Here is a 130011-nt window from a genome sequence, read left to right as displayed (position 1 = left end):
ATTTGGGGAGTCCCCAAACAGCAAAAGAGCAAAGAGTAAAATAAACAACCAACTACAACAACCACCTGTAAAAATCAAAATCGAAAAGGCAGATCATATTTCTTACATATAATGGCACAGGATTTACATTACCATTCCAAAATGCAGGGAAGGGAGCATGGCAAGGAAATACTGGGCCAAAGCAAGACAAAAACCAGCTGCGCAAATTCAAAACTCTGCATCTCCATGTCAAAATGCTCTCCAGATCTCCAACTCTATTCATTGTTGACTGTAACACATTCCATTCTCTTGGCCTGGTTCCACTCCATCAGCAGCTCTCCTTGACGGGCATCCCACAGGTATCTGGCATCCCTGACACCTTGGGTTCTCCAAGGCAATCCAGGCTTCAATTTCACAGCTTCACACAATGACCTTTTGGGGCCTCCAGTCAGGGAAACCCTGACACTTGATTGGCTTTCCATAGGCACAGAGGCAATTCCATAACCCATTTCTTCTTAGCTCGAAGGCCAGAACCGTGTGGACAAAGCTGCCAAGTTCTCTTGACTGGAGCTGGAACATGGCCCCCTTGTTCAATAACATCTTCACTAGCTTTCTGTCCTTCACTGCCTAAGCTTGGCTGTCCTAAAACTGGATCTCTAAACCAGGCTGGGCTCAGACTCAGAGATCTGCCAGTCTCTGCCTTCCAAGTGCTGGGATTAAAGGTGTGTACTACTCCCTACATCTGGCTGTACGCTTTTCTTTTCTTCCTTTTTACAAGTTGAAAACTTAACTGGGTGGGATCCTGCCCTAAGGTCACCACACCCTTTATCCCATTTCTTAATCTGTTTATCTCCTTGAACAAAGCAGCTTTCTGGTGCTCTCTTTCACCTCAAACATTTCACTTTATGCAGCTTGCTCCTTTTCATCATAAATCTTCACCGGAGTTAACACTAATAACCACGTAACAGAGTCTATACAAGACTGTTTTGAGATTTCCTCTGCCCACAGAATTAATGCAAAATTTTTACTTTCGCTTCAGGTGCTCTTGGGACAAGGGCAAAAAGTGGCCACTTTCTTCACCAAAATATCACAAGACCAGTTTCTGGGCCACATACTAACATCCACTCCTCTGAAACCTCTTGATCCCCAGTTCATCAAACCACATTCAGCCCACTGTCTTCCATGTGCCTACTAGGATAACCCATTAAGCAGGGCTTAAAGCTTTCTACTGCTTTCCTAACCCAAACTCCCAAAGTCCGTATTACTCCAAATGAAAACGTGGTCAGTCCTATCACAGCACTATCCCAGTCCCTGGCACCAGCTTCTGTCTTAGTTAGGGTTCCTATTGCTGGGAAGAGACACCATGACCACAGTGACTCTGATGAAGGAAAATTAGCTGAGACTCTATAGTACATGAATTGAGCGATACAGGAAATCCATCACAAACCAGTAAGAAAAAGAAATTCACCGTTCCAAACATTAGTGTAAATATGGAGAATACCAAAGAAAAAAAGATAATCTTAAAAGGAAACCAAAATAAAAGATAATCTATAGTGGTATATTATTTATGGTTTAATAAATAAAGCTTGACTGTAGATGAGAGGGCAAAGCAACCATACTAGCCATACAGCCTTACATGTCAGGGAGTGATGGAGCACACCTTTAATTCCAGGACTTTAATTCCAGGACTCAGGAGACAGAGGCAGATGGATCTCTGTGAGTTCAAGGTCATCCTGGGCTACACAAGATGGGAGACATCTAAAAGAGAAACAGGACTCACACAAAGGTGATCCCAGCACTTGGGATCCCAGGCCTTTAATCCCAGCACTAGGCAGGTGGAGACAGGAATGATATGGCTGGGCAGGGAGAGGAGTATAAGGAGGAAGAAACAAGAATTCAGTGGAGTGTGGGGTGTGGAGTCTTCAGGATTCGAGACAGGATCTCATCTATTTTCAGTCTGAGGTAGAGGTAAGAGCCAGTGGCTAGCTACTTTGCTTTTCTGATATTCTGGTTGAATCTCATTATGTCTCTGGGTTTTTATTATTCATGCTACAATAATCTAAACAGTGGATTGATGTTCTTGGGAAAACCATAATGAAAGTCCTAAAGACTACCTGATCGTAACTGACTAGAATATCAACATTAAAGTTGAGAGCCCAAAATGTCTTGGATTATCATAGGCCTTTAATAGCCAATTACCTAGCTTTTGTGTCTAGCAATCTCATGTCTAATGAATGTCTCCCGATACATTCTCAAGCTCAGCAGACCTCTAATCCAATCAAAGGATGAAGGATGTTGTAGTTTTTGAAACCGAGCAGTCTCTCTGGCTTTGGAGCCAATTAACTTAAAGAGCTCACCAAGTGATTTCTAAATACACTGGTTTGTGAGTTTCTTTTGTTCTGTGACTACAAGAGTTTCATATAGCCACTTCTGCACTGGAACAGGTCACTCATGGTGTTTTGAATCTGTTCTAAGCCAGGGTTACTCATGCTTCATTCATGATACTTTTTTTTTTTTAAGATTTTGTGTGCATATCTGTGAGTACATGGGCATGTGTGCTCAAGGTGTGTGTTATCTGTGCAAGGAGGCCACAAGAGGGCACCTGGTGCCTCTACCACTCCCTGCCCATTCCTTTGAGGCAAGGTCTCTCCTTGACCTCAGAACTCATACTTCTCAGCTAGGCAAGAAGGCAGCAAGCCCCAGCAGTATCCTGTCTCTGCAGGATGTTAGAACCTGGGGTTAGGATGTGCACAGGGATCCCGACTGTGGTGGTTTGAGTTAGAAATGCCTCTGATGGGCTCGGGCATTTGAACACTTAGCTACCAGCTGGTGCCAATGTTTGAGGGTGTTAAGGAGGCATGGCCTTGCTGCTGGAATTATGTCACTGGGAGCAGATTTTAGAGTTCATAACCTCACCTCACTTGGGATTCTGTTTGCATTTGAAGATGTAGTCTCTCGGCTTCCTGCCCCCATCCCCATGCCTCCCCATCGTATGGAATCACATACCTCGAGACCTTGTGTGTTATTCAACTACCTACCCCAGCATACCAAATCAAAAATAAAATGGTGGGCTGGAGCGATGTGTCAGCCATTAATGACTCTTGTTGCTCTTACAGCCTACCACCTTCACCTCCAGCTCCAGAGCATCTGACACCCTATTCTGAACCCCACAGGTTCGAGGTTTGCACATGGCACATACACATATGTGCCAGAAGACACATACATACTACTTAATAAGCTAGTAAAAAAAAGCAACAACTAAAAAAAATTGGCAAAAAGTGAAACGCTACTCCTTTGATAAGACTGTATTTGTTCTGAATAGTTGCTGGGGTAACAACTTTGGATTCTTGAGTACAGGTAGATATAAATAGTTTTAGCAAATCCCAAACTACTGGGCAAGTTAGTACATGCCTGAATTTAGGAGATGAAGACAGATTAGGTAGAGACTGAGACCCATGGGTTGAGAACCACTGTTCTAGACTGTATTTGTAAAAAATTAGAGCCTTTGAGGGGACTCCTCTAACCAGTGCTGACAGAGACGTTGGTATCCCAGAAACAGCATTAAAATTTAGGATCCTCAATCATAAATCTGGTTTTTAATTTGGCCAGAAAAGGAAAAGTAAAATAATATGGGAGAAAAAGAATACCCATAACTTAGTCATGATCTCTTTGGTTTAGATGTATCTAGTATCATGTCCAAATATACAGGGTATGAAAACGACAAAAGATCATCATCCATCTAGACCCTACAGATCACCTACAGGGAATTAGACTTTGTTAATCGTGTTAACAGGCCTACCGCCTACCATCCCTAATGCCTATGTTTACCTTAATAATTGCAAATAATGTTCCTTCAACCACTATCTTCCACACAGAGGCTCTCAACATGTGGATGGCAATCCCTTTCCACCATCTACACAGAGGCTCTCAACATGTAGATCATTGCAACCCTTTTGTGTGTTGAGAGACTTTCACAGGGGTTACCTAGACCACTGGAAAACACAGATATTTACATTATAATTTATAAATTAGCAAAATTAGTTATGAAGTAGCAACAAAAATAATTTTATGGTTGAGGGTCACCACAGCATGAGGGACCATATTAAGGGTCATAGTATTAGGTAGGTTGAGAACTACTGCTATACAACATACACCTCACCTACAATCCCTAAGGTTAATAGGCCACAATGTCCATTCATTATTTACTAAATGCATTGTGGTATGTTCTAACTGTGAAAAATCAATAATTGCTATTTTAAAAGCCAATGATGGGAATGGAGAGATGGCTTAGTGGTTAAGAGTGTCTACAGCGCTATCAGAGGACCAGAGTCCAGACTCCAGTTCCAATACTTGGTAGCTCACAAAGAAACATGGTAACTCGAATTTAAAGGGATTACATGCCCCCTTCTGGCTTTCATGAACTCACACATGGACACAACACACACACACTGAACACACAAAGTAAATTCTTCAACAGCTGATTTGTGCACACTGATGTAGTCTCAAAATTCAGGGCCTGAGGCAGAAGAATCACAAAATTGAAGCTGGCCTGTGTTATACAGTAGGACAGTATTTCAAAATCAAAAATCAAGCCAACTTTTAAAATTGTATGTAGTAATCTGGCCAAAGATATTTGCCTTTTGAAACTGACACAATTATTTCCTATTTGGATGTTATGGACTGACTTTGAGACCCAGCACAGTTAATACACACACAAAACAAAAAGCAAAAAACCAAATCCTGTTCTTTCCTACAGCATTGAGATGCTGTGATGAGCCCATAGTTTGCTTGCAGGCATAAAATACCTGTCCCACAACCAATGGTAATTGTCTACTGTTGACCATGATATTCCTTTTATTTGAAAATGGTATAAAACAGCTGTAGAAATAACAGGAAGATAGCATTTTTATCACACTATGGCTATTTTTTCCCTTTATACTAGAATTTATTTCCTGCATCCATTCTTGCTTTATCTGGAACATCTCACACTAGGATCTCTGCATCATTGAACATTAGTGTTAATTAAGAAGAGCTCACGGAAAGCTAATCTGAGAAGATGACTCCTTGCTTCCTGGGCCTTTCCCTGAGCACGCTTATTTGTGTACAGACTGGAAATCGGCTCCTGCTGTCTTCCACTCCGCCATCAGTTCCCTTTGGACCTCTTCTGGTAGCTCATAGAAAACTTGAGGATCAATGTCAGGCGGGAAAGACATTTTGTCATCAGCGGAATCTTGCTCTCTGTTCTCTCCTAGTCCTTGATGAGAGGTGGTGGCAACTGTCTGCCGGGGGCTGTCTGTCAGGCGGTGTTTGGAGAAAAGTTGTTCACTCTGCAAATTTGGAAATGAATGAAAAACTGAAACAGCGGGATTTGTATTGGAAAAGTGGAATCCTTGAGACTCTCTAGGTCCTTGGCTCATGCGTTCATCTTTTAACCGATTATCTATGTAATAGGAACAATCCTTTCCGCAGGGTGGGTGGGAGGCGCTGGTACTCGAGCCTGACGTTCCTGGCTCACAGGGAGACACAGCTGATACCTGCTTGCCAGTGAACATAGTATCTCTGGGGCTTAAGGAACCAGCTTGCATTTGCTTTGAAGAAAAGAAAGATAGTACTCCTCTCGAGGCATGCAGTGGACAGCTTAAACTTCCTTTCCCTTGAAGATTTTCTCCAGATTTCACAGAGAGGATTTCTTCTTGAATGTCTGCTGGAAGTTGCTTAAAGACTTCATGGTCAACACCCTCAGGAAGTGCCGGGAGGGGAAAGTCTTTAGAAGCACATGGAGCATCTGACGGAGACTCCCCGGTTCTTGAACTCTCAATTCTTCTACTTGGTAGACGCTCCCAATTTGCTTCTTTTTCCTTGTAAACGTCGTCGTTGTGGGTGTCTTTCGCTTTCTGGAACACAAGGAGAACAGCAGAACTTAGGAGTCTAACACGCCTGAAATATCACTGATGCTGATCCATCCCTGCAGCTAGCGACTCACAAGCAATTTCAACCTGCTCAACTCCTTCAGTCTCTGTTGCCAGTGTCAGGTAGCAGTGAGTTACACGACTGTGTCATTTACCATGGTATTCATATTTTCCTCGCTAGCTAGCACTGAGCAGGAGACAAAATATGCATAAGGAAAGGACCTCAACAATCATGTGGTTCAACAGCCAATTCTATAAACTAAATGATATAATGATATGTGTGCCTGTGTGTGTGTGTGTGTGTAATGCAAATGGTTTTATTATGCATACATTTTCTGCCTGTATGTGTCCCTGCAGGCCAGAAGAGGGCACCAAATCTCATGCTACAGATGATTATGAGCCACTATGTGGGCTGGGACTTGAACTGGGGGCCTCTGAAAGAGCAACCCCTGCTTAAACCTCGGAGCTATCTCTCCAGGCCTCAAATATATTATTTTTTAAGCATTTATGTAAACTTAAACACTATCAACTCAAGTTTGCACAATTTTTCTTAAAATTTTTGCATTTGAATTTCCCTTCCAGTTTTATGTACCATAAAATGGCCACACAATTACAGCTGAACAATTATTATACTATCCCAATCTTAATGCAATAGTAATTAATTTCTAGATATGTTTATATATTTAAGACAATTCACAGTATTCTTATATTCCTCTAGAAAAAATGTGTTGACACTCCCCAAACAGAAGTGCCGGACTGCTTGTCTCTTTTATTCTGATGTTTCCCTTGCCTCTTAGATCACAGTATATTTAAGGCCAGAGGCCATGCTGTAACAGGAACTATAAACAGGTAGATCATCCAAATAGTGACACCACAAAGAATCTCCAAATAACACTAAATACAAATGTGCAAGGCGTTTTGAGCCACAGCGGCACAGTCAGTGTATACTCACAAAACTGCGCTTGCCAGAGTGGGCCGTGGTTGACAGGGACGATGTTAAATAGAAATCCATGGGCCCCTTCTTAGCTGTGCTCAGTGCTTTCAGGTTGCAGAAGCACACACTGAGAAGAGTCAGGTGAAATGGCAGCTTCACGTTCACCATATTTCGGAAAAGTTTCATAAGGATGTCAACCAGAGGAGTCACCGCATCATAATTTTCTAAGTAAATGTTGAAGGATATAATAAACAACTGCATCCTAATATGTATTCAAAGCATAACAATATTTACATGACTTACATTAAGAAACTAAAATCTAAATTGGGATCATTGATTTTGACAATATTTATTAAATGTATTCTACACAATTATTTTAGCTTTGTACCCTTTGAAGTTTGGATCTATTTTTAGTTAAGTATTTACTGAGTAAATAATTGAGAATTTACTTTTATTATCTATTAAAATGTTTTTTAAAGTTAATGCCTGGTAAAATTAACTTTTGAAAATCACATGAAAATACTTTTACGTAGTGTGTTTCAAATTCAAAGTTTACTTTTGACGCAGTCAATATGGCAATCACAGTCTTAGAAAACTAGCCCACACCTGTCCCCAGCTTCTGAATGACATGGGATGGAATCGGGCACTGACGACTCTCACGGTGACAATGTTTCGGAGAATACCGACGGATGACTAATCTTATTGTATGGGGCTTCCTTCCATCATGGCACACTCTAAAAATATAAATGGAAAATCAGAATTATAACGTGTATTAACATGTCTTTAAGATAATGGAACTCTTCTTTATTGAAGTGTTGGGCCGCACTTGGGTGTTGACCAAGAAGTCTTTAAGTAACTTCCAGAACGTTCAAGAAGAAATCCTCTCTGTGAAATCTAGAGAAAATCTTCAAGGGAAAGGAAGTTTAAGCTGTCCACTACATGCCTTGAGAGGAGTACTATCATTTCAGAGAATCACAAATGGACAAAGTGCAGAGAATAAAAGTGCCTGTGGTGCGCCAACCCCAAATACGGCATCTATGACCAAACCCCTACACCAAGGCTTTCTCAACGTGCGGAAGAGGTAGAGGAAGACAGCAGGACCTGGAGGCCTGGGAGGATGGCTACAAGACCATGTCTCTGGACAAGGCAGGGATTGTGGAGCCATGAGCCCACTACATTCAGTGGTCTTAGGTTACAATCAAGGGTTACACAGCCCCTCAACCACTGGAGTTTGAATGTAATTGGCTTCATAAGCTCATAGGGAGTGGTACCATTAGATGTGGCTTTGTTGAAGTAGGTGTGACTTTGTTGGAAGAAATGTGTCACTGGGAAGGTAGGCTTTGAGGTCTCACAGCCAGATCCTGTGCCTCAGTCCACTTCCCGCTGCCTTCTGATCAAGACGCAGCCAGCACCATGTCTGCCTGCACACTGCCGTGCTCCCTGCCATGATGATAGACTAAACCTCTGAAACTGTGAGCTGCCACCTAATTACATGTTTTCCTTCATAAGAGCGGCCAGAAACCCTCACTAAGACAGGGAGCTATATATAATATGTGCATAATAGATGGCTACTGAGGGGGTCAGTAGAAGGAGAGGACATGACTTGAAGGGGATATAGCAGGGGGACATCGGAAGACTTGGTGGGAGGGGGACAGATAATAAAAATAAAGTACAGGAAAATATTTTATATTTACCTAAAATTATATATATATTTATATAAAATATACTACATATAAAAATTACAAACTAAATGTATGGTATATGCATACTATATATAAATATACATGCATACACACACACACACACACACACACACACACACACACGGTTTAAAAAGAAGTTACACCACTTCGAGCAATAATGGCCCCAAGAGCCATGAACTATCAAACAAAAACTCCAGTATCATGCATTAGAAATCCCCTCCCAAGCTGTTGGTCAGGACAGTCCAAAATTCTCAAAACAATACTATTGTACAGTATTGTACTGTATTGCGTTATACTGTATTGTATTGCTGTTGCTATAGACTGCCTCCCAGAATTTTAAGGTAAGGGTCTATTTCTGAAGACACCATGCACTATGGACATAGGTCTTGGGAGAAACAAAGTTGGAACTGGTCCAGAAGCCTCATCTCCTTGGAGTGACTCTCACGGTATCATAAGGTACAATGCAAACTGGCAAGGAAAAGGAGCATTGAGTCGTCCTAACCACCTGTAGTCAGAACACTGACTAGAATGGTCAGATTTCAGAAATGGTGTAATGGTGGCGCTTATATTTTGGTGATAACCAGCAGCTGCCGACTTATACTTAAGGTCCACTCAACAGGATGTAAGAAAAAAGCTCAGAGCAAGTTTAAACCAGTGCCTGGAGTATGGCTTTGAAAATACAGCTTCCCTTCCCTCTCTAACTGCAGGATTAACCAATAGATTCTCTAGAAGAAAAATGTATATCACGCACAGACACAACATATATGAAATTACATTTATATCACTCACTTAAATTCTATTATACCTATCTATCACGAAAACAAGGTGCTGCAGTGTGGTGTTGGGGGGCACTGGCAAGCAGAGGCATGGACAGATGCTAAACACCTGGTGTCTCAGAGGTCTGGAGTACCCGCTCTCTTCATGACTGAGTTTGCAAGGCTGAGAATTTATATACAACACATACTTCCTGTGGTTTTTCTATGCAGGGCCGTTCTGCACAGCCACACACTTCAGAGTCCGCATGAGCTGAGGTAAAGTGATGACCCAGTTTCAGCAGCACACGCCCCAGAAAAGAATGAGTCACACCACTGGAGCTGAGTCATGCACAACCTCCGAGCCTTCAGCCAACAGTGAGCTGCATGGCTCAGCTCCAGACATGAGGCGAGCTGCGTGTGACAGCAAAACAGAAGGCAGCTTCAGATGGCCTGCTCTCTGATACACGCACCAAGTTGTTTCATCTGCATACACTACTTTTCCTTGGATTATTCCAGAAGCACACATGTTCTAAATCAATTTGAGAGACTTCTATCAACATGATGTAATGGTAGATTAATACTTCCTTGTGAGAAATAAGAAGTGCGTATTTCAAAGATAACAAGAAGCACCTGGAAACATTTCTTCCTCGGCTTACATTATCTTTTTTCTTTTCTTTTTCTTTCTTTTTTTTTTCCTGTATATTTAGATCCCAGTGACATATTACTGTTAACTCTCAGGCCAGAGACTCTGAACACACTTGTATCAAGGTTGAGTCTTCAAGCCACTACCACATTTAGCCACCCCTTTCTTTGACTCCAGCGTCGCTCCAGCAGTCTGAGGCAGGGGGAGGGAGGTTTCTCTGCTTTCTCTAGCACTGCCGTTTCAGCGTCTTCCTATTCTGAGCCCTCATGAACCTGAGGCCCATCCCTACGTAAGACTGTTAGAGCCGTGGCAGAATTACTCTTTCCTACATTTTCCTCTTTCAACTGAAAAACAAGTAATTATGTTATCAGGAGCAGAGGCTGTGCAATAGTTACGGGGGGGGGGGGGTTAAAATGTCCTTCTTACCTCAACTGCAAACCTAGGAATATTAGAAACACCTAAGAAACCACTCAGGTAACTACTGTGGCTTAAGATCAACATGACCTCCATATTACTTGAGTGAAGACTAAAGGAAGCACGTAATTTTAATTCAGAGTACCTGATGAGAGAAAGCTAATGACAAACCATCTTCCTGAACACAGTTTACCTGTAAAAACCCAACACAGAGCGTGAGGTAGACTTTGCCATGTGGTGCATACAGGATGAATACAAAGGAGGACAGGCAAAATAAAACATACCTGTTCAAAAGGCTGGAAAGTAGTTCTTCAATCTTAGTTTTAGCTTCAGCTTCTGAAGAACACTTTTTAAATGTATCTTCTTCACTAAAGGACTACCAAAGGACAAATGAGTGTACATTAACAGAAACTCAAACACAGTGCTTGTGCCAAATAAATACTCAACACATCCTTAACACCTTATCTTAATGCATAGCTTAATATGTGGCTCTTTTCCATTAACTCTTTTAAAAAATTTATTTATTTATGATGTATATAGAGTTCTGCCTGCATGTATGCCTGCAGGCCAGAAGAGGGCACCAGATCACATTACGGAAGGTTGTGAGCCACCATGTGGTTGCTGGGAATTGAACTCAGGACCTCTGGAAGAGCAGGCAGCTTAACCTCTGAGCCATCTCTCCAGCCCCTTCATTAACTCTCGGTGTGTGCAGTTATTGTGCACAAGTCAGGAAACTTAAAGGCATGAGTGCCAACTCCCTCCAGTCTCTTTATACAACTATGCAAGGCTCCTATGGCCCTAAAACTTTAATCTGAGTCTATACTGGATAAGTTATTTAACCGTTGGAAAGTACAGTACCAAGGCCTTAAGGAGGAAAAGAGGAAGCAAGGCAGGCAGGCAGGATGATATAAATAAATGGCAGTCTATCTCTGAGGTTTATGATGAAAATTAAATGCACTAAATATGTGGAGCATGGGGGCTGGAGAGATGGCTCAGAGGTTAAGAGCATTGCCTGTTCTTCCAAAGGTCCTGACTTCAATTCCCAGCAACCACATGGTGGCTCACAACCATCTGTAATGAGGTCTGGTGCCCTCTTCTGGCCTGCAGACATACATGCAGACAGACTATTGTATACATAATTAATAAATAAATAAATATATTTTAAAAATGTGGAGCATGTTCTAAAGTACCTGGCACATACAAGAAAAAAAAACTCACACTAATTGGATAATTAAACCTTCCCCATTTTCCAAATCTCTGGACTGTTCTGAGAACAGAGATGTTTTAAAAGAGTAAAATGTTTCTTCATATGTTTGTGTGTGTGTGTGTGTGTGTGTGTGTGTGTGTGTGTCAGGATTTAAGGACACTAGTAAAAAGAAAATAGATAACTTGATTAAAACTACTAACAGGCACCGGGTGGTGGCGGTGCACCCCTTTAATCCCACCACTCGGGAGGCAGAAGCAGGTGGATCTCTATGAGTTCGAGGCCAGCCTGGTCTACAGAGTGAGTTCCAGGACAGGCTCCGAAGCTACATAAATCACCTGCTCATGGGGAAGGGATCACATACAAGCAGCAAAGCAAATGAGAGCAGTGAATACTTCAGCCTGCAGACATCTTTATGTTAAATGGCACCATAGCCAGCACCTCATAATAAACGCCATGCTCACATACCTGAGGCGGACCTGAGGGTGTGACAGGGGAACTGTCCTCTCCAAAACTGAGCTTCTGGATACGCTGAGCAGCTGAGATTCCTAATTCCTTCTCTAACGTTTTGATTGAAAAGGTCTGGAGATCGAGCACACAATTGATTCCCAACACTTCAAGACGTTTGGCGGTTTTATAGCCAATACCTGAACAACCAAAATGTCTCGTGTTACAACAGCGCTGCTTCTGAAAAGAAAGCTACTCTAAATACTAAAAATGTTTCCACCATATAAATTCCTTACTACTTTACTAAGATCAAACCCCATTACAAAATATATTGATTTTTTTTCCACCTAGGACTCGTGAGTTACACAAACTTCTTTGAAGCCCTTCTAATATCAAGTACCGTCCAAGAGACAGCCAGTGTGTTCTGTCTGAATAAAACATACTTTTGATAACCTGTGATGTAATAGTGTGGAAAAATTCAAAAATAAGTTGTAATTCACATATGCAAAGAAGCCTGCACTGCAACAATTAGAAGTGCCAAGCACACTCCTGAAGGCACCACACACAAACCCACAATCATGCTTAGTAGCATTTGCCATCCAGAACAAACTGAAAGGAGAAAAGAACTAAGCAAAACCCTTGCTGCTAACCAAACTCCACTAAATCAGTCATATTTTATGCATGAGAGAAGTAAGCTATGAAATGTTTTTGCTATACGTCATCTGCAGTCACCTGGCCTCCCTGCAGTCACAGCAGAAAGCTGCAGGAAGCAGGCATGTGGGGGGAATTGTTACAATGGAGTGGCAGCTGACTTTACAGCAGCGTTAAAGACTGCAGATTAGAGTCAAAGCAAAGGTAAGAGACTGTGGAAAACACAGGTGAGGCTGGGGGCGTGGAGGCTCAGCTGGCAGAGTGCTTGGAGGAACCCAGGAAGGCCTGGGTTTTATCTCCAGCACTGCTGGCTGCAGAACTCAGGACGCGGGGTGGGAGGGTCAGTAATTCAAGGCCATCCTCAGCTACAGCAAGTTCCAGGCCAGCCTAGGCTACAGGATACATTAACTAAAAACTCAATCCAAGCAAGAATGTTTTATCTGAGTATAGAGATCTCAACTGATTACCATCTTATGTGGTTCTTCAGAACACAGACTCAAAGCTTCCAGTTATGCTGTACTGAACAAAGTAAGCCAGACAGAAAACAAATTAAATCATACCAACATTTGTCTAAAAGGGAAGTTGTACCATTTAAGTGGTGAAGTTTTCTGTCGTCTCAAAAAACCATTTTCCCACATTTCTAAATCCCTACAAAAATGACCTTTAACATAGTCATCAACATTAGATAGGCTACCTGTCCATGACTACTGAGTAGGTCACTTGTCTTTGAAGAGGACCGCAGAGACTGGAAGACCATTCAGTCAGTAAAGCGCTTGTCGCTCAAACACTGGGACCTCAGTTCACACCACAACGCCCACAGAAGACGTCAGGAGCTCTGGTACAGACCCACAACCCCAGAAGTCGGAACCCCACCAGCTCACGAGCTCAGATCCAGTGAGAGACACTGTCCCAAAAATATGGTGAAGTGATGGACAAACATACGCGAGGTTCACCTCTCGGTACACACGCACACCAAAATATTGTTTAAATGAAAAGCTTGGCCTAGAAGCTTTCAGAAATTCTCTGTGGCATTAATATTTTATACAAGGTCCACAAAGAGATATTGTGGGATATTGTTTATACTGTGTGATGATATGTCGCTGTGACTGGCTTAACAAAAAGCTAAACAGTCAATAGCTAGGCAGCAGATAGGCAGGACTTCCGGGCAGAGAGAGGCACTGGGGATGAATCTCAGCTTGTGGAGATGCTGGGGAGACACAAGGAAGTCAGATGTACAGAATGGAGAAGTAAAGAACCATTACCAAGAGAATGTTCATTAACAGAAACAAGTTAATCTAAGTTATATGAGCTGGTTAGACACAAGCCTAAGCTAAGGCTAAGCTTTCATAATGAATAATACGTCTCCATGCCATTATCTGGGGCCTGGTGGTCCACAGAAAGTCTAATGAGACAGACCTACTACAAAGTGACATTGTAAACAATGAACTCGGCTCCCTGTGAAATGTGCAGAGACTGCAGTGCAGGCAGAGGCACCTGGCTCCAGGGCACCACTCAGAACCACGTGTGGAAAAGCACTTTCACATAAACCAGAAAACATTTCAGGTTTTTTGTTTGTTTGTTTGTTTGTTTGTTTTTCTCCAAAAGCCAAGTGTGTGCCCCTAGGAACTAAATGCAGACTTAAATTAAAGAAACTACAGCAAAGCCGACACACAATCCTCAAGTGCTTTCATCTTACCGGGGATTTCCTTTATGTGGTTCAAACTGTGAATGAGATCTTGACAGCTTTCAGGCAATAAGACTGTTTGCTGATTTGGTTTAAAGACACCAGAAACTAGCTTGGCCAGTAGCTTATTGGGAGCCACTCCAGCGCAGCCGGTGAGCTCCAGCTGGCTATACATGGCTTCGCGCATCTCTGCCGCAATCTGCGATCCCACCGCCAGTCTCACGTGGGTGACGTTGTGCAGGTTTACAGCTATAAGGACAACGTTATTACCACAAAACGGTCATTTTCTTTTCCACAAAAAGCTTTAAACAAGCCCAGGATTTTGTTTGTATCCACCCCTCCCCCACCACTCTTCCACCTGTTTCTTTAGTTCTTCATAGCTTTCTATAAAGTGACCAAATACCCAGGGTCTATGATAATGAGCACATGCTCCAAGTGCTTAATCACTAACAGACTACAGAAACACAGCTCCTAACAAGTTCCAGTTGAGCTGGCATGCACAAAGCGTCACATTTACCAATAAATAAGTAGAAATAAGAATGTATTCATATACCACCTAAACATTATAATGAAACCAGTTCTGACTGGTTCACAGGTTAGGAGATCTGCTTAGGGCGCTGTAGGGAATATAGAAATACATCTTCTTTGATGTGGAGTGATAGTTTTATGGACCCATCTTTACCCTTAGGAGCCTGCAACTTACTCCCCAATGGCTCATCGATCAGCCTAGCTCAGAGCAAGCACAGAGTCTACAGAGGCAAGATAAAATAAACGTGCCCAAATGAAAACTGGCTAGTCTATGACAGACAAGACTGCCCATATCATGATTCTGCCAACTGATAAACACGTTTGAAAGAAACTAGTTTTAAAACTATTGGGAGTCAGGCACTTGGGAGGCAGAGGCAAGCTGATCTCTGAGTTCAGAGCTATCCCGGTCAACAAAGCAGTTCCAGGTCAGGCAGGCTACATAGTGAGACCCATTTCGATAAAGAACTTCTATGGACGAAGAGAGGGTCATGACCACTTAGGCACCTTTCACATGAAGTATAAAATCTAGCTCTCTGTACACTGATGCGTTTGTTCTCAGCAATAAGGTCTGTGTCAGCTTTAAAGCTGTGCAAAGAGAGGGGATGGAAATAGTTTGCAAAATAAAAACAAAATAGTTTTAAAAAATTTAAAAAATCAAATTGTAAAAAAAAAGAACCATTCTGATTTTAAAATACTGAGTGAAATCAAATATTCTGGAAATGGTTTTATTTCACTGTTGAGTAAAAATGTCCTGATTCTTTTGAATGAAAAGGGGGAAAAAGCTGCACAAAGATCTATCTGGAATCCTTCTTGCTTTCCACCCTGGTGACTGACCAAAGAACACAGGTATAAAAGACACAGGAGAAAGTCCTGGTCTCCTCGAAACAGTGGCTCTACCCATTTCTTCTCTGGAGACTGCATAGGAGCTCCACAGGGGCATAACAGAAGGTGCATGCTGAGAAGGACCAACTAGGTCAGGCCGCTGTTACATGAAGAACTTGTCTGCCACGTGAATTCTCCAGCGGCCATGGGTGTCAGATATTCACAGGCATCACAGCAACTTATTTACAGATGTGAATATCCCAGGAAAAGCATCAGTCCTCCACACCTTAGTATGTTAAGATGGTTCTTGTTAACAGCTGCTAATGGGCATTGGAACCGAAGCCTGGAGAAGTCACCTGCACACCGCAAGATTGGTCTGTGACTAAAGAAAAACCTGGACAAAATTCAGCCAGGATCCAACAGGGGACTCTCAGTGCCTCAGAGGAACAGAAGGGATCAAGGAAAATATATATCAACAGCACATTTAACCTACCTCAAAACTCAGAAGAATTAAAAATGATTTAAAAAAAAAAAGCCAACTTCTGTAACTTAGGATGACCTACATAGGAAGGGTTCTTAGACACAGGCAGGGGAAAGAATGGGATGATAACTCCCTCAGGGAGGGAAGCTACCCGTAGTACATCTCTACATAGCACTGACCGATCATGAATACTTAACGTGGACCAGCAAGACCTCATTTGGGCTGTCTTAGATACTAAACATGACTCTACCTCACTAAGCATGACTCTGCCTCCAAAAACGCCACACGTCAATTAGCAACCTCTCTGACTATGGGATATGCGTCATGGAGGGGGGCGAGGAGGAAGCACTCACCCTGGTTATTGTAAACATGGCCCGACACAGTCACTGACAGAATCTCATCTCTTGGAAGCTGCTGGAGTCTTTTCTCAACCATTTCTGTTAGGTCCACAAAATTTTCATCAAATCCAAGTCTCTCAACAAGTGGACTAAATTCCTCCAACAACTCTAAATTGAAATAATATTGGAGAGCAGATACAATTAATTTATAACTAAAACAGAATTCACTATTAAAGATTAAAATACCAAATACAGCATATAAAAATATGTGTGTTACATATGTATGGATACATATGAAAAACAGCTTTACACCCTTTTAATTTTTAACTTAAATTTTTACTTTATATGTATGCATGTTTTGCCCACATGTACATCTGTGTACCATGTTTATGCCTGGTACCTGCAGAGGCCAAAAGCGGGCATTGAATTCTGTAGGACTAGAGTTACAGATGATTGTGAGCCCCCATGTAAGTGCCAGGAATTGAACCCAAATCCTCTGGAGCAAGCAACCAGTGCTCTTAACAGCTAAGCCATCTCCCCAGTCCAGCTCCAGAACCTTTGACAACATCATCAGTTAACAGACTTTTGGGTAGAGGCAATATTCAAAGAAAAAAATCCAGAAATAATATTCCCAAAGTAATTACTCACAGCAATACATCTAATTCAATCTTCCATATCTGTTAACTTTTTTTTAAATCTGTAGGGGGCTGGAGAAATGGCTCAGCAATTAAGAACACTGACTGCTCTTCCAGAGGACCCGGGTTCGGTTCCCAGCACCCACATGGCAGCTCACAACTATCTGAAAATCCAGTTCCAAGGGATCTAACACCTTTACACCAATGAACATAAAAAATAAAGATAAATAAATTATAAAAAAATTTTAAAAATCTGTAATATACTTTTTAAAAAAAAGTCCTTGCTTAGAGGTAGTTAAAATCTTTAAGTGGATGTCAAGGAATAAATTATAATCTTAAAAAAGTATAACCAGGTATTTTAGCTATATTTTGCACAAGCATTTGCAATAGACAAAAAATAACATTTGAAACTTATTTTGAAAATATACTAAAACGTAGTAGTTTGATGAATCCCACCCTCAGTGCACTTCCTCAGGACGAAGGAGCTAAAGTGGTGAAATCTTCAGGGGCTCCACGCCTAGCATCACGGACAGACTGAACCATTAAAATGTTCACTAAACTGACCCGACCCAAGGCTCAGAATTCAAAAGGACTATAAATTCTGAAATTAGACTTAAAACTAATCAGTAATTACAACTTTAAAGTCATTTTTACTTACTGGATCTTCTTATAACTAGATGGCGAAAAGTACAGGAGTTCCTTGGCATCCATATATACCAAATATATTTTTAAAGTCTGCACAGCAGAAGATACTAATGTTGACCTTTGGCACAAACACACACATACATGTACACACACACAAACACATAAACTTCACATACACAAAATATCTTTCTTCACAGTATTTTTTTATTTTAGATTTTAAAAATACATTTACATAATTTCTGTTATTTACATAAATAGTATTCATGACCAAATTTAAATTACACTCAACTATTCATTTTCTCCACAGCTATAACAGTGAAAGCCACCTTCTTACATAATTAAAATTTTGTATTAAATTTAATTGTTTGAGGGCACATGAAGATACCTTTTTATATAATTAAAAATTTTTATTACTTTTATTCATCTGGCAGGGGCAGAGAAGCACATGCTATAATATGTGTGGAGGTCAGAGGGCAACTTGTCGAAATCAGGTCTCTCCTCTACCACGTGGGTGCCAGGGATGGTACTCCAGTTGGCAGGCTTAACATTGATTTTTGAAGGTAAAAAGGCCTTTTTAAAGTGTTAGGGAAAAAAGGCCTAGCTATAAGGCAGTTTATTAGCAATATTTGTATAAAGAATAATCACCTTACATGCTAAAATATGCAGTGACTAATTTGTACCTGTGACCTTATATGACATCTCTCTGTAGCGGCTCAAATCTTCTCCATTCACGAGGACCAGCTGGGGACATTTTTCTTTTGCATCTCTGACACTCATAAGCTTCTTAACTCCAAGTTTCCTGGCTTCATAGTTGCAAGTAACCACCAAGTATTTCTGCTGAACACCTATGAAAAACAAGCATCATCTGAGGAAACTAAATAGACTTTAGCCTTTAATCTAAAGTTTCATAGTTTTACGCTGTGACAGTGTAGGTGGGAACTGTCTGCTGCCATGGTGGTTAGCAGCAATGAGGCTCAAGCCCACAGCCTTGTGCACACACGCATGCTGGTCAAGCACTCCACCACCCACCACTATGTTCCAGCTTTTGCGGCTTTGGACTTCCCCACCTCCACAGTGGCCTGAACTCCCCATGTAACCCAAGTTGCCCTCTAACTTGAAATCAAAATCACGCTACCTCTGCCTCCCCTTTGCAAGTTCTAGGGTTACAGAATTGTACCACCCTGCCCAGTTCGTGATGGGTTTTGACAAGAATTAAAAAGACATATGAGTAAAGGAAAACAAACTTGCTGGGTAGTGGTGGTGTGCATGCCTTTCATCCCAGTACTCGGGAGGCAGAGGCAGGTGAATTTCCGTGAGCTCAAGGACAGCCGGGACTGTAGCACAGAGCTATCTCCCACTTACAAATCATAAAATACCAATCTTGGTCTCACATATCTTAACTTTCATCTTTAGTTATTTCTAACTGGAGAAGAAAGAAATTATATTAAGAAAACACTGAATAACTGTAGCAGAAATTACATCTAAGAATGTGGGCAGTTACTTCTACACAAAAGGGAAGCTGTGCTTCTCAAATCTGAATTATTATTACATCAATATACTCTAAAGAATTTTCAGGGGGGCTGGAGAGGTGGCTCAGAGTTTAAGAGCACTGGCTGCTCTTCCAGAGGTCCTGAGTTCAATTCCCAGCAACCACATGGTGACTCACAATCACATGTCGTGAGATTGGATGCCCTCCTCTGGTCTGCAGGTGTACATACAGATAGAATAATTGTATACATAAAATAAATAAATAATGGCTGGAGAGATGGCTCAGTGGTTAAGAGCACTGACTGCTCTTCCAGAGGACGGGAGTTCAATTCCCAGCACCCACATGGCAGCTCACAACTGTCTGTAATTCTAGTTCCAGGAGACCCAACACTCATAGAAAACACCAATGTACATAAAATATAAATAAATAAATAAATTTAAAAACCAAATATAAATAAAGAAAAAAATTTCAGAAATAAAACATAAATTAAATCCTTCAAGGATTCTTTCCAGACAACTCAAAGCCCATTTGATCTATAGTTTCATGTAATATTCTTGGGTATGTTTACCAAACAATAAGCCCAATGAAAATAACAAATAACAAATACTGGTTGCTGCTAGAAAAACTCATTTATCTTCTGAGCAAACTGTCAAGGAATATAAGTAATATTCTGAGAGCCAAACTACAGCAATCATGAGAGATCTTGTCCCATTAAGTACCTGAGCAATGAACTATAGATAGCTCATAGTAATTTGTAGTTTTGCCATGAGGAATTGCTTTAGGTTTCCTTTTAAAATTGACAGTATGACCACCTAGAGAACACACTGATAAAAATTGCCAGGTATGTAAGATTGCTAAAATTATTTGCTTTTCTCTTTTTACACAGGTTGGCTGTTTCATGCTACTGTAAGTCATAGCCATCTGCAATAAGTTGAATGAACATAAAGAAAAGAAATAAATCTATATCCATTCTTTTTGCCTATGTTTCAATCTGACATTATAAGACAAATCAAAATCAGTTTTGCAGATATGTTTTTCATCTATCGGACAATGCCTGAAAGCCGCAGTGAGCTATATGAAAAAAGGCTGGCCTGGTGAACTCCTTAGCTCAGAGGACTCCCCACAGCACATCTTGGCCTGAGCTGGTTGCCCATTTATAAATAAAAGATGACTGGGCACTGACACTCCTCCACTAGATCTACATCTTAATCACAATACCTTTTAGAACAAAGGAACGACTAGGCATCTTGTGCTTACTAGAAATGATTTCAGAAGGAAACAACAACAACAACAACAAACCTGATCCCCTAATTTAAATCCTTGACTTGGGAAAGTTTAAAGACTTAGCCTCGCCTTAGAGAACTAAAACCTAGCCATCCCTTTGTTCTTCAGGGAATCAATGGAATGGACGGTAATGTAAAAAAAACAAAAAAACAAAAAACGAACCAGGCACAAGATGAAAGGAGCAAAGAAACAAACACTGCCTTTATGCTTATACTAAAATATCCTCCCTATATGCACGAGAGAATGCTGTTTCCTTACTTAAGGTGCGTGCCTACAGAAGTGAGCTACTACATCTACTAAGAGCTGATTCCGGTTTCTGTACACGTGCTACCTATGCTAATGTCATGCTTATTAAAGGGACGAGACTTGGTACATTCATTCTTGGTAGCAAAGCCAATATGACTGGGAACCAAGTTCGTAAAAATGGACTCCAAGAACTGTCTTAAGATGGTTAATAAATCAGAAAAATAAATCATACTTGAGCTAATTTTATCATCATTCAACAAAGACAACATCAATGTGGATTACCTAAAGGTTTGTCCTTTAATTCTGGATTGGAGATCATTTCTACTTGGGCATAAAAGCAATCCAGATCCACGTGTACTATGACTCTGGATGAGGAGATCCGTGTTGCCACCCCTTGATCGAAAACTGCTGCACAATACACAGAGGGAAACAAATACATTCAGGCTGCTTATCACCAGGGCGCAACTAACACATCCTTAACACGTTTTAAGTGGGAAAGAAGGTACAGTGGCTTGAAGGTTTTTTTCACCCTTGGATTTTATCATGGGTCAAATGTCAACTTTTTAGATGCCCCAAAGTATCTACAAATCATACAGACATAAAACACCATCAACAAAAAGTTCTTCAGTCCTGTTTAACTAACTAGCATGTCTTCAGGTAATACAGCTACACACACACACACACACACACACACACACACACACAAAGTCGTTACTTTGAGGGGGAAACTCATGATCAATAACAAAGGGCACAAAAGCTAGAACTATCCTTAAGTTTTTTGTTTGTTTGTTTTTTAGAAAGTTTTAAGCAGTAGAGGCAAAGACATTGTAGCAATGTTATTTTCAACCAACTGGAGAATTATTTAAAGAGGTCTGTCCCTTCATTAAAAGAAAAAAAATCAAACCGGCACAGCATAACCTGTGGGTTCCAGGACACTAAATTTAACTCCCATGAGAGTAAGATTTCCTGTTCTCAAGTCCCCAGCGCCTAGAACAGTGCCTGAGGCGGAACAGACAACAAATAATTAATCACTGAGTTGAAAACCTAAGCATCTTATTTTTAAATCTGGGGTCAGGGCTGCACCTGAAGCCCTAGGGCCAGTGAGTAAATAGTAGTTTATGTTATAGGTAGTAAAGGAAGCAAGAGGGACGATTCTCTTTAGTTACGAACAAAGCAGGGTAAATGTAACCGTGGGCTAGGAAAAGTACCTTTGTAGGAAAACTGACAAATTCTGAATATAGTGTGTCCTGTAAATGGGCACTAGCTGTGTACTGACTTTAATTTTGATATTTTGATATATGTCAAGGAGATATTAAAGATATTGATATTAGAGAAATAACATATACGCCACAACTGCGGGTGTGTGTGTGTGTATGTGTGTGTGTGTGTGTGTGTCAGGGATTGGAAATCCAGCGCTGGACCTGGCGCCACAAGGCCGGACCACAGGCTGGGGTGGAAGTGGGTCCCCAAGGGACTCCAGACCGTTTTGCTAGATCCGAGGCCTTCCTTTCCTACCTGGACTGAGGCCAGGTCTCTACGCCTAAAAGGAACAAGGTCCTCCGAGTCTTCGACTCGGAGCCGCCGGAAGCACCAGGGGTCCCCTCGGGAGGGCAGGTGCACCCCACCCATGTGTGCAGGAATGCAGGGTCGCTCAAGCGTGCAGGAGCCCTCCGCGCCGGTACTCGCCAGGCCCGAGCGGGAACGGGAGGCCGCGCCCCAACGACCGCCCCGGGCGCCCGCCCTTCCCCTCCAGCCTTCCCTTCCTTTCCCGCCATCACCGGGAAGGCGCACACCCCGCAAGCTGCCCGCCGCCCCCGCGTCCAAGGGCTCCATGGCGCGAGCAGCGTCCTCTTCCTCCGCGGGACCGCCTTCCTCCTCGGCCTCCACCCCCATCTTCAGCGGGGGCCAACCGCAGAGCAGCTGCTGCACGGTCTCCTAGGAAACCAGGGCCCAGTCTCCGGCCGCACGCCTGCGCACTCGAGCGGAACGGCCTGAGTGGCAGAGGGCGGGAGAAGAGGGCGGAGCGCTGCATCGCGGTGGAGGTGGTTAAAGTGGACTAGGGAGAACCCAAATGACCTTTTCTTTTTCTTTCTTTCCCCCCTTCTCTCTGATATTTTTAAAATTTTTTATTAGCGCGTATGTGAGACCATATTCTATGTGAGGGCAAGTGCCCGGAAAAGCCGGAAAAGAGCACTGGAGCCCCTAGAACTGGAGTTAACCGGTGGTTATGAGCCCCTTTCTTGTTTCTGGGAACTGATCCTGGGTTCTGTGGAAGAGCAGCAAGTACTCCCACTTCTGAAACATCTCTTCATCTTCATTCTTTTCTTTTATTGATTCAGTTTTCCCTTAAGCCTTCAGTGTTCGGCTCATACCCCTAAACCTGAGTGATTTGTGTTTATGGGATTGGGGAAAGAGTATAAGTTATATTAAGATCGAGGTAACCAGGTAAAGGACATGATTAACAAGGATGGATGTGAATGTTTGTTAAGTTTTGCTTGTTTTATTTAAAGAGGCTCTGATGCAGTGAACCCTTGAATGGTTTATGTATGAATTAGGGTATGAACAGGTATGAATAGGGTTTTGACACACTTGCTTTGGGTTAAAGTCACCATTCCAGAGTCTGATTTTGCTGGCAGTATAACAGTATGTCGTGGAACTGCTCAGAACCTGTACTGTAAAAACAAACGAAACGGGCAAACACACTCTCATTCCATAAATGGAGATAAAGCAACATAGTTTAATATTCTGATGGCTATAAAGCTTCTGGCACATTAGGAGCTCAGTGGTGCCTTCTCATGGGGCGCATATGTGCCTGTATGTCAATATTTGTATACGTCTTCCAATACATTTCTCCCTATTCTGGCCCAGTAGAACCTATTGATTGTAGAGAGGAAATGCCACACTTTGCTTCCTATTACTTTGATAAACACCATGACCAAAAGCAACACAGGGAGGAAAGGGTTTATTTGACTTACACTCAGCCTGCTTTCTCAAACCACCCAGAACCACCTCCTCAGGGGCAGCACTGCCTCCACCCCAATGGGCCCTCCCACATCAATCATTAATCAAGGGAATGACACACAGACTTGCCTCCTGGCAGGTCTGATGGAAGTTCCTTCTTCCCGGAGTTTGTGAAAGCCTACTCAACACCTTCAAAAGACAAAAGAACCTCAGGCTGTTTGGGGATCTTAAATAGCCATTTACCTTTAGTCTTTGTGTCTTAGCTTGAATACATATTAAATTTAGCAAATCACAAAGCTCTATCAAGGCTGTAGCATCTGAAAACTCCAGGAAAGATTAGCAGGACTCACTGTGTCCTGGTCACCTGATACTACCATGGATGTGTTTGTTAACTGTTTGGTTGTAACTGTCCTTTTCCTTTGGCTAAAGAAAGTTCAGACAACCACTTTTATTTTGCAATGGGTCATTTGGGCTAACTTAAAATCCATGTTCCTAGTGTTGTGTAACAGTTCCTGGGGAGAAGGGGACACAAGGCTACTCACCCTGGACAGGAAACTGACCAAAGACAATGACATCCCCGGATTCCACCCCAAAGGGGGTGATGACTCAAGAGAGGTGTCAAGCTGCCTTAGGGATAGAATGTTCTAACTTGAAGGAAATTTCAACACAATGTGTGGTCACTTACATTTGGCTCAGAATAAGTTATTTTGTCTCTTTTACCGCAAAGTTATGTGAATAATTAGTATATATGTGTAAACATCTCTTTTTACATAATTCTCATTCCTCCTACTCTCCTCCCATCTCTCCTCTCTATTACCTAGCTCAGATTGGCCTTGAACTCTCAACCTTCTTTCCTTAACTTGAGAACTTCTGAGATTATAGGCATGGGTCACCTCGCTCATCTGTGATTCTGTTTCTCATCAAATGTGAAGTGAGGGTCGTGAAAAAGAAAACTCACTTAAAAAGTGCTGATGTATCCATACAGGGTAGCAAACAACACTGTGTGTATGTGTGTGTTTGTGTGTGTGAGTGTGTTTCTTCCAATACATTTCTTTCCAAATTACCTTTACGTATTTAATTCTTAAACCTCTGGAGCAATTCTCAAAAAATCTCCATCCAATCAAAAATCCCTTCTTAAGAAGCATACTTACTGTTCCATGAAAATTTCCAAGTGGAGGAACTATCCAATAGTATCACCCAGCTATACTGCCTTCAAAATTAAACAATGTCCAGCATTCATGATATCACTAAGGGTGCAATAGTAGCACACATACCTGAACTGTAACCGACAGCTCTCTAATTGGACTTAAGACCCAAAACAAAACAAAAGAAAAAATGGAAATTACACCTGGTATTGGAAACCTAGTCAACTACCCCAGAAGTCATGGATCTTGGAGCAGAACCTACAACTGACACCTTACTAAATCAGCATAATTCCTAACTACATTCTAAATATTCATCCTTACATCCACACATAAATATAGGTCTCATTCCCTCATCAGACACGTCTCCTTGCAAAAGATGTGCACCTTTACAGAAAACCACAACCGGTCCAAATGCTGAGAGCACATGACCATGTGATACCCAGCCTCAACTGATACATCTGCAACACCACTATTGCACCTAAGGCTCAGGCTCAGAGATCATAGCAGAAGTGAAGGTAGGAAGGTTGTAAGAACAAAAGAAACAGGAAGTTTGATGTGAGATATCATCTAGAAATGTCAGAGAATCAATAGCCATGGAGTGTGATCAACTTGGCTGCCGAAGCAAGATCTGAAAAATGATGACACCAAGAGACATACTAACGTGGAAGGGGGAAACCTCATGGGTCCTCAACTCCACACAAAGAACTGCAGACAAGAAAGGAATGCTGAGAGTAGGAGAACTAGTCTTCCCATGGAAGAAGTCAACCCTGAAATCGTACACATATAACTAACATTATACAGACTGGGAAGGTTGTATTTATATATTTAGGATACATAACCAAGTGGACATGTGTGTGTGTCTGTGTGTGTGTGTGTGTGTGTGTAAAACAAAAGAAGCAGAAGTGTAAGCGAACATTTAAACAGTTTCCTGTCCCCACTCCTTGTTCCCAAATAACCGATTCAGAGACTGAATATGAATTATAAATGCTCAATTGATAGCTCAGGCTTGTTACTGGCTAACTCTTACACTTAAATTAACCCATTTCTATTCATCTATGTGTTGCTGTGTGGTTCATGGCTTCATCTGTCCTCTAGCATGTCTTGCTTCCTGGGAAGCTGGCTGGCGTCTCTCCTGATTCCACCCTTCTCCCCATCATTCTCAGTTTGACTTTTCTGTCTAACTTCCTGCCCAGCTACTGGCCTGTCAGCTTTTATTAACCAATAAGAGTAATACATATTCCCAGTGTACATAGGATTATTCCACAGCCCAAAGGTCGTGAATGTGAGAGAGAACATGGCAGGGATGTATGGGAAGGAAAGGGAAAGGAGGAAATGTTGTAATTAAATTTTAATTTCAAAAAGACAATAAAAAAAGAACATGCTGCTTCTTCGGTGAATTCTATTTGGCAGATCTTAAAACAGAACCTTGGAATTAAGTTCCTCTTTGGCCATGAGTGTCTCTTGGACTGTAACTCAAGGCTCTAATTACTTGTAAACAACTAGTTTTTTTTTCCTTCCAATTATTCTAGATTGAGAATGATGCAAACTCCTGAAATAGCCTGGCAGATGAAGACAGCCGTTCAAAGGACTCCTAGGCTCAATACCATTCGACAAGTTGCTTGAGTTAAATGAGCAGCGTTGAAAATCAGTACACACAGCTTATTAGTGAGTTGCATCCCTTTCCTTGTTCATGGTCAGACTTGTTGAGTGGCTTTTAATTTAGTGGGAAGATGGACAAGTGGATCCTTGGGAATGCTAATAAGCAAGCATAACAAGCCCCATGAATCATATAGGGCCTCCATATAGTTAATTTTTTTTTAACAAGAATGCATTTTCATTCTGTAACTGAACTCTGCATATGAGTTAACCAGTGCTGAGGAGTGGGGAAGGGTAGAGGGAGCATCAATAAAATGACACCTGTAACTGTCTTGGAAGTCAGAAAGAGCTGACAACTTAAAACAGGCTATTCCACAGTATAATATTATTCGCTCTTTAAAGAAGTATTTTATGTGCACTGGTGTGAGGGTGTTGGATCCCCTGGAACTGGAGTTACAGACAGTTGTGAGCTGGCATGTGGGTGCTGGGGATTAAACCTGTGTCCTCTGTAAGAGCAGCCAGTGATCTTAACCACTAAAGCCATCTGTTCAGCTCAATAGTAATAGCTCTTGAAAGTAGATACTATCATTCTCATTTTATCAAAGACGAGAGAGGGGAGGAGGGGCCGTGTGTGATGCCTCAACCGTGCCGTCCCAGCATTTGGGAGATGGAAGCAAGAGAATCCGGAGTTCAAGGGTCATCCTCAGCAGCAGAAGAGTCAACCTGGGCTACATGAAATCCTTTCTATGCAAACAATGGGGTGAGGGATGGGGGAGAAAAGGGTCTTTACTTGAGGATATGAATCTAGCAATGGCAGATCCACTTTTCAGGGTTCTCCCCAAGAAAAAAAATAAGTTATTCTTCTTCATAGAAGACATCAGTGTCCCCTGGCTATTTTCCATGGTGCATCACACAGCAATTTCTCTGGAGTGGGAAAAATAAATGTCCTTCAAACATATTATTAGGCTGTGCTGGCTAGTTTAAGGCATCTTGACACAGCTAAAGTCATTTGGGTAATTTCAAATAAGAAAATGGCCACACCAGATTGGCCTGTGGGGCAAGCTTGAGGTACATTTTCTTGACTGATGATTGATATGAGAAATGCTCAACATGGGTGGACTTTTCTGTCTTGGCCAGCGACCAACTCTATCCTGCCTCTCCCCCAAATAACCACACAGAGACTTAATATTAATTATACATGTTCTGACAATAGCTTAAGGTTGGTTTTAGCTAGCTCTTACAATTTAAATTAACCCATTTCTATTCATCTATGTGCTGCCTGAGGCTCATTTTTACCTAATGTACATACCTTCCATCCTGCTCTCTCTGAGGCTCATGGCATCTCTCTGATTCTGCCCTTCTTCTTCCCAGAATTCTCTTAGTCTCATTCTTCTGCCTAACCTTATCCTGCCTAGTCATTGGCCAATCAATTTTTTTTTATTAACGATGAGAGTAATACATATTTACAGTGTACAAAGATTGCTCCACAGCAGCCCAGCACAGAGGTGCTATCCCTAGCCTGGGGATCTCTCTAGGTGCTCTAAGAAAAGAAGTGGAGCAAGGCACAAGGAAAAAGTCAGCAGCATTCCTCCATTGCCGCTACATCAGTTCCTGCCTCCAGGTTTCTGTCTGGAGCTCCTTCCCTGACTTCCTGCAGTGATGTTTCTAGGAAAGGTAAGCTGAAATAAACACCTTCCTCCTCAAGATGCTCTTGGTCATATTTCTATTGAAGCAACAAAAAGGTAACAAAGTAAAATAACATATGTTGCTTTGTTGAGAACTATTTTAGAGAAGAAACCTTTTTATTCTGTAAGTCACATAGTTTCAATTAATAGATTATTGTCTAGGATAATATAGAGGAATCAATATCTTGGGGTTAGATTGTATGTATATTTGGGTATCAAATGGGAAAACAATAAAACTATAATTGAAACAATATTCATGGAGGTGTGTAAGATTAGCATTTCTAGTGGATCAGAAAGGAGAGCAAACAGCTATGGCGACTTATGATGGAGGAGGGTTATCTGTCTGTGTGTTACTTTCATTGGTTAATAAAGAAACTGCCTTGGCCCTTTGATAGGACAGAAAATTAGGTAGGTGGAGTAAACAGAACAGAATGCTGGGAAGAAGGCAATGAGGCAGTCGCCATGACTCTCCTCTCCGAGACAGCCGCAGGTTAGAATCTTCCTGGTAAGCCACCACCTCGTGGTGCTACACACATTAACAGAAATGGGTTAAATCAAGATATGAGAATTAGCCAATAAGAGGCTGGAACTAATGGGCCAAGCAGTGTTTAAAAGAATACAGTTTTCGTGTAATTATTTTGGGTAAAGCTAGCCGGGCGGGCAGTGGGAAGCGGTTTGCCGTTCCTTCTACAGACTTACACCTGAGAGAACCAACTGTTCTCGAGGCTGAGGTGAGAGGATCCCTTCAGTTGGGACAATATAATAAGACCACATCTGTTTTTTAAAAATAAGTAGTGTTTAGGACATTTCTAAGCACCCATAATTCGATGTTATAAGTGTAAGATTATTAAAAGCAATAAAAATGTAAACATGCACATTTATTTTACCGAAGTGTGGGGCATTTTATCTGTCAGTGACTGATTCACTCCTTACTTATCAAGATGGCCCCTCAGGACTGAGGGGGAACCCAGACAACACTCGAAGGCTTTGACACAAGTACAGAAGAACATCTCTGTGTGTCCCTGCTTTATGCTGGTTGCTGGCTGAGTTGGTTAGAACAACACATTATGGTGGGCAGCTCTGGTTTGCTTTTTATGGCCGTGATAAAATGCTGACTAAGAACAACTTGGGGAGGAAAGGGTTTCTCTGGCTTGCGCTTCCACATCACCGTGCATTATCTAGGGAAGCCAGGGCAGGAGTTCAAAAAAGAAACTGAAGAAGAGACCATGGAGGAGTGTTGATTTCTATCTTGCTTTCCATGGTGTCCTTAGCTTGCTTTCTTATACAACCAGGACCACCTGCCCCACAGCCATGACCAGAGGCCAATCTGATGGAGTCAATTTCTAAATTAGGATTCCTCCTTGCAACAAGGCTCGACAGTTTGTGTCGAGTTGACATGAACTAACCACAGGGCCACATGATCAATGTGAATTGGCACAGGCCCAAAGAACTTGATCTTGTAAGATTTTGGCAAACACAGCACTTATCAGATGAAAGTGATTCTATTTTCTATAGCATATTTGACATTGATGATGCACACATTGGGGGCTGGAATTCTGCCACACCCACTGGCATCTAATGGTGCAGGTCATATCTTAGTGCTGAACACCCTGAAACACGCTGCAGGCTGTACCACGTAAAATTAATCCTTCCAAAGTGTCCACTGGGCCGAGATGAGGACTGTAGTAGCATCCACGCCCATTGCTTCCAGCCATCCACTTCAGATTAGCGTCCCTCTGGCCAAGTTGGCCATTTCAGTCATGTGCTTTTAATTATAAACTGGATATATTTTCTATATTTACTCAATAGCCGTGCATAGGACATTTTTAGAGACAAGGGGAGATAAAGAGGGAACAAGTATTGCTTGTTTTTCCCCCCCTGTGGGAATTAATACACTTTAGGTAAAATAATTTTTCCCAGCTAAGAATGATATTAAAGAAAAATAAGCACTCATTCGCGGAGCTTGTTAGTTGCCCCGGGGGTGAAAGAATAACAAGTCTGGAACAATTGAAATCATAGAGAAGCCCAAAACCCAAATCACAGAAGACTGAGTGACTGGAAGCAGGCTGTAATTGCGCTAAGGTAACTGCTGTACAATGGGCGTTCCCTGCATTCTTACTGGGTAGCTCCTATCCCAGACTCTCCACCTGAGGTGAGCTTGACCTGTCCTAGAGAAAACCCCACCCGTGTCCCACTGCACGCTGCTGCTGTGGTTGGCAGTCTCGGGCTTTCTCAGCGGAATCTGAAAGCGTTCACTGAAGACCATGGGCTCCAGGCCAAGAAACAGCCTGAGACACTGGGTTCTTGCTTTTTGGTTTTGGTTTCCGCCTAGCCAAGTGCTCTGACCTTTCTCTGAGGTTCTGTCAGGATCTGGTGAAAAGCCTGCAGAATCATTTTGACGAGCCTAATGCTGCTCGCAAAGGTGCACGCTGGGTGGACCTGGTTTTCTTGTTTTGGTTGAAGAGGGTAGGAAGTAATATGATCACAGTACAGCTTCTTTGGTATTCATTTTAAACAGTCTTCGAGGCTTAGTTCTTGAAGAAAGAACTACCCAATGTGCTATCAAGCTATCACATGCCAGATACACATTCTTAGATATTTACACATTTCATGTAACCTAACAGGTCTCTTGAAATGTCAGGCATAGTTATTTCTTTATTTTTATTGATTGATTTATTTATTTTAGGTATAATTATTTTGTAGGGTTTGGAAAATATAAAGAAGAACTAAGAAGAAAGTAGAAATTGTTTTAGGGTTTTATTGCTGTGAAGGGACACTGTAACCACTGTAACCATGACACTCTTAAAAAAGAAAAACATTAAATTGGGTTGGCTTACAGTTCAGAGGTTTAGTCCGTTATCATCATGGTGGGACATGGTGGCTGCAGGCACACATGGTGCTGGAGAAGGCGCTCAGAGTTCTACAGCTTGATCTACAGGCAGCAAAAGGAAACTGTGTGCCACAGCATACATAGCTTGGGCATATGAGACCGCACAGTGACACACTTTCTCCAACAAGGTCACACCTCCTAATAGTGCCACTCCCTATGGACCAAGTATTCAAACACATGAGTCTACGGGGGCCATTTCTATTCAAACCATCACAGAAATTATTTGTGATAGTCTATAGCTTTGTGCCCAAAGATAAGCATTATTTAATAGTCTTTCCATAAAGCACAATTTTAAAAGAAAATTTTTATTTCACAAAATGTACACATGCACACATTATATATATATATTTACACACACATATATGTATATATATGTACACATATGTATATGTGTGTGTATGTATATACATGTGTGTATGTATGCATGTATTCCAGTTGGGCCCTAAACTTATGACATTTCTTTCCCATTTTCCCAAGTGTCATTGTGCCTGGCACAGATTTTTATTGGCACTAATTTTTGTATTTGGAAGCTATATTTCCTAAAGTTTACTCAAAATGCTCTTAGAGACTGAGGAGATGGCTCAGCCGGTCAAGTCCCTGCTGTGCAAACCTGAGTTCGGATCCCCAGTATAAAAGCTCTTATGTTTTCTTAAAACTCCATGAAGTTATGATCTGTCTTTTAATTAGTAAAACCCACATATAAGCACACTAAGATCCATGAAGCTTGTCAGTTCTAACTCCAATGGTCTCTGAAATTTCCCTGCTTTGCTGCGTATGTGCGACACGTTTGGCACCAAGGCCACACTTATGCACTGGTTACCCTTCCCATGCCTGCCCCATTCCCAGAGCAACCACAGTGACATTTTAATCATATCATTCATAATTATCTGTTTCCCTGCTAAGGGGGCTCCAAAGGCTTTTTACAGTATTTGGAGTGGAAGTCAAATCCCTTCTTGGCACCGTCCTCAAGCCCTGAACGCCCCCCTCCCCCGTTTCTTGTAATACTGATCTTCAGGATCATCTTTCTCTCGCTTTTGGCCACAGCAGCCCAGTATGATTCCATTTGCCATTGCTATAATGAAATACACGATATAGGCTACCTAAAGAGAACCAGACATTCCTGCAGATCACAGTTTGGGAATATGAAAGCCCACTTAGCATTGGACCTGTTCTGGTGGGCGTTCCCTTGGCTGTACCACTTCATGGCAGACAATGGGAAGCCAGAAGCCCTAGAGGGGGGCAGGTTTTAACTTTTTGAAGAACCCATTTATTCACAAAGGCAAACCAGGCTCTGAAAACAAATACCTCAGTGTCTTCCAAGGACGTCATCCCCAGAGTTATCATAATCTCTCACATATTGCGGTTTGGTCTTTGTACTCATACTGATATGTAATAACCTTGACTATTTATTGTTGGCCTGTTTTTAACCTCTTTCTCCTACTAGAAAAGAAACTGTTTTGCGTGGGTGCCTTATATGTTTTGTATATTATCAAAACGCACCAAAAACACGTGCAGTAGAAACTCCACACAAGGGCCCAATACTGCTACCCTAGGGACCAAGCCTCCAACACATGGACATGGGTGAAAAGTAACCCTAGAGAACTCCCTTTGTGTTCTGAGCCCATGCATTCATACTCAGTCAGTGAGTTGTGGAAATAACAAAGCTTGTTGTGGTGATATTTTGTTTCTGCTTTAACAAATAAAGTTTACCTGAAGATCAGAGAAGAGCAGTCAGCCACTAGTTCTTAACTCTACAAATCCCTCAGACTGAATAAAGTATCCTCCACAAGTTCTCAGACTAAATCCTTTGCTCCTGTCTCTCCCCGCCTTATAGTCCTCTCTCTGTCCAGTCGTATCCCTTCCTGTCTCCACCTCCCTAAGTGCTGGGACTAAAGATGTGAGCCACCACCACTTGACTCTGCTTTTCTTTTAGACTGATTCAATCCCATGTAGCCCAGGGTGGCCTTAAACTCACAGAGATCCATCTGCCTCTGTTTCCTAAGTGCTGGGACAAAAGGTGTGTGTCACCATTGCCTGGCCTCTATGGCTAACTAGTTAGTAGCTTACCTCTGCACTCTGATCTCCAAGCTTTATTTGTTAAAACAAAATATCACCACAGCCTGTACCTTCATACTAATCTGAACCAGAAAGCCTGCATACCAGGAGAGCTGGTGATGTAATGCGCATCTTCATCCACAAAGGTAGAAGACCGATGTGCAGTTCAATGGGACAGCAAGGTAGCAAACGGTCCATGCTCCGCCTTCTGGTTGCATGGAGGTCTTCAGTAGATTACATTGTGTCCCTTGCTACAGTGTGAACCCACAGGCTCACTTGTCTGAATCAATAGTTTTCAAATGGTGACACTGTTCCAACAGTTGGGGAACCAGTAGGGAGTGGGAGCCTTCATGGAGGAAGTGGGTGCCCGGTGAGTCAGATGCTGTGGATTGTAGTTAGGACCTGGTTCTAGCTGGCGTCCTTCAGCCTCATTATTGTCCCTCAGGATATAGTCAGGGGCTGCACACACTTATCACGATGTCTTCCCCTTCTCAATGGTCGAGCTCTCCTCAAGCAATGAGACAAAGTAAGTCACTTGAATAAGCACCTTCTAAAGTTGCTTCTTGTCAGGTGTTCACGCCCAGTAAGGAGAATATAACCAAATCACCCATCGTCCCGGGAGGTTATCAGTGATTACTTGGTCTATTGATTTAAACGTTAATCTCATCTAGAAATAAACCTAAAAATATGCCCAGAACAATGTTTAACCAAATATCTGGGTTCTGCATGGCCCTGTGGAGTTGACACCTCAAATAACCACATCAGGACCGTTTCCTGCCTCTAGACCACCCTAGCGTTTCACACAGTCAGTTTGTTGTTTTTTTCTAAATTCTTTTAGAAAGCAGCATCTCAGACTCACCTTGTGAAACTGAGATCTCTCAGATCTCCCCCCAGAGTTATCATAATCTCCCACATACTGCAGTTTGGCTTACATTGTTCATACTGACGTATAATTACCCTGACTATTTACTGTTGGCCTGTTTTTTAACCTCTTTCTCCTACAAGAAAAGAAACTGTTTTATGTGATGCCTCATACATTTTGTACAATATCAGAACCCACCAAAAACATATGCAATAGGTAGTTTTGTTTTTACATCAATGAAGGAATTAGACACCTGGAGAATGTTAGATCATCATTCATTTATAGGTTTGGGTTTTCTGTTTTGTTTTGTTTTTATTTTTTGTTTGTTTGTTTTTTTGAGACAGTGTCTCTCTATGTAGACTTGGTTGTTCTGGAACTAATCTTTAAAAGTCCTCCTGAGACAAATTTTCCTTCTATAAAAATTCTAAGCAATATCTGTAGCTAAATCCTGCTTCAGGGACTGAGTCCTATCTACCCTCTTTTGCTGACTATTTGTAGTGACTGTGTGCCAGAGAGTAAAGGCTGGAAAGAACCGACAGTGAAACATCACATGGGAAAGCCCACGGGCACCATGTTCATCGAGTGACCATGTGGATGCCATGCCATGAAAGGGGCCCACAGACACCATCTTCACCAAGTGATCATGTGGATGTCTCACTATGAAAGGGGTACTCAGGAGAACATAGTTCGGCATTTCTTCTGCAAAATTCTGAACAAAAATCCCAACTTCAATCATATCCTAAAAAGAGATCACAAGAAATCAAGCAGAAAGTAATCACCCAACATTCATTCCAAGGTGAATATTGGAAGCAAATACATTCTAGGTTAGATTCTGGAGCAGACAGGGGGCATTAGTGGAAAATCAAAAAAAATCTTAGGTTTATAGTTAAAAAATGTGTTCATGATAGTTTTTATAGTGTTAAGCTATAGACTACAGTGATAAAAGATGCTAACAAAATGAAAAAGGATGATCAAGTTTTATGATAATTCTAGCATCTCGTAGCTCTTCTCCAAGCATACCCTAAAATAAAAGTTTCCTTTTGCTAGGTGTGGTAGTGCATATTTGTATTCCTAACAGTTAGGATGCCAAGGATGGGGGATCAGAGGTTTGAGGCCAGCCAGGGATACACAGTGGGTTCCAAGCCAGACTGAGCTACAAAGCAAGATGCCACAACAAAGCACTGCCACAACCACCACCAAAAGCAGAAGGTGTTTGCCTTAAGAGATGGCGATCACAAGAATCAGAACCGAAATAAACCACACTCTTTAACCTTTAACAAAAAGAAAAAAATACTTAAAGGAACACACATACACTGCTGGCAGTATTCAAAGTACATTAAAAATTTTTCCTTTTTTTTTTGTTAGTAAACATATACATAGAATGGTGACCACCATTTAAAAACAACTAAGTTCCCCAGGTCTCAACTCTTTATTCTCCATGTCTCCCCACCCCCTATATAATGTGTGTGTGTGTGTGTGTGTGTGTGTGTGTGTGTGTGCAGGTGTGCAGGTGTGCTCACCCATGCATGCACATGCTGAGGCCCAAGGTAGACACTGCTGTCTTCCTCTACTGCTCTGGGCCTTGTTTTCTGAAGGTCTCTCATTGAGTCTAAAGCTTGTTGAACCAGCTATCCTGACTGGCCAGTGAGCCTCCGGGATTCTCCTGCGGCTGCCTCCCTGATGGCTGGTTCCAGTGGTGCAGTTCCACACCTGGCTTTCACGTAGTTGCTGGGGGCCTGGATTCAGGCTGTCATCTTACCAGCAGCGTCCGTTCTTTCTTTCTTCCATCATCATGCTTTAAAATCCATAGAAGATATTACGTGAAGGGATTTAAAACACTCTGACACTAAATGATTGTTAACGCTGAAATCGTTTTAAAAGTTTCACCGTGAAATTACTCTCAGTTGTTGACAAGCTCTAAGCTTGCTTTTCTTTTGCACCAAAGCCAGAAAGACTTTTGGAAAGAGACTGGTAGTCAGCCCTCGGATGCAGAGATGCTGCATCTGCTGTCCCGCTGAGCTGTTAGACGGCAAGTACTACCAAGAAGTTATGCAAGTATGTGAACTGGTTCTTTCCAGAAGGTACTGCCTATTAAAGAACAAGGGTTATTTAGCCCTTGAATGATTACTCAGGCAGTTAAACCCCACCCAGGAATATTTTCTGTTGCATTTACTTGTATAATGCCAAAATAACAGATAAGCTACTAAGGAAAATATCCTGGATTTTTATTTACCCAGAAATATTTGAGAAATTAATGCAGGAGAAAAAAAAACGTATTGAGTTGATTTAATTTCTTTAGCTGCACAGAACCACAGATCAAAGTCACAACAGGAAAAAAAAGATTTATCACAGATTAGAGAAGATTTTTTTAAAAATGTAATGAATTATGAAAGATTGGACCCCGGATCAGACCTTAGGACAGAAAGATAAAGTTTGGGAAAAGTCAATGAAATGAGGTCAAGGTCTGTTATTTAGTTCACAGTTCTACCTCAGTGTTCTCTCTTGTGTTTTGGTAGTTATAATATGGCTAACTTGTAAACACTAGGGGGAACCCGGCAAAGAACAGAAACAACTTTATGAACTACTTGGCCATTTTTGCATCTTCTGTGAGTCTGAAGTGGTTTCGAAATAAAAGGACTGTCGAATGTGTCCTGGAAAATTCCTCAGGAAGCTGTTACTTGCAAACGAGGTTCATTGTTTCCCCAGAGCTCCAAGACAGTTTTCCCCCAGCTTTGAAGACAAATGTTGCTTCTTCAACTGAGCAGTAGAGAAAGTACAATGGTTGACTGATACCGCAGGAATATTTGTGCAAATATACAGATTTCAAATCTAAACGCGGCTCCTACCTGTAATCCTAGCACTGGGAAGAGGCAGGGTCAGCGGGATAGTGGGACCAGCCTTGGTTACAAAATAAGGCAATAGTATCTCAAAAAAATTACATATTTCAAAATACTATACTTGTACTCTTTTCTTAGAGATGCTTTTCTTAGAGAGCTATTGATACATATTTCTCCTTAATATTTATTCCAGGGCATCTGCTCATTGAGTAAAAACTAGGCTGAACTTTCTAAAGATAATCATCTTTATGAAACTTAAAACTGAAAAAAATTCCCCTATCTTTTTCCCCTATTAAATACATATAGTTGAATGCTGATTCTTTTTTTAAAATTATTTATTCTTCTCTCATATATTGCATACCAACCGAAGTTTCCCCTCCCTCTTTTCCTCCCAGCACCCCCCACTATCCCATCCCCTCTCCCTAATATCCACTTGTCCTTTCTTTTCATGAAAGGGCAGGGCTTCCAGGATATCAATCAAACCTGACGTGTCAAGTTATAACAAAGCTAGGCACATTAAAGATGCATGAGGCAACCCAGTAGGAGGTAAGCCAAAGGCAGCCAAAAGACTCAGAGTTGGCCCCTCCTCCCACTTTCAGGATTCCCATGGGAACACCAAGCTACACAATCATAGCATATATGCTGAGGACGTAGGTCAGATTCATACAGGCTCTCCGATTGTTGAGTGTGAGGCCCTATGAGCCCTCATTAGTTAAATTCTGTGGGCCTATTTCTTGTAGTGTCTTGGTCACCCACCCCTGGCTGGCTCGTACAGTCCTTTCTCCAGAATTGCATTCTCCAGGATTCCCTGTCTTCTCTAGGATTTCCAGAGTATACTTCTCAAGTATTCGGCCTAATATTTGGCTGTGGGTCCCTGATGCGGGAGTCCCCTCTGTGTGCTGTGATTACCATTACTGAATAAAGAAACTGCTTTGGACCTATAGCAAGGCAGAACTTAGGTAGGCAGGGAAAACTAAACGGAATGCCGGGAGAAAGAAGGTGGAGTCAGAAAGAAGCCATGGAGCCACCACCAGAGTCAGCCATGCCGAAACCTTGATGGTAAGCCACTGCCACGTGGTGATACACAGATTAATAGAAATGGGTTAAAGTAATGTAAGAGTTAGCAGATAAGAAGCAAGAGCTAATGGCCAAGAGGTGATTTAATTAGTACAGTTTCTGTGTGATTATTTCAGGTCTAAGCTAGCCAGGTAACCGGGAACCAACAAGTGACTCCTCCTTCCCACTACAGGGCTCTCCAACCGCTCCCATTATTTGTTGGATGAAGTGTCTCTGATGATGATTATGTAGACTGTGGTCTACAAGCATGGCAGAGTATCATTAGCAATCATTTCATTGAATGTTAATTCTTTAAGTTCTGATGTGATGGGGCTGGAGACATGGCTGCTCTTCCAGAGGACCTAAGGTTCAATTCCCAGCACCAACTTGACAGCTCAAAACTGTAACTCCAGTTCCAGGGATTCACAAGACTTTACACAGGCACACATGTAGACAAAACACCAATGCACATACAAATTAAATAAAAAGAAATAATAAAAGGAGGAGACAGGTGTAGTAGAGCGCACTTTTGATCCCAGCACTCAAGAGACAGATGCAGGCAGATTTCTAAGTTTCAGGTTCAAGACCAGCATCCTAGGACAGTCAAGGTGACATAGTGAGATCCTGTCTCAAAAAAATTTAATGTCATATGACCACTGTTATCCAACAGAGAAACAAACATACAGGGATTTTGCTAAATACCACATGCTTTCCCATTAATTTCCTCTTAATATAACACTTAAACCATCTGTGGAAAATAAACAATGCTTGAGGTTGTCCTCTGACCTCTGCCTGAATGCTGAGGTTCATGCGTGCCTGCACTCAAGATTTTCTTTATTTTTTAAATGATGTATATGTATATGTGTATATGTGTGCGTGCGTGTGTGTGTGTGTATGTGTGTGTGTCTGTGTATGCATACAAATGCAAGTGTCCATGGAGGCCAGAGACTTCAAAAAGCTTTGAAACAGAGTGACAGTAAGTCATCAAAAGCACTCAGATCCTTTGTCAGAACGATACCCACTGGTACCCACTGTGTTGTCTCTCATACCGAGGCTGGTCTCTCTAAGCTTCTGTGTAGTTAGATTCTTTGTAGAGGTTGACCTGGCTATAACAAGTCCCACCCTTTGTGAATTGTGTCATAGTGAGATCTCAGCATATAAAGTCTTTTAAAATACTCAACAACTTAATTTAAACATGAAAAGTCATATACAAATATATTTTGTTGAAAATACATACATATATATATATATATATATATATATATATATATACAGTTAAAAATCTGAGGCCTTTTAGACATTAACTGAATTGTTGGGTTCTATTAATAAATGACAAAATGTATTCAACCAATTAATTAGTAATTTTACCAGGATTAAATATACCGATGTCCCAGAGATGTGTTTAACAATGTATAATATTTCAGAATACCAAGTGTGCTTCTTCAAAGTCAGAAAAGATTCAGTGATCTAAAAAAAAGTCACTCTTAGTGTTTTCTGGATAATATCTGTTCCCATGGGCTTTTATTTACCACTCAAAACTACAGTGAGGAATACACGGGTATACTCCTTGACTGGAAGAAAAAAAAATAGGTAATTACCTTTACTGCAATCTCATGATGCATTCCTGTTAAAAACTTTATTGACTTCAGATATGGGAAATATTTTGACATTGAGCTCTCATTTTTCTGTATGGATGCTGTATAATTGGATTCATGGATAAAGACCACTTACCTGGAAAAAGTGTGTTTGTGTGTGTGCGTGTGTGTGTGTGTGTGTGTGTGTGTGTGTGAGGGGATATGGTATTGTTGCTTTCACATTACAGTTGGAAGTGCCGTAATTAGACACTGCAGTTCAGCACCCTGTTGTAAGATGCAGGTTTAAACCTATCCCTGGCATTGAGAAACCAGGGCATTTCATCCCATGCGGCTCCAGCAACTCTACTTAGCGCAGCCGAACTTCATTAAAGGGTTCTAATATACTCTTTGCCGGAGAGGACAAACCTCTTTGATAAAACCACAAAACACATGACCTACTCTGAGTAGGCAAAACTACAGTGGTTACTTTTTGAAAACACTCAACCAATTACCAGTCAAAAATCCCATTTTGTAGGCGCCTCAGCGAGAAATTCGTGCTTAGCAAAGAGGGGGAGATTGAGGAAAGTGAACTTTATAACATTTCTTTGCTTATTATTTATTTAGTAATAATTATTGCAGGGCTGGGAACCAATGCCAGCCGGTCGTATGTTTTCTACCTCAGAGATCCACACCTAGGCTGAGAATCCGAAACTTAACCACATAAGCGAACCTGACTCACTGGAGTCTCAGTTATTTATTATGTTTGTGTGTGTATAAGTGTATGCGTGTTTATGTGTGGGACTGCAGGCACAAGTATGCTACAGTGTGCATGTGAGGTCACAGAACAACTTCCTGTGTCAGTGTTTGAGGCAGAGTTTCTTGTTGCTGGTGCTAGCCCAGCTAGCCTAGGAGCCTCTGGGGATTCTCCAGGCTCCTCCCTCCATCTTGCTTTGCAAACTTCGGGGTTACATACAAGTTTCCGTGTTCTGCTTATGGTGGGTTCTGGGGGAGGGGTTCAAACTCAGATTCTTGTGCTTGCAATGGCACGTGCTTTTCCCCCTAAGCCATCTCCCTGACCTTGATCTCAAAGTTCAAAAATCAATCAAAATGAAGTCTCTTCTGCGAGGTGTTATTTGGGAATTGGGTGGAATATGAACTTTGCTGTTAGAAAATCTTCCCATTTTTTCACTGGACAATTACCTAGCCTCTCCGCTTTCTGTGTTTCGAAAGATGTTAACAGCAAACTTTCCGATCCACTGCCACAATTACGTAGGAAGCCTCTGGCTCTTGCCTCACAACCTGTGACAGGAAGACCAAAAGACGGCACGCTCTGGAACACGGTAAAAACGCAGAGTCTCAGAACTCCTCCCAGACGGTATGAAGTGGACTTTGTTCAGACCATTGTGCCCCCACCCCCACCTCAGATGAATCACTCTGAAGTGGCAGAGACCTTCAATGCCGCCGTCCTGCAGTACGTGTTCAGGAAATGTTAGGTTCTTTCCTCCTCGTCCTGATCACTGTGCAGGAATTTTAAGTCAGCTGGGCTCAGTGCCTGTCGTTGCCAGTAGTGGACTTAAGTTCCGTGGGTGTACTGTGAGTGCTCACGCTGGGGATGGTGTTCACAATAAAGAAATGCCTAGGTTGGTAACTGCAAAAGACACGGTGAAGATGTTGCTCTCAGATTCATCTCCTGTACACTGCTACAGGCGGGAAGCACACACCAAGCCGTTTTCTGTTTTCTCAGATGATTTTGGACCTCCTCTGACAGTTTCTCATCAGAGAAGGTTTCCATCATCATTTAGGAAATGTGGTGAAGAGGGCCGGCTTACAGCTAATAATTAAACAGGTCACTGCTTGAAAAAAGAACTGCAGGGGAGGCTTCTAAAAGTGGCCTTGAGTTTTTTCTTTCTTTTAATCTCCAGAGTTTATCCATGAGCCCCGAGGTGTCAGAAGCGAATTGGGTAGAACCTGTCTCACCGCATCAAAAGGCTGTTCCTTACCTGCCCACATTAACATGCACAGTGCAAGCTGGCACAAGACAAATGAAGATTGCATTTTAAACTCTGGGGGTGTATTTAGTGACAATGGAAAAAGCTTGCTACTGCAATTAAAGTTTTGGCTACAGTGTTTTTATTAAAATAGCAAATAAATTTAGTTTTACGTTTCTAAACCAGCAAATAGGACAATTCTTGGATTTATTGATAGGCTTAAAAAGGAAGAAGTCAGGCTGGAGAGATGGCTCAGAGGTTAGAAGAACTGACTGCTGTTCTGGAGGTCCTGAGTTCAATTCCCAGCAACCTCATGATGGGTCACACCCATCTATGGTGCCCAGAACACTATATATATATATAATAAATAAACTAAATAAAAAAAAAAGAAGGAAGTAGTCTACCATGCTTATGTGTCTTCATGCTCGCACCGGAACGGATTGAGACCCAGCATTTTAAGTCTTCTATTGAAGATGCTTTCCTTACAGGAATATTCTTTAGGGCTGAGGTAGTAGCTCAATTGGTAATGCACATAAAATGTGAGCACGAAACCTGAACAGGATCGCCAGAGCCCCCATTTTAAAAAGCCGTGTGAGGCAGCACCTGCTTAGAGTTTCAATTCTGGAGACACAGAAACAGGCAGATCAAAGACTTAGCCATAAAACCTAAACCGCTGAAAAAGAAGAAAACATAGACAGTCCTTCACAGAATACAGGTGTAGGGAAGAACTCCCCGAATAGGAGTACCAGTCAATTGTCCTCTGGCTTGCACACACACACACGTGCACACACATGTGCATCTGCATAATACTCACACACACAGACTCACGTAGGTGCACCTGCATACTCATGAACACACATACATGACTGCACAAAACAGTAAAAAAAAATTTAAAGAATATTAGTTTTTCCCTTTACTACTACTTAAAGAGGGATAAACATTCATCTTCAGAATATTCAGAATATCCTGCTTACACGGTACTTTGGAAGCTGGGTGGGGTGTGATAACACACACCTAAAATACCCAGGCTTAGAAGACAGAGGCAGAAGGAACCATCTCCTTAAAAAAACAAAACAAAACAAAACAGGGATGGGATGTTGGGATGATGTAAGGATGTAGTTAACTGGGAGATGCAAATGGTTCAAAACCCAGCAGAGTCTGCAGAATTCAGAGAGTGTATGGCATGTGCTATGACGTCTTTCTAGGCTCTGCTAAGAACTGGCAGGTCAATGACTCTGCTTCTATTCCAACATTTTTTTTTTAATTTTGCATTCAAATTTTCAAATAATTTAGACCTCTGGATAAGTTGTAAGACTTGCAGAAGAATCTATCAAATATCCTTCTCTCTCTCTCTCTCTCTCTCTCTCTCTCTCTCTCTCTCTCTCTCTCTCTCCACAGTTCTTTTCTGGACTATTTAGGAATTGAGTTCATACATTATGTCTTCCACCTGTCAGCATTTCCTACATCATGTCGCTGTTTGGAGCATGCGGTTCTTTTCTCGTGCCCTAGATATCGACAGGCTACTCTTTCCTAGTCGTATATTTTGTAATATAATCCACAGTCCTTTGCCTTCTGTGTGCTATTTCTCTGATGCTTTTAGCCTCTGCCTTTTCCCTTTTAGCCCCTCCTCCCCGCATCTTCTCTTTTCCTCGGAGCTTTGCTCTCCCAGCGTCCCTGCACCTAGCTCCACATTTCTGATAAAAAGAACCTGTGGTGGTTTGAGTGCAAATGACCCCTAATTGGTGTACATGTTTCAATGCTTGGTCCCAAGATGGTGGAACTGTTTGGGAAGGAACAGGATGCATGGTCTTGCGGCAGGAAGTCTGTCACTGGGGGTAAGCTTTGAGGTTCAAAAGCCCATGCCATTCCCAGGTAAAAGGTCAGGACATCGCTAATTAGCACCCACCCCACCCCACCCCACTCCCGCCTTGTGGTTGTTGTCTCACACGGAGCGCTCAGCTTCTGCCCTAGCGCCATGCCTGCCTACATGCTCCCTGCCGCAGTGGTCATGGACTCGCCCTCTGAAACTGGAAACCCAATAAAAACAAACGCTTCTATAAGTTGCATTGACCATGGTGTCTTATTACAGCAATAAAACAAACAAGCAAATACTAAAGTCGGGGCCCCTAACTGAATGGCAGACTTTTGGCACAGTATGTCTTCAAACCTACCCGCAAGGGGTCGGCTGTTATTTTCAGTCCTGCTTGGTTACTCTCTTACCCATATGACAATGGAGTGTGTAGGCCAGGCATTCCCCTCCTTACTTTTAGTTTTGAGTTCCATAGCTCTGAGTCACTAAAGGAAACATTTGTGACCGAAGTGTAACTGGCTGTTCCAAGCAATGGTGCTTCCTCTTCTATGCTTTTCTGTGGGGGACAGAGAATTTAACAGAAGACCGGAGGTCACATTCCACTTCTGCTATAATCTTTGCCAATCACCTAACCTCCCCTTAGTCACCACACCTAAAACAATATACCCCAGTTATCTCTCAGGCCACTAAAGTCCTACCTTGTCTCCACCGGGGCCTCTTGTGAGGCTAAAATGACGTCTGCGAAAGGGCTTTGTAAGAAACGTCAAAGTATTATGAAAGAGTAGAAGCCTAAGTGTCCACGGTGAGGAAGGGATCATGGGATTATCCTGTCCTGCTGGGTAATTCTACTGACAGGGTAACTAAAAACCAGGAAAGTTAAGTCACTTGCTCATGGTGGCTGAACTGTTTGGTAGGACAAGGTTTCCTGGTTCTTAGACCAGGGCTTTCTTAACCTCAGCAAACTGTCTTCCTAGACAGAGTGTATGGCTCAGGTTACTTAAGGTTTCCTTCCCGTATCATGGTTTGCTGTTGTGAAAACACAGCCACAGAGCCAACTGTGCAGACTTCAAGTAAATATGAAACTTTAGAGAGAGGAGACAGTTTAAAGGAAATGCACATGAATAAGAAAGCTGAGGACCGTAGTTGATGTTATTTGAAAGGTACCAAGAAATCCCACTCATCTAGTGAGATGCTAACTTTTCAAACGCCTCACCCTCCAGGATCTAAGGGTCTAAAGATAAGTCCCTATTTTAAGGTCAAGAAATGGCCCCCAAACTGCCAATAATTGTCTCATTTTTCAGCTGATTTAATTAAAAGATTTTTAAACGTGCAGCAAGTTATTAATGGAATTCTCCAACCTACAATCCAGCTGAATGCTGATCTGAATCCAACTTGTCATTACCAGAAAGTGAGGCTCTCAGAAGAAAGAGCGCAGCAGAACCCGTGAGCAGCAGGAGGCATCAGAAGAATGTCGTCTTGGTCATTGGTTAAACCCACTCATTCAAATGCATCTCAGTAACAGGCGGTAAAAAGACCAAAGGGTTTGTGAGTCTCAGAACCGACAAATGCAAACAGGGTTTTGAACTGTTCTGATATTCAGATACCCACTGTGCACCTGTTGAATTAAAAGCTGTTTGTTGTTCACGTGGATTATCTGAGGGTGAATTACTGAGTTTTCAGAAGAAAAGGCTGTGATCCAAAAGAGATAAGAGCAATCATCTTAGGACTCAAGAACTGAAGAGGCTTTCTGAATCCTGGCTCAAACCTTCATATCCAATACCCCAGGGTTATTCTGGTGTCTTTTATAAATGTTGGGGGGGGGGATGGTTCCTCATTATCTCCCTTGGAATGGGAGATAATGAATTCTTATCTGTGATTGCGAATGTTTGAACAGGAAGAGAATGTCTGTGTTAGTTTATAATGGAGCTTTTGATAGACACCTGATGATAATGTAGAATAATGAATATGAATTGAAGGCATATGATTTTAAATGAGACCATTTAAATATTTTCATCTTGGTTAATGACATTTTCTCTCAATGTGAATGTAACATGAGAATCCTTCACTGAGTTTGACTGTTATATTCCTGGACCGTACTGTGGTTAGCAGTCTACATAGCTAAGATTATAGATCAGAGAAAAGATCCAATCTTGGGTGGAAAACCCATGACAATGAACTACTGTATGTTTTTAAAGATTCCCTCTTTTTCTTTCTTGTTTTTATTTATTTATTTGTTTGTTTTTGGAATTGAGGTGTTTGAATGCCATGGATGCAGGTGCCCTTGGAGGGCAGAAGAAGAAGTCAGATGTCCTTGTAACTGCAGTTACTGATAGCTGTGACCCACTGACAAGGGTGCTAGGAACTGAACTGGGTTCCTCTGCAAAGAGCAACAATTGCTCATAACCCTTGAGTCGTCTGTCCCACCCATGTTCTATTTTTTTTTTTAACTTCAATAAATGAAAGTAGAGACGTCTGCTCTTCAAGCAATCCAGAGCCATTCGTTTTGAATGCATGCTGTGGTAAGTCCTTGTCCTGAGCCACTTTCATTAACCATTCAGAGAATATTTCCTACGAGGCTGTCACGGAAGCGAGCAAGGTGTTATCAGACTGTATCTCTTCTCGAAGCCTTGGAATCAGCCCTTCTTTATTTTGAAATCCACTGGCCCATTGACTTAACTTTCTCCTGCGTCTTGCAGGTCTCAGCTAAGGCTTGGAAAATGAAGCGTTTTACAAGGCCTCACAATACTCAAGCTTTGGAGAGGAGAGGGCGGAGTTCGGTCCTGAAGCTATCTCTGGAGAGGAAAGGACAAAGCTCTGCCCTGCTCAGAGGGCTCTGAAGCCAGCTATGTGGTCACATGAGCCAGTCACATTTTTTTTTCTTCTCCTTTCAAAGCTCAAAGTTCAAATCCCCCTCCAAATTCCACTAAGTCAGAAATAGATCCAAAGAATTAGAAGAGGTTTCTGGACACAACTTTACAGACAACCAAAGTCAGTTTGGAGGAAAGAGAAAATTTCTCCTAAGGCTTCTTTTCCTTAGCGCCCCTCACGGTTCGGACTTTTCCACCCAGGAGCAAGCAAGAAGCTGGTTCTGAGAGGACAGGAGCCTGTTGGGACCTGTGGGCAAGAGAACACACCTGCCTGTCAGTTCACTGATTAGAACCTGGAAGCACAGTCTCCCACTCTGCCCCTGAGGCAGCTCAGCAAAGCCTGCTAAAAGCAATGCCCAATGCCATTAACCCCACATAGCCTTTGATTGCAGGCTCGCCTCTTCTCGCGGTTTAAAAAAAAAAATGAACGAGATGGAGAGACAGAAAAAGTGGATGCCTTGCCTTTGGAGTAGAACAGAATTCCTTTTAATTATTAAAATGCTAAAGAGCACGTCTTCAAAGTGCCTCGTCTCTTCTCTCACAGCAGCTTGAAATGGAAATGACCATAATACATTGGATGTGACTCCAATTTTCATTTATTTTATCAAATAACGTAAGTTTTAATAATCAATTATACTTATATCTCAGCTTAGAAATAGCTATTGAAAACCTAAAGTGAGGGGTTCTACATCATGGAGGCCAAAAACATACCCTGAACATGACCGAATCAAGAGTTTGATTGTTTTAAATTACCCTCTATTGTTTTTAAAGTGAATATTCTAGATAGGTTTCCATCGGATTTCCACTAGATATACCTTCACTTGTTGATACATTTAGAGAGTGTGTTGCCTTTAAATAGGCAAAATAAGACACACAATAGCCCATTTTTCATATGCAGCAAGGCCTTCAGTAACTCCTGGGCCAGGTCTAGCACTCACAGAACCCCTCAGGTACCAAACACAGCAACCATTAAACCTGGCATCAAATTGCAACTGAACCTTTTAATAACGAACACATGTCCTAGGAGGAAAGACAGAAATGTAGAAGTGGCCTCTGTCATTGGATCTAAAATGACCCCAGAAGGCTCATGTGCTGAAGGCTTGAGTCCCGTGTTTCCAGTAGCCACTGATGCTATCCTGAGGTAGAGGTTGTAGATTGGACCTTACAGGAGAAGTTGGTTCATTGGAAGCATGGCCAGGAAGGAGACACTGGTGCTTAGACCAGTTTCCTCAGTCTGTTTCCCAGCTGCCCCAGCTAGGTGACTAGTCTACTCCAGCCTCCTGCCATGCTGCATTGTGTTGTCCCAGGTCAGGTGACCACAGACTGAACTCACAACCCACCATAAATATTCTGCCCTTTCCAATGGTAGACGTTGTAGCCAAAGCATTTTGCCACAGCCGCAGAAGTTGACTGGCTCAGAACATTTAACAAAGGAGATGATGGGATCAAGCTGCATGGAACGATTTCTTTTGGTCGCCTTGATTTGTTAGAGACCGAAGTGATTGGCTAGCTCCTTAGCCAAATTTTTAACAGGAAGAAATAGATTTTTCTGAGCACCAAATCTTTCCAGATATTGATTTGAAATGATCTCTTCCACTTGGCAGGAACGTGGGTAAAATTTTAACAGATATTTAAATAAAAAATGTACACATGACGAATTAGCACACGGAAAAGTTGTTGAACAACATTAGTAACCAGTAAAATATTTGAAACCCCAATGAGATAATGCTACATACTTTAAAAAGGCTAAGTTTTGAAAGAAAAAAACATGTGGAGCAACTGGAATCTTTATCTATTCTTGGTAGAAATGAAAAATAACCCAGTGACTTTGGAATGCTACTCACCATTTCTTAAACAGTTCAACCCACGTCTACCTGGAGAAAGTGAGAGGCTGGGTGGAGGACACAGGGCAATGGCGGAAGACGTGAAGATAGCACGCACAAAGCCCTGAGTTCGAGCCCCAGACCTACACAAAGAATCTCATGTTAAAGATCTGTGAAAGCATGTTTCCTGCCTGAAGACGTGCACTGAGGGTAAGCGACAGGCTCAGTGGCTAACGGAACCTACTGCCTACAACCTGACGACCTGTGTTTGATTCCTGGAGCCCATGTAATGTAAGGAGAACATCATGACTCGCACGGTCTGTCTTCTAACTTCCACATGCGTGCCATGGTGCCTCTATACCCAAATAAATAAATACGTGACTTGAATACATTACCCACTCCGGGCTTTTACAATCGTATTGTCATTATTTCTTTAAGTGGGTGTGAGTGTTTTGACAGCCTGTGTGTCTGTATACCACTTGTCTGCCTGGTGCCTGTGGAGGCCGGAAGAGGATGTTAGATCCCCTGGAACTGGAGTTACAGATGGTTATGAGCTATCATGTGGGTGATGGGAACTGCACATCGGACCTCTTGAAAAGAAGCCAGTGCTGTTAACCCCGAGCCATCTCTCCAATCTCATACCTCAGACTTATCTGCAAGGGTCTTTCTTGTACAACTTTTCCTAGGGAGATGCAAAACAAACATTTAGTCACCCCAGATAAGGCACCAATGGCAGAGTCCCTCCCAGATGATTCCGCCCTCATCTAGCTTAGTGGAATAGCAAGCCCACTGAGGTTCCGGGTGAAAGATGCTTACAGAGCACAGACGGTTCAAAGGCAGCTGTATCAGGGGAAAACCCACTCCACTGTGGGCGCAGCTCTCAAGAGCTGCCTCCTTGGAGCTCCTCCCTAACACCCCACCCAGCTCATGCTGCGGGCAGCCTCCTTTCCTGAACAGTTATTACTGTTTATAAAACCCTCCCGGAGGAGGGGACATCTGGGAGTCCTTTAAGTCTCAGAAGTCTTCTGAGATTTACAAATTGGATTTACTTTGTGAGTCTTATGAGCCCCTACCCCCTTTAGAAGGCCATATGTCAATTTGGAGGAAATGCAAAACAAAGAATGTCAACTGACTGGGGTGTCAGGTTGTGCCCCATCCATATGGTGGAATACTACTTGGCAATGGATAAGGAACAGAGTATAGCCATGTAACACTCAACCACGTGACAACCTGGCTTGAATAAACCCACCAGCATCCACTCCCAGCATGGGCATTATGCTCATGGATCTTAAAAATGATTCAGAATCTAAAAAAGAAATAGTAATAAGGAAGTTGAAGTTTTTTCAAGAGAAATGGAGTTACCTTCATGAAAACTTCAGTCAAGATTCTTTCTAACATAGAGGACACAGTAGAGCAGCTTCCTTGATTGATTGGGGGAAGAACAAGGACTCTTTGCTACTATTAATAAGGCAAATGCCATTGAAATTGCCACTCGGCTTGCTGCCACAGTAACGGAATCCAATGGATTCTGATAACTGTGAGTGCAAAACCGGAACAAGAGCGGCCAAGGAATGAAGGGCTGGAGAAAGTTGTGTTGCTGGCAGCAGGTAAAAAGAACATGGGAGTCATTTCCAAAGCTATGAGACACATTGGGATCTTCCTTGAGCAGCTGATGTGTAGCATGAGGGCCAGCTTGTTGGGGTATCTGTCCCGCCCGGCACCCCACAACCGGCAATTCCCAAAGAAAATCACACACAAGACTCCATAAGATTATAAACTGATTGGCGCATTAAGTCAGGCTACTTATTAGTCCTTGTAACTTATATTAATCCATTATCATTATCTATGTTAGCCACACGGCTCAGTACCTTTCTCAGCATGGCAGCTCACATGTTGCCTCTTCGGTGGTCTGCGCAGGAATGGCAGAGGGAGCTTCCTGCTTCCCAGAATATTCCTGTTCTCATCACCCTGCCTCTACTTCCTGTCTGGTTGACCGGCCTCTACTTCCTGCCTGGCCAATCAGCGTTTTATTAAAATACATGATCGACAGAATACAGACAATTCTCCCGCAGCACGGATGTATGTCCATATCAGAAAGCAAAGCATTTAGCACCATAGGCACATGTCTGAGCATGCTCATATTGGTAGTACAGTCTGAGCCCGCATAGTTTAAGGTCATAGTTCAAGAAGTTAAGGCAGTAGACACATTTTTGGACAGGCTTAGCTCAAGATCCAGGTGAAAGTGGTTCAGTGCATAAAGCACTTGCCACACAAGTGTGAGAGCCTGAGTTCAGATACGTATCACCCACCCAGAGTGCATCTGCAGTGCCAGTGCTGGGGACAGGGACAAGTAGACCCCAGAGATTCACTGGCCAGCCCGGAAGACAAAATGATAGGCTCCAGGTTCCGTGAGAGACCATGCTCCAGGATAAATAAATAAATAAATAAATAAATAAATAAATAAATAAATAAAGAATAAGCTGGAGAGCCATAGAGGAAGACAGAGTCGGCTTCGGGCTCCTACGTGCACCTGCCTGGGTGAGCGCATCTGCAAACCACATTCACTCCTCCCACAGTTACAGTAGGGCAGAAACACGCCGGGGAGCATATTCAGTTTGTTCCGTAAAAGATGATGGGCAGAAATACCTCTGGAAATGCTGTTTTCCACAAAAAGTTAGGGCACCTTGCAGACGTGTTAATACAGGAGTTCGCTTCTCTCGGAGCCCGTCTTACGTGACTGCTAACACTAGTGGTGCACCACAGGAAGACGATGAGCAAGGACCTCAGGCAGGAAGGCAGCCGTTGAGTCAGTTCTTACTGCTGAGCTGCACAAATCACTGGGTCAGCCCCGCTGCTGCAAGCCAGCAAAACATAGGCGAAGAGGAAGGAACAGGTTAAGTTATAAGAGCTAAAAAGAAATGAGCCTAAGCTAATGTCAAGCGTTCATAACTGATAATAAGTGTCTGTGTCATGATTTTGAAGCTAGTTGCTGGCCCCCCAAAAAAGCCTGCTATGTGTTCCCCTAAAAAGAAAGGTTTTGTAGATTGTATTTATACCTATTTATTATCATTATTAAATGTTGTCTTGTTCACTTAACTACAAATTGAATTGTATCAAACACTCCTATGTCATTGTGTTTTGAATCAATTGTATAGTTAGATTTCTCAACAATGGTTATCCAGTGTTTGATATCACAGATATTAAATTTTAAACTTTTAATTCAGGTGTTCAATGTTCTTTTCATTATTTCAGAAAAAGGTGTTTAATGTGTTTTATTGAAGTCTACATATATTAATCTGTTTTAAAGTCAATAGCTTGCCTTTTTCCACAATTTCTTTAGACTCCTTCAGAAAAGGAAAAGGACTTATTTGTCTCAATGAGTGCTATTGGATGAAACACAATATAATGGATAGAAAGAAGAGAAGCAAGAAGTCCATAATCTTTCCTAAAAATACAGTAATGTTTTTCTTTTATGCACATCTTTTCTAGGGACATTTTCCACATAAGGAAGTGTGTCAACTTTGGTGTACAATGACTGGTTAAAATGTATCTTTGAGCGGCAGTCTGTAATTGTTGTTTTCGTTTCTTGTTTTGCTTGTTTGAAATGGGGCCTCAACCTATAGACTAGGCTCTCCTTGAACTCATGGCAAGAGACACCATACCCAGCAACTTATAATCTTCAAACTCTGGGTATGTGTCATGACTGTTTTGAAGGTGACATAACATTAATCTACCAGATGGACAATCCTGCTAAAAAATTAATCAGAAAAATTATGAGATAGGCCTTTAAGTCTATTTTATAAAAGAATAACAAGGTTTCATTGCCGGTTGGTGAAACACTTGAATCATCTAGACTTAGTGACATGCCCCAAAAAGAGGTTTTCAAACTCTATCTTTTCTATCATTGTTTTCTCTCTCTCTCTCTCTCTCTCTCTCTCTCTCTCTCTCTCTCTCTCTCCCTTTTATATGACTTTCAAAGAGTCTTTAAAGCAATAGATTATTTATCGAGGCAAAATCTCACTTGAAATATTCACCTTGATCACCCTTGTTGCTGTAGACAGAGAAGCAGAATCTTTGTCTAGTGTATAAATTGACTTCTCAGTCTTTGTTAACAGGAAGACAAGATCTAACTATGTAACAGGAATGATGCCTACAGGATTTGTCAGACAGGAGCTATAAGTGTGGTTGGTACTAGATCAACTTTGGTGCCCATTCCTCTTTTCATTCATTTTTGTTGTCTCACTATTTAGTCTTGGCTGTCCCGAAACTCACTCTGTAGATAAGGCTGTAGAGGCAGGCAAATCTCTGAGTTCCAGGCCAGCCTGGTCTACAGAGTGAGTTCCAGGACAGCCAGGTCTACACGGAGAAACCCTGTCTCGAAAAATAAAAATATAAAACAATAAAAAAGCATCGATAGCCAGCAAATACAATATGAGAAATACAGAGACCTTGTCTCAAAAATTAATTAATTAATTAATTATATGATCTTGCATACTCCTCTCTTTTAAATGTGGAGAGATTTTTAAAATTACTTGTAGCTTGTAATAGGGGGGAATTAAACTTATGGCCTCAGTGCAGGCTAGGCAAATGTTCAACCACTGGCCTATATGCCCGGATCCCTTTTAGGTTACATTTATTTTATTTATTTGGGTATTTTTGATTTATGTATGTATTTAGTTTTAAACAAAGTGTAACCAGTTAGCACAGACTGAGCCTGGATAACTGGTGTGTAGATAAGTTAGCCTAACTTGTGATCCTCCTGCTTCAACTTCCTGAGCACCGAGATTATAGGCATGTACTACCAAGTCTAGCTTTCTTGTGTTTCAGTGTGTGTGTGTGTGTGTGTGTAGGCCAGAGATTTATGTAAAATGTATTCCTCAATTACTTTCTACCTACGTATTTTAGGCACACTCTCACCAAACCTGGAGTTCACAAATTTGGATAGGCTGCTGCGGTGGTTTGGATAGAATGGCCTCTAGAGGCTCATAGATTTTAATGCTTGGTCACTGAGGAGTGGTACTATTAGGAGATGTGGCCTCGTTTGAGTCGGTGTGACTTTGTCGGAGGACGTGTATCCCTAGGGGTGGTCTTTGAGGTCTCAGAAGCTCAAGTCAGGCCCAGTGTCACTCTACCTGCTGCCCGCTGATCCAGAGGTAGACCTCCATTTCTGCCTGCATGCTGCCATGCTTTCCCCCATGACAATAATGGACTCTGAATGTAAGTCAGCTCCAGTTAAATGTTTGCCTTTGTAAGAATTCCCGCGGCTATGGTGTCTCTTCACAGCAATAGCATTTTAACACAACTGGATATCCGGTGAGGTCCTGGGATCGCCTGTCTCTGTTTCCTTGGTCCCGGGATTGCAGATGTGTGTCGGGAATTATGTTGGTGCTAGGAATCTGAACTCAAGTCCTCATGTTTGTCTGACATTTTACCGAGTGAGCCATCTTCCCCCAGTCCCTTTTAAGTTACCTTTAACTAGTGAGCTATGACAAAGTCAATAGGTCGTCCCCGTGATCATACAATCTAAGACAGGTCTATGTATTTTCACAGCTATAGTTAAGGTTTATGGTTGGCTTTACAGTGTTCAGAAGGTAGATTATTCTTAGTGTTCCTGACTCTATCATAAATAGTTTGAAAAGCATTTCTTTAAGTTTGCATGTTTAAAAATGCCAATTCTTTCCCCTGTGTTGCAGACTGAAGCTAGGGCCATGCGCGCGCTAGGCAAGTGCTACACCACTGATACATATCCCAGCCTTCTTTCTACCTCTGTCTGTGAGACACTCTCACTAAATGGCGCAGATCGTCCTTGAGCCTGCCGCCTCCGTCTTCAGCTTTCTGAGTAGTTAGGTTCCCAGACCTGTGATGCCAGTCCCATCTTTTTCTTTCTCTTTTTTAAACCATGACTTACCTTATGCTTATTGTTATTCGATAGTCAAAAGCATATTCAAGGCAGGCAATGAGGGGGCGCATGCTTTTAATCCCAGTGCTCGGGAGGCAGAGGCAGGTGGGTCTCTGTGAGTTCGAGGCCAGCCTGGTTTATAGAGTGAGTTCCAGGACAGCTAGGGCTACATAGAGAAACCCTTTCTCAGAAAAAAAAAGTATTTTACATACATGTACTTACCATAGGAAAACTGCATGTTTAGATGTATTTTAGAAACACTTCTGCATATGTGTGTCTGTAGAAGTATTTCCCATAAAATATGTGGTCGTTAATCTTTTCGCCCACTGTTATCCTCATGATTCTCCCCCATTGACATAGCTGCTCCCTGGTGAGCTATGAAAAGGGTGGCTTCATCGGGGATGAGGGTCAGAATAAGTGAACTTTGCTCCTTTTAACTGTGGTGATTTTGCTGCCGGTTCTTTTAACATGGAGCCTACAAAGCTACAAAGGAAAAGCATTGCTTTTCCTCCCCCAATCACTGTACTCTCAAACTTGCCAAACACCAGCAAACAGCCGGTACTAAGAAAACAAACGAATGAACAACAACAACAACAACAACAACAACAACAACAACAACAACAACGAAGTCTGCAGTTCAGAGTTATGGCTGAGCATTATATCCGAAACTACAATCCTTCAAAATGACACACCAGGGACTCAAAGGATGTTCTAAGTCACCAGCCAAAAAAAAAAACAAAACAAACAAACAAACAAAAAAACCCGCTGAAATCAGGACCTAACAAGTCCATAGAGCCCATACAGGGAATAAACCGTTAACATGTACAAAACATGAAATTACATATAAACAAAGAAAGGCTGTATTTCGTGGGGATGTGTAATCCAAAGGGCTCAGGTTTCAAAACCAGATGAACCATGTGGCTTCTCTCCAGCTTTGTTATTAGCAGTTGTGCGGTCTCTCAGGGGTGATTTAACATCTGGTTACCTTTTTGTCTTTATCTGTAACCTGAGAAAAATGACATCTTCTATACAGCGAGGTAAGGATTAAATACAATGCATGAAAATCGTCCAGTCCGAGGACGGTCATATAATAAGCACTTGGGGAAAATGGCTATTATCTTTCATTTCATGAGGTTGTGAACGAGAGGACTATAAGATAGGTCACATTCTCTCTCTCTCTCTCTCTCTCTCTCTCTCTCTCTCTCTCTCTCTCTCTCTGAGGCAGATTAAGTTTGCCTTCCTACTTTTTGGTTAAAACATTCAAATATTACCATGTATTGTAGAATACTCTAAAATTATGACCATGATTATAGTTATTTTCCTTTCGCCTGAAGTTAATGATGCCCTCTATTTTGTTTCCTAGTGTTCTTTGTAATTATCACTGATTTCCCCCCAAACCTCTAAGAGCTTTTTTATATCATTTCCTGCCGCATCATTGAAGTAGACAGTCAAATTTCCTTTCTTAACTAAGTCTTCCTAGAAGCAAATGTGCCATTTACCCTCTTTTTGCTTCCTCCAAATGTGGTCCAGGATTTTCTAGTCCCGCTTCCCAGCTAAAAACTGGTCTAATCGAAAGATTTAATATCATATAATCTAAATTCAAATGTCTTCTTTTGTTACATTTGATTGGTGTGTGTGTGTGTGTGTGTGTGTGTGTGTGTGTGCATGGGCGTGTCTGTGTGTGTGTACTGAGTGTGGTGTGTGTGTGTGTGTGTGTGTGTGTGTGTGTGTGTGTGTAGATCAGAAGACAATTTTTGGGAGTTGGTTCTGTTCTTCCATCATGTGGGACCTGGGGCTTGAACTCAGGTCATCAGACTTGTCAGCAGGCACCTTTACATGCTAAACTACGTGACCACCAACCCTAAAATATTCTTCCTTCTCTTTCTTTCTCTCTCTCTCTCTCTCTCTCTCTCTCTCTTTCTTTTGACAATGAAAAATTTCACATTGTCATGATTTTGTTGTTGGACTTGTTGTTGTTGTTTTTTTTGAGACAGGATTCCTGTGTAGCCCTGGCTGTCTTGGAGCTCTCTCTGTAGACCAAGGTGGCCTTGAACTCAGAGATCTGCCTTCCTTTACCTCCACCTAATTTGTCAAGATGATCATAAGAGGTTCATGTTTCAAATTATATTTGGTTATTCTCAGTCTTAATCCATCTGAATATTTTCCAGACTTCCTTTAATACAAGCTTTTGAAATGTAACATTATAAGGGACACTTTTCAGCTCTCATAGGTGACATGACTATTGTGGAAATGCCTTTCCATTCTTGCTCCGTGCTCTTTCTCTTCTTCATGCTCCTACTGATTTGGAGCAACGGAGACAGAGTGAATGGCGAATTCAAGTGTCTTCATACTTCATTTCCTTCTTATCTTTCTTTCTGATATGCTTCCCCAGCATATTTGCTTTTTGATTATTTTAGACACTGTAACTACAGTTAAGAGGGAGAAAGAGACTAGATGGTGTAGTCCTAATCAAGAAAATTAATCCATTAAGCTTCGCAATTCATTGGTTACCCTGAAGCACAAATAATAAAATCCCAGAGTCAGATATTGGGGTTCAACCAGAAAACCAGAAGAGCAAAGCAGCCAAGCCACTAGAGAAGTCTTGCCTCTTCCAAGACTGGGTGACTGCAGACTAAGCACACAGCCTCTTTCTCCTCTCATTTTATATTCCCTCTGGTGCTGGGATTAAGTGCATATGACTCCTTAGTATAGGGATTAAAGGTGTAGGTCACCACCATCTAGAATTATTTCAGTATGATCTTGTATAGTCCAGGGTAGCCTTAAACTCACAGAGATCCATCTGCTTCTGTCTCTCAAATCCTGGGATTAAAGGTGTGTGTCACCATTGCCTGACCTCTAGTGGCTTTAGATTTGCCTCTGGTATCCAGGCAAGATTTATTTATAAAAATACAAATAATATACCACTAAACCACCCTGTAGAATTCTCACGCTGTGTTATGTTCTAACCTTCTCACTTAGTCTAAGAAAAGGAACATATTTTGGGTGTCATTTTCTTCATTCTTAAACATATTTCTGATTTGGGAGCGAGAGCATCCTTGGAGACTTGGATGGTGCTCATTGAGTGGGAGTGGGACCCAGCTATGGGGAACCTAGAGCAGGACCATCTAATCAGTGCTGCCGAATCCTTGAGTTTATCAGAAGGCACGAGTCAGTTCCTGCCAGGTTCAGTGAGGCATTCTTTAGTTACTTCCCAATTTCTCTGCTAAAACACCATGACCAAAGGCCACTTATGGAAGAAAGAGTTTACTTGGGGTTTAAGGTTTGAGAGATTAGAAGCCATGATGGAGGAGTGGCTGTAGAAGGCGGCTGGTGGCTGGAGCAGCAGCTGAGAGCTCATATCTTGAGCTGCAAGTGGGGGTAAAGGATGAAACACCGGGACTAGAATGGCCTTTTAAAGCCCCAAACCCACCCTTTGTGGCGTATCTCCAAAAAGGCCGTACCTCATAATCCTTCCCAGGAAATTCTTCCAACTGGGAACTAAGAATTCAAACACGTAGTTCACTGGAGTCCTTTTCATTCAAACTACCACAGAGTGATGTGATCAAGGGAAATCCTTCCTGTAGACAGAGACTGCATGTTGGCTTCCCACCACCCAGACCCAAATAGTCACACAGAAATGATATTAATTACAACACTGTTTAATTTATTAGCTCAGGCTTCTAATTAACTAACTCTTACATTTTTAAATTAACCCATTTTTAGTATTTTATATTTTAGCACAAGGTTCATGGCTTGTTACTTCTTGCTTCTTGGGCATCTGCCTAACTCCACCTTCTTTCTCTCTGCATTCAGTTTTGTTTTCCTGCCTAGCTCTATTCTGCCCTGTCATGGGCCAAAGCAGCCTTTTTATTAATCAATGGTAATAAAGCATTCACAGCATTTGGAGGGGAATCCCACATCACCTTCCTGTTCTGCTAACACCTCTTAACCACCCTTCCCTCTTCTCCACCCACTCCTCCCTGGCTGCCTCCTCTAATCTAGTAGTCTTGAACCCAGGAGCTCACACTACACCTGAGGATTGCCTGAATCATAGCATGGCTGGCATGTTAGCAAATAAAGTGTTTGGTTGCATGTGCCCATGATCTTGGCTCCCAGGTAACAAAAAGTCTGGAGATAACAGTTGCCAGATGTCCTTCAGTAGCTTTATAATGTCACTGACTCTTCATCTTTGGTTCTGTTATTCTTCTATCGCGGGACTTTATCTTTGTGTGCTTCATAGTTGCAAAATGGCTGTCACACTTTTCAGAAATCGTATCTATTACTTTAGTAACATACGGAAGAGGGTAATGCCATCGTGTCTTCTCTTATTTTAAACCAAGAGGGAAATGCTTTAAGCCTTCCCACTTCTCTTCTGAGGTGCTCATCTGAGCTATAGTGAGAAAGCAATTCACATTTTCTAGTTATCACAGTGGAGGTGGGCGAGGGAGCTAGAGTTTGACACTGAGCGTTCGGTGTTGCTCATTAATGTATCCGCCACACATAGGAACAGAAAAGGTGTTCTCCTCTTCCACCCAGGGGGTGCAGAAGAAGATGTGACAACAAATGATGTCTGGACGCAAGCGACTGTGATCAACAAGTCTCCCACCAAAGAAGCCAGTAACTTCCTCTGGGGCTAGAAGAGGAGTCTAAAGTTACTAATAGTAAAGTTGCCCAATACCTCAAACACATGTACTGCTTTGTATTAAGCATATTAGGAAGACAATGCACTTTTTATAATTCTAAGGAAATGCCTTTTACATTATTTTTCAAAGAAGCCCACCGCCATTGTGAAGCTATGACCAAATTTTGAGATTTTTGCTTTTCTTTCAATGTCAAAGATCTTTCTGGTTTAAATTAGGGGGAAAAATCAAAGACCCAGGATTATGTACGAAATCTGGCCCATTTGTCAAACAATAGAGTTTTTAACGACCTCTGCTTTCCACTCCCCAGGTGGACAGGCAAGAACTAAAACACCAGCTGTCACCCTGAAAGACTATCTGCTCTTTCAAAGATGTTCTCTTTGTTTACCAAGAGGGGGTTAAGCCAATAGCAAAAAGGCAATTTAAAAACACGCTATTGTTATGTTTTATTATTAAAAAAGTAGAACAAATTCAGGGATCGAAACCTGACTGTTAGAAGGGGAGGCCTGGTTTGAGATCTACGCGCTTCACTGACTAGCAGATACTATCGATAGGGTCCTCCAGTGGTAACCAAACAACCAAAGAAGAACCAGAACATTGAAAGCAATCTTACTTTTGCCAATGAGTGTATCTGTGTCGGTTGAGGACATCACCACCCCTTTCCCCCTGCTGCCTTCTGAGCTCAGAGGGTAAGGACTAGAATTTGTAATACATTGCATAAGAGGGGGGAGCGACCAAAACGATGGCCTCCAGCTCTAATTAGCAAGCCTTATGATTCACTGGGCTGGCACAACTACTGTTCACCTAATTTCCAACGAAAACAAAATGCTGCTGGCGAGGCACGTCAAAGGCCTAATGACACTTTCAAGTACGCATGGCATAAATAAAGTTATTTTTTTTTAAACAACCATCGACTTGGAATGACTACAGAGCAATTTCTCGCCGAATAATTCCAACTAAGAAGAGTTAATTATCTGAAAAACGAGTAAGAACAAGAAGGGGTGAATTTTGAACCACAGAAAAATCATTTACGAGATGACTTACATATCTAAAATTTCTGCTGCCTGTAACATTATCCGTAAGCGAGTGCTGGTGGCTAATGCACAAAAGTATAAAAGTACACACCGCCAAGAGACGAAAGTGGATCTTTAGGTTTAAGGACCGTGAGGTAACACTTGATATACCAAACTGTGGTTTTGAACCATAATCTGGCCTGCAAAACACCAGCATGTTCTGACACATGATCCACCTGAAATCAGGTCTGTCAGGGACAAATGCTGAACACCTGTCATCAATGCAAGCCACCCCAAGATCTCTGAGGGCAGAAGGGCTTGAGCCCAGGGGTTCCAGACAGTATAGTAAAAGTCTGTCTCAAACAACTAAAAAAAGGAAACGGGCTGGCGAGGGAACATTGGGCAGAGTGGTAACATTGCATCAGAGATTACATCTCAACAAGGCAGAGTTTCTGCCTGCAACTGGCTCTCCCAGGGTCTCAGCGTCTCACATGCAGAAGCTGTTACCTGACCCCTAGCTCAGAGCCTGGTTTGCTAGACTGCCTAAACCCTCCCTGCTTTCCCGGGTTTCTGCACACCTCTGCCACTCAAAGCTACACTTCTCATCTAGCAGAACCGGTCTGCGACACCCCCATCCCATTTCTCTATAACCCCCGCTTTGTTCACAGAAACCATCGTTACCGCACCAGGTCTCCACATCCGCATAAAGTCCCCACTTTTATTCCTGGCGCCAGTCGACCATAAGGTACTGCCACGTGCTGGGCTTTATTGGGATCATTTAACGTTTTCTCTCAGCTACTCACCAATTTCACCGTTCTTAGTTTCACTACGGTCTCCCTAGAGCCTGTTGCGGGGCCTGCCTGACACTTGAGAAGGGCTCGCCAGGTACCTGTTGTGTACACTGGATGAATGTGCCTCATTTTAAACTGTGTACTCTCAAGACTGAATAGCACGCCTGCCATGCCATGGACTAGGAATAATAAAAACATAGTCAACTGCCCTGAGAAACATGTAACACATTTTATTTAATTAAAAACAGACCTCAAATTCAGTTTATAAACATTTCAGTGTATGACAGTTATTTTTTTTTTAATGTAGTCCCCTCTATAAGAGCTTTAAATCAAAGTGTCCATCTTTCCCTATAAATGGTACAGGATAAATGTCATAAAATAGGCTCACAAAACTAGACTCTACTTCACAAGTGTCCCTGAATTTAAATATCTGTATCTGTGTGTCTGCTCATTTGACTTCAAGTTATTTGACTCCTCCTAACAGTCTCTAAAATTATATGCACACACATTTTTATTTTTATTTTTATTTTTATTTGACATCAGGTATAGATTTCTTCTTGGAGTATTTTGCTTTATATTTGGCTAATTTATAATTTACCCCTAAACTGTGGCATATTTTTTAAGCATATCTTTTAAAAGCATCAGCCTGTGATTTGGACTAATGACCCTAATACGGGAGCTAGCTCTCTGTATTAGGCAGTAAATGATAATAGTAATGATGTTGGTGGCACATGATAAGGTCCTGCCGTGAAAACTGCAGGTTGCTCACACTTGTTCTTCAGAGAGCAGAGGCTGGGATTAGAAGGAAGATTAAAGATTAACATGGCGAAGGCTGAAACCCTGAGGAAGAAGTCTTAGAGCTGGATAGGAAACAATCAAACTAGACAGATAAGGGGGACAAGGGGCTCTAGGCCAGGGAAGGCCGACTAGATGTTCCCTCCCACTTGGCCCTGTCCTGCTAATTTCTTGTCAACTTGATACAAGTTTGAGTCATTTGAGGAGAGGGAATCACTACTGAGAAAATGTCGCCAACAGACTGGCCTGTATGCAAGTCTGTGTAATATTTTATTGATCAATAATTGATTTGGGAGGGCACAGCCCACTGGGGGGTAATGCCACCCCTGGTGGTCCTGGGTGGTCTAAGAAAGCAGGCTGGGCAAGTTGTAAGGAGCAAGGCAGTAAACAGTTCCTTCCATGGCCTTTGTTTCACTTCCTGCCTTAAGGTTCACACCTTGGGTTCCTGTCTCGGCTTCTGTCAATATTGTGACTCAGAATATGTGAGCCAAACCTTTTCCTCTCCAACTTGCTTTAGATCATGATCTTATATCACAGCAGTAGAAACAGACTAAGACATCACTCACACCCTCGAGGGGCATATGTACGCTACCATTGATTTCTCTTATGCCCTTGCTTGTTATACAGTTAACTGTAACAGACAATTATTTTTATTGTTGTTGTTTTTCTAGACAGAGTTTCTTTGTAGCTTTGGAGCCTGTCCTGGAACTAGCTCTTGTAGACCAGGCTGGCCTCGAACTCACAGAGATCCGCCCGCCTCTGCCTCCGGAGTGTGTGAGGACAAAGGAAGCTTAGTTTAATTAACAGCACTGGCGAGACACCTGCAAGGTCAGGTGATAGTAACACTGTCCAAGTGACTAAGAGTTATTAGTCAATAACTAACAAAGTTGGAGAAAGAGATGGACAGAGAAGAGGGTCAGCCACCTCTAACTGGATAAGCACCACGTGAACATCTCATGATCATCTTCCTGCCTGGCCAGGCAGGACATGCATATAGCTTGTGATTCTTACATTTTCTCAGCTCATGATAGCATAGATTAACCAATTTCAGTAGATATTCTCTCAGTCTTTGTCCAGATTCTGGCATTGCCCTATGAAAACCTCTAGACAAAGGAGTTCCATGGTTTTTTTCCTCTCTTGGAAGCCCTACCTACTCTTGGAGATTTCTCTCACTTAATTGATCACTTTTCTATCAATCTTCTCAATAAAGTTGAATCTGCTTTGCACGGTCCCCTGAGAGCCCACGTCTTTAAGTTTTATTGTTCAGAGACAAGGAAGTCTATTCAGTGTTTCAGAAAAGTCTTGCCTTTGGTCACTACATAAGTGAGTGGCCAACATCTTGGGTCCTTGGTTCATACCAACTGGACTGTAAAAGGTTTCATAGCTCCCAACCCTGCATTAATCCAATTTTGAAACATTTCTAGATCTTATGTACCTTTACATTCCTTTCAAGTAGCTCAAGACCCCCTTTCCGACAAGTCTTGAGGAGACTTTAAAAAAACTTGATGGAATTATAGTAGGAAAAGTCACGTGACAATAAAGCTTCTGGAATTCCTAAATGCATTTTTTTTTCCTTACTAGAGGAACATTAAACTGTATTTACTGGAATTGAGTAAACTGAATATGGTAGAAGTTAAAATAAGGACCTTAAATTCATGTGGCTTACTCCATTAAAATACATTGATAGGCATGATATAGGCACAAAATGGAAATGTAAAAGTTTATATTTTCCCATTTATGCTCCAAAGAGATTTTGCTCGTTTCTTTGTAGTGCTGGGGGTAAAGCCAGGACCTCATGCACACTTGTTTAACACAGTACTGAGCTGTGTGCCTAGCTCGGCTGTCTCCTTCAGTGTCCACCCTGACCAATGACTTCGAAAGCACAGTTCCAGGACTGATCTCTTCGTGACAATCCAACTCTTTTATTCCCTTTCCTATACCCTGAAAACGTGTTAGAAGTAGTGACCCTGACCCCAAGCACTGGAGGGCACAGACAACCGTTTCGTGGGGGAACGGCTTCATTTATTCAATCTGAACGAATGAAACGTGGGAAACCACAGTGGACAGGAGGCTATGGCGTTCCAAGAACAGCTGAGTTGGAAAATACAAAACGAGATGTTTTGTTTGTTTACGCCTTACTTGAGGAAGCAAACCTAGGTAAGCTCACACGACGGGTACAGTTTAACCCTACTTGAAACAAAGTACTCGGGTCACCCTGGACAGTGGCTGGCAGGATTCCACAAGACCAACCTCCAGCACAGCGCGCGCGGGTTCAGTGGGGGTTGGGCCGGAAGGGCGAGGCGGGGGCGGAGCCGGTGGGCGCGAGGGGCGTGGCTCCGAGGAGGCGGAGACGACAACATGACCGGGCCTAGAGCTTGGAGGACCTAAGAGGCGCGGCCGGGGCCACGCCCCGGGCGGGAGGGCCGCTCTGTGCGCGCCCGCTCTATGATGCTTGCGCGCGTCCCCCGCGCGCCGCGCTGCGGGCGGGGCGGGTCTCCGGGATTCCAAGGGCTCGGTTACGGAAGAAGCGCAGAGCCGGCTGGGGAGGGGGCTGGATGCGCGCGCACCCGGGGGGAGGCCGCTGCTGCCCGGAGCAGGAGGAGGGGGAGAGCGCGGCGGGCGGCAGCGGCGCTGGCGGCGACTCGGCCATAGAGCAGGGGGGCCAGGGCAGCGCGCTCGCTCCGTCCCCGGTGAGCGGCGTGCGCAGGGAAGGCGCTCGGGGCGGCGGCCGTGGCCGGGGGCGGTGGAAGCAGGCGGCCCGGGGCGGCGGCGTCTGTGGCCGTGGCCGTGGCCGTGGCCGGGGTCGGGGCCGTGGCCGGGGCCGGGGCCGGGGCCGCGGCCGTCCCCAGAGTGGCGGCAGCGGCCTTGGCGGCGACGGCGGCGCGGGCGGCTGCGGCGTCGGCAGCGGTGGCGGCGTCGCCCCCCGGCGGGAGCCTGTCCCTTTCCCGTCGGGGAGCGCGGGGCCGGGGCCCAGGGGACCCCGGGCCACGGAAAGCGGGAAGAGGATGGACTGCCCGGCCCTCCCCCCCGGATGGAAGAAGGAGGAAGTGATCCGAAAATCAGGGCTCAGTGCTGGCAAGAGCGATGTCTACTACTTCAGGTACCTCTCTGAGGGTGCGGGGGTGGGGTAGGGGTGCAGGGTCAGGTAGGGGTCAGGGATCACGAGCTGACCTGGGCAGGGGTTGCAGGACTCGAGCAGAGTCCTGAAGGTATATGACAAGGACTGGGTGAGCTGGTATGGGGAGGGGGTGCTGGGGTCCTTGGCAGAGGTTGGACCTCAGTGGAGTGAGGGGCACAAGTGTCTGAAAGGTGAGGAGGACACGTTCTGCAGAAGACTTCCGGGGAAAATGGTTTGCGAACGAAGGGTTAATGGAAAGGAAGGTTACTTAGGCCATGAAAGGGTTAAAAGAAGGTGTAATTCATCGAAACTCTAAAACCCAGTCACTGTTGGCGCCTGTCCCAGCATGTCCCAGATTCATCATCAGAAGTGCGTTTAATCGTGCCCGTGTGGAAGAATTAGCCATCTACATACAGGGAGAAAGTTTCAGTTAACTTTGTAGGACCTAGGGAGGTCTCACGTAGAAGTCGTCATTTGTGACTCCAGGAGCTGTGTGGAATGCTTTGGCGTGGCAGTGTGCCCTTGTCGTTTGACAACGGAAGTTGTCAGACTCCCAGACTAACATTTGTTCCCCCAGTGAACTTGTGGCAGTGTCTGGAGACATTTCTGGGTCCCACCTGGGGAGAGGGTGCTGTTGGCGTTGTGAGGGAAGGCCGGAGGTGCTGCGGTGCTGCAGTCATGAGCTTCCCCCAAGTGCGAGCCACGAGTACAGCTGAAATGCTTCAAGGCTTTTCTCTTGAATGCCATCTTGCAGTACTGTGGTTACGCTGCTCACGCCCTTCATTTGTGATGGGTGGCAAGCTCAGGAAAGGGTCAGTGGCCGCTGATACCAGTGGGATTATGAACGAACTAAAGGTTCCTCCACACCTTCCCATTTATCATTGAGTACAAACATGTTATAGTCAGTAGCTTGAAGGACCCTGGGTGGAACGGTTTTCAGTCAGTGTAATATTTGAGTGCTTGGGAGCTAGTTCTTAGTCGTTCAGAAGCTGGAATAACGTGAAAATTTTCCTATTGGTCATTCAGCTGGTGCGGGGTGTGAGCAGCGTTTAAGGGGTTAAAAAGTTGTGTACCAGCATGCATCAAAATACATGAATGTAGTTAGTGTTAATGTAGCGCATAGACATGAGCATATTGCTTTCCCTTTCTCCTTGGTGGTGTTGGTCAAACCCAGGGCCTGGTCCATCTACAGACAAGTGTTCTGCTACTGAGGAGCATCGCCAGACCCTGAACACATTCTTGCCGGATGCTCAGATACAGGAATGTTTAGCTTACTCTTTTTCAGCTCTTGAAGTTAAAAAAAAAAGTGTTGAGTTCCAACTCATTCACTTTGTTTGAGACAACTTATTTTTAGTGTTGGGGATTGAATCTATTCCTTGGATTCACTGGGCGAATACTGTAAACTGAGTTACGGTGCTGTTCCCCTGCTCCCTCTGAAAATTTTGTGGTAAGCACCTCACTGAGTTTCCCAGCTGAACTTGAATTTGCCTTGAACTGGTAATGCTCATGCACAGCCCCCAGTGTCGCTGGGATTACAAGGTGATTATGTGGGTTTGTTTCAGTTTGTCCATCACTGCTCAGTGCAGTGCTATGATGTTGCTAAAAATAAAACAGTAGCTGCTAGCTGGATGTAGTGGCCCACGCCTTTAATTTCAGAACTCAGGAGGGGAGGCAGGCAGAGTTCCTAACCTGGTCTACAGAGCGAGTTCCCTGCCTAACAGCCAGGATTACACAGAGAAACCCTGTCTTGAAAAACAAAAGAAGTTAAAAGGCTGCTGTTGTTAGATACATTTGTTTCATTTAACGCTGCTTTACAGTTCTTCTTTGCTTAGGGTTTGTTTTACTGTTACCTTTTCTAGTAGGCAGACTTCACAGGCTGTGTGAACTGCTGCTGATGTCTCGGAGGCAGTTGTATTCGACAGGAGTCTTTTGTATCTGGGATTGAATCCATTCTCAGTTGAGCATTGTAGAATTTGTATTTCATCGCTTGTGGAACTTGTCTTGCAATATGGTTTGTTTGGTTTTGGAGTGATGTATTTATTCAAATGAACTTTGCATTATAGAAAAGCTTGTGTTTTTTTTTTATTTTGAATACGTAGCTGGAAAAGATATTCAAAAGCCAAACTGGGTGTGGTTGCGCATGCCTGTAGTCTCAGATACTCAGGAAGTTGAGGGGACAGGATCACTTGAGCCCAGGAGATTTGATCCAGCCTAGTTAATGTAATGAGACTCTTGTTTCTAGAAGCACAACATTAGAAGCTGGTGAGATGGTTTGGCAGGTACAGGTTCTTGCTGTCAAGCCTGATGACTGAGTTTGATCCCTGGAACCCACCCTGTGGAAGGAGAAGGCTGATCTTAGAGAGTGTCCTCTAGCCGCCTCCTCGCCATCACTACACCCTGGCCACCACATATACACCAAGTATTAAATACACACACACACACACACACACACACACACAAACAGCTGGAGCTCTGGACTGTTGTGCTTATTTAGGGCTAAAAGAGTGTTGTCTGTGGTTTGTTGTCCTCTTGTGAGATGTTACTCTGTTGCCTGCTGTGACTCTCTTCAGAGGCTGTACTATGGATGTATGAAGCTTGTACGGCATTAGTTTCTTTAGTTGTATGGCAATTTTTTGTGATGGATTATGGTGACGGACCAGTGAAACTTGAGTTCACATTACTTTTCAGCCTTAGTTTTACATATTGGTGTCCACGTGGTACCTGCCTTAAACCAGGAGCTCAGAATGTCTGCTAATGGTAGGTTGAGTGGGAACCCTCCTGCTGGTAATGTGAACACCGTCACCCAGCTGTTCACACAGATTCTAACATTACTAACCCCTGAATTAGCCTGCTCCTGGGGAGATTAATTTGAACTAAGCCATGCCTATTTACTGAGGGTGTGCCCAACACTTATTAATTGGGCTGACTTTAATGCACAGGGAAAGCCTCAAATTTTGGTGGAATATGTTTTGGCTGCGTCTTGAAACTGTGTGTAATAGAAGCACCTCTGGTTGCCAGTTAAGCACTGTAATTATGCCTTCTGTCAGGATTACTGAGATAGTGCTGTGGCGGTTCATATATTATCATCCAAAGCATGTTTTCAAAAAGGGTGTGGTTTGCTAAACTACTGGGTCCACTGGTACAGTTTCTGAAAAAAATTCATTGCCACATTTGAACCCATAAAGCAGTAATTTTCTTATTCGCCTTGCGATCCTTCATTTCCAGTGTTTGGCTTTTTGTGCAACACATACTGTGATTCTGAAATACTTTCCTCTTCATAGGGCTCTTTAGGACCTTGTTCTCTCTTGCCTTCTCCTTTTCCCCCTCTGTGCAGCACTTGTTGGTCCTGGTACCAGGCATATAATCCCAGGCTGGCTTTGAAGTTGTGGCAGTCCTATCTCAGTGCCTCCCAAATGCTGGAATTGCAGGCACACACTATCGCTCTTGGCTGGCTTCACTTTCTTGAACTAAAAAGAGCAGGACTCAGGTGTTGCTGAGGTCCATAAAAATCACAAATGATCTGAATAGAAGTAGGAGTCTCCAGAGGAGGCAGCTGGGTGTAAGATTAGATCTGGGCATGGTTCTCCACCTCCTGGGCCTAACAGTGGTGCACTGTGAACACACCACAGTTTTCCCCATGCTCTTGTTTGCCCACTTATTAGTGGAGTCTGCTTGTCACATGAACCTCAGAATATTTGACGCAAGGATTAATACTGTCCTTGCTCAGGTAATCAAATAGGCAACACATTCAGAAAGGAGAGACCATTAAGTTTCTTTTTGCTCACAGTTCCAGAGGCTACAATTCATTGTGGCTGGGAAGGCCCTATTCCAGGTTATTATCCCTGACCCAACCTTCAGTATTTGAAGCAAATTTAATACAATATAATTTCATTCATAAAGAACCTCTTCAGTAAGTTGCTTGTGGCCGTATGAAAAATGGAAATTGTATAACTACACATAGTGCAGTATTGCAAAACGAGAAGAAAAGTCAGCAGTCACGTCACGATTACTCCTGCCACAGTGGTGCTCTCTCCATGGGTTCAGAGGAGGGAAACACATTTACTGTGAGGGATATGGGGTCTTCATGGCAGACAGAGCATGTTAGGTTCATAAAAGTAGGAGTCTTCAGAGGAGATCTTGGGAGTTTGGAGTGTTGCATTATAGACCAGGTAAAAGATGGGTCATTCAGCTCATTCATGACAAAATGAATTAACCAACATGGCTGGAACAAAGGTCATGGGGTAAGAGAAGTGGAAAGTAGGGTTGAAAGGTTGAAGGAGCCAGGTTACAGAGCCTCAGATGCAGGGCTAATGGGGAAAATCCACTGAACACTATTAGTTTTATATTTTAAATTTATTTAAATTTAAATAAATTTATTTTATACATAAAATATAAAATTATATACTTACATATTCTAAAAACTAAGTCTACGTTGAAGGCTTTTAAAGAGTAGCTATGGTTCAAGTGTCCTGCTTTAGGATGGACATTGGGATACTTTAGAATGCAGAAGCTAGCAGATAGTCTGTCATGGCGACCTGAGGTGGTTAAGACCATGTTGACTGTAGCCATGTGCAGGATGGGTTCAAAGGTGATTAGTAACTGATCAGACATGGAGAATAATATGAAAGTCAATAGCAATCTACTGGGGCATGTTGTGCAGGGGCTTCTGAGTGTTCATTTTAGGGACGAGTGTGTGTGTGCAGAGGTGCGGAGGAGCTGTGAGGAACAGCTGCAGGGGTGCGGAGGAGCTGTGAGGAACAGCTGAGTCAGTCTTCCTGTCACTGCACACTGGTTTTGAAAGCAGGAGTATGCATTTTTTAAAAAAATTTTGGCAATTTTCTGACAATTATGGTTTATACTTAAGTACAAAAGATAATTCGAGGTTTACATTTTAGCTTCAGATAAAATTTGGTTTCTTGGGGAGTTGTTTTTAATGTTACAGAAATCTTTTGTTTTGAATCTTTATTCAAGTTTGAGCAAATAGAAAGGGTGGGGTAAAGAAACAACTTACAAAGTTTAAGGGTTAGAGAGATGCTCAGTGGTTAAGAGCACTGGCTGCTCCTCCAGAGCCGAGCGTTTCCTTCCCAGCTCCCACATGGTGACACCCAGCTGTCTGTAGCTGCAGTTCCAGGAGCGACAAGGGCGCTGCAGACATGGTTCAGACATGCATGCAGGCAAAATGCCCGTACATTTAAAAACATAGAAGTATTCTTTTAAAAGCTTGAGGTTTCGGTTAATCTTTTTCAGTGTTAAAGTATATAGAAGTTTTTTGTGTGTGAGGGTTTCCCTTAATTCCTTATAAAGTTCTTGATCGTGGTGGGTAGTCCTGTAGTTCTGAGCGTGTTCTTCAGTGTAACTAGCCCTCTGCCTTCTGAGAGGCCCTGTCCCTCACAGACGGCTGTGTGTCATTCCACTGTAGTGACTGCCATGCCCACGGCTCATCTGTCAGAAATGGTCTTTGTAACAGCTATTAATGCTGAAGCTCACTTGTCATCAACATGTCCTGCTGTTAGCAGAGGGCTTCAGAGGATGGGTTCAGTTGCACACTGCAGTTTGGAGACAGGGTGGTACAGCAGAATGCAGTTGTCTGCTCAGGAGATAATGGTTCCAGGTGAGTTCACAATGTGACAGAAATGCAGATGGCACTAAGCATTCTGGTGTCTCAGGTACAGTTTCTAAATTTTCTTTTACATAAAGTTTCTTCTGGGTAATTATATTTAAGAATCTTTAACATGGAGTTACGTTTAACAGTCACTTTAGGCAGTTTGACAGAAATTAAAGGAGGCTGGGTTCAAGTGATGAAATGTCTTCATACGAACAGAGATTCGACTCATAGTTTGATTTTTAATTAAATAGTGGAAAGCATAAATTAAGTGCACGATTGCAAGTTAGTTCAGGAATGGGGTAGGTTAACAGGGAAATTTTCTTTGTGGTTGAAACTGAGATAGTATTTCATTACTTTGGTGAGAGCAAACTGAAAATGACTAATCTAATCACCAATCTACTAGTGTTAAAAAAAGCAATACTGTAAACTTAAGTTATGAATTGATATTTCTAAATAAGTAATTGACATCCTAGACTAATAGCTTAGTCACTTTGCAAGTTCTAGTATTTCTGTGATGCAGACGGGTAGCAGTCATCTTAGAGGGTGATGGGAATGTAGTCCCTGTCTGTGCTCAGCCGGGCACTCAGGGTCAGTGCTGCTGTGCAGCTGGTGTGAATCTCATGCACACATTTCCTTCTTAACTGTTCTCTTGGGCCTTGTCTTCCTATTGCTTGTCCCTATCTCCTACAGAGTAAGGTCCCTGGTGTTCAAATTCCCTGGGGCAGGCAGGTTTGCTTTTTTGAAGCTTGTTATTGAAAAGGACAGTGGCTTCTCCTGAGTTTTCTGCATGGCACATATCTGCCAGATGCCTTACAGAGTCCTATCTGTATGGCAGGAGTGAAACAGAACTTGGGAGGCAACAGTTGATTTGCTAATCTTGCAAATTTCTGCATTTTACCCTTCTTGGATTATAATTAGTGGAGTATGTGAGAGTTTCATCCTGGGCCTTGTGCTTGCTGGGCCAGCTCTGTACCTCTGAACTGTGTTTGCAACCCAGAATAGTCTTGAGAATGAGTCCTGTCCTTGGGTATTTACATCTCTGGAGTCTGAGGAGAAGTGTCCAGAGTAACCTCCTTAGTGAGTTTTGCTCTGAGGAAGCCTTGACATTGAGATACTGGCATATTTTCAAAGTGACTTTTAACACACAAGGAAACACCTCTTGCACATTCAACTTTGAAATTCATTGGTTCTTCCCAAAATGACTGTTTGTCTCAGCCACATGCTAAGCAGTGTGGTGCTTATCTTTTTGGTAAAAGTTATACTGCCTGAATATTTTCAAGTTCTGAAAATAAGTCAGCTGAAAGATCCACACTGGAGCTCAAGTTTTTATTGCATTAAAAGAATCTTTAGGCAGAAATCCAATTTAGAATTGTCATTTTATTTTGTGGAAAGATATTTTCTTGTTCTTTTTTATATACTGGAGATACTGAACCTAGGGCCTTATAGATGTTAGGTGAGAATCCTGCTACTGAGCTATATCATTCTTTCCTTCTTAAAGCCACCAGGTTGGGCTTGGACTCTCTCTTGCTTCAGCCTCTAAGCAGCTGAGATCGCAGCATGCATTACTGACTTAGCTTCCTTCCTCTCTCTCCCTCCTTCATTCCCTTATTCACTACATGTTAAAGATAGTTTATCAGGATGTTCTTTATCAGTCACATAACTGATATGTTATGATATCACATGACTATTTGATGACAAGGGCTTCATGGGTATTCTAGCTTAATTAAGACTATAATCATATAAATGACTGAAATACAATAATTATATTTTTTCAGATTAATTTGAGTGATGTAGTAAAACTGACTAGGGGTGAAATTTTTATTTTTAATTTTAAGTGTATGATTCATCCCAGCATGCCTGCAAATGAAAACTACATTCTTTCTTACTCAATTGATAGGTTTCTTGCTCTCAGTTACTTTGTTCAATGGTTGCCTCTGTATAATGACTTTTGAGAGTTTATCAAAAGGGGTTTATAATATGTGGTTGTTGGAAATATATAGGAGTCAAGGAAACATACAGGAATTGTAATGAAATAAAATTTCAGAGGACTGTGCAATTGCTTTTCATTTGGACTGGAGAATAACAAGGCACATGATGATTTAGGTGGGCTTGAAGGACATAATATCTCATTGACAGGTTCATCCCATCTGGAAAGATAGATAGACTGTACCTTTGGAATCAAAGGTACATAGCATATTTCAGTGACTGAGGTTGTAATTTAGGATACCAACGTCGACAGGATAAAGTCTGCAAACAGTAAATTTGATTGAGTTCTTTTGATGATGTACTAAGGAGGGGAAGGCATTTTGTCACCACTGGGGAGTCTGAGAATTTGAATTTGGTGCTGGATGGGTGGCGGAGGAATATGGGAGATGAAGGGTTGTTAGTGTTCGTTCAGCTAGGAGGAGTAGATGCTACATGGGCAGTGATGCCACTGGCAAAGATAGGAAGTGTGTGGTTGAGAGTGATGATCGAGCTTGAGGCAATGTTGAAAGTACCCTGATGGCTTCGCTTGTGGTGCTATGCCTGTTTTCCAGTGTAAAATGCAGTTGGATTTGAGATAGTCTGTGTGTGATCATATCTTCTTTCCCAGACTGGATTTTGGTTTTGGCTACTTTATTTACTGTCTTATGGTCTGGTTGGTGTTGGTTGTAATCTTCATCGTTGGTTGAATTTTGTAAAATTTGAATTGTGTTCCAAGAATACTTAAGTCATGGGATTGTGAACAACAAAGGTTAATAGGTCTTCCAGCTGTCCGGAGTCTGTGTTGACAGAATACCATGCAATGTGACAGATGACATGCTTTGTTCCTTAGACCTGAGCCTGAAGTTACTTCAGTCCAGCGTAATGTTGTATTGTTTTGTTCCCCAGATTTTAAAGTTCTTTGTTGAGTTATGTTTTACTTATTTTGACTAGTTAGAGCAAGGTAAAATTCCAGGTGTGGCATGCCAGCCTCTGTGAGATGCTTTCTGAAGTTCTAAGGGGTTTCTTCTGCAGAAACAGTCACGGTTTGTTCTAGCTATTGGGTTTATAAAAGTTTTTAGGTAAGACTTTAGGGATATTGTCCCTAAAAAGCAATTTCTTACAGATTAATAACACAGAACTCTTTTTTAGGGAATCTGTTCTCTGCAGTTCTGGCACTTTTACCGTTTTCCATCTTTGGCATTCTTGTTTATAAGAAGTAAATTAACTTATTTATTGGACTTTTTTGAGGCAGGGTCTCATAGCCCTGACTAGACTAGAAGTACCCTTGTAATTGAAGCTGACGTTTTGCCTCCATCTTAAGTGCTGGGATTACAGGCCAGACCTGTGCCATCACACCTGGCTAAAAAGAAATTATTTTTGATAAGCTTATTTTACTTAATTTTTTCTCTCGTTAGATCTCTGTGCTTTTTAAGTTTTACATTTGAAATTATAATATAATTGCAACATATCTCCCCTTTCCTCCTTCCAAATCCTTCCATATATTCCTCTCAGCTCTCCTTCAAATCCATGGCCTCTTTTTTCATTAGTTATTATTGCATGCATATATACATTTATATCTCTAAATATAACATGCTTATTTTAGACAGTTTGTCAAACAAAAGTCATGTCAGAATTGTATAAATAGGTTCACAGATGTTCTTGTTTTTCTTTTTAGTTGTAGTTTTAGTAGAAGCATTTACACATCAAAGTTTGTTTCTTTTTTCTATTATAGATACTATAAGTTTATGCCTGATTGTGTGGAGTTCAAATTCATGTTTTAAACTAGCTACTGACTTTAACAGTTTCTGAGCTCTTGACATTGTACATAAACCAGTGTTTTCAAAAGACAGTTTGGAAAGAAGTTGGTGAGAATGCAGACTCTGTAGGGAGTGTGCTCCATGGGCTGTGCTCGGCTCTCAGGCCGTTGGCTGGGGAATCTGCAGCAGCATGCGCACCCGGGAGAGCTGTGCTGAATGATATGCTTTCTCTTTCTGCAGAAAGTTAACTTCCTTTAAGACTTGTAGTAATTCCAAAATGAAACCCAACACATGTAATTGTAATTTGTAACAATCAGGAACAGAAATTACTGTTAAAAAAGGTTATGTAGGAATGTATTTTACGAAGACTATATGGAGGGTATTAATATTTCCTTTTGTACAAATAAACTTTTTTTTCCCTTCTAGTCCGAGTGGTAAGAAGTTCAGAAGTAAACCTCAGCTGGCAAGGTATTTGGGAAATGCCGTTGACCTCAGCAGTTTTGACTTCAGAACTGGCAAGATGATGCCTAGTAAATTACAGAAGAACAAGCAGAGACTACGGAATGATCCTCTGAATCAGAACAAGGTTGGTGACTGTACTCAGAGCATAGACATGCGCTTCCCAAGCTCTCCAGACGTGTTTCCTGTGCCACTGAGATCTCCGTTGTCCGAGTTTCTCTCCCCACTACAGAGTATTTTAAAACTTACAAGTGGGATGTATTTTTCTGTATTTGGAAGTGCTTGAACAGAGAAAGTGTGAAACACAGTAGAAAACGTTTCAGTGTGTTGGTAGGCTACCAGCCCGTACTACACATCGTGTTTTTTAAAAAGTATATTTCTTCTGTTTCCTTAAAAGAGGCAATATTACCACATAGTGGGTAACTGCATAGTAATATTGAAGTTGAGAGTCTCGGGAGGCAGTGTGACTCTGACTTTGATGTTGACAATACCGACTCAGACATCACTGTTCTCATCCTCAGAGATTTGTTTCCCTAGCCCTTAATTCTCTGGAACTGCTTGGTTGATTATTATATAGCAGTATAAACAAGTCACATTTGGATATATTAATTTAATTTGATTAAAGCTTTAGTGTCTTAAAAAAAAAGGTTCTACTCTTCTAAGAACAACTGACTGTGTATGACCCATAGACAGCTCATTACATGGTTCCTCTAAGTAGTGACCACCCTTAGTGCTGAGTCGGGAGTTGAGGTGGACATCACCATTACAGCTGCCTAAACCAGTAGTTTTAATGACTTTGTTATCAGTTGTTAAAGGTTTTCATTCCTATGTATTTTAGGAGCCTGTGTCTGTGTGTCACCATCTCCACTTTCTCAGGACATTCTTGTGAAAACAGAGTGAAAGCAGAGTCATTTCATACACAGGATGTGACTGATGTACCCCTGCCGGACCCTCATGGTCTGTGTTAGCTGATACAATCTATCGTAGTGTAATATCTGATACAGATAAACAACTTTCTGAGGTTGAAGCCTCTGAAGACCTGAGACCTTTTGGAGAGGGTAATAAAACTTCTCCCATAGCGTTATTGTGAAAATGAAGTGGGGGTTTACATAAAAACATTTAGCAAAATATTGACCTCTGCTATTTCCTTTTTCCCCCCTCCTAAATTGACCTTTCCTTCCCTAAACTGCAGCCAGCTTTCTGAGCAGCACGCTACCCTGCTTAGCATACTGTTTAGGAAGCTTTCTGGCTCAAGCCCTTTTCCTTTTCTCAAGCATATACACGCACTACTGTACGTGTGTATACATGACAGTTAAGATTTTCTAAAACTGCCCCTTTAAACTCTAGCACAGTACCGCTTGCGTGCCTACAGAAGGACCTAACTGTTCATGAAATGACGAGAACGCTTGTAAATTTTCCTCTTGTTCCCAGAGTCACATTTTAGCCTCATTTAATGCAATTTAAAGCTTTACTTCCTGACAGTTGTGGTTCATTGAAAACCAAATGCTAATTCGTCTCTAGTTTGTGTGCATCTTTCTGCTCTAGCTGCTCTGGACCACTCATCACTGCAGCATGGCATGCGCTTTCAGGACCTGCTTGCTTCTGTGCAGCTCCCTCTGCTTGGAATGTGCTTCCCCTCCCCCTCCACCTGGCGAACTCCTCAGCTGAGGCTCTGCTCCATTGCCTGCGTCTCTGGGAATCCTGTCCCTTCCTCCCTGGTGACTGCTGTGCTTGGTGCTTGCATTTGTGCCTGTGCTTGAGCTAGACTGTGAGCTCTTCAGGAGCAGGGACTCTGTTTGGTTTTGTTCTGTACAGTAGCCCCAAACCTTGCACATAATAGCCTATTAAATAAACACTTGATGTTTGATTCACTAGCCACCTGATTCTAGGAGTTTATAGTGGTAATAAATGTTATTTAATAAATTTGTGTAACACATGTTTGAGGTGCCTTTCATTTTCATTGTTTTCTCACATTCTGTGTGAAGTTTGTGGTGCCTGGTCTTGCCTTGATCTGAGTTTTAGAAGTTTTAGGTAACTACAGTGGGAGTTGTTACAGTTTGAAAAACAGACTCCCTTTGGGAGTAGCACTATCATTACAAGCAGAAAGCATATTTGTGGTGTAGTTAGCTGAATGCTGTTGTTTTTAGTGATGGTACTGTATAAAGAAAGCTGGGAAATGTAGCTGACAGGAGTCTCAATGAGATTTAGCTTGGCTAAAGTTTATTACTCATTTTTTTAAGTTTAAAAAAATTAAAACTGAGGATATGGTCAGTGAAGTAAGGTTTTAAACAGGATTGACCAACCATAAACTGTGATCTTGACATATGTCTTCTATATTAAAGAGCTTATTGCTAACGGGTATTTTCAAGTGTGATTGGAAAGACTGCGTGGAGGACCTTTGCAGAGTGGGTTTAATTACATTCCAGCGGGCAAGTAGGATGGAGTGGGCATTGGCTTTGGGTTCACACACACTGCAGCTCTTGTACTTGTCTCTGCTTATCTCAAATTTTTTCTTAACCAAACCCCCAAATTGATTGCATTCTTGGTTTTATTTTTCTTTATTGATTTTTCTTGCCACTGCTATAATTATTTGTAGGCAACCCCATCTCTCAAGGTGATAAAATAATTGAAATACCAAGTAGATTGCTGAAGATGTCTCTGGAGCTAATGGGGTCGTGGCTCACAGTAGTGTGAAAGTGACCAGTGAGGGGAAGTGATGGCGGTGTTCTCACAGTGGAGCATGCTGGGATGTAATTGTTATCTGTAGCCACACATGTGGCTAATGTGCGGCTACATGTGCTTTGTGCTTACCCTGTTGGACAACACAGTTTAGAATGAAAAGACGAATTCTTTACTTGTAAAATATTTTGTGCACACACACACACACACACACACACACTTACACACACTTTCAAAGATACCTCAAGGTTTCAGAAATGGCTTTGAACATTTTAAGGAGGCAGTGGTGACAAGGTAGTCATTTTGGGTGAGTGAGATGGCTGAGCAGGTAAAGGTCCTGCTGCCAAGTCTGACGATCTGAGTTCCATTTCCAGGACCCATGTAAAGATGGGAGAACAGGGTGTGTGTGTGTGTGTGTGTGTGCGCGCGCGCGCGCGCGCGCGCATGTGCGTGTGTGTGCGTGCGTTCACGTGCACAGCAGGGAGAGGGAAGATGGAGAACATAAATATTAAAAATTTAAGACAATTTCTAAAATCTAGTTGGAGATATCCTGGGATGCACTACGTTAGGTTGTGAATGCAAAGCATATTTAGGGAACTTAGGGAGCCTGCTTCTGTTCAGTTCTACATTAGACTAAATTCTTTGTTTCTGGTGTTTAATGCTGTCATAGAAATGTTTTAGAAATGAAGTGCGAATAACCTGGTGTTAATATGACCTATGATAAATTTTGCATATTTCTTACAATAATTACTGTTTGGAACATTTCTGAGTTTAACTTAACAGCACTGCCGCTACCTTGGAAGGATGCAGTTCTTTCACTGCCTTCCTCTGCTTTCTCAGACTTGGTACTTTGAAAAATAGAAATAGAAGCTTCCATTTTATTTTAGTTTATTTTCTTGGGGAGAGGTCAATTCTGTGTCAGATCCACCGTCTTGAATTCCTCATGAATTATCTTGGGTAATAAGAGTAGTTAGTAAGTTATTGTGATTTACAGGCATAGGCTTGGGACTGTGTGACTGTACCCTAGATCCCCAGACAGACGGAGAAGACACTTGCTTCAGTTATTCTCACAGAGTTATCAGACATAGTTTATAGCTCAGTAGTGCAGCTCAGGGCAGCAGCTGTACGGCTTAAAAAAGTTTGTAAGTTAGTGGGTAGTTTGCTCTTCAGTTTAGACTGGTGTGAAAGGCCTGGAGCTGGACATAGGCAAGCTAATTGGGCCGTTTTCGTCCAAAAAATTAATGGACCTAAATTAATGCCTTGAACTGAGGTATAGAAAAAGGAGAATCAAGAAATCGGTAGGTTTAGGTGCCTGCTGGTCACAGGGAGAGAGAATCAACACTTTCTAAAATTGTGGCTGTGGTCACTGCTGTATTCTGGTCATAGTTTGTCTCCTAGAGGTTCTTGTCTGGAGACTTGGCCTGTGGTACTGTGATTCTCAGGTGGAAGAACTGTTGACAGGGTGGAAAGTTTAAGTAATAGGGTTCCACTTTTATAATGGATTAATGTCAGGGTTTTGGAACATTGTAGATTTTGTAGGCATTCATATTGCAGTGGGTTGTTACCAAGCCTAGCCCTTCCCTGTCCGCTTGCTTCTCTGTTTGTACACGCTCCTTATGCCTGTAGACTGCTACTCTGACCTGTTATGATGGCCAGAGGCCCACACCAGGGTGCTGGCACCATGCTTTATGTTCTCCAGTAAATAAGATTGTGAGCTAAATTAACCCTTTTTAAGTTGCCTTAGCCCAGGGTATTTTGTTATGTGCATGCGTGTGTGAACGCATCCATGGGATGGTTGGTGACAAGGGAGAACCTGTGGGTTGGGGTGAAGCTGATGGAGTTATAGTAGCTGTGTTTCTTAGGTTTTCAAAAGAGAAGCATGTGGGCTCTCATAAGTTCATCATGTGAAGATTCCTACCCTAGGCTGTCGTTTGTCATTTATTGTGCCCAGTGTTTAGACAAATAGGAAAGGTACTTTTTCATATTGCAGATTGCAAATGAGATGAATAAAAAACTCCTGTGGAAAATTGACAACTTTCCCAAAGATAAGAACAAAGTCAGGAAAGTGTAGTATTACAGAAGCATGGAGAATATTTTTGTTAATGCCAAGGAGAAATCAAGGAGGGTAAAGGCTGCATCAGAATTGGACCTGGTGACCTTTATAGAGCCAATTTTCAGGGATTGGAAGGGTTAGAAAGCAGGTTTTATGCCAGGTCTTTGAAAGTTTTATACTTTGGATTTATTGTTAGCTGAAATAACCTGGGTAAGTAGTGAAAGGCGAGCCAGTGCAGTATTGCCCTCCTGCTAATGTGTTTCAGCTCCTGGCTCTGTCCTGTTCCCTGGAGGACATTAGTTTGTTTTTGTTGTTCTTCCTTTTTGTATGTTCTTTTAGGTCATATGCAAATATAAACATACTATATTTGTATGTTATATGTGCATGTTTTAATCTCCCTATAAAATGGTTAGAATGGCTTTTTCTAAATATTGAAAGACAGCTTGGAAGGAAGCAGAAGGGGGGTGGAGGATGGTAACTTGAGGATGCATGCCTTAGAAACTTCCAGGATCAGAAAAAAAACCCAAAAACAAACAATAAAGAAACTTCCAGGATCCTTTGGATTGTATTCCATAATTTTTTTTGGTGTGTGTGGGGGGAGTGTTTCTCCTAAAGAAATTTTATCTCCATCAGAATTTCAAAGGGATCTGTACTTGAAAAACTTATCCATTGGTTTGTTTGTGTTAAAGAAGGAAGGAGAGCAAGGTGTGAGGGGGAAAAGAGGGGCCATTTGATGTGGCTCCGAATAATCATTTGCTTGAGTATGGACTTCTCAGTTATTGAGTAAATGTCTGAGGGTTCTATAGTCAGTTCATCATCATGACCATACTTTGTATCACCATACAAATATTGTAGTAAGAACTACCCCTTAGCTTCAGTATTCCTAGTATTTCCACTCTAGTTGAATACAAAGAGAATATGTCTCCTGACCTGTAAAACTCCACCGGTTCTGTTCTGCGCTCTACTTGCTACACGCTACAGGAACTAGGTTGAAAATTTTAAAACATACACACACAGACGGGGACACGGGTCATCCTTGATACAAGAATGCCCACTTTAATTGTGCTCAGAGGCAGCTTATATAGGGCTCTGGCCACGCCCCAGCTCTTGAGATCTTTCAGCTGCAGACCCATCAGAACCCACTCCCCTGCCATCAGGGTCTCCTGCTCAGAGCAGAGGAAAACAGGTTGTTTACAGGAAATTCAGGGTCTGGTGGTCCGCAGTCCCCAACAGTGACCTATAGAGAAAGTGACTGACGTTTCTCCCAAAGACCCCTGTGCTCTGTATTTCCTGCTGGTTGGAGTGTCTTTTAGTGCCTGTAGGAGTATAGAGACTGAGTGAATACTCCACAGGTGATAGAATTAGTAAGACAGGGAAGTCTTTGCAAGGAGTTACTAGTGTTTATATTAAGTGTGGGTCCATATCGAATATAGAGCACTGTTAATTTGATATGAAATGGAGAAAAGTGGAAGTGAGGAAATAGTTTTGTCTAGTGAGGAATGGCCAAGACTTGGGAGATGTGTGGTGCTGAACACAATGGAAATATTAATGGGATTTGCTAGCAGATTGGATGTGGAGATTAACAGAAGACTTAGATGCAGATGCCGTGTGTAGTGGGCACTGCTAGAACAAAGGGAAGCTGGAAAGTTGCCGGCACACGCAATATCCCCACTAATGAGACTGGTGAGTCCCAGACACAGGCAGAGGTACGGGATCCAGCTCTGAGAAGCTCTGGAGTTTGGGTAAGGTTGATGGAACCAGCAAGAATGGATTGTGAAAAAGATTACTGGTTAGTAAGATAGGGCAAGAGAGAAGAAAGTAGGGAGAGCAGAAACCTGCTTCCTGGTCCTCAACACACTGGAGGGCCAGGTACAGCTAGAGGTGGCTCAGAGGGTGAGTACTTGCTGTCTCTCTAACTTCCATAAGCATGAAAGAAGAGAACTGGTTCTCTTCTGACCTCCACTCATGTGCCATGGCACAAGCACCCCCCCACAATAATAATGCAGATGATTTAAAAATTAATAACAGAAGTGAACATGTAGCTGAGTGATAGAATGAGTTTAGGGATTGTTTCTTTTATATTTTAAATTGGAACAGACAATGCTCCTTTTCATAACAATTTTGCGGCAGATCTTATAGGTTACATTTAATTATCATATTTTCCTTTAGTACTTTCAGGTTCAGGACAGAAAACGACTACTCAGACTGGAGCTGTACAGTGTAGGACCAAAAGTGTGGTGGCATTTTGCCTCTAATTAGCTGATTGTATGCAATTTTCAAAGTCTGGGCAAGCATGAGTCTCAGTTTGGAAATACTGTAGAGAAAGCCTCAGGTGGTTATATCTGAGTGGGATGGTAAGTCACTCATAAAATACTAACTCTATGCAGTGAGCTAAGTAATGCAGAGGTGACTGGGTGATATTTTAGGTTCAATGATGAGAACAGGTTTCTCTGCTGGTAATTTTCAGACTGAGCTCTGGGTGACATGTGGCCATCTTCAGAAGTTGAGGAAAGCATTCTGTACAGAAGAAAGAGCCAGTGCAAAATCGTTAAGAAAAGATGCCCCAGTATGTAAGGACAGAAAGAAGGTCAAGATGCTGGAGTTGAGTGAGTGGAGAGGTACCCAGCTGAGGGTAGAGAAGCAGACAAGTCTACTGGAGCTTTGTCCCGGCACAGGAAATGTGCAGAGTGCTGTGTGGAGGTTGTGGTGGAAGCTGATGGTGTTAGAAACTGCATTGGTGTCATCACATACCATTCTATTTGATCTGTATATGAATCTTTTGTAATAATTATCTTCATTAACCAATAAGGAAATTGACCTTAGTGGTACTGAATTTTTGTTTCCCAATTAGGATATAAATATCTCTCTGGATCATGTCTATTAAAAGCTACAGTATTAGAATGGTATGTGAATGATACTTTGCAATGTCAGTTGTATGTGTATATTGGGTAAGTAGAGCGAAAATTTTCACCCTTCAATGAGGTGAATTTCTAAAAGTGAAAAATTAAAAATTGGAAAGTAAAACCTCAATGCTTTGGTTATAGAATCTGCACAGTGTCTTTCATATAGCTTTTCTCAAAGAAACGGACAAGACTGGCATTGGCGCCAGGTTTAAGAGAACCTCCTGCTCTTGCAGTGGACCAGGGTTCAGTTCCCAGCACCAAGGAGACCTGATCTCTCTTTAGGTCTTTGTGGACACTATACCCATGTGATGCATGTACATACATTCAGGCAAGCACACTCGCACACACGAAAATAGATCTTTAAAGTCCAGTCTCTGTGCTATACGATACGTAAGTTTTACATGATATCTGTCTGTAAGATGTGGTGTTGGAGGTCACCCCCAGGGCAGTTCCCTTGTTTGCAGTGTTACAGTGGCACTAAATGGTGCACTTTCCACAGAGGGGCAGTTGGAAATACTGAGTTGAGAAATGAATATTTGAAATGAATATTGAGAAGTGAATCTCTCGATAGCTTCCACAAATAAAATCCTGTTCTTTTAATAAGATGCGGGGAACTTTATGTATCTGTCTACTGATTATTAAAGGTTTTTTTCTTTTTTGGTTCACTGTGATATTTTAGCACAAGCTCTTTTAAAAGCAATTTCAGGAAGGTCTGAGTCACATAAGATGAACTCGTTCTGCTCACTTATGTGAATAGGACTTTTCCCTGCCACCTCATCTATTGAAAAGGCAATAAGAATAGAAGTGGTGCTCGCAATTAGTAATACTTACCGAAGAGCATGAAGCTATTTTGTAATACTTATAGTCAGGCATGGTTCTGTGCACCTATAATCCAGTTACTGGGGAAGGTGGGGCAGGAGTTGGGAGGCCAGCTTAGGCAATATAGCAAGAATCTGTTTCCATAGCTAGAGGAACAGAAGACCCCCACCCCTTTCTTTTGAGCTGTATTTCATATCTGAAGTTATCATTTATGTTTAGTAACCATCTGCCTCTGCCTCCTAAGTGCTGGGATTAAAGGCGTGCACCACACTGCCCAGCTATTGCCTAAGTCTTACATTACAGGCTTTTGTAGAAGGTCATTGAATGTAAAAGAAAAAAGAAATCTGCTCGCAGATTTAGTACCGCAATTGCTTCCAGATTAAAATGGGACATCTTTTTAGAATTTTAAAGTTTGTGAGCTAGACTGTTTACAATGTTGCAGTGGATTTGCTGGTTTAGTTTGTAATGTAAAGGAACTTCAGTTTTTTCTAGTTAATGTGAACAGCTGTAATCATGCTTCAAGCCAAGGCGATTGTTCTTAATGCGGAAGCTTCATGGCAGAGTGTCAGGGGTTTAGGACAGCTCAGGTAACAGGTAGCCGTGAATTAAGTGACTCTTAGGGGAGACTGGTAATGCTGTTTACTGGTTCTGTAAGCTTCTGGGAAGCTGTTCAGTCTACTTAGCAGATTGCTCAAGAGAATGTTTTAAATACAAAATTGTCAAAAATGTTAGCCAGTCAAAAGAAATGTTTAAAAATCTTTGAGAAGTCAAGGGAAGAATGATGAGGTACATTCTTAGTGTTCCTTACTCTATGCAGTTGTTTTCCTTAGGAATTAGGCTAGGGTTCTTTAATTAGGCTAGGGTTCTTTAAGATAGAACAGAGTGAACCATCTCAATTAGATAGTGGAACCTAACGATGTATCTTATATTTTTAGCAGATTCTGCAGGTTCTTCTAGGTTCTTCTAATTTTTCATTATTGGTCCAAGACCATGCGTGTGCACACACACACACACACACGTGCACACACACTCATCAACCTTAGCATTTGTTTTGTTTGGTTGTTAGTTTTTCTTTTCTTTTTTTTTTTTTTTTTTGTGACGGTGTCCTGGAACTAACTCTGTAGATCAGGCTGGTCTCATACATAGAGAGATCCGTCTGCCCCTGCCTCTTGAGTGTTGGGTTTAAAGGTGTGTGCCACCACTATCCTGCCAACCTTAGCATTTTTAATACTAATAATTTCAAACGTTCCATACTTCCAGTCTTTGTGGATTTAAGATTGATAGTTTGTTATAGTGAAGAGTAGGCCCAGCTTTATCCTTTCTAGTACGAGTCTCGACTTGGATGCCCTTGTGTATACAAACAGTTGCAGTTACTTCTGTATCTGTTCATGCCTAAGGATCGGCTGTCAGACTGGGTGTGTGCTTGTCGCAGGCAGCCTGAGCTCCGTAATGAGTTTCTGTTCAAGCCTGGGATATGTAGTTAGAGGCTGCTTCAATAAACTAAACAGGAATACAGGACAGTATTTGAACCCATATTGCTCTTTCAGAGGACCCGAGGTGAGTTCTCAGCACCCACACAGGGGCTCCTAACTGTTTATGACTCCAATTCCAGGGCATCCTAACATTGCTTCTGACCTTTTTGTGCTCTTGCATGCACATGGTTCACATACATACACACAGGCTCATACACATATAAGATTGTTGGTGGAGGCTGCTTGTTTGCTTCCCGGCCATCCAGACCCAAAATAACCACACAGAAACTATATTTATTAAAACGCTGCTTGGCCTATTATCTTAGGCATATTTCCGGCTAACTCTTATATCTTAAATTAGACCTTTTTTTATTAATCTCTGTATCGCCACATGGTTGTGGAAGGTAAGGTTCCATCCGGCATCTGGCATCTGTCTTCTGCAGCGGCTACATGGCATCTCTCTGTCTCCGCCTACTCGCTCCTCTATCTGGGTGGAATTCTGCTTAGCCCTATTCTGTGCTGCAATAGGCCCAAAGCAGCTTCTTTATTAACCAGTGGTATTCACAGCATACAGAGGGGAATCCCACATCATAAAATAAGTATTTTCTTTAAATGTACCTTTAAAATATTCAGAGTGCTGCCAGGCAGTGGTGGTGCATGCCTTTAATCCCAGCACTCAGGAGACAGAGGTAGGTGGATCTCTGTGAGGTCAAGGCCAGCCTGGTCTATAAGAGCTAGTTCCAGAACAGGCTCCAAAGCTATAGAGAAACTCTGTCTCGAAAATCAGTCAAACAAACAAACAAAAAAGTACTGACACAGACCAAGAGTTGGAATAATTGTTACAATTTTTTTTTAAAGTTATGAATTTTGAGTTAAAAAAGGTATTGATCCAATTTTTTTTTACATATTGTACTAATGAAAACATTTCTATTTCCAGGGTAAACCAGACTTGAACACAACATTGCCAATTAGGCAAACTGCATCAATTTTCAAGCAACCAGTCACCAAAGTCACAAACCACCCCAACAATAAAGTGAAGTCAGACCCACAGCGGATGAACGAACAACCACGTCAGGTAAGGGGCTAATTTGTCCTCTAATCATATTTTCCAGAAAATTCTGGTATTTTTATCAAGCATAATTCAAATAAATTCTGATTATATTAGAGTACATTTGAAAAAGCTTTATTTCTAGTTATAGAGAATAACCATAATAATATAAGATATAATAAAATACTCTAGACGTTAATTAAAGTGAATCTAATATTATTGGCAACAGTTTTAATGCTATCTGTGTTATAATATTCCTGAGACTTGGTTGTACTAATCTTAGCTTTTTAAAGATGATTTTTCTAGGAATAGCGTTTCCTAGAAAGATGAATCATGCAGCTCGTGTTGTGTTTGGCTTGAAAACATTTCTATTATTTGGAAATTGCTTCTTCTCCCCTTTGTTTCTGATTTCTAATTTCAAGGAATCTGTCCCAAACCTTTTGAAAAACAGAATCAGATATAATTTGCCAGTATGGTTATATCACCGTGAGTTTCGTTTTTATATAAGTTCAGTGCATTTTTCTCTTTCATTATTTCTTCAACTTATATCCACCAGAAACTTTTCTTAGACAAGGGTATTATCTGAAAGGCCTCCCTGCTGATTAACAAGGTTGCACAGCCAGGGATGGAGACTGGACAAAGTGCTCAGCCTCCCGGTTGTTCTACTGACTCCTCCCTCATGTGGTCAGAAGTTAGGTGCTCCATGAATTTCAGTCACAACTGGGGGAGGAGGTGGAGGAGAAACACTGCATTTTCTCTTTTTTCTATTTCCTCCCACTTAGTGGGTTAGAAACACTGATTGGCCTGCACTGAGTAGCTTTTGCTCAAATATTCTCCACTCCATCTTTTCATTTGAAATTATTTTTCACTAGTCCTTCAAGTGTTTCATCTCCAGACTTCACAAAGGACAGGGCCAAATCTCTCAGACAGTTGCTCTAGAAGAAACTACAGAAAGAAATCCAGTTCCCACATCCTCTGTAGTGTTTTTTCCTCTTCAGGTGAGCCAGGAAAACAGAAGATGTTTGGAGCCACATTGGATCAGCATCTTGCTATAGATGTCTCAAGATTTGAAGTTCTAAACTTGCTTTACTGTTGGTCCCCAAGAGATTCAACAGGGGCCATGTAAGTGTATCACATCAAGTATAAAGGATGCGTACCTGCATGTGCCATTAGGTTCTTGTCAGCACGTAGCTTTTCTTTGGGCCATTCAGCTTTCTGTGTGAGGCTTTCCCCTCTGTTTTACTACCATGTGCAGGATAAAAACAAAATGGATGGTGGTTTTAGTGTTTTCAGTTCAGTTCAACAAGAAAGGGATTCTGCTATCTTGAACTCTGCCTGTCTTATCAAGCTGTTCTCTGGTTGTATTCTTTTGTAGGTAAGGTATGCAGTTTGAATATCGGTCCTTTGACTTTTTGTTGACTTAAAATTGTTTCCTTACTAAATTTTTATTACTTGAAAGTTTTGATGTTCATAACTGATTAAAATGCTTCCCAAATCCCAAAAGACAGAGGTAGGATGTAACCTTTAATGATATAGTGGAAATTTGAGTTGTCCTATGAGAACAGGTATTATTTAATAGATTTTTATCCTTTTATTTCTTTTTCTCTCTCTTTTTTTTCCTCTTTTTGGTTTTTCAAGACGGAGTTTCTCTGTAGCTTTGGAGCCGATCCTGGCACTAGCTCCTGTAGACCAGGCTGGCCTTGAACTCACAGAGATCCACCTGCCTCTGTCTCCCAAGTGCTGGGATTAAAGGTGTGTGCCACCACTGCCTGGTTTATCCTTATTTTTTCTTTGCCAGACCACACACTATAAACCTGTATGCTTTATTTAAAGATCAGTTGATTGACAAATTCTGGTCATTTTAGCAGTGATTTGACTGGACCTGAGCCCAGCTTTACACTGTAAAAGTTGCGGTGCCTGTGTTGTGCAGGGTGCTTAGCTGTCTATGGAGATCAGTAATCGAGAAACTTAAAGCTGAAGTGAACAGAATGGTTCCTCTCCTTCTTTGCTTTGTTGAATAGCTTTGAGTTTTCTCTCTTTTATTATGGTTTATGGAATTACTCTCATGAAGTTGTGTTTGTTCCTTTCCCTCTTGTCAGAGAATTTTAGCATCGTTCTAACAGAGATCTTTGAAGGTTCTTTCTTTGAGCTAGTGTAGACAGGTGGTATTGTATAAGTTAGCAGGTTACTTCTGCATACCTGGCTGTTTTTCTTGGTATTCTCATGTTACTTGAGAATAACCTAATCTTTAGGATTTTTTGGTTACACCACGACAGTTATCTTTTCTTCTTCATTTCTTCAACATAGCAGTTGAAGTGACGTTTGAGTGTCGTGTCGCCAATGTGAAGATAGTAAAGAGGGAACTTTAAAGTTATGTCATCTTAAAAGTCTAGGTTAGAAACAGGCTTGTTAATAAAATGATGCTGATTTTAATTATATTTTGGTATCTGTATGATTACTTCACCATTGTTGGGTAGATAGTTGACAAAAATATATGAAGACAAAAATAATTCTAATTTTGCTACTCATTATTTGGATCCAGTAAAATAGGTCAGCAGTATAAATCACCCATTGCTCAACTTGGCAAAGTTATTTTTATTAGACAGTGAATGAATGAGATTTGTATTTCTTAAGTTCCCATAGGGAACATATATTTTTTTTTCTTTAAATATATCATTCTCTTTTAAGGTATTTAAGTTAGAGGTATGAGCACTGAATTTTAGGCCTAGAGTAATAAGGTGTGTGTATGTTAATTTAGGCTTTACTTTCAGTATATGTGAAGTAATAGGTGAGAAGAAGAAAAATCAGCAGTCCTGTCTTTACAGAAGTATTTTATGCTGAGGTCATTATATGATTGTCCATATAAACTATGAATTTATATTCATTGACTTTTTAAATGCCTTGTCTTTAAATATGCAAATTAGTGTATTTAAAGAATTCGTTAAAACAGAATTTAATACAAAACAAAGTAGTTATTTGTGCATAAATTAAGATCATAAAGTAGAAATGGGAAGGATTGGCCCTGGTTATAATGGGGTAAGTGGCGGTCATTTTTGTATGCAGTAGCTGCACGTTTATCATTTCATAGGTGGAGAAGATGGACGGAAGGCTTCTCTCAGACATCTAGATATATAAGACACATGTTTTTTAAAAAAATTAATTGAATTGCAATTTTATTAAAGTTGTCTTTTCTGTTTACTTCTTTGTGGGTTACTCACTGTTTTGAGTTTCTTTCTTTAATACTGTTACCTTTGATGCTTTCTGGTCTCGTGTTTCTTTTATCTTTAAATTGAAGTTTCATTTTTGAGTTTTCATTTTCTTTTGAAATAATTGTGAAATTATCAGGGTTGACACACCTTCAGTATTATGGACTGTCTTTGAACATTGTTTTTCTTAAAGAGTAATCATGGTTTTCTTTAGGAGTTAATATTTGAAGCAAGTGAAGATGTACACTTGAGTATCCTGCTCAGTCTATTTCGTCTTTTGTTTTTCTAGTCCTTCTTTGAAAGGATATATAGCTTTCCCTTCCTCCCTCCTGGGAGTCGGCCTGCCTCTTCTGTTAGAATGAGGGGTTAAATTATATTAGACGAAACTCCCAAATGAAAGAAATTTAAAACCAAGTACATGTACAGTTGTATGTGAAAGGTTTATGAGGTGATCCAGTGTGTGTTGAGTTGTTATAATCCAGAAATGACCCTTCATTGCAGGCATTCTAGCCGTCTTCTCCTCTGTAGCTTCAACAGTTCCTTCTAGAATGGCTTTATGACTGAACCCCTGAAGTATATTATATTCCTTTTGTCTCCTCCAGATAGAAAAATTGGCTGCTTGGGCAGAGACTGTGAGCTTCAAGTGTTCCTCTAAGGAGTTCTGGGAAGATGTCTTGTACAGAGTGCTAGATAAATAAGTAGACTGGTGCTGGGGGTGTCAGGAAGAGCAGGGCTACTGTGGCTGGGAAATTTGGGGCGAACTTTGGAAATGCTAGAGGGCTGAAGATTTAGAAGGACAGCCAGCAGAGCACGGGGATGCTGCACTGGAGAGAGCAGCTTTTGTAAAACTACTCTGGGCAATAGGCAAAGAGAAAGTTGAAAAGTTAGAAATGAGGGTTTTAATTAGAAATAATAGAAACTGAAAGTAGTTCATGTTGCTGAGGATCCTTAAATGCTGACCTTTAGAAGTTTAAACTACATTGTTGCTTGTTTTCTATAAGAGAAAGAAATTTGGAGTAGACAAAGAAAAAATTACTCATAATTTCTTTTTGCTAATCAAAACATTTTTAAGCATTTAAAATACTTTCTTTTAGTATTTTAGTGCATTTTGAAAAGCATAATGGTGATTAGATGTCTTTGCGCTTTAAAGAGTTCCATGTAACCCTACACTCATAATTGTTTCATTTGATATGTTCCTGTTATTTGTTAACTAGACTGTACGTTGTGCTAACAATTGTAAGTCACACTTGCCTGTGGCTTCCCTAGCTACTCATTAGTGTAAGATAGTGTCTGGAGAATTTTTGGTTACATATTAAGTCTCTTCTATATGTTACAGTGATTTCCTTGGCTAAGTTCTCAGAAATGTAATTAGCATGAGTTTATGATTTTGATACCTGCCATCAAATCGATCTTCACTCAGTTGTAACAAGTTAAAAGACTATCCATTAGTAAGTTAAGGAGCTCAGTTTCATTTTGTCTTCTGTGACATGCTACTTACAAATGTGTTCCGTTTCAGACTCCTATCTTTTCTACTATATAAATTGACTTCTACCCCAAAGCATTTAAATGTACTCAAGTTGTTCAGGAAAAACGTTCACTTTACTGCATATGCACTTTTGTTATTTATTCTCCTTCTTCTCTTTGGCCAAATTTCTGTGTGGTGTCTGTATATTTGCATTATACCTATTTATTTTTTGCAACTCTAAAACAAAGCTTTTATTCTTGCTCTACCACTAAAACTGCTCTTACTATGCTTACTGAAGTTGTTTGTTAAAAGGATAGAATAGTCTCCTTAAATTGCCTCCTGTTGTGCTCTAGTATTAGGCACTGTTACTATTTCTGTCTTTGCCCTCTCCCCTGTTACACCGTGTGTGTGTGTGTGTGTGTGTGTGTGTGTGTGTGTGTGTGTGTGTGTGTTGGTATTTGTCTGTTTTCATTCCTTCCCCTCCTTTCTCCTGTTTTGACTGTTGGACTCCCAGGCATTTGGTGTGTCCTCCCATGTGAGTAACCTCCATGGATTTCCCCCCACAGTACCCACCTTCTGTGCTAAGGATTTCCAGATCTCTCTTCTTCCAGAGCTTTAGTTGTTTGGCTCTGTCCACATCAAAGTGTCTTAAGCCCCTCTGAGTCAACTTGTTTAACTCTGTCCTGTCAAACCAGCTAGTTCCTGTTTGTGCAGGATTTTATTAAAACACCACTGTTGATCTTGTCCTGGGAAGCCAGAGGCCTGCGTGTGTTCTGCTACTCTTACATCTCTACCCAGCCATCCAGTTAGCCTCGCTGGCCTCACCCTAACACTCCCCTTTAAAAAAATTCTTTTTAAGTTTTATTTTATCACTCTTATCGACACACACCAGGAAGCTTCAGTGGATCATTGCTTGGTGAGTCAGTTTATGACAAAACTGAACACACCAAATGTGTTTGCGGAGACATTTCATTAGACGTTCACAGAACAGCTGAAGGCATGGTCCACTTTCCCCCTGGAAGAGACTCTTCTGCTTCTCAGCAAGAAAATGGAAGTTTGAAAGGCTGAGATGGAAATCAGGAATTTAGGGATTTGGAAAAAGAACCTCTTGGCTAAGCTTGGTGACACACTCCTTTAAGGCAGAAGCAGGTGGATCTCTGAGTTTAAAGCCAGCCTGGTCTACATGTGAGTTCCAGGACAGCCAGGACTACATAGTGTCAAAGAACAAAAACAAGAGCCACAAAACAGCAGCAAACAAAAAGAGAACTTTTTAGTACTAAGGTACATCTGCCCACTTTCATTGTCCCACTTACTTAAAAGAAACAGCAAAAAAACCCAAACACTAAGGTGTCATGGAGAACAGAGACCAGCGGTTACTGAGACGTGGAGTAGGAAGGTCACAAGCCATTGCTTGCTGTGTGCTGTGGTTCTGCGGGGATGGTAAACCAGCAGGAAAGGCTCCCTTCTCTATTCCTATACTACATAGTTACTGTTTTATCTCACCTCTGCTTTCTGTCTTATTCTTTCAATTTATTCCTCATACTTATCTTGTTAGGTTTTTTTTTTTCCCCCGTGATAAAACACCATGACCTTAATGACCAAAAGTAATTTGGGGAGGAAAGGGTTTGTATATTTCAGCTTGTACTTCCACATCACAGTTGATCATGAAGGAAGTCAGGGCAGGAAATCAAGGCAGGAGACAGGAGCTGATGCAGAGGCCTTGGAGGACGCTGCTTACTGGCTTGTTTCTCATGGTTTGTTTCTCATGGCTTGCTCAGGCTGCTTTCTTGTATAACTCAAGATCACCTGCCCAGGGATGGCACCACTTACAGGGAGCTGGACCTTCCTACATTAATCATTAAACAAGAAAATGCTTGACAGACTTGCTCATAGCCCAATCTTATAGAGGCACTTTCTCAATAGAGAGTCCCGCTTCTTAAATGCCTCTTGGTCATTTTTTGAGACATTAATTTGTGCTAGGCATTTTTCTAAACAACAGGGATATTGCAGTGGATAAGACAGATCCCTGCTGTCCTAGGGCTGACTATCTGGTGTGATAGAGTTAGGTAGATGAATACTTACATAGTTTACCATGTTGTGAGTAAATGGGATGAACAACAGGAGTGAGAGAGTGCATGGTCTTTAAAAGTAAGGCTGGAGTGATGGTTTAGTGCTTAGGAGCACTTGCTGCTCCTTCAGAGGAACAGCATTTGATTCTCAGTACCCACTCAGCAGCTCGTAACCACCAGTAACTAGTCCCAGTGGGTCCAGTGCTCTCTTCGGTACTCAGAGGGCACTAGCCATAAAGTGGTGCATAAACATGTGTGCAGGCATATACCCGTGCACATTCAATTGCAAAAATTAAAGTAGAGGAATATTGGGAAAACATTCTAGGTAGAGCTTGCGTTTTCAGTTACCGTCCTTCCCTTTAGAGCTACCTCTGTGTTTAGAAATAAAGCACTTACAGGTGGTGCTTTTACAGTTAATTCTTGGTGCTTTTGTTTGAGTTCCTCCGGTGGCAGATGATGCAGTTCCCTCTTTCTGCTGCTGTGCTCCCAATGTGACTGTATCACAGGTTTAGGGAACTGCTTAATAGTCATGGTTTAACTTCTTAGGAACAAAAACATTCATAGGTGGGGCAAGCCATGTAATTCGTGTTTGGTAACCTTCACAGTAGTAGGCTAGACTTTCTGCATAATGGTAATCTTCAGAACTTCTGCCACATGCCTGTCAGTAATGCTTTCCGTTTCTTGTTGGATTTTTCATATTTGTCTTTGTTCTGCTGCAGCTGGGTTAGTCCCTGGCATTTGCTGTGCTGCTGGAGCCCTGGCCTGTCTTCTGCCGAGCTTCTGTGCCCAAGTTTGTTTCTGTATTTCTGTCTTTATCTTAGGATGTTCCTCAAGTTTGTAATCAAGCCTAAGAAAGTTGCTAAGGAAGCGAGGTGGTGGTGGTGCACACCTTTAATCCCAGCACTCGAAAGGCAGAGGCAGGCGGATCTCTGTGAGTTCGAGACCAGCCTGGTCGACAAGAGCTAGGAAGTCGGGGCAGGAAATCAAGGCAGGAGGCAGGAGCTGATGCAGAGGCCATGGAGGACAGGCACCAAAGTTACAGAGAAACCTTGTCTCAAAAACAAACAAACAAACAAAACAAAACGTTGCTAGGGAAATATGATGGGAGATGAAGTTTTTGAAAACTTGCATATTAGAAATGACTTTATTCAGACACACTCATTTTTCTGCTGATGAGAGCTTAGATTGGAAAAAAAATCATTTTCTCAGCTTCCTAAGGGCTTTGCCTCATAATCCTGCAACTTCAAGATTTTGGGTGGAGAAACTTGCACTTGCTTTCATAGCTTGCGTGCTCTTCTAACTTTTTATACGTGGATTTTTTAGAGATTCACTCAAAAAGTAAGTATACGTACACACACACACACTAGTGTTTTATTTGAAAGGTGGAGAGACAGAGATAGGCAAGCGTGGGGTGCGCGCCTGTATCTCAGCACTCAGGAGACTAATGCAGGAATATAGAAACTTCAAGGCCAGTTTGGGCTGTGTGAAAAGACTCTATCTTCAAAAGCAGAGCAAAGAAAAATATCCCTGTGTATTTCTCAGGGTTTTTTTTTTTTTTTTCAATCTGGGACAGGTGATTCCTGCCCTTTGTTGGGGACATTTCTTCTATCTTATTTTTCAGAATTTCCTTCTCTCTTGAATCTCCCAAGTTCTTATCTTTCTATGTGAAAGTTGGCTTTTCAGAATTTTCCTCTAATTTGCCTGTGTTTTTACTTTTAGATTCTTCATTTTGTTGTTTCTTTATTTTGTGAACTATTCTCTTGATTTTTAATTTCTAGGCCTTCACAGCTTGTATTTTTATGATCATGTTGTTTATTTTGTATGACTTTTTTTGTTGTCATTTGCTCTTTTTCCTTGGATCAAATATTTACTTCTAACTTTTTTAGCATTTTAATTATAAGGATGCTTTCATTTGATTGATGCTTTTTTTTTCTGTATTGGCTTGTTTTGTTTGTTTCTCTTAGATTCTGTCTTTTTCCTTTTCCTTTTTTTTTTTTTAAACTGCTGTTTCTTAATACTACTTCAAGTGAATGATCTGCTATGGTTTTTAATTGTGGGTTTAGATCCAGAGTAGAGCTATTGGGTCATAGAGTATATGTTCAGTTTGCTCAGTGGTTGTACATACCTACATGTCCATCAGAAATGTAACTTGCACATCAAGTCTTTGTTGGCACTCAGTGTCATTAGTTCTAGGAATTGTAAATGTTTCGGTGTGTACTCAGTGGTCTCTTATGGATCTTACATGCGTGAATTTTTTTTTTTGATAAGTAGTGGGTAATAACCAGTTTATGGTTTGATCATGTAGATAATCTCTTCTGATGTAGTACCTCTTCAAGGCTTCTCATTTGTTTATTACTTTATTCTTTGTGTGTGTGAGGGTCATGCCATCTGATTGCTGTGGGGGTCAAAGGGCAGTACCAAACTCAAAGAGATCTCCTTCCATTGTGTGAGTGTGGGGATTGAACTAAGGTCACTATTAGCTTGGCAGCACATTCCTTTGCCCACTGAGGCATTTCATTGATACCTTTGCAAGTTTTTATTTGTTAGTATTATGGATTATGCTTTCCCATTGTTTAAAAGAGTTCTTATCTATGTTTTGATATAAATCCTAATGCTTACTTGTATTTCTAGGTTACTGCTGTCTTCTTCTTCTTCTTCTTCTTCTTCTTCTTCTTCTTCTTCTTCTTCTTCTTCTTCTTCTTCCTCCTCCTCCTCCTCCTCCTCCTCTTCCTCCTCTTCCTCCTCTTCCTCTTCTTCCTCCTCTTCCTCCTCCTCCTCCTCCTTTTTTTGGTTTTTCGAGACAGGATTTCTCTGTAGCTTTGGAGCCTGTTCTAGAACTAGCTAGCTCTTGTAGACCAGGCTGGCCTTGAACTCACAGAAATCCGCCTGCCTCTGCCTCTCAAGTGCTGGGATTAAAACTGTGCGCCACCACTGCCCGGCTTACTGCTTTACTCTTCTAATATCGTCTTTTGAGAAATATGTGCTCATAGCTTTAAGGACCTTGAGAGGAGGCTGAGGTTAGGAGGGCACAGAGACCTGGGTGCTGATGATGCTCTTGCTTTTGATCTGGTAGCAGTTACATAGTGTGTGTTTGTTAAACCTCAGTCACTTTTTTCTCTTCTTAACTATTGGTTCACTTGAAGGTTATCAATGTGACCCTGTGGGTTATCTTCTGAGAGCTTACTTTACATTTAGTTCTCTGTTCACCAAGACTTGACCTTGTGTTTGAAGTAAGGTGGATTTGCTTCTTACATAAGGACATCCAACTGACACAGCACGTTCTTTTTTTTTTAATATTTTTCCATCGTTCTACTTTGTCATTTTTGTTGTAGATGAAATGCTGATGTAGGTGAAAGGCAGCATTTGAACTTCCTTGTTTATTCATCATGCCTAGGATTTTTGCATGGGGATCTAAATCAAGTCTTTGTGCTTGCCCGGCAAGCATTTACTGACTGAGCCACCTCCCAGCCCCATGGATTCCTTTGTTCTGTTTGTTTGATCTGTTTGTACAGATGGATCTATTTCGGGTTATCTGCTCTATTCTGCTTCTTTGTCTGTTCCTTCCTGATGCTGCAGTACCGTAATTACTAGCGTCACAAAACCTCTTGATATATGGCAGTGCAAGTTTTGGAGTTTTACTATTTTGGTTCAAGATGATCTTTACGTATCTTTCTTCCTTCCACTCCTCTTCTCTTTCCTCCTGTGTTGTGGGTTAAACTCAGTGGGAGTAGCACCTGAAATGTTAGCGCTGTGGATGGCGGTCTTGTTTCATAGGCATCTTAGGAGGATCTTAGACTTTACAGCAGAATTTAGAGAAACCAGTATAGCAGGTAGTTTCTATTCCTTCATTTTTCATCAGTCTTACATTTTCCTTTCTGTTTGTTCTTGATCTTTCTTTAGACCAAATTGTTATTTTTTATTTAGCTTTAACATGAGATCACATTATGTTTTATTTATTTATTTATTTGCAACCACATAAATCAAGCTTTACCTTGTTTGTGCGATAAGCTTCTCATCATTATCTAGTCCTTTCTTCCTAGGACACCTTGAGAAAATATAGAGTGGCGTGACTTATGTTTGTCCTTTGGTTTCTGCATGTCATGGTATTTAAGTTGCCTTAGCTGGCTATAACCAGGCAGCTCAGATGTTAAATGGAACTGACTTTAAATAGAGCAGTTTAAACATTGAACAACGAATTCCTTTTAGGCAGAAACATCGTTGCCTGTATAATTGTAACCTAGTATCTTATGTGTTTAACTTTTCAAAAGTTGGTGGATGTAAAGTGCACATTTTCTGGGTTTTGCTTTAGTTTATAATTATGTGACAAGACCTTTTTTATTTTTTTTCTCCCTCCTTTATTTTGTTGGGTGGAATTTGGAGTCAAACACAGAGTCTTGTAAATGAAAATTCACATTCTACCACTGAACTACATGTGTAGTCCTAGAGAGTACTCTACCACTGAGCATGAAAACCTATGATAGAAGTCACAATTATTAGTGTTTGTAGTATACTAGTGAAAGTACATCTAAGAGAGACTCTCGCTAAGATAATACATGTGTTTAGCTGGGCCAGGATAAAACATTTAGCTGAAGCTCGCACTCTTTCTGCCGTCCCGCCTTCCTTTGATTGGACTCACCCGTGGGTGTTTGTATGCCAGCTTTGCTATCTTGCTACTCTTGAATAAGTTAAAGACTGTAACTTAGAGCTATTCAAAAATGAGATTCTAAGGCATCTTGTTTCTTTCATGTGATGAAAGGTTAGCACTTTTCTACTTGCATGGTTTATAAGTTACACCATTTCCTATGCATTTGAGTATTTTGTTGGACGACTACTTGCAGTCCTTTTTTTTTGGTACTGACTTTTAGGTGTTTTAATGTGCTGCTTAATCATAGTAGAGAATACTGGGTCCAACAGAGAACCATCCTAAAGGTAGACTCCCCTGACAGCGGGTACAGGTGGTGACAGTGGAGTTGGGCAGAGAGGTCTTGAGACAGAAATTGAATTTGGAATTAGAAAATTCTGTGATCTTAAGCAGTGCTAATATGATAGCAGGAAGGGGCAGAGTCTGGGAGAAGGAAAAGAAGGAATGGCAGGTCAGGCAGTGAGACGGCCTTCTCTTGTGGGAGTAAAGAGGTGCTTTGAGAGAGGAGCAGCATGAGCCGGATGTGCTCTAGGTGGTCAGAGTTCAAGTGAGCCTGTACTTTTAAAGAAAGAAACCCAAGCAGAGAAAGGGAGATGAGAGCAAATGTGCAATTGGGTAAGGCAGCCTAGGAAGAGACAGGGAGACCAGGAGCCTGAGTGTGGAACCTGCTCAGCAAGGCAGCAGGACACTGATTGCTCTGGAGGGGTCACCTGAGGTGCGAGGACTTTGCAGAGGCTCAATGTCTGGCGCTTCTAGTGAGATCAAGTCTCATGGGCCCATTGGCTTAGGTGTTAATATGGAGCTCATGGTGTTGAAAATAAACAGAAAGAGGTAGAGTTTCAAGGTAGTTTTAAGACTTTGGCGTAGTTTCACTCCTGAACTTCAACATGCTTCTGAGTGTTGAGTTTATTCTTTTTCCAATGGAGACTATATTACAAAAGGGAAACTGCATTTCATGATGATTTGTGAGGGTCAAAATATATTTTTTCTTCTGCATTACTGAGTTTGAGGAGTTGCTTTTGCTGTGGGTTTTTAGCAAGATCCGATGCTACTGATAGCTGTACACTAGGATCTACGTAGTGCGCCGTGTCCTACTGATAGCTGTACACTAGGATCTACGTAGTGCGCCGTGTCCTACTGATAGCTGTACACTAGGATCTACGTAGTGCGCCGTGTCCTACTGATAGCTGTACACTAGGATCTACGTAGTGCGCCGTGTCCTACTGATAGCTGTACACTAGGATCTACGTAGTGCGCCGTGTCCTACTGATAGCTGTACACTAGGATCTACGTAGTGCGCCGTGTCCTACTGATAGCTGTACACTAGGATCTACGTAGTGCGCCGTGTCCTACTGATAGTTGTACACTAGGATCTACGTAGTGCGCCGTGTCCTACTGATAGCTGTACACTAGGATTTACGTAGTGCGCCGTGTCCTCTGGTGGCTCTGCCACTCTGCTTTATCGCTGTCTGTCCATGAGCACCGGAAGTCACTCCGCTAGGAGTCTTGTCTCTCCAGTCGTCTACGTCAGACTGCTGCGTGCTCTGTGCTCCATGGATACGGAAGCTCCTTCTAAATTCTGTGTATGTATTTACATTCTGATGTATGTCATGTCTGTAGATGGTTCAGACATTTGGAACTCCATATCTTCCAAAATCAACAATCTTGGAATAGTTCTAGTACCACAGAACATGACTTATTCAATGTGCTTGAATTATTAATAAGTGATAATAATTAATAATTACTGTGTATAGCAATATTTTTAGTTAGAACTTAACTGAATTTCAACTTTAAAAAATATTTTTATTAATTTTTTTCATACACTATATTTTGATGATGTCTTTCCCTCCTCAAATTCCTCTCAGATCCTCACCATCTCCCTACCAGTCCAACATTATATTCTTCCTTTCTCTCTCTCCAAACAAACAAACCAGGAAACAAAAACAAATACAAAAAGTCCACAAGAAACACAAAAACAAAATCTAAACAAATGGGCAAAAGACTAATAGGAGAAAAGCTGTCAACGCAAAATAGAACAAAAAGGCCACACAATACCGACAAGCTCATCACTTGCATTCTGTGTTGTCTTCCTCATGCCGGCTGGCTTCCTGATCATCGCCTGGTTGTCTGGCAGTGCACAAAGATGCAGCCAGCTCAGGTGGTTAGGTCGGTCTGACAGGCCCAGAAAGGGCGAGATGGAGCGGGATCCCCTCGGAGGAGAGGGTTTATGCTCCTCTAGCTGTCAGTGCTGAGATATGGGTCCCCTAGTGGTGATGCCCAGTCTCTCTCTCTCTCTCTCTCTCTCTCTCTCTCTCTGTTGATCAGAACTTTGCATCCTAAGGCAATTTGTTTCTTTCTCTTCCTCTCTGGTGCCCTGGATGCCTGGCAAGGTTCTGACATTTTTGGGGTTGTTGGGAATGGCATGGTGTGTCAGACACCCAAAGACTGCTAAAGATGCTCTGGAATTGTCAGAAAGCCAGGCTGTCTCCTGCTTTAGACCATTGGGGCTAGGGAGGGCTTCACTTTCCAAACTTGTTGATGACTTCAGCACAGAAACTGTCTGCTCCCAGCTTCTCTCTTGCCTGCTGTTTTGGACACGAGCTCAGCTCTCCTGAGGTTTCTCTGAGAGTTTACCACCATCACAGTGTAGAAAAAGACAGACTAAAAATAATAAGAAATTACAGTTTGGGGATCTCTTAATTAAAAGCAGCCCATGCCATCCCCTGGACTTGTAGTAGAACAGGATTTTGAGCTTCTTGTAGGCTTCATTTTGTTCAGAAAATTGATAGGCTGCTTGGTGGGTCTTAGAAGGTCACAGTGACAACCAGCACCTGTGCTGTAGTGGCAGGAAAGTTTGCAAAGCCTAGCTACCACCAGCCACAGTGTCTAAAGCAGGGCTTGCCAAGTCCGGGTGCTGAGACAGTTCCCAGGGAGCTTTAGCTTCCTGGTGGTCTACACCCTTCGGGACCCATGGCACCATCCCATTCCCAACAACCTAAATATGTCTCTGCTCAACACATGTGTCCTAGGCTTTCCTTTTCCTGCTCACATGGCTCAGCTGTGCAGAGCCTTGACGGTGGCCCCTTTGCACTGTTCCTTCCAATATGGCACTACAGGGAGAAAAACTCCTTGGGTTATTTTAATCAGGAACTTGGAGGTGGGGAGCTTTTACTGTATAGTTCAGACAGAATGATTTTCTGTTGTTCTTTTGAAAATTTTACAGGATGAAATCATGTTACAACATGTCCCCAAGTGCTGCCGCCCGGCATAGATGTCTCCTTTCTCTTTCATCCTGTCCCCTGCTGCCCTGTACTACTGACCTATCAGCTGTGTGCAGCTGTTGAGGGCCTGGGTTCAGAAGAGCTCCTTGTTAGATGACAGAGCCCGAAAGCCCTGTGCCTGCTTTGAGGCTGTGCTCCGGTGCCTTGGAAGTCTTAACCCTAAGTAAGGGTCTTGTGTTTCCATTTTGTAGTAGCTTTGCACATTAGGTAGTAGGCACTGCTTCTCAAGTATTCCCAGCAACACCGAGCCCAATTGGGAGGAAGTCAATGTGAATGAGAGGGAGAGGAAGAAGAATTTAAAGATACTTGAAGTAGCAGAAATCCCCAGCAGGAAATTTGGGAGAGAAGGACAGAGTCTCATGCATGTGCTCAGGTTCAATTTTTAATGCCCTTCAAGATTGATTTTTGTCTTGTTTCTTTCTACTTTATAATTTTTATTAAATTAATAAACTTAATTTTTGATCCACATTTGCTAGCAGGCGTACTAGTGACCTGGTAGTTGCTATGTCCTGCATTTGTTCAGGTGTTTAGAAAACCATATTCAGTGGCTATAACCATTTGAGATTGTTTTTGTTGTTACATTTTAGGGAATGAAACTGATACTCATAGAAGGATAGTTGCCAAATTTATAAAGGAATTGACAAACCAAGTCTTAGAATATAGGTTGGTCTGCTCTAAGGCCCTTCCTCCTCACTCTGCCATTCGAGGTTAGATATTTGTGTCCTCCCAGCTGACTGTCAAGGTGAGGTCCTGAGTAAATATGGAAGGTGTTCTTATGCCAAGTGAATTTTTAAAGACTATACAGATGGACTCTGATGCTTTCCAAATTGTAGATGTAAATAATGATGGTATATTTGGTACACATTCTTTCCTCTATGGTTATGACAAATAGGCATTGGTATAGGTAATCTAGAACTGTATTCTTACAGAATAAAATGGAAGCTCTCAGATACATGTTTATATATGTATCTTTCTCTCTCATGAAATACTTACTCATATACCTTGTCAGCATCGTGTTCCTGGGGGTGTTTTCTTAGAGGGAACGTCTTATTTTGAAATTTCCATCCTTTGAAAATTTTGTTTACTTAGATGATTGACATTTGTAGCTGGGCGTAAGAAAGCTTATTTGCAGAGACTGTAAATAATACTTAAGAAAATCATGTGACCTAGCCAAAGAACAGTTTTCTGTCTCCCCAAGACTCTACAGCAGTTTTAGCTAAAGGCCTTACTTACCTGTACCTCTTTATTCTGTATAAGGAGAAGGCGGACATCAGACACGACTTGCAGAGTGTTTGCATGTAGGTTCCTTAAATGGATCTTGTACTTTAAGTAATTTCAGTCTAACTCAGTAGTTTTCTTAACAGGTATAAATCTGTCATTCATGTGTAAAATACGTCACATAGAGTAGTCCAAGGCCGTGCTGTGTGTCCTGTGGAGAGCAGACACTGAGTGCTGTTCCGGCTTTTGTTGTCTGGAGCAGGATGTTTAGTTATCAGAACCTGGGGTGATTCTAGCTGCGTTGTTCACTTCGTGTTCATCCCCTTCAAGCCTCAGTTTCTTTGTCTATAAATGTGAATTTATGTTTTCCAAAATGATACAGCAAAGAGTGACTAAATTCCTGTAATAAAGCATTTACCATAGGGCTGGGCTTGTGGGTCACTAAGTGGTGGTTGTCAGCTGTAGCTCCTCCCCCTATGCCACTGAGGTCCTGTGGCTGAGTATAGATGTGCTGCACAGCTGAACTTTGGGTGAGCCCTTTCTTTATACAATCAGTAAAATTTTGACTACTTTAACATATCTTTCTACAGTGAAATAAAATGGGAGGAGACCGCTATTGTCATCTAGACTCAGGCAGAGAGGACAATTCATACTTTGTATCTTCAAGCATAGTTGGAGCTGAAATGTGCAATTGTGGTGTTGGCAGTACACCACCGCTCTGTGGATAATACTGTTCTCTCACCACACCTTAAACTAGGCTTCCTATGCCCACGTCAGAATCACCTAACGGTCTTAGAAACAAAACAGAACAACAATTGATTGCTGAAACACAGTCCTGTAGAGTTTCTGAGAGTCAGGCTTCAGTATATACAGTTCAGATAACCCGCTTTGGCTACTCTGTAAAACTAAGGAATGCTGGTTACTGCTTAAGCTACTTCTTTGGGTAGGCATTATTTTCCATTTCTGTGTACCTATAGAATATTCCTGTACATTTTCTAGAGCTACGTCTTCTTGCCCAGTTCTCTAATATTGAGGTTAGTATGTTGGCCCTGTTCATTCAGCAACACTCATCACTCAGGACTCAGTGCCTTACCATGCACCTGACTTTCTCAGAGTAGATCTGTTCACAGAGTGAGTTAATGTTCTCAGGGTGATGACAGGTATAATGATGCTTTTCAAAAGACAAATTAATATATTCCCAAAGTCCAAATTAAACCTCAGCAGTTAAAAAACAAAGATGCTATATTTGGGATTAGTTTTACTTACAGTTGACATATTTGGTGGCTTGTCTCATAAAAGAAATGGCTTTGGTGACACACCATCCAATTTGCCTCTTTGGGAGGCCAGGGTAGATAAAGTGTAGGCAGTTGTGCCCGATAATGCCCTAATGCACGTACTAAACCAAGACCCTCGAGAAGGAGCAGTGAGGCGCCAGCCTCGCACTGACCAGGATGCTCTTCCAGCGTTGTCCATTGCCAGCGTTTTAGGTGCTTAGTGCTTATGTACGAGTAATGTTTAATCCCACCTGGTACTTTCCCACAGTCAGGTAGTTTACTTGACAGGCCATTGCTGAGACCCTGGGCAATAAAAAGTGATGTTCACTTGGGAGCTATCTGATTTTTCTAGTATTCTGGAGTGTGACAAGAAGAATTTAGAGGCACATAGGGATTTTGTTGGTAAGGATTAGAAAGGTACTTAATAACCCAAGGTGATAGTGTATTGATTTTGGGACTTGATCCAATTATTAAATCAATGTTTCTCTTAAGTATTATATTTATTGAGCATTAGGTATCAGAGCAGGCAACAAGATTAAGTTGAGAAAAATCATTGAATTAAGCAGGTAATATCAGATTTTCATGTTAGAATTAGTTACAATGTTAGTGTTTACACAATGTACTGAGAGAGTCTAGGCAGTTATGGTGAAATGGAACTCCTGTGATAGTTTTGTGAACTTGAAACAATCTAGAATCCCTGGGGAAGAGAGTTCCCAAGAGTTTTATCTAGGTCTGGTTGTCCAAATTATCTTTGTATACGTGTCTGTGGAGAATCGTCTTGATCACGTTAATTGACGTGTGTGTAGCTCACTGTGGGCAGTACCATTTCTTTGGCTTGAAGGTTCTGAACTATATTAAGAGTGGAGAAAGCAGCTGTGCAATGGTAGTGCACTCCTTTAATTCCACCACTTGGGAGGCAGAGGCAGGCAGATCTCAGTGAATTCAAGGCCAGAATTCTACCAAGTGAGTTCCAGGAAAGCCAGCGCTGTACATGAGAAACCCTGTCTTGAAAAGCAAAAGCAAAACCAAAACAAACCAAAAACCAAGCAAGTAAGCTGAACCCTAGAGGTCGGCATACATACACTCTCTGTTCTTCGTTGAATGAGTAATGGCCCAAGTTTCTGCCTTGCCTGCCTTGACTTCCCCTAAAATGAAGGATGGTAACCTGGATTATAGGCTGAATAAACCATCTCTCTCTTCAAATTTTTTTTGTCAGGGTATTTTATCACAGCATAGAAAAGAAAGTAGGCCACCTCGCAGATGTGGAAAAACTTCCAGTTTGAATATTTCGGTCTTGGACATGGGTTGACTGAGGAAAACTTCAGAGGAACATAATCTATTCCTAGTAAACAGCTCAAGTTTATGAAGACCTTGAGAAACATTTAGGCCAGCTGTTTTCAACCTGTGGGTCATGACCCCTTCTGGGGTTGAACAACCCTTTCACTGGGGTCACATATCAGATGTCTTGCTTAGCAGATATTTACATTATGATTACTAAAAGTAGCAAAATTATAGTTATGAAGTAGCAACAGAAATAATTTCATGGTTGGAGGTCACCACAACATGAGAAGCTCTATTACAGGGTTGCAGTGTTAGGAAGGCTGAGAACATCTGATTTAGGCAAAAGACGACTTTCCCCCTCCCTACTCTCCCCAAGGATTGTGAGTTATAAATTGACTGAGGATAGTGAAAATAGATCATAGAGTTTGGGGAGCTGCTGCAGCACTGTTACAGTCTATTAAAAACTAGACACATGTACCCATGTTCCAGTTCAGTACTTTATTTTCTTCTAGCTTTTTGTATAATTTTCTTTATGATTGACAAGAAGTTTAAAATTAAAATTGGTAAGTTCAAAAATTATCTTTTAATATCTGGAATTAGAATTTTAGGTGTAAAATACTAGAAATCATAACCACCCATAGTCCCCATACTTTTTTTTTGGTACTGTAGTTTTATTTTTACAAATTATGTTATAGAGTCATTTCTTCCACAGGAGATTGGTCCTAGGACCACCTTCTAATATCTGAATCCACAGGATGCCCAAGTCTTCGGTGTATGTGGCAGTACTATACAGTGTAAGATGGTATAATACCAGCACATAAGCCTTGCACAGCCTCCTCTATCCCTTAGCTTATACCTAGCTTACTATGATGTGAATGTGAGTTGATCGTTATTATACTATAGGGTTTAGAGAGTCATTGCAAGGGAAAGAGTTTGCACATGTCTAGTACATAGGCAGTTTTCTGTAGTGAGTTGACCAGTGAATATGAACTGGCAAAACAGTAGTGTGTACATAATATACACATATGTATCTTTGGGTTCTACACACATATTTGTGTGTGTGTGTGTTTATGTGTTTATGAGAGAGAGACACACACACACACACACAGAAGGCAACTTCATCTCTTATCCTCATGAGTGCCATCCACCTCCTTTGAGGCATATTCTCTTAATGGCCTGTCTCTTCAGTTGGCCTAAGCTGACTGATGTGGCAGCAATCCCCAGGATCTGCCTCTCTTCCTCCCAGTGCTAGGATTACACTCCTATGCCACTATGTTTGGAATTTTCACTTGGATTCTGGGGATTGAACTCAGGTCCTCATAATTACAAGACAAACACTTTATTGACAATCATCTTCCAGTTGTAAATTCGGCATATATTAATTAAGAATTTAACTAGATTTTATTTTATTTATTAAAAAGAATAACTGGTATTAAAAACAAAACATTTTCATACCAAGGTGTAAATAGGATGGGGAAAGGATTTCTTGGGACATTTATGATAATCATCATATTTTCACTGAATTCTTGATTAATATACTTACATCTCCCAAGTATTGACTGACTGCTTAATTGTCTAAGTTTTCTACTATGACTATTACTTGCGGAAATATGTAAGACACATGACTATATAAGTGTACATGAAAGGTCTTTAGGACTGTCTGTTGGAGTCTACTCTTGCTGCTAGTTTTGAGGTTATTATAAATACAAAGTAGCTAAATCTTGTTCAAAGTAAATGTAGTAAGTTTTATGACTGCTGTATTATAGGTGCATGGTATACATTACTTCACTGACTCTCCACAGTAATCTTGTGTGATAGCCATCGCTTCCACGTCTGTAAAAGGGAATGAAAGCTCTTGAAGTAAAACATGGCCAGTGCTGTCCACCTCACAGGTGGTGGATCTAGAATTTTCACATGGGCTCATGTGTCTTTCACAACCTTAATTCTGTTGCCTCCATTGTTCCTCATTACAGAAATTATTTCTCAGTAGCAACTATGCAATATGTGCTGTCATCTATGATTAAAGGAAGGAAGAGGGTCCTATAGAATTCTTTGTTTCTCCTTGTCTGCAGTAAATATGATATAGATTTTAAAAGAAAGAGGATAAGAACCATTGCTGATTATGCATCTGAAGACAAGCATAGGAACTCAGAGACTATGCTACATGGATGGACACATTCAGTGAGACCTAAGAATAAAATCTGGAAAGTATGTAGACTCCCTGGGGCAGGGAGTGCTCACTAAGGGCAGAACAGTCATCTGGGACCACTGAGTGGTTTGGTGACCCAGGTACCTGTGCGACAGGGAGAAAGTGATTCATGACTGGTATTAAGATATTTGTGAAAAATTTCTATCAACAATAAGTATAATATTTTTCCCCTTAAGTGTATTAAAAGACTACATTTAAGTGCTTTAGAAAAATTATGTTTTCATAAAGATGTTGGTTATTGTTATTTGTTTTCTTTTTCTGGTAAATTTTAACATTGACATTTTATGATAAATTAATTTTCAAAAATTCAAATTATGACATTCTTTTGAAGATACCTTATGAGAATTATGTATAGCTTATAACGTACAACAACCTGTAATATTATAACAGTTGAGTTCGCATAATCAAAACAACTCTTTTTGAGTAATTTCATCAGAAGGAGTTAGGAAAGAGTTCTTGTTTGAAGTTTCATTTAGCATGCTGTAAGGAAATATCAGAAAACTGTAGGAACCACTGAAATGACTTACACTGTACTGTTCAGCAACGCCAATGTCTCCGTGTCTACTAATGGTGGAATTTTGCCTTACAGCTTTTCTGGGAGAAGAGACTGCAAGGACTTAGTGCATCAGATGTAACAGAACAAATTATAAAAACCATGGAGCTACCCAAAGGCCTTCAAGGTATCATTTAAGTTTAGTTGAATAGATATTTATTAGGTGCCTACTGTGTACCAGGCACTGTAATTAGGTACTGTGCATCTACAATTGGCCTGAACCAGTAGGCCTTTGCTTTGGGGGACAATGTGCTTTGCTGGATGACATTCCTCTTGTGCTAGAAACCGAGGGAAAGCATAGATGACTAACGTGTTGTAGGGATGCTTCTGTATATTATGTCACCTAGGATTTATTTTTCTTCTGTGTGAAATGTTTGGCTCCAGGTTGGCCATGTCATCTCCCTTAACCCATGTGCTGCTTTTAGCCTTAACAGATGAACAAAGGGTTCCCCAAGTTTTCTGCTTCCCACGTAGCAGCATTTTACCCCAGTACTTTCTTTCTCTTATCTTCTTACACTAAAAGAACGACTGCAAGACCTCCTACATCTCTACAAACTGCTGCTGTAAGTTGCAGTAGGAACTTACACTTTGGTCCTTAATGTTGCCTAGTGGATTCTGGGGTAGGGGCCTCAATGGCCAGTCTACTTGTCATTTCGTATGGTTATGCCTCATTTAAGAGTTGCATTATTTTTCAAGGACTAGAATTTCAGTCCTCAATCTTGACTTAGTGTAGATTTCTCAAAGGACTTCCAAATGTATAGTTGTGCTATTATCTCATTCTTGTATTTTGTAGGAATTATTGCTTTAAATTATTTACTTAAATTTTGCTGTGGAGAGGTTCCTAAAAGCATGAAGGTATGCAGTTATTTCTAGGAATCTGAACTTTTTTTGGTCATTTGAAAAAACTGATTAAGTTTGGGTATGCCATGCTTGCATTGACATTCCCTGAAGTCTCAGGATAACAATAAGAATAGAGATCCTTTTGGAAATTGATATTAAAGCTAGAGGAAGAAATTGATCTAGGCTATGTACATAGGGATGCTTGAGTATAGCATAGTGATTTTATAGGGATTTTAAGGTATTTAAATAGTTGGCCCTTCTTGAGAAAATGCACAGAACTTTTCAGAAGTTTAGGGCCTTTGGAAATGTGTTTTAAAGTTGAAATTTTGTTTAAAGTACTTAACTGTTTTGTCGTTTAATGTCGATCATTTGGTGCATAGTAGCTGTTAAATGGGTAAGTATTGTTCTTCAGTGCGTTGTCGGGTGTCAGGTTTACCTGTATGACCGTACATGAGCATAAGAATACTGGTTCTATGCGGCAGTGGCCGGCCCGCTGGCACAGGAATGCTTTCCTTTCAGCAGTGTTGCTTTTGCATTGCAGGAGTCGGTCCGGGTAGTAATGATGAGACCCTTCTGTCTGCTGTGGCCAGTGCTTTGCACACAAGCTCTGCACCAATCACAGGACAAGTCTCTGCGGCCGTGGAAAAGAACCCTGCTGTATGGCTTAACACATCCCAACCCCTCTGCAAAGCTTTCATTGTCACAGATGAAGACATTAGGTAAGGCATTGTAACTTAACTTTAAACACCTCAGTTTTGCCGCCAGATAAATTTTAGCAAAGCCTTACGCTCAGTGTCACAGTAGGTACAGTTGATCATCCTATATTCGAAACTTAAAACTAAGTTCAACGTCTCAGCCTTTTGAGGTGTATAAAGTCTATGTGAAGCATAAGTGAATTTTGTGTTCAGTCTTAGGTCCCATACCCAAAATATCTCTCTGTGTATGCAAATCCTCCAAAAAAAAAAAAAAAAGGAAAAGAAATAAAGTAGAGGAAAAGAAATTTCTTTTGGTTCCAAGCCTTTTAGATTGAAAAAAGAATCCTAATCTATAAGGGATGAATCTATCAGAAATCATACTTTGCGTTTCACAGAGTGTGTTGGCTAGCTTTATGCTGACTTAACACAAGCTAGAATCATTTGAAAGGAGGGTGTTTCAGTTCAGAAAATGCCTTTGTAAGACCACGTTGTAGGCACCCTGTAGGGCAGCTACTGATGTGAGAGGGCTCAACTCACTGTGGGCCATGCCATCCCTGGGCTGGAGATCCTAGTCTATAGGAAAGCAGGCTGAGTAGGCCGTGGGAAGCAAGCCGGTACGCAGCACCCTCCATGGCCTCCTCATCAGCGCCTGCTTCCAGGATCCTGCCCTGACTTCCTTCAGTAACGAACAGTGATATGGATGTGTATAAATAAACTCTTTTCTCCCCAAGTTTCTTTTGGTCGTGATATTTCATCACAGCAATAGAAATCCTGACTAAGACAAAGTTTCTCGGAAATGAATGGAATGTGATAAAGATCTTTGTAAGAAAAATATTCTTGAAAATAGGCTTTGAATGAGAGTCAGCATCACAAGGATGTATGTCATCACCAGATGAGTCACCCTCTCAAAGCCCCAGCTTTACAGCCTGGCCTCTGGAGCTCTGCTCTAATGGGCCCTTTCATCCATCAGGCCTTTTATGCCAGTTCTTTTTAGTTTTGATTTGCCTCTTATAGTGCTTCATATTGAAACCCAGGCCTCTAGTATTCAAGACAGGTGTTCTATTCCCAAACCACATCATTTACTTTTTCCACCATGCCTTTGTGATTCTTTGTGCATTGGTTTGTCTGCAAACCGGCCTTTCTTTAAAGCAGGTGGGAGCCTTGCTGCCTTACGACATTTTAAAGTTCAATTTAGTTATCATGAATATATTTATTTCATTCAAGCTCAGTTTAGAGGTTTGCTTATAACTGCTTTATTGTTACATGTGAAGATTCAAATTGTTCCAGAGACACACACCCATCCATGCACACACACACACACATAAATACACACGCACCTCCCCCCCACAAGCATACACACATGCACCCACACATACACATGCATATACGCTTATAAATACTCATATAGTAGAGCAAGATGGGAAGCAAATGATAAAGACATAACAAAGAGGTAAACAGAGTCAGGATGAAGAGAGGATATAGTTACCTCTATAAATCTTTCAATCTTTTTAGGACTGAGCCACAAAAGCAGGTGTTAAGCAACAACAGTAAAAGAAAACCTTATTTGGGCTGGCAGCGTCCTGAAGTATAAGCCAACTTTTATTTCAGAGAAGTAACATACTAAATAGTGAGATCATGAGGAAATTACTTTCTGAGACTTTGGGATTTTTGTACCATTACTTTATAGGGATGATAGTGATGCCTCAGTCTATTGTATTGTATTGTATTGTATTATGTATGTGTGCTTCACTGTTTCTATTTGAATTGCAGTCAGTTTTCCTGGACTATCATTCCTAAACGAAACCAGCAGATGGCAGTTTGGAATCATCCAATTTAAAATAGTTTTCTGTTTGTATTTGTTTCCATCTAAATCTATAAAGGTTGATACGGAAATGTTCCTAAATGTATGAGCCTATAATTGGAAAATGATCCTTCGACTTTAAAATAATCTTTTTTGAAAAGAAAGAAAAAAATTTAAGTTTATATTCATATTCTTTGGTTTCCTGAAATTGCAATCAACTTTGCTTTTGAAGAATTTTAAAAAAGAAAATATAAAAAAGCAAGAGATGAGGTTGCTCTATGGATCATTTTGACTTTGAGGAAGATAATTATCTGGGAAACAAAGTTTTTTTTTCCTTCTTGGTATGAACACAGAGATAGCGATCAGGATTTTTACCGAGTTGTTATAGGTTTGCACTGGGGTACTGTGAATACCAATGGCTTCAAGACTAGACCTTTTTATAGTAGAGGAATTTTTATATTCCTCTTTTTATAGTAGAGGAATCTTAAAGCCAGGCGGGGATTTGGGTTAATTGTCTAACAAATCATTTGCGATAACTGGTATAACAGGAATTATTAAGCAGCATTCCTTGTTGAATTGGCACAGCTTCAGAAGTGACCACGAGTAGAGTTGCTGCTCTTCCCCTCCCTGCATCCGGCGGGCATTTGTGCGTCTGGCAGGCATTTGCTTCTGCAAAGCTGCTAGCTGAAGAGCTCACTCTTGCACGGGAGCCCGCCAATCCTCTGTGTATCCTAGGTGTAGTGTATGCTTTCTGTGTGAGCACCTGGTTAACATCTCAGCATCGAGTGTACCTCTTCAGCATACTGTACTATATTTTCAGTCATGGGTATAATTGTTTTCTGATACTTAGTAACATTCTCGGGAATCACAGCTTCAGTCATTTACAAGCTTACAGTTTTGTGATTGGACAGCCTGTGCTTTGCTCAGCCTCACTAGGCTGAGATCAGGGGTGTCTGGACCATCTTCCCTTCTGGAGCATGGAGTCTTTTGTTAAGTTCAGACACTTGATATGAAATTCACAGTGTGCTCCGGGGCTGAGATTCCTGTTTGCTTGTTGACTGCTGGAAAGGGCTGCTCTGTACTGTTGAAGGCCTCAGTTCTCCACTGTGTGGCTTCTCTGTACCTTCACAGTTTTCTTTCAGGACACTTTGTATTGGGGTAGGCTCACTAGATTCAGCTTTCTCATGATTAATTAGTGATTCTGTGATTAGTAACCAACTATAGAGTGATATCTCACCATGTCAACAAATGTCCCCCACATGTATGGGGAGAAATTGCCCAAGGAGTACATATGGGATGTGGGAGATTCCTAGAGAACGTCGTAGGATTCTGCCTACCCCGACAGCAAGCATGTTTGTTGTCATGGTTTAAGTGAAAGAAACTCAGCGACCGACATTAGAGCTGGAGAGAGCCTCCTGTACAAGATGTAGTGTGCTCCAGCCGTCTTCCTAGATGCGTCATTCTGGCAACTCTCCTGTTCCGGCTTTAGGGATGAGACTGCCAATGTGACTTATATGTAATTTGGCATAAATTACAAGTTACTGGGCCAGAGAGGAGACAAACTATGTTAAGATATGAACATTTTTTTTCTTCTGGAGCCTGCTCCATTACACGAGCATTTGCTGAACTCCAGTTTCATTTGATGTGACCCGTACTGCCTTCCTCCTGCCTGCCCGATCTAAAGCTTCACTCAGGAACTGGAGGTCTGTTCTTAGGCATCCTTTGTGCTAGTTGTTGTAATAAAGAAATGTAAAGCATTTCCATAGCTAGAAGGTGTTTATTACTTTTTACCTTGGATGCAGTGTCATTCAGTCCTGGGTGTTAGAACCGAAGAGATTGCACAGCTGGCTAATATCAGAGATTTGATGGAGTCCTCAAAACATGTTTTTTCTCCCTGTCAACTCTCCCAGGTTTGCACACTGCTGCCATCTGTCTGCCTTATTGGAGGGAACCACTTGGTTCTCCTCTACCCCCAGTGCAGTCCCTTGTTTTCCTTGTTACTGCAGCTTCTCCTATTCTGCATCCATCCAACCATTCCTGGTCTCCTCACACAGGAGGGTACAACCTGTTCTCCGTGGAACTAGCCCACTCACTGCTTCCTCTGCCTCCTTATTTTTCACTCCAGCTTACTTGCTTGCTTCTGGATTTCTGTTTCCTTACTTTCTCAGGAAATTGCATCATTCCCAACCCCCTGTACTTCTTAAACCTACAGAGCATTCTAATAGCCTCTTATCCTGGGTTTTGTTTTTCTTCTAATGGTTTAGGGCTTTCTTTATGATGTGCAGGTATTGTCACTTTGAGATCACCTTGCTGTCACCAGGCTAGGGAAGGTCATGATAATAGTCTTGGCCTACTAGGCTCATCTCAGACGAGATCGTCTCTGTCCCCAGTCACAGCCTTCAGTGGACCTGGCTTCCCAGCACTGCTGTCTTCTGACTCAGCCATAGAGGGCCAGAGCAAGCCTGGCCTGCTGTGCCTCCAGCACGTCTCTGTTGATGCCTCGCCTAAGAAGTTGTTCTCCCTTCCTTTTCTGTGTTATTGTCCTCTCATATCTTTGCTTCCAAGTTATTTCTACTTATTTTTAACTCATCACTCCAAATCTTCACACACTTGATAGTCATGACGTTGAGGAAAAGGCCACTGAAGTTCACCTGTTCCTTCCAGACTCTCTTGAGATCACCTAGAGATCACCGGCCTTGGACAGCTAGCTGTTCTTTAATTTTTTTTTTCTGGAGAAACTTGCAGTGTTTGGTTTGTGTGCATAGAGGTAGACTTGGGAGTCTAAGCAAGTGTGCTTTTCTAAGTGATTCGGGGGTACTCAGGGTAGCTTCATTTTTATTACTTTCCAAATTTTTAGTTTCATTTCCTTCTGATTTTGAAAAGGAAACAGGAAGAGCGAGTCCAACAAGTACGCAAGAAATTGGAAGAAGCACTGATGGCGGACATCCTGTCCCGGGCTGCTGACACGGAGGAGGTAGACATCGATATGGACAGTGGAGATGACGCTTAAGAATATGATCAGGTCAGCAAACAGGCGCAGAGACTAGCGGCGGTTTCCCTTCATAGTTTGCTCAGTACTCTAATGTAGTTGTTCCCTTCATGGGTCCTTCATGTGTCCCCCTCTCTGTCCTGATTCTGTGAGGACATTCTTGCCACAGTAGCTACCTACAAGGAATCTTTGGTCTACTTCATATGGTTTTGATCAGTGGTGAGAAAATGCTGATGATGTTCTGTAAGAAAGCAGAGGAAAGAGGAAGGGACTCTTGGGTTCAGAGGAATGTCTGGCCCCACTTGCCTACAGAGGGATGGCATGCTCTCCTTAGAATTACAGCAATAAGATGAGCAAAATCTTACCCGTTAGGTAGATCCTTCATACTACACGTTAGGTACAGAACAGGCAGAACGGTGACAAGTATAACATGAATTTTCCTTAAAGATGCAAATGTAGCTCTGTTTATGTGTGTGTTCTGTTTTGTTGAGTGATCACACTCTGTCGCTTTCATCTTGCTTTCCAGCTCCTCTCTTGTGTTTTGGCAAGATCTCTTTTAATTTCTGCCATCCTTATGCCAATGACTTGTTCCCTCTGAACCCGAATATCAGAGGGAGAGACAGCAGAGCAGAACATGATGCCAAGGCTCAGCAAAGTTACTCTGAGGAAGGATCTTTTTTTTTTTTTTTTTTTTTACCTTGGTCCTAAAAGACAAGTAGAATTGAGTCTAGTGGAACACGGTGGAAAGTGACTTGATTAGCGGGTTAACAGAGAGAAGATTGGCTTCTTCAGAGAAAAGAGGTTGTAATGTAGAGGGTGGGGGAGGGTGACGTGTGGGCAGCAGATCTAATCAGAAAGACCTGTGAGTCAGTCAGGACTTCTAGCAGAAGGTATGCTCATACTTGCTTATTTGGCTTGGAGTAGAGAAAGCTTGGAGGCAGGGAGACCAGTTGAGATGTTGCTATGGTAGTCTCATAAGGAACAGGGGTAGCTTTCTGAAGGTGATAGGAGATGCAGGTAGGGAAAGGTAGATTTGAGACATGTATTTGGTGGTAGAATCAGCCTGATTGGTGGCTGATTGGAAGTGAGTTTGAGACAGCAGTGGAGAGAATCAGGCTTCCAGTGGAGCAGCTGCCTGGGAGTCCTGTTCGCTAGAGGAGCACAGATAGGGAGTTGAGAGAAGGTGGGTGTAATTGTTAGCATCCCCTTCCCTTTCCTTGAGTGCCTCTCCTTATTTTAATAGTGTCCAATACTGTGATGACAGTGCAGCCAGGAAGTCAATATAATATCTGCTGTTTACATGTCCAGGGACAGCAAACATTCAGTCACCCCATTTCCTGACCATAAATTTATTTTAGATCCAGTTTAGTCCAGTTTTAAATGTTTTATGTCCTTACTAGGGGAGTCTGGTTCAGTTGTATTTTAAACTGTTTATGTACTCATTCAGGCTAGGAAGGCACCGTGGAGACAGTTTGCACTTTGTTTTCCAGGCTGAAAGGTCACACTGTAGGAATCCGATGTGTTCATTCAGTGTGTGTTATATTTCTCAGAGAGAGAAATCTGGAGCAGGCTCCTGTGCTCTGAGGCCCTAGCCAGTGTCCCTGTAGCCAGTGAGGGAGTCTGCATGAGTGCTGTTCCCAGGATATAGTTTATGCCATCATGGCAAGATGTAATCTGGGGTGGCACATCTCTTCTGTCAGTTTGGCTTTTGTTTGTTTGTTTTGTTTTCCTCTCTTTTGGAATTTACTCCTGAAATCAACACGGACAGGCAGGAGCCCTGTAGCTAAGACATAACTAGACCGCTGCTTCCTTGGTGATTGTCTTCTAGATTGCTCTGCAGGCAGCACTCAGACAGCTCATGTTATCAGGCAGGTGTTAAGGCGCCCCTCCGTGGACAGGAGCTGGCACCCGTTCATTGCCTCATACAGTGCACATCTCTCATTAGTAACTAAGTATTGAGAATAATTGAATTTTAATTAAGCCTTAAAAATGGCCATTATTTTATATGTTCAATAACCATAGACTTATGTATATTATATTCTGACCTTAAGAAGACATTGTTAGACCAGACCATTAGACTTGTAGCTTGTGGAAAACTTAGAATACTTCTTAAACATTAAAATTACATTCACATAACCTACTTGTTTAGTCTATATGCATACAAAGTCCTTAAGAACCTGGATTACACAACCTGTTTAGATGTTCATTCTTATGTGTAAAAGAGGTGGGGCTCTAGCTTATAGCTAGCTTACAGGCAAGGCTGGCTAGCTTCACATGGCTCGTAACAGATGAAGTCTTCTAAGATTTGGTTTCCTGGGCATGCTAGCCTTCTCATGTTGGTGATCTCCCTTAGGTTATTATTAAATTACTTAGGTTATTTATTTAATTAAGGAACATGCCAGGATCTTCTGTATTACTTACATTGTGCACTTATAGATAGGTCCCCAGGCTATCAAACGTTTTAGGAGCGATTGTGGAAAGGAGACAGTGACAAGTGTGGGCTGAAACATGCGACTGTGAGTTTGCAGCTGCACAGTCATCTCAGGCATGGCCACAAATGCTGTAAAGTCACGTCAACCACTGGGAAGCACAAGAAATCATTATTAGGTAGAATTTTCTCAGAAATATGCTTGTGTTTGGCTGATATCTGCTAGGATGTTTTATTTATGTGCCCTGTAAGTTTCCTTTCTATGCTGGTTTAGCTAATTGTAGACCAGAAATATTGTATAAGCAGTAATATGTATGGCAGTGAACTAGGTATAAAAAGTCACCAGGATGACATACTGGAGTATAAAGGATCTGGTGACTTACGGTCTCCAGTCATCCCCATCCAGTCCTGGAGCTCGGTCTCAGGACTGTACAGATGGGATTCTCAGTGAGCCTTACTGACCTTTCACCTAAGAAATCTTTGTTCTTCTGTCTCCACAGGTAACTTTCGACTGACCTTCCCCAAGAGCAAATTGCTAGAAACGGAATGAAAACATTTCCACCGGGTTCCGCCTGTAAGAAGACAGTGTACCTGAGCACATAGAGCTTTTTAATAGCACTAACCAATGCCTTTTTAGATGTATTTTTGATGTATATATCTATTATTCCAAATGATGTTTATTTTGAGTCCTAGGACTTAAAATTAGTCTTTTATAATAGCACGCAGGACCCTTAAAATGAAGTGGAGCTTCTGATGCCAGGTGCAATCTACTGGAAATGTAGCACTTACGTGAGAAATTTGTTTCCCCCACAGTTTTAATATAAACAGATCAGGAGTACCAAATAAGTTTCCCAATTAAAGATTATTATGACTTCACTGTATATAAGCAGATTTTTATACTTTATTGAAAGAAGATACCTGTACATTCTTCCATCATCACTGTAAAGACAAATAAATGATTATATTCACAGACGGATTGGAACTTCTTCTGTTAAAGAATACACACTCTAATAGCCCCTGGATAGCACTCCTGACCAATGCTCAGCTTTGACCCTGGGCCTTAGCCTGGAAATGGAGGTGGTAGGAAGTAGCTGGTGTATTGCAGTGCACCTCCAGGCTTCTCTCTATGGGGTTGTCTCTCCAGAAGCTTCACAGTGTCTCCTGCCATCCAGTTTTCTTCTTTCGCCTGTGACCAGTACTTTGAATAGTGCTACAAAAGTAAGGCTTGTTCTTCCCTGTGACACAAGCTAGTGGTACAAGGCCCCCTTTTAGGTGCTGCCCGATAGCTTACTGAGTCTGCAGAGCACTTCAGATCCTTTGCGTAACGAGCCGGAGTGTGAAGCTTTACTAATCAGTATCTGACCAAAGTATTACTTTCTTTTGTTTGAAGCCTGACTTCATTACCACTGAAATAGCTTGATATTTATTTATTAAAACTGGCATCAAATTATTCAGTGAGTTTTTAAATTAAAACATACTTAAATTGATCTGAGCCAAAGACAAGAGGGAGTGGCTATAAGGAAATTGTGAAAAATGGAGCCACAGTAATGTTGTTTTATAGGGATAGTTCATGTATTTGTGTATCAGACCTATGCGGTATTTATGTTCACTTTAAATAAGCACTCATGTTAAGCATGCATGAGTCCCTACGTTCAGATCCCAGCACCAAACCACCACCACCACCACAAATCAATAAAATTAGACCTGAAGTAATGTAGTCAAGGTGTGACCACCTGTGCTTCTGTGTCACCTGCACCCTTTATTACCAGAACCCCCAGCAGTCTTTCATTCCCAGGGGAGAATGGAGCAGCAGGATTGCCAAAGCTTTCCAGCTGGCGGTTTGGGCTGCTCTGGTTTTGGAACTTTATTGCCAGTCTGTAACAATACTTATTGGAACTTCTGGTTACTGAATTTATATGTCTGAGCCTTAGACCCCCATTTTCTGGAAACATCCCTGCTGGTAGATGAATGGCAGACTTGCCAGCTCTGGGAGGATTGTAGCCAGAGGATCCTGGCTAGCGGCCATCAGAGTGACTCAGGCTAAGCATGTTGGAGTTAACATTGATATTTCTTAAAGAGCTAGTATCACTATTAGAATGGCTTTCCAAAAGTTGTTCTTCTCCTACCCCAAACCCCAGCTCTTTACATACAGCTATGTCTTGAGATCACGTTTTGGCAGTCATATATTCTTTTTACAACAGAATCTGACTCACCATGCAAACTTCTGTAAAGAGACTTTTTGAAGCAAACTGACAGTGACCATCCCACAAAGCTTCAGTCGTTCTTCCCTGTGTCCTTCGCTCAGGTAGACACAAGGTGTAAAAGCCATTATAAAGCGGTGTCTTAGTTCCCATCGCATGAGGCTGCGATGTTTCCAGTGTACCCACAGGACTTGTCTGAAATTACATTCATTTTATCACCACAACCCGCCATCATCTTGGATTCTTCAACTTGGCTCAAAATCAACTCCAGCTGGACAAGACAGAAATACAGGGATGATGTTAAATGTTGCTCATTCCTGTGCTTGCAGCATCTTAGTCCTGTTACTTTTAAGTGCTGAGGTAGCCACACCCCTCACATCCTTCCCTCCACAACCACTGAGTTCACAGGAACCTTCTTCCCTCCCTTTGGACTTCTGAATAGCTTTCCCCTTTCTAGCTGTTCCCTGTTCCTTCTTCTCTCTGTTCCCCTGCATTTCTCTCCAGAGATAGTTTCCAAAGAAGCAGAGGTGATCACGTCCCTTCCCTGCTTAGAGTTCCTCATGCCTTTCAATGCAGGTTCAAGTGTCAGAGCATGAACTTCGCAGTTAGGGAGCCTGTCAGGGCCCTCAGCCTCCTTGAGTTCTTCCCTCCTCGGTGAAACAGGAATAACAATACCTACCTCATAGAGTTGTGAGGATTCCGCCAGATGCTGTTTGCCAGGCGCTTGATACAGCGCCTGGCACTTAGCGGGTACACTCAGGAGAATGCTGTCACCGTCCTCCCTGTTACTTTCAAGAGGCGTTTGTTGGTAACCCTGACTGTCTTCCTTGCTCTGTTTTCAATACCCTGTTTCTCTGTAGAGAATTCTGAAACCTGTGTTCGATTTGTTGATTCTGTGTCTCTTTAGTAGAATGTGAGCTCCAGGAGAGCAAGGCTGTTTCCTGGTACAGCCCGAGCCCTTAGCCTATTGCACGTAGTCAGCCTCGTCCTGCGGCCGTCCCCATTGCCTTTCCCTTCAAGAAAAGCCACATCACTTCTCCTTTGAAATTCTGCCGGGCTTCAGCGTCTGTTACTCCCTCTGCCTACCCGTCTACATGGCAAGTTCCTGCTCGCGGATCAGTGTCAGCTCAATGGCGACCTCGTCCGTCCGTCTGTGCTGTTGCCCCAGTTTCTCCAGGCAGATGTTCTCGTCCTTGTCTGCGTTCTCACTGTGTTTTGTAAACACCTCTGCGGAGGCACTTTATTGTATTGTAAAAAGTGTTATGCATGTCTGTCTCTAGTATGATCTGTAATCAAAGTAAAAGAGCTGGTGTCTTTCCATCTTACGCCCCCCAGGGCCTTGGACAATGCCTGGAATGTGCTTGTCAGTAAGGATTTGTTGAATGAGTTTGTGGGTGAATAAAAGACTCGTGCAGGTAGAAAACAAGTTTTATCAAGACAGAGAGTGCCCAATGGCTTCCAGAAGTTTTTTTTTCCTCTAGAAAACATTATATAATCTCTTTGAATGTTATAATGTTTAAATTTTAAAAATAATACAAGTTTAATATAGATCTTCATAAATGATTGCAAAAGATATGAAAAGCTTTGTGATCTTTCAAATGCTATAGAGTTCAAAATAAATATTTGCACTATTTCCATAGTGAATGCTATGAGGAAATGTACAGCAATAAATTTTGAAGCTTTGAAACATATTTGTGTAAATCATCGTCAATGACTTCACCCATGAAAGGACAGCTGTGGCTCTGGACACGAAGGACTTTAGACTGGGTGGCAGGGCCTGAGAGCTTTCAGAGTTTAGTTCTTACACCCTTCACCACTGCTGAAGCAACTAGTTGCTCAGTCCTTCTGCTGTGCCTGGGAACACAGAGGACTGTCTGGGGCCCCCTAGAGTCAGAAGACAATACTGTGATCTCAGGAGACCCCCTCCTCCTAAACTTCAACAGGGCTGTTCAGTTCACTTCCACCTCTGGGATGTGTGTGTGTGTGTGTGTGTGTGTGTGTGTGTGTGTGTGTGTACGTACATATATATAAATATGGATACATATACCTCTGTCTGTCTGTCTGTCTATCTATCTATCTATCTATCTATCTATCTATCTATCTATCTATCTATCTCTCCCTCCACACACACCCTATTACCCCCTCTTCCCCATAGTTCATTTCTGTTGCTGCAGAGTCCACAGGAAGAAACAGGTGTCAGTTAATCCAGGGTGTTCCCTGTAGAATTGGGACTTGGAATCAAGGTGATTAACTTGCATGTTGCACAGTCTGAAACATGAAAAACATTTTAATTTGTACAGAGTATATGCTCTTTTGTAATAATCTTTTAGTTTACTTTTTAAAGAGATGATAAGTAGGAACTATTTTATTTCTTACATTTATATAACTTTTTACAACTTAACACTTTCACCACCATCTTTGAAGTTTTAACTATATAATTTTATTTTCTTTTAAGAGTTAAGGAATCTAAGACCCAGACTCATAGATGGTTTATGGAAATTAACATGGGGCAGGTAGTGAATTTGAATAGAGTGCTCTGTTTCTAGAAGCATTCAGCCTCTACATTGCCCCTGCTCAGGCCTCCAGCTCTCTGACAAAGAAAACACATTGTGGGTACTGTATGCCTGAAAGCTGATGCCTGGTTGAGGGATTCTGCTGCTCCTGGATGTGACCAGCCTCTCGTTGATAAATCTTTACAAGGGTGACTTCTCACCTAAGCATAGTTTTTTCCAGCACAGAATGTTGGCAGTTATTTTTATGTGGGGTTTAGAGTACTATTGCTGATATTTTCAGGTTTTGCCAATTCTCTGCGTTCTGTGGCAATATGTAAGTAAGTGAACCGCAAACCGCAATGAAAGAGCGATGGAAGAATATTTAGGTTGGGTATGCATATAGGATGTGTACTGACTCATTCATCGAGAGCAGGAATACTGTACTCCACATTTTCATCTCATCTGTTGGGGATTTTCTATGTGTAAGTGTTTTCCTATGCACATGTCAGCAGAGAGGTTCACATGTACAAGTTGTAAATAAACCTAAGCTTGGGGTATATGCTTTTATCTTGAAAGGATATTGAAGGGATTTGAGGGCACTGCTTCCATGGATAGCTTCATTTTGTTTCTGGAGTCGAGGAGGCTGCCAGTGTGTTGCCATAATGTGTACTTTTATGATCGTCCTTGTGAGGCCATTTCTGTCCTCTGGGAAATTCTCAGCAGGGAATAAAACACAATGCGCCGTCAAGGGTTGGTCTGGGAACCATCAGGGTTGGGCCAGGGATTTCACCCTGTCGCATAGTCAAAGGCATTTGTATCTTAATTTCTGCCTTCATTCATTGGACAAATACTGCAAGCTTATCTCATGTCCCACACGTGCGAAAATATTTTATGAATGGTACCATCTTCGTCCTTCTAAACAACAAAATGAAACAAAGCCAAAGTAAATTAAAGCCAAAGACCAAATAGCCCTGAGAGATTTTTCAAGGACCTGGACTGCTTCTGGGGAGAGATTGCTTTTTTACTTCGATTTTTATTGACTGGGTGTATAGTCCTTTCACCAAAAGAGAACCTGAAGTCGGGGTTTGTGTATGATTTAAGGAGCTGTCAAAGTGATAGTAAGGCACAGTGTGACATAAACAAAGACCGCAGTCCCAACAAGTTGTATGAAAAATCGTTAGAAACTTGTGAGAAACCCGACAATTGACACATGGTGGAATATGCACTTGATTATGGGAATGACTTCATTTTAAAGAATGGAATTATTATTTGTGTGTGTGTGGGGGGGTATGTACGCCCACAGGCTCCCACCTCTAGCCAAAAAACTTGGTTATAGTTGATACCTATTTAGTCTTTTCAATAGAGTCTCATTGGGTATGTTAGCTACACTTCAGGGTGGGCCCATACCCAGCAGTAGAACCACTAAATAAAATCAGTGATGTTTTTGTATTTTGTACACTTTGTGTCTCAAATTGCTTTGGTTAGGCATAGTTTGTTTTTCTGCCTTTTTGTTTCTGTATTTTTGTTTCAAATTTTCTTGGGGGTGTGTGTGTATGTGTGCTGTTTATCTGTTTGAATCTTTTGTTTGAAAAAGGGTGTGGCCAAGTGGTGATGGTCCCCATCTTTAATCCCAGCATTTGGCAAGCAGAGGAAGGCGGATTTCTGTGAGTTTAAGGTCAGCCTTGTCTACAGAGTGAGTTCCAGGACTGCCAAATCGGAGAAAACCTGTCTTGAAAAAACAAGAGAGAGAGAGAAAAGGTGTGGAACTGGGTAATGAGGAGGTAGACAGGATCTGAGAAGACCTGGGGGAGGGGAAAAAGCTTGATCAGAATATATTGGATGAAAAGCATTTTTTTTTCAATAAAAAAGTCAAATTTGTGTGTGTTTCTGTATCTCTGTGTGTGTTCAGGTACCTAGCTTCTGTATGCATATCATGGTATATGTGAAGATGTCAGAGGACAACTCTTAGGATTTGGTGCTCTGCTTCCGTGATGGCATCTGGGAATTGAATTCAGGTCATTAGCTTTGTTTGGCTAAAGCTGTTACTTGCTGGGTCTCCCTCCTACCTTTTAAAGCTCATTTCTTTCCCCCCTCTGCCCTCCCTAATTATAGGATGACTTAATGTAATGTTGACCATGAGGAACCAGTATTGTGGCTGTGATTATAAGCGGGGGGGGGGGGGAAAGAACCAACCCACGAATGTGACTTTATGGTACAAACGAGAAGGTTGCCCCTGCTCTGAGAAGGGGATAAATTAGTCACCTAACACCCAGACACAAACTCCTGAAAGAAACAGTATTACTCAGTGAGTTAAAAACAAGCTCAGCCCTCCTGAAAGTCCCTCCATAAAGTGTCACTGGGTCACCTTCCCACCAGGGTGACAGAATACCTGAGATAATCAGTTTGCAAACAGGAGGGGCTTGCTTGGTCTTGCTGCCCTTGTCCTGCAGGTCTTAGCTCTTGGGCCTTTGTCCTTGGTACATGTTTGTATGGTGGGAGACCAGTGGTGAGGAGATTGTCCATCTCATAATGGCTGGGAAACAGACGGGGGTCAGGTTTCAGAGGTCCCCTTCAAGGGTGACATCCCCAGTGACTGGCTTCCAGGCCTCTAAAGATACTGCCTGCCCCAGCCGCCCTGTGGGCTGGTGAGCGAGTGATTAAGATACAGATTTGAGGAGGCCGCATAGTCAAACTGTAGCAGTAACACTCTTTGATTTCTTAGAAAATTAATCTCCTTATGATTTGTTACCATAGTCTTAACATCAACACACAAAAGGAAATAAGCCACTTTTGAAGAAGGAAGATAATTTTAGCTACTCAGAGGGTTTCCCTGATTCAGAATCTCAGAGATTTAGGGGAGAAAAATGTACACTCAATAACTAAGGGTTTTAAAAACACAACATGATTACTTGGTACTCTTTGATTCAAATGTGCAGACTAAACTTAGCTCCTATCCCCAAATAAAAACAAAAACTTCTTTTCTGTGTGACCAGAACTAAGACACGAGTATGAAAGGCCAGCAGGCGCCCGTGTTCTCGGTGATCTTTGTAAGTCCTCGCTCCAATCCTGACAATATTTTGCATACTGCTTGTTAAATAACTGTTGCACGAGTCCTTGCTTTTAGGCTTAAGAAAACAAGCGCTAACCGTCACGTGAGTTTAAAGCTCAGTTCTGAACTCTAAGAGGCATAGGAAATCTAATTGTCATGATTTCCCAGCTGTCCATAGCTGCTGCTCACATGCAAGCCTTGTTAACCCCTCCCTGCCTGGACTGTAGTGATGACATTGTCTGCACTCTGCCTCCAGTTTTTCTTCTCTCTCTCTCTCTCTCTCTCTCTCTCTCTCTCTCTCTCTTTCTCTCCCTCCTCTATGTAGCCCTGGCTGTTTTCGAACTCACTCTGTAGATCAGGCTAACCTCGAACTCACAGAGGTCTGCCTGTTTCTGCCCCCCCCCCCCCCCCCCCCGCCCGCCCAGCGCTGGGATTAAAGGCCTGCCCACCACTGCTGGACTAGTCTCCCGTTTTTCTAGCCTTCTTTCCATTCTATGTTTTATCACCAGATCTGTCTCATACACTCTTTACGTTGTCTACTCTCCTGGCTCACACTTGCGGCTTTTACCCTTTTGTGGCAGCGCTGAATTCCTCAAACACTTGCCTGTCCCCACGCCTTTATATCTCATTGGCTAGAATTGGGTAACATGCCCACTGCTCAGCGAGTCCCTGAGAAAGGGGTTTGGAATTACCCTGATGGCTGAGATTAATCACGGGTGTGATATGGCGGTTGGGGAGACAACCACAGCACCTGTTTCCATCTTCTCTTTTGAGCTGCCTTACTGTTCTCTTGGGCCACATTTTCCTCACCACGGTGCTTCTATAGTTCATCATTTATTGGTAGAAGTACCTCTCTTTTTTTTCAGTCTGCCCTAGCCTACATTTTCTTTAAGCCCAAGGGCACTGCCTTTTTTTTTTCTCAAATAGCTTGTAAAGGTCTCTCTCTCTCTCTCTCTCTCTCTCTCTCTCTCTCTCTGTCTCTCTCTCTCTCTCTCTTTCTCCCATCTGTCCCTTCTCTGAAGCGTGGGTCTTCCCGTCACATTGTATGTGACTGCATTTGCCAGATCTCTGAGTGTTTTTCATATGAACAACACCATAAATTCCTATAGGACTTGCTGTCTGAAAACTTGAAGGTACCGGCCTGCAGAAGACCGTCTTCCCTTTGCCACCAATTTTAAGTCCAACTCGCTCTGACAATCTGCTGCACAGTTTGAGAATATTCCATGTTCTGTCCACGAATCTGTCATGTTTCTTGTTACAGTGTATTACGGAGATTTAGTGTGGACGGACACCCACCAAAGAGACACATCGGAGGTGGGGGGGGGAGCATCAGTGAGGGTTTGGGCACCCTCACTAGCCTCTGTGAGAACCACTACTCACCTGGCCCTGGAGAGATCCACGTGGGACAGTGTGAACCAGTAGTGGTCACTTGATCAGTGGCCTGTAGTGTTTTCTCACTGCGGCTTCACTGTGTGGGCATCGTTAAGTGTGGGCCCGATGCCTCATGTGGTTGAGTTTTGTCTCCAGATCGACTGTTATTGTGTAGCTCAGAGCCTCACCATAAGCCGGGTAGTTTTTCTCAAGTGGCTGGTGACTACATGGTTACTCTGACGTACGGTTGGCTAATTGTAAAATTCACTGTGATCAGGCCCTACCCGAAAAAATAGTGTCATTAGAAAGACACTAGGGGCATTGCTCCTTCCTGCCAAAAAGCCAACCATAAAAGCCACGTGTTTAGACTCAGTATTTTGGGATATAGGCTTTGGTAGCAGCTGCTAACTTGGCTATTCCTAGGGGCTAGTGTCTATCAAAGACACTGTTGATAATCAAGCTAATATTTAGATATTAGCACAGCCATACTTAAAGAAGAATTGGCATCTAGCAGTATTCCACCAAAGCTTTCTCTGTCAGTTCCCCCTTTCCATGCAGGAATACATCTTCTCAGTGATTACTTAAAAACAAACAAACAAACACGAGGATTTTTTGCTCTTTCACCATGAATTATATCAAATAATACACAATCATTTTATATTTTTCTTAATCTGGAACAAAGGAATGGTTTGATACTAAATATCAAGGGCAGAATATCTTATGCACTCTTCACCCCCTGGTAAAGAGCAGCAAAAACCCCCATTTAACTTCAGCACTAATACTTCATAATCACAGCAATTAGAGACACAGGTATTTCCTCTTCCTCACCTTCTAAATCCAACCAACTTCCATTAAATTGCATTAACATTTTCTTGACTAGAGTCAAGTTAAGTAGTCAGAAGATAAGGGCTTCAGTATAGGAGGACAGATGTTCACATGAGGTTCCAAAGTCAGCATAAAAGTCAGAATCAATTTTTTACCCCTCTCTCCTTCCTACCCACTGTCCTAGAAAATTCTCTAATTTCCTTTAAAGTGTACAGTACAGGTTGACACCTCTAACTGTAAAATATTCCTAAATTTTAGTCTAAAATAGTGATTCTTAATCTAGGGCACTTGCTCCCTCCCTCTGAGGGGAGGTTGGGCAACATCCAAACATTTTTGGTTTTTACAGTTGGGAAGGAAGGGTGAGGCTGTTTATTACCCCATCGAGCAGACCGAGGCCAGGCATGTTGCTAAGAATTCTACAATGCCTGACAAATGTCAATTAAGACAAACCCATCTCAGAGTGTTTCTTTTAAAGGCTACATGGAAATGTCTGAGCATCTGTATATCTGGAGGAATATAGGGGTACGCGGGTGCAGCGTTCTAAAGTCCTCTTGGATACCTGAGGGGGCAAAATACCATTCTGACTTGAAAAGTGAATATTTATTTTTAAAATGACAAACTAAGATTTGGGGGACTGCTGCTCAGTTCTGAGTGCTGCTGAGTCGTCGTTTCTTGTCCGCTGTGCCTACACACCACTGCTCACCTCCCCAGAATCTTCTCATGCTATTTTATCTACCTACTTCCTGCCTCAGGGACTTGTCCAGCTTCCTGTTGCACTTCCCCCCCGGAATGTCATTTGAGTAGAATCAGGCTGTGTAAATATATACGTATACTTCTACTCACCACTGTGTGTTTGAGAGTAGAGTGTTAGAAGTTCACACCATGCATCTATTGAAAGTCATTGTTATATTCTGCTCTCACCGTAACTAATATCAATACATTCTAGAAGATTTATTTGTTGCTAAGAGGATCAAACAAAGGAAGAGCTGGATGCTCTATGCATAGCAAAGCCTCAGATTCACTCTAAGTCAAATCCACTCAGAGGTAACTTAGCCATTCCACATTTTGCTTTACTGTGCTTTTCTTCACCTTAGTTTGTGCTGAGAATTGTGTTAGAGACAGCCATGAAAACAGGAAATGACTATAAACAAAAGCCACTTCCCAGCATCGTGGCCAGGGACTATCAGGAAACTGTCACCCTTTTACTGAGTGAGGACTTAGTGATAGGACCATCTTTCAGAGACGTAGACAGTGCCTGAACCAAATTCTGGTTAGGCATTCAGAGGTCAACTACTCCAGGCAACTGGCAAGCGTGACTGGTACATGCAGGGGATGGGGCATAGTATGTGGTTGGGAGGGTGGAAGGAAGACAGGCATGCTAGGTGATGGCTGGGGAAGGCGGGGAGGAGACAGGCATGCTAGGTGACCCACAACTTGGAGGGCTCCTCTTTCCTCTTCCAATCCTTTCCATCTGCTCTGACCTTTCTCCTTTCCTTGTCTCAGATTCTCCCTCGTTCTGTTTTCCTGAAATACAATACTGTGTTTTCCTGAAATACAATACTGTGTTTTCCTGAAATACAATGCTGTGCAACCATTTCTTCACTAACGTCTGATCCCCTCTGGCCTTTGCATCTCATGTCGCTAATGCCCCGTAACGTAGATCTGGGCATTAATTACACTAATTTTGAGGCAGGTGTTTGCTGCAGTTTGCTTAGGATGGCTCTGATAGACACCATGACCAAATGCAACTTGGGGAGGAGACGCTTTCTTTTAGTTTACAGGTTATAGTTCCTTGTCAAAGGAAGTCAAGGCAGAAACTCAAATCAGGAACCCAGAGCCAAAACCACAGAGGAATGGGGCTCGCTTGATTGCTTGTTTCCTGCTCAGTTAACCTTAGCACATCTCAGGACTACCTGCTCAGGGATGGTGCTGCCCGTAGTGGGAAGGGACCTGTGATATCTAAATGAAGACAATTCCTTGGAGACAAGGCCACAGGTCAATTCAATCTGGGCAGTCTCCCAACTGAGACACTCCCCATCCCTCCAAAGGTTTGGGCCATGTTAAGTTGATTGTGATAACTAAGTAGAGCAAAGTTCTGTGTAATTTTATTCCTATGCAGTCCCACCCTGTCTTGTTCCCACATGAGCCAACAAATATTTATTCTCTGGAGTTCCTTTTATGAGTCAGGATCATGGTTATGTAGTGTAGGCTGCCCTTGAACTCACAGGCAATCCTTCCCTTTGTTTCATCTCCACAGTGCTAAGACTTGAGTTATATAGTATATGCCATGCCTAAATCAACCCCAAGTTTTTAGCCCAGAGGAGGCAGAAATGTACAGTAAGCAGGTATGTGAATTTTCATGTGAGTGGCAGGCAAACAGGTATTATCAAAATGTCTTATCGCCTCCTTTTTAAATGGTACTTCAAAAGTTTTGTTGGATAAAATAAGCAAGTCATAAAAGTACAATTATCTCATGAACTTGTTAAATGATAGAGAAAGAACGTTGGATGGTGACTGTTAGGGGTGGAGGGAAAGGGGCACTAGGGAGTTATTGCTTAATAAATATCAAGTATTAGCTTGGGAAAATAAAAGCGCCTGGGGTAGAGAATGGTGATTGATGGTTGTCTTCTACAGTTGGGATGTAGTGTATCCTCCCCAGGCCAAATGTTAATGTTAGCGGTTTAGTCCCCTGAGGAGTGATACGGGGTGGGGGTGGGGGAACCGGGGAACCGGCAGGAGCTTCAGTCTGTGGGGCCTAGGAGAAGGCTGTACGTCATGGGGGCGGGGCTGTACTTAAAGGGGACAGTGGGAGCCATCCTCCTCTCTGTTTCTCAGCCATCATAACGTGCCAGCTTGCTTCAGCAGGCGTTCCCTATCTTGCTATGCTACCCTGCCGTAAGGACAAAAGCAGCGGAGCCAGGACCTAAAATAAAACTGTTCTCCCCATCAGTTGAGTTATCTCTGGCATTTGTTAGCAACACAGTTGCACAGCCACTGCGAATGTTCCTAGGCCTGATGACGTGCGTGTGCACCAAAGTGATTAAAACAGTGACCTTTATTTATACATGCTTTCCCATGATCATAAACATGAAAAGAGCTGGGTCAGAGACGTGTGAGCATGATCCCTAGCCTAATTCAGCATAACACAAGAATACTGTTTCCTAATTAGTCAGGATCACTGTGGGACCAGAGAGGGGGGTAATAAAATGTCTCAGTGGAGATATAACTCTTGGTCCTGGTATTTAATTTCACATTTCCTTATTGAGCATCTTCAAGTGATGTTTTCTTTTTTTTAAAATATATTTGTTTATTTTGCATCCTGCCTCAGTTTCCCCTTCTCCCATCCCCCCTCTGTTCCCACCTTCCAATTTATATTTCCTGTGTTTCAGTTTAGGAAAGGACGGGTCTGCCATGAGTGTCAACAAAACATGGCATATCAAGTTGCAATAAGATTCAGTTAAGGCTGGGCAAGGTGACCTGGATTGAGTAGAAAGGTCCCAAAAGCCTGTAAAAAAAAAAAAATCGGAGACAGTCCCTGTTCCCATCTTTAGGAGTTCCACAAGAGGATCAAGCTACACAATTGTTAACATATGTGCAGAGGGCCTAGGTCAGTCCCTTGCAGGCTCCCTGGCTGTTGGTTCAGCCTCTGGGAGCCCCTATGAGCCCAGGTTTGTTGATTCTGTGAGTTTGCTTGTGGTGTCCTTGATCCCTCTGGCTCCTATAAGCCTCTCTCCTTCTTCTGCAGGATTCTCTGAGCTCTGCCTGATGTCTGACTGTGGGTCTGCGTCTGTTTCCGTCAGTTTCTGGATGAAGTCTCTCTGATGACAATTAGGGCCAGGTACCAAAATCACAGGAGAGGGCCAGTTCAGGTTACATATTTGCTATTTCTCGGGCGGGGGGGGGGGGGGTCTAAGCTGGCCTCTTCCTAATAGGTTCCTAAAAGACTCCCTGCAACAGGTTTTTACCTGACCCCTAAATAAGCCCCCCTCTCCAGCAGTTCTTTTTAGTACTCTCCCTGTCTGTCCCCACCCCTCAAAGTGAACTTTTCCTTATCTAGGGACTTCATAGGTTGTGTTTAGCATTTCTTGGTGATTGAGAGTTAAATAGGGGCAGGCAGGCCCAATGCTTGGCCATCTGCTGTACCACAGACAGCTGATCTGACATTTTCTAAATGAATTGAGAAAGAGTGTTTGGCCTTTCTCATTTTCCGTTCACTCTCCAGAGAGATCTGGCTTACGGTTGTCAAATGTGGAACTTACAAGTCCTGAGAGAACATTCCTTACTACATGCATTTCAGTCGTAATTTCTAATTCTTTTGTGATGACCAACCAGTTTCCTTGTCTTCTGGGATGGTTTGGGATGTGGTTTGTGGTTAACGGATAAGGAAAAAACAATGCTGAAGTTCAATTGTTTTCTCTATGCTGATCCTAAATAATGGAAAATTGTCAGTTTGATCTAAAAAAAATAAAATAAAACTGAATTTAATGCAGGATTTTTTTAAAAAAGAGATAGCTAATTTGAGAACTTCGTATGAAGCTACAGATGAACGAAAGGGGCATAAATAGTAAAGGGTCGCCACTGTGACATCATTAAAACATGTGCTGAAAGGGGCAGTGACTTCTGCAGAGACGGGGCCTTCCTGTCTGGAAAATGACGCAGATCAAATGCTGGACATCGCTCCCTTTCCTGTTTCCGCTCCAGCGAGCGCCTGTTTCCATGGCCAAGGCACCTCATCCGTGCCTGAGCCCGGCGGGAACTTCCAGAGACTAGCTCATGATACACTAACAGTGCCAAACATCTGTATAAGCTCAGCATAAACTCACAGCGACCCAACAGAGTTACTGCTTTCTGGTTTTCCCAGAAGAAGACACCGAGCCCTGGTTCCCTGGAACCACACAGCTGGCAGGCAGAGCGGCAAGGGCTTAAACAATGTGGTGCCAGGAGCCATTTCCATTTTTCTATTAGCTCTCTTGGAGTCAGAGAAGCTTCATCCCAAATAACCACCAGTGGGAGTTGCTGTAGTCTTAAAAAAATGGGTTGTGTTCAAGTGACAGAGTAAGTAGCCTTCTTGGCAACCTTCTTGTGGAAGTCCGTAACTGAGAGAGAGGATGCAACCTTTAGTCAGTGGTAATGGAGACTGAGAAGAATAGGACTAGGCATGGGAGA

At 42.0% G+C, this 130011-nt stretch overlaps 2 protein-coding genes across 6 annotated transcripts; one reads left to right on the top strand and one right to left on the bottom strand.

Moving 5' to 3' along the window:
• Positions 1-4815: 4815 nt before the first annotated feature.
• Positions 4816-22742, bottom strand: Poli (DNA polymerase iota). 5 transcript variants are annotated; one of them, XM_048419417.3, is made up of 10 exons: positions 22585-22742; positions 21074-21199; positions 18453-18617; positions 16508-16660; positions 14336-14572; positions 12010-12188; positions 10622-10713; positions 7429-7556; positions 6841-7046; positions 4816-5873 (listed from the first exon to the last, which is right to left on the bottom strand). In XM_048419417.3, the coding sequence occupies exons 1-10, from the start codon at positions 22682-22684 to the stop codon at positions 5073-5075; spliced, it is 2187 nt and encodes a 728-aa protein (XP_048275374.3). In that variant the 5' UTR covers positions 22685-22742; the 3' UTR covers positions 4816-5072. The 5 variants fall into 5 exon arrangements, with proteins under 5 accessions (XP_048275374.3, XP_048275375.3, XP_048275377.3 ...); XM_048419418.3 differs by having other exon boundaries at positions 21074-21196; positions 22585-22740; XM_048419420.3 differs by lacking the exon at positions 22585-22742 and adding an exon at positions 22307-22499.
• Positions 22743-63587: 40845 nt separating this feature from the next.
• On the top strand, positions 63588-115877 carry Mbd2 (methyl-CpG binding domain protein 2). Its single transcript, XM_048419685.3, has 7 exons — positions 63588-64178; positions 73950-74109; positions 84846-84983; positions 106191-106281; positions 107536-107713; positions 112374-112512; positions 115408-115877. The coding sequence occupies exons 1-6, from the start codon at positions 63634-63636 to the stop codon at positions 112498-112500; spliced, it is 1239 nt and encodes a 412-aa protein (XP_048275642.2). The 5' UTR covers positions 63588-63633; the 3' UTR covers positions 112501-112512; positions 115408-115877.
• The last annotated feature ends 14134 nt before the right edge of the window (positions 115878-130011 follow it).

The sequence above is a fragment of the Myodes glareolus genome, chromosome 13, assembly GCF_982192425.1.
Source record: "Myodes glareolus chromosome 13, mMyoGla1.1, whole genome shotgun sequence".
Classification (NCBI taxonomy): domain Eukaryota; kingdom Metazoa; phylum Chordata; class Mammalia; order Rodentia; family Cricetidae; genus Myodes; species Myodes glareolus.
This window is presented reverse-complemented; position numbering and strand designations above follow the sequence as displayed.

Coding starts and splice junctions, on each gene's coding strand:
- Poli (XM_048419417.3), bottom strand. CDS start 22,684: ATGGGGGTGGAGGCCGAGGAGGAAGGCGGTCCCGCGGAGGAAGAGGAC. Junction 18,618..21,073: donor ATTAAAGGACAAACCTTTAG/GTAATCCACATT, acceptor TGTTTTTCATAG/GTGTTCAGCAGAAATACTTG. Junction 12,189..14,335: donor CCACATAAAGGAAATCCCCG/GTAAGATGAAAG, acceptor TTGGTTGTTCAG/GTATTGGCTATAAAACCGCC.
- Mbd2 (XM_048419685.3), top strand. CDS start 63,634: ATGCGCGCGCACCCGGGGGGAGGCCGCTGCTGCCCGGAGCAGGAGGAG. Junction 64,179..73,949: donor AGCGATGTCTACTACTTCAG/GTACCTCTCTGA, acceptor TTTCCCTTCTAG/TCCGAGTGGTAAGAAGTTCA. Junction 74,110..84,845: donor ATCCTCTGAATCAGAACAAG/GTTGGTGACTGT, acceptor TTCTATTTCCAG/GGTAAACCAGACTTGAACAC.